At 45.6% G+C, this 144,179-nt stretch overlaps 1 protein-coding gene across 1 annotated transcript; it reads right to left on the minus strand.

The window, feature by feature from the left end:
• Positions 1-5,865: 5,865 nt before the first annotated feature.
• Positions 5,866-76,141, minus strand: LOC147096254 (proline-rich transmembrane protein 1-like). Its single transcript, XM_085975104.1, has 4 exons — positions 75,996-76,141; positions 23,891-24,186; positions 13,149-13,334; positions 5,866-9,918 (listed from the first exon to the last, which is right to left on the minus strand). Exons 1-4 carry the CDS (start codon positions 76,012-76,014, stop codon positions 9,742-9,744), a joined length of 678 nt encoding a protein of 225 aa, XP_085831230.1. The 5' UTR covers positions 76,015-76,141; the 3' UTR covers positions 5,866-9,741.
• Between the last annotated feature and the right edge of the window lie 68,038 nt (positions 76,142-144,179).

Consider the following 144,179-nt stretch of genomic DNA (forward strand, 5'->3'; position numbering starts at 1 on the left):
ATTATCAACGGACTAATTTGGCATATTTTCCGGTACACCTAGGCACCACAGAATCACAGAATCACAGAAACCCCACAGTGCAGATAGAGGCCATTTCGGCCCATCGAGCCTGCACCGACACATATCCCACCCGATCCCTGTAACCCCTACACCAACACATATCCCACCCTATCCCCGCAACCCCATGTATTTAATCCCCCTAACACTGAGGGTCAATTTATCATAGCCAATCAACCTAACCCGCACATCTTTGGACTGTGGGAGGAAACCGGAGCACCCGGAGGAAACCCACGCAAACACGGGGAGAATGTGCAAACTCCACACAGTCACCCGAGGCCGGATTCGAACCCGGGTCCCTGGCGCTGTGAGGCAACAGTGCTAACCACTATGCCACCGTGCTGCCCTTCCAGTGGGAGTCTTGCACACAGAAAGGGGGGCGGGGGGGATACCGCCCATGATTTTCCAATCTGCTACCTGCTTCATGCAAAGCCCCACCGATGGTGTAAGGTATTAGAAAATTCCATCCAGTGACTCAATAGAATAAGATGGGCCCTTAAAAGGGTCCTGGTTGGATGGGCTTTCCTTGTTAGAGAAGTCATAAATGAAAACACTTTAACAGGGATCACGCTTAACCAGGGGTCCTGAGGTCAAGACCTTCATTAACATTCTAATTGGTCAGACCTGCTGTGATTTCCAGCAAAAAAAAAGTTTTTTTGTGTTTTTTGTTTTTCATACAGACCCCAGCATCTGCAACATTTGACCCCTTGTGACTCCACCTCATTGTTCTTTGATGTAATGTTTTCCTGACTAACCTGTTTGGACACCATTCACACCTTTGATTGCTGTGATTATCTCTCTGCCGAGGTGTGATAAATGGCAGTTAGAAAGATTACCTGTAAACATCTGACATTATTCTCTGACTATATATGCTGTGTCTTTATGCATCTCTCCACTTCACCTGACGAAGGAGCAGCGCTCCGAAAGCTTGTGATTTCAAATAAAACTGTTGGACTATAAGCTGGTGTTGTGTGACTTCTTACATTTGTCCACCCCAGTCCAACACCGGCATCTCCACACCATTCTAATCCTCAAGTTTAAATTAAAAATTGCAAATTTTTAAAAAAAGAAACGCACCAGAAATATTTATCAATGTTTCAACTTTATTGCCACACAAGGAAAATATACATTGTTATTGCTGCTTTTCAAAATAGAGTAAATTCATTCCATCACAGGGGTTAACTCACAGGGAAAGCGTTATCTTATCGAGCGGGTCCTAAATGTGGTGTTGAGCCAGTTCGTCATCCAGGCCACAGGTGGCACTGTTGCCTGCCCTGGCAGTGCCAGTGCCTGTGTTTGAGCCCCCTTTGCACCAGAGCCCTGAATAAACCATAACATTGACTCTATTTCTCTCTCTACGGATGTTGCCTGGCCTGCTGAGTTTTTCCAGCATTTTCTGTTGTTAACTCTGAATAAACTGGTCCAGTTACTGAGAGCAATGCAAAGCGCAGCGACAAAATATGTTCCAGAACTGGCATTTAATCATTTATTAAAAAGGAAATTACAGATTTTTTCACCTACATTGACCTATGTCATTCAAAGAAAGACTTGCATTTAGATAGCGCCTTTCACGACCACTGGACATCCCAAAGCGCTTTGCAGGGGTACTTTTTGAAGCGTAGTCATTGCTGTAATGTAGGAAAAGCATCAGGTTACCCGGGGTTCCTATCAAAGTTCAGCGTCAAAGGGTCCATACCTCACCAGACCCACCCACTGAAGCAGAATGTGACACTTGATTTGGGAAATATGGAGAAATTACAGCACGGAAACAGGCCATTCAGCCCAACCAGTCCATGTTGGTCTTTATTCTACAGCATTCCTGATCCCATGTCCCCGCCCCATTCCCATATTTCTTTATAGCCCTTTTCCTTCAAACCCCTATCTAACCTATTCTTCAAAGGTGACACGGGCTCTGCTTCAGTTACTAAACTCCGGTAGTGCATCCAACATTCGCGCATCCCTCTTCCCTTAGCTCTTGCTCTGTCTCTTCCCTTTTAACCAGTTTTTGCTGCCCTTCCCCCTAATTCCGTACCTCTTAATCTTGTCCCACAGCCTCCTGTGCGATACCTCGTCAAAGACTTTCTGAAAGTCCATATACACCAAAGGCACTGCATTTCCATCAAGGGATATGGGGATCGGGTGGGAAAGTGGAGTTGAGGTCGAAGATCAGCCATGATCTTATTGAATGGCGGAGCAGGCTCGAGGGGCTGTATGGCCGACTCCTGCTCTGATGTTCTTATTTCCACCATATCTGTCAGTTCCTCAAGTTCTACCCCAGCTGCCTCAATCTCTCCCTCGCCTCCAGCCTTCAACCTCTCTCGTTCTATCTTGAATTCTCTTCTCTCTCTCTCTTTTCTCAATACTATTATTGTTATTCCCTCTTGAAACTGGCTGAACTCTAAAGACGTCATCCTACACACTGTCCCTCCGCAACCCTATTGTTTTGAAATCAAGATTCGTCTCTTACTTTAGCTTCTTCTTTGGTCATGCTGCGAATCTATAGAACCCTTCATTTCCTTCCTCTTATCGTCTGGAATCAATCTTGTGGGGTAACTTTAGCCTAAACTGGCCAGGCGGGAGTCTCACCGGATCGGGTGGAACCCTGGTTTTACACCCCGGCCCAAAATCACTCTCTGTTGACTTCAATTAAAGTAAATTAAAGAATAGCATCACATGTTGTCCCTACAGGTGGCAGAGATGGGGGCGCAATTACCGTCGGTGTCAATGGGCCTGCAGCGGTGATCGTCACTCTCCCATTACTCATCACGATCCAGTGACCCTGCTGGAAAGGGTACACAGGATGGGCCTTGGCTGTGATGCCCTCATAAAGAAAGAAAGAACTTGCATTTCTATCACACCTTTCACAACCTCAGGACGTCCCAAAGCGCTTTACAGCCAATCAAGTATAGTCACTGTTGTAATGTAGGAAATGCCAATTTGTGCACAGCAAGCTCCCACAAACGGCGATGTGATAATGACCAGACCATCTATTTTTTTTAAGTGATGTTGGTTGATATTGGCCCAGGACACCAGGGGAGAACTCCCCGTGCTCTTCTTCGAAATAGTGCCATGGGATCTTCTACACCCACCTGAGAGGGCAGGCAGGGGCTCGGTTTAACGTCTCATCCAAAAGACGGCACCTCCGACAGTGCAGCACTCCCTCAGTACTGTAATGGGAGCGTCAGCCTAGATTTTGTGCTCAAGTCTCTGGAGTGAGACTCAAGCCCACAACCTTGTGACTCAGAGGCGAGAGGGCTGCCCACTGAGCCACAGCGGACACTGCATGGCTGAAGAATGTGTCCACACTTGCTAACAAAGCTCACATATGAAAAGTGGCCATTGGGGCAAGGTTCCAGAGGGCTGCTGGCATTCATGTGGCAGTTACCCCAGCAAGAGTCAATGACTTCAGGAGAGCAAGGCAGGAAATTGAAAGCAAAAATCCCAAATGTACTATTTTTTTCTACCACTGTGGTAATGCCTTTCCATCACCACATGAAGATGTGTCTTGATGTACAAACAGGAGTTGGAAATGTGCGTGCGGTTTTATTAACACAGTTGAGATTTTTCTCATTGTTATGGTCATGAAGGTGTTGAACCAATTAACCAGTTAAACTCATTACTAATACTCCACCAGCAGTTCCGACTTCACTGACCTGATGAGCTAGGACCTGCCAGTATAAAAAAATTAAGGAGTAACTGGATTTATGATACATAGCCTCACTGTATAGAAAATATAGGAGCAATTAGATTTGTTATATGGCAGCTGATAGTATATAGCATGTAGGAGCAAACTGGATTTATTATATTGAACCTCATCATATATAGACTATAAATCTAGTGGGCGGATAGAAGATTGGGAAGCATTTAAAAGCCAGCAAAGAATAACTAAAAGATTAATTAAGGGAAGATAGATTATGAAAGTAAACTAGCAAAAAATATAAAAACAGATAGCAAGAGTTTCTACAGTTATATAAAAAGAAAAAGGGTGGCTAAAGTGAATGTTGGTCCCTTAGAGGACGAGACCGGGAAATTAGTAGTGGGGAACATGGAGATGGCAGAAACGCTGAACAAATATTTTGTATCAGTCTTTACAGTAGAGGACACTAAAAATATCCCAACACTGGACAAACAGGGGGCTATAGGGGGGAGGAGCTAAACACGATTAAAATCACTAAGGAGATGGTACTCGGTAAGATAATGGGACTTAAGGCGGATGAATCCCCTGGACCTGATGGCTTACATCCTAGGGTCTTGAGAGAAGTAGCGGTCGGGATTGCGGATGCATTGGTGGTAATTTTCCAAAACTCCCTGGATTCAGGAAAGGTCCCAGTAGATTGGAAAACTGCTAATGTAACGCCCTTATTTAAAAAGGGAGGTAGACAAAAGGCTGGAAACTATAGACCAGTTAGCCTAACATCTGTGGTTGGTAAAATGTTGGGAGTCCATTATTAAGGAAGCAGTAACAGGACATTTGGATAAGCATAATTTAATCGGACAGAGTCAGCATGGTTTTATGAAGGGGAAGTCATGTTTGACAAATTTGCTCGAATTCTTTGAGGACGTAACAAACAGGGTGGATAAAGGGGAACCAGTGGATGTAGTGTATTTGGACTTCCAAAAGGCATTTGACAAGGTTCCACACAAAAGATTACTGATCAAGATAAAAAATCATGGGATTGGGGGTAATATACTGGCATGGGTGGAAGATTGGCTATCTAACAGAAAACAGAGAGTTGGGATAAATGGTTCATTCTCGGGTTGGCAATCAGTAACTAGTGGTGTTCCGCAGGGGTTGGTGCTGGGACCCCAACTCTTTACAATCTATATTAACGATTTGGAGGAGGGGACCAAGTGCAACATATCCAACTTTGCCGATTATACAAAGATGGGAGGGAATGCAGTGAGTGAGGAGGACATAAAAAACCTGCAAAAAGACATAGACAGGCTAAGTGAGTGGGCAGAAATTTGGCAGATGGAATATAATGTTGGAAAGTGTGAGGTTATGCACTTTGGCAGAAAAAATCAAAGAGCAAGTTATTATCTAAATGGAGAGAAACTGCAAAGTGCTACAGTACAAAGGGATCTGGGGGTCCTGGTGCATGAAACACAGAAAGTTAGTATGCAGGTACAGTAGGTGATCAGGAAGGCCAACGGAATCTTGGCTTTTATTGCAAGGGGGTTGGAGTATAAAAGCAGGGAAGTCTTGCTTCAGTTATACAGGGTACTGGTGAGACCACACCTGGAATATTGCGTACAGTTTTGGTTTCCATATTTAAGAAAAGATATACTTGCTCTCGAGGCAGTTCAGAGAAGGTTCACTCGGTTGATTCCAGAGATGAGGGGGTTGACTTATGATGAAAGGTTGAGTAGGTTGGGCCTCTACTTATTGGAATTCAGAACAATGAGAGGCGATCTTATCGAAACATATAAGATTGTGAGGGGGCTTGATCGGGTGGATGTGGGGAGGATGTTTCCACTGATGGGTGAGACTAGAACTAGGGGGCATAATCTTAGAATAAGGGGCTGCCGTTTCAAAACTGAGATGAGGAGAAACTTCTTCACTCAGAGGGTAGTAAATCTATGGAATTTGCTATCTCAGAGAGCTGTGGAAGCTGTGACATTAAATAAATTTAAAACGGAGATAGACAGTTTCCTAGCTGATAAGGGAATTAGGGGTTACGGGGAGAGGGCAGGGAAGTGGACCTGAGTCTAGGTTCGGATCAGCCATGATCCTATTGAATGGCGGAGCAGGCCCGAGGGGCCGTATGGCCTACTCCTGCTCCTACTTCTTATGTTCTTATGTAAATAAACAGATTTATGACATAGGAGCTGATGGTAGATAGAATATAGGATTAAATTAATTTGTGACATAGAACCTCATAGTATATATAATATGCAATTGGATTTGTGATATAGGACCTGACAGTATATATAATATAGGAGGAATTGGATTTGTGAAAAAGAATGTGACAGTATATACAATATAGGAGGAATTGCATTTATGATGTAGAATGTGGCAGTATATACAATATAGGAGGAATTGGATTTCTGATATAGGATCTGACAGTATATACAATTAGGAGGAATTAGATTTGTGATATAGGATCTGACAGTATATATTATAGGAGGAATTGGATTTATGATATAGAATGTGACAGTATATATAATATAGGCGGAATTAGATTTGGGATATAGGATCTGACAGTATATACAATATAGGAGGAATTGGATTTATGATATAAAACATGACAGAATATGGCCCCAAGAATCCACACATGCCATTCCTGTGTAAATGCCAGGATCAGGCTTCCTGAATGTCCATGTAGGAGGTCAATCCAGCACTTAGCCATCGTTGGGTGGGTTGGGGGTTGGCAGCCCAACCTCCAGGCCCCATGAAGCATTCGCTCGCCACTCCCCTGCCATTTAAAAAAATCCTGGCCGTTCTTTGGGGGTGTCTGAGCCATTTCCCTGGCTGGATCGCTGTTGGGGTCCACTACCAACCACCTGGAGGTTGGTACAGCTCATCACACTTGGTGGATAAGCTTCTAGTCCAACGCAACTAAGGCCCCCAACTGAGGCGGGGGAAGTGGGAACTCCCGGCATACACAGTCTCTGGCTCCACCCCTGGGGTCACTTCCTTGCCATCATTTAGACCTATAGCCCTCCGAGATCTCTCCGCTCCTCCAATTCTGACTTCCTTCGCCCCGACCATTGGAGGCCGTGCCTTCAGCCGCCCAGGCCCTAATCTCTGGAATTCCTTCCCTGAACCTCACCCACCTCTTCAACCAAGCTTTTGGTCACTTGTCCTAATATCTCTTTATGTGGCTCGGTTTCAATTTTGCTTATCTGGTAACACTCCTGTGAAGCGCCTTGGGACGTTTCGCTATGTTAAAGGTGTTAGATACATGCAAGTTGTTGTTGTAAGAGGTGGGCGGGCTGCCTGTAAACTCCAAGACATGTCAAAGAACTGGCGCTAAGCCCCTGTAATTTTCCGGCGGAACCCCTGTGGCCTATAGGAAGAAGTAGCTTTACGACAAAGGACCTGGCAGTATCTGGAAAGTAGGAGCACATATGTGACATCGGCCTGACAGCATATAGAAGGATTATTTTCACAGTGAGTTAATGGAAAGTTCAACCCATTTATATGAGCACATAAGCTAAGCTAAATCATTTTTTTATAATAAATTTGATCTGAAAGTTGATTCTCTTTTGGCGTTCCACTCAATGGAATGAGAGCTGTTTCAAGGGGTCTCTCACTCTACACAAACTAGTACAATGCTTATCAGAAGTGCAGATCAGGATACCTGAACTGGATTCTTCCTAAAGGATTGAAATATATTGTAACACAAGGAATAGAAATAACATATATATATATATATATAAATAGAAGATACAAAAGGTTGATTCATTTAAGGTTTGGGTCCTTCACATGCACAGTGTATGCTTTATAACTGATTTGCACTAGTGTCTCTAAACATACGGATTCAAGATCGACACTTAAGGATTGGCTTGTAGGCACTAAAGACACTATTATAGGGACCCGGAAGCAAATCTCAAGCAGTCGCTGTGCCTTTTAACGGGAGCATTGGCCTCAGCGCCCATTTTCCACCACTATCCCACCCAATTTGATGGGGGGAGGGGAGGTAGCGGAGCTAGGGAGGATAGCAGATCCAGGCCTAGCTCTCCAATTATGCCACTGAATTGTGTGGCCGAATAATCCGAATGTTTAGTCTTTATAACCTTGTGTGGTAGATTATTTCCAAACATTTAGAGCTCTTTTGATTGAAAAGGGTTTAGAATTTCTGCAGGAATTTCCCTGATTTCTCGTTGTAACTTTGTGGGAAACAGTCCCGTTTCTCCAGGGTTTCCATTGGGAGATGGGTAGAATCATCCCCCCCCCCCAACTCCCTCCCATGGAAATTCCCAGGTGAAGGTGTTCTCTTTATTTCATATCCTATAATTCAATCATTTTTGGCCACCATGATGGTGACATCGCCCTCCTTGCTTGCAGTGCATGCTGGGTATTGTGCTCAACATGTGCTCTATAGCTGCGCTTGTGTGCCAGAATGAAGATGATTGGTTAATTCCTCTGTCAATCACACCTAGAGCCCGCACTGCTGTAAGTGAATGGGATTGATTTTACACACATCATTTCTATTACGTAACTATCCTCCACTCACTGCATTTTTCTGGAGAAATAATCCTGCTTTTATCAGGAGGGTTCGGTCATGAGCTCTGCAGTTCATAGAGATTCTTTTTAAATAGACTGTTGAGTAAATAAAATCCTGCAGGGTACTGTTTAAATAGACTCTGTTTGCTGTAAGGTGCTGTTTAAATAGACTCTGTTTGCTGTAAGGTGCTGTTTAAATAGACTCTGTTTGCTGTGTAAATAGACTCTGTTTGCTCTGTAAATAGATTCTGTTTGCTGTAAGGTGCTGTTTAAATGGACTGTCTGCTGTGTAAATAGACTCTGTTTGCTGTGTAAATAGATTCTGTTTGCTGTTTAAATAGGCTGCTGTAAGGTGCTGTTTAAATAGACTCTGCTGAGTAAATAGACTGCGGTAAGGTGCTGTTTAAATAGACTCTGTTTGCTGTAAGGTGCTGTTTAAATAGACTTCGTTTGCTTTAGGGTGCTGGTTAAATAGACTCTGCTGTAAGGCACTGGTTAAATAGACTCTGTATGCTGTAGGGTGCTGAATGAATAGACTCTGTTTGCAGTAAGGTGTTGCTTAAATAGACTCTGTTTGCTGTAGGGTGCTGAATAAATAGACTCTGTTTGCAGTAAGGTGTTGTTTAAATAGACTCTGTTTGCTGTGTAAATAGACTTTGTTTTCTTTAGGGTGCTATTTAAATAGACTTTGATTACTTTAAGGTGCTGATTAAATAGACTCTGTTTGCTGTAAGATGCTGGTTAAATACACTCTGTTTGCTGTGTAAATAGCCTCTGCTGTAGGGCACTGTTTAAATAGTCTCTGTTTTCTGTAGGGTGCTATTCAAATAGACTTTGTTTGCTTTAGGGTGCTGTTTAAATAGACTCTGCTGGTTAAATAGACTCTGTTTGTCACAAGTCCCACCGCCTCCAACTCATTGGCTGACATAGTGGTGTCGATACTCACATTGTATTATTTTAAACAGCTACAGAACACCAGCACTGATTTTCTGCTTGCAGGCAGGAGAAGCAGCACACTCCTCCCTCCCTGGAAGTGAAAATAACTGCAGAAATCTGCGGGAGTGGATTACCCCTCAAGACAGAGCGCGTGCTATAGGATTCCGGGCAGAGGGCAGCATCTGGTGACCAAACCAGTTGGAATTGTTAGCTGTGGGAGTGTTCGGTTGGAGTGCACGGAGACTCAGGACTGAGTGAATCAACCACAGTATGCCCGTCAGTCCCCACTTCCCTCTTCCCCGTCGCTTTAGGGTTGCCAACTCTGGTTGGATGTATTCCTGGAGGTATCACCACACCCAACTCCAACCGCCCCGCCTAATCTCCAATATTTTTAGAACTAAAATGAAAATGAGAAAGAATTGTGCTTTAAGCACCCCAATCATTTTTTTACCCCAGGTGTTGCTGGCAGCAGGGTCCGGGAGATTAATCTTGAATTCCTGGAGACTCCAGAACAATCCTGCAGGGTTGGCAACCCTACTGTCGCTGTGCTGCAATTGCCCGCCCTGCCTCTAATAGGCTTACGGGTTCCATTCATCATCACGGTGCTTGGCCTCAATCGCCACAACTATCACCAGGATGGCGCAGAGGACCATGGCCGCGATCCCCACGGCCAAGCTGATGAAGGAATAGTTGCGAGCCTGGCGGGAGGCAATCTCCGCCGATAGCTGGTCCCCCCGTGTCACTGCTGCCCGGGTCTGCGGGGAAGAGAAGGATAAGGTTAGAGACTCTCCGTAAACCTCAATCTATCCAAAACTCTGCTGCCCGTATCCCAACACCCCCTGTGATCGCCGACTGAATATTGGCCAGGGCACTGGGGAGGACTCGCCTGCTCTTCTATGAAATGAGATCTTTTACGTCCACCTGAGAGAGCAAACGGGGCCTTGGTTTTAATGTTTCATCTGAAAGATGGCCCTCTCTGACAGTGTGGCACTCCCTCAGTACTGCACTGGAGTGTCAGCCTAGATTTTGTGCTCAAGAATCTGGAGCGGGACTTGAACCCACAACCTTCTGACTCAGAGGCAAAAGTGCTACCCACTGAGTCACAGCTGACACAAAGGATCGCACCATATTGGAAGGGGGTAATCCTCGCACCCGCCTCTTCCCATTGACAGTTACTCACTGGACGGCCTATAGTCAGGCAGAGGGGGTTCACTTCTTCCCCAGAGTTGTCAACATTGGCCATGACATTCACTGTCAGCAGGAACACAGTTTGCAAACTTGGTTAAAGATATCGAGCTGTGATTATTTTTACCGCTGACAGACATCAAAATAGGCCATGTTGGTTTTGAAGTGAAATGTGTGGAGACATTTGGTTTCTATTCATAGTTGCTATCGGATGACCAGCAAATGTAGGGTGATTCACCCTGTCACCTACCCAGATTCATTAGAGCCGACTGGAATCACACACTGGGTTCAAAGCATCAAACAGAGACACACCAGGATCAGCAGAGAGAACCAGAGACAGAGATCTGAGCCTAGAAATTAATGCTTGCAATGAAAGCAAGCAAATTCTTAATGCATTATATCATATTCCATTGTTTGCTATTTTAACAGACATGTCAACCTGTTTAGCATAAAGTGCCTAACACAGACGTATTTACGGGTACAAGAACTGACACAGATAGAGACACAGACGGATTAAAATACTGAAAATAAATCTGTTATGAAGATTGCTGCCTAAAGATTCTGTAAAAGGATCAAAAATGAATTTTTTACAAAACCCACTTTATTTAGCACCGTGGGGATCCCTCTGTAGCCATTTGTGCTTTCCACTGAGATCCCAGGGTTTTTGAATTCTAATGGGATTAAGCTACGGACAAATGGATGATCATCCTGATCCTACAAACCCCAGCTTGCGAGGTTGGATTATAATATTGCGAGGTTGGATTATAATGTGAGGTTGGAGTTTAATGATGTGAATTTGGAGTTTAATGTTGGGAGGTTGGAGTTTAATGTTGCGAGGTTGGAGTTTAATGTTGCGAGGTTGGAGTTTAATGTTGCGAGGTTGGAGTTTAATGTTGTGAGGTTGGAGTTTAATGTTGGAGGTTGGAGTTTAATGTTGCGAGGTTGGAGTTTAATGTTGTAATGTTGAAGTTGGAGTTTAATGTTGCGAGGTTGGAGTTTAACATTGCGAGGTTGGAGTTTAACGTTGAAGGTTGGAGTTTAATGTTGTGAGGTTGGAGTTTAATGTTGCGAGGTTGGAGTTTAATGTTGTGAGGTTGGAGTTTAATGTTGCGAGGTTGGAGTTTAATGTTGTGAGGTTGGAGTTTAATGTTGTGAGGTTGGAGTTGAATGTTGCGAGGTTGGAGTTTAATGTTGTGAGGTTGGAGTTTAATGTTGCGAGATTGGAGTTTAATGTTGCGAGGTTGGGGTTGAATGTTGCGAGGTTGGAGTTTAATGTCGCGAGGTTGGAGTTTAATGTTGCGAGGATGGTGTTTAATGTGGTGAGGTTGGAGTTTAATGTGAGGTTGGAGTTTAATGTTGCGAGGTTGGAGTTTAATGTGAGGTTGGAGTTTAATGTTGCGAGGTTGGAGTTTAATGTTGCGAGGTTGGAGTTTAATGTTGCGAGGTTGGAGTTTAATGTTGCGAGGTTGGAGTTTAATGTTGCGAGGTTGGAGTTTAATGTTGCGAGGTTGGAGTTTAATGTTGCGAGGTTGGAGTTTAATGTTGCGAGGTTGGAGTTTAATGTTGCGAGGTTGGAGTTTAATGTTGCGAGGTTGGAGTTTAATGTTGCGAGGTTGGAGTTTAATGTTGTGAGGTTGGAGTTTAATGTTGTGAGGTTGGATTATAATGTTGCGAGGTTGGAGTTTAATGTTGCGAGGTTGAAGTTTAATGTTGTGAGGTTGGAGTTTAATGTTGTGAGGTTGGATTATAATGTTGTGAGGTTGGAGTTTAATGTTGCGAGGTTGAAGTTGGAGTTTAATGTTGTGAGGTTGGAGTTTAATGTTGCGAGGTTGGAGTTTAATGTTGTGAGGTTGGAGTTTAATGTTGCGAGGTTGAAGTTGGAGTTTAATGTTGTGAGGTTGGAGTTTAATGTTGCGAGGTTGGAGTTTAATGTTGCGAGGTTGAAGTTGGAGTTTAATGTTGTGAGGTTGGAGTTTAATGTTGTGAGGTTGGAGTTTAATGTTGTGAGGTTGGAGTTTAATGTTGCGAGGTTGAAGTTGGAGTTTAATGTTGTGAGGTTGGAGTTTAATGTTGCGAGGTTGAAGTTGGAGTTTAATGTTGTGAGGTTGGAGTTTAATGTTGTGAGGTTGGAGTTTAATGTTGTGAGGTTGGAGTTTAATGTTGTGAGGTTGGAGTTTAATGTTGCGAGGTTGGAGTTTAATGTTGCGAGGTTGAAGTTGGAGTTTAATGTTGTGAGGTTGGAGTTTAATGTTGCGAGGTTGGAGTTTAATGTTGCGAGGTTGGAGTTTAATGTTGCGAGGTTGGAGTATAATGTTGCGAGGTTGGAGTTTAATGTTGCGAGGTTGGAGTTTAATGTTGCGAGGTTGGAGTTTAATGTTGCGAGGTTGGAGTTTAATGTTGCGAGGTTGGAGTTTAATGTTGCGAGGTTGGAGTTTAATGTTGCGAGGTTGGAGTTTAATGTTGCGAGGTTGGAGTTTAATGTTGCGAGGTTGGAGTTTAATGTTGCGAGGTTGGAGTTTAATGTTGCGAGGTTGGAGTTTAATGTTGCGAGGTTGGAGTTTAATGTTGCGAGGTTGGAGTTTAATGTTGCGAGGTTGGAGTTTAATGTTGCGAGGTTGGAGTTTAATGTTGCGAGGTTGATTATAACAGCAAGCAAACAAAACATGTAAATTCCAATGAACTCAATTGATTAAATCTGTCACTTGAATAGATCTCAGCAAGCTGAAATGAGGTCAATTGTCAGGAATGTCCTTTCCACTAATGATTTACTTGTGAAATAACTGAGCTTGGAGTCTTTTACCTCCAGGGCTTTAATAATGGCAATGATTCCAGTTGGCCAGAAACAGCAAACTGTGGTCAGCACCGCAATGGGTAGGTAGTCATGAGGCGGCCTTTGTGGTTCTATGATTCTGAATCCTGAAGGGACCTGAGACTGCTGTGCACCTGGAGGAATTCCATTGTACCCTGGCAGGTAGGGCTGAGGATGCTGGAAGAGAATAGGAGAGTATTGTGTTAACTCCTTTGCACATTTAATGACATTGCAATTGGCATGCTACCAGGAGTCACAAACATCCAGTGATAAGAATATGGCGACCAAGATCACTCTCCTTTGATTTCAATGATGAGTTAAAATCAGGCAGGGTGTGAAAGCAGTGTTGCACCCGATCCTGCTAGTTTCCTGACTAGCTATTAGGAAAGATTGGATAGGCTGGGGTTGTTTTCTTTGGAACAGAGGAGGCTGAGGGGCGATGAGGTGTATAAAATTACGAGGGGCCGAGATAGAGTGGATAGGAAGGACCTATTTTCCTTAGCAGAGAGATCAATAACCAGGGGGCATAGATTGAAAGTAATTGGGAGGATTTGAGGAGAACTTTTTTCACCCAGAGGGTGGTGGGGGTCTGGAACGCTCTGCCTGAAAGGGTGGTAGAGGCAGAGACCCTCATCACATTTAAAAAGTACTTGGATCTGCACTTGAAGTGTCATAACTTACAAGGCTATGGACCAAGAGCTGGAAAGTGGGATTAGGCTGGATAGCTCTTTTTCGGCCGGCACAGACACGATGGACCGAATGGCCTCCTTCTGCACCATAAATTTCTATGATTGTATGAAATGGGCTCAGTGAATCAGCAGTGCATTTACACCGCTCACGGTTATCTTTTCTGTTGATTATTTTTGCTCTTATTGGCCCTGGGTTTTCTCTCTGGGTTTTAGTGTCTAGTCACGAAGCTTCAGCCATCATGGTGTGTGGGGCAGGCTTAATGGACCAACTGGTCTTTTCCTGCCTGTCCATTTTGTATGTTCAGTGGAAAAGCAAGTCGGGGTGCAGTGTAAAGCGAGCTGCCGATGCACCAGGAGCCTGTCTCGTGCTACCGACGAAGACCAATTTCACCCCCCGCCCCTCCCCCTCCGTTGTTTCAAGGATTAACCAGTCAAGCTGCCCGGGTAAGTTACTACCTTGAAAGAAAAGTCGCCTGCTTGGTATGGGGACTGGTGGCACTATGGTATGCCTGTTCAACTAGCCCCCTGTCAGGTGCAATGAATAAAACTCATTGGGGGAAAAATTCAGGGGCGAGGCGAATCCAGTGGCACATGGCAAATCCGGTCCCCCCCCCGTTGCGCCGCTGGTACAAGGTACCACCGGGGACTTCAACGCCAGGCAGATCGTGACATCAGTGAGTGTGCAACACTCACTGGCTGCCCGATCTGTGAAATTGATCTTTGCCACCTACCTTAGCACCTCAACCAGACAGCGGCAGCGTCAAGCAGGTGGAAGCCTGCTCCAGGGACATTATTTAAAGGCATCATGAGTAATGAGTCGCAGCTGTCAGGATAGTGCTGTTTCAATGCTTTGTCAGTTTGAGGTTGTGCAACAGTTGAATTCAGTAATTTAAAGGTTCTTCTGTATCTTCTGGTAACTAATAAGTAGTTACATTTATTCTTAAAAAATATCGAAGTGCTACAACTTGGCTTACATTAATGGGAGCTGTACTGGCAGTCGACCAGACCCTCCAGAATCTACGGCGGAGGGAGTGGATGCAGCGAGAAAGACTGGAACATGTGGCCAGAGGGAGGAGGAGGGCCATCAGGGCTCTCAACAGGAGGCCTTACCTTCTGAGGGTATTCCGAGAGCGCTTCTCCCAGCTCCAATTAAGCGGGGAGCAGTGTATTAGAAAGCTTCGCTTCACCAAGGAAGGTGGTCACAGAACTCTGCCACCTCCTGCAACCAGACCACCAGTCTCAGATCAGGGTGACCATGGCTCTCTCAGTGGCAGTCAAGGTCACCGTCGCCCTCAATTTCTTCGCCAGCGGATCCTTCCAGTCTGCAACAGGAGACATAGCTCACATCTCACAGTTCGCTGTCCATCGCTGCATCCGGGAGATCTCAGAGGCTCTCTACAGTAGGAGAAGGCACTACATTTCCTTCCCCATCACCAGAGAGAAGCTGGATGAGCTTGCATGTGGCTTTGCCAGGATAGCGGGCTTCCCCATGGTGCAGGGCGCCATTGACTGCACCCACGTGGCTTTGCAGGCACCGCATAACAATCCTGAGATCTTCCATAACCACAAAGGCTACCACTCACTTAATGTGCAGTTGGTGTGGGACCACACACAGTGAATCCTCATCGTCAATGCCCGCTATCCTGGCAGCAGCCACGATGCCTTCATCCTGTGCTGCGCCAGACTGGTGTGCCAGCACTCTTTCAGCCACCATGTCAAGCTCACAGCTGGCTGCTCAGAGCCAAGGGTTATCCACTCTCCACCTGGCTCATGACTCCCCTCCGCAACCCCAGCACAACTGCCCAGCACTCATATAATCAGAGCCATGCCGCCACTGGAAACATCATCGAGCAGACCATCAGGGTGCTCAAGCAATGGTTCCTTTGCCTTGACCGCTTGAGAGGAGCCCTCCAGTACTCGACTGAGCGGGTGTCCCATTTCATGGCGGTCTGCTACATGCGCCACAACCTGGCCATCATGAGGACCCAGCCCTTGCCACCAGGGATTGCAGGACCACCTCAGGAGGAGGAAGGGGGAGATAAGGAGGAGAAGGAGGAAGAAGAGGAAGAGGAGGGGGAGGATGAGCAGGAGCGAGGGAGGAGGCAGCCACTCAATCAGCCTACTGGAAGGGCGGTCCATGATTACCTCATCAGACTGCGGTTCCAATAAATTGAACCCCAGATCCCCATTGCTCACCACATCTCCATCATTCCATACCTGTCACACGCCATATCACAGTGCAACGCTGAAATGAGAGACACAACAAAAGAATCCAAACTGAATTAATACATTTATCAATAATCAGTGAACACATTTACAACAATAATATTAATTATTCACCCTTGTGCAATCCCTTGGTGCCTCTCGTTACTGTGCCTTTGCCTACTCTAGTGCTCCTACGAAGTTTTGGCCCACTGCAGCAGGGCTGGTGGAAGACTCCAGATGACCTTGCAGGATGCCCTTGACCAGCTCTGGGCCTGGAAGGCCCGGCTGTAGAATGCACCACCTCAGCATGGGTGGCAGCAATCTGGGCTGGCTGGCTGACAGGCAGCAACAAGGGCAATAGTGGAGTGGCAGTGGTGGGAGCAGGAATGCTGTTCTCCTGAGAGAGGACAGCAGGTTCCTGCTCCACTGACCCACTGCCACTCCCCCGGGGCAGCACCTCAGCATCCCTAGCAATCTGTTGGAGCACAGATTGCTGGCCTGCTGCGGCACCGTGAAAGCCCCGGTCGATGGTGGTAGACCAAGCCACGAAGGCAGCAGTCAGAGCTTGCATGGCATCAAGCTGAGACTGCACGAGAGCAGTCTGAGATTGGATGCCACCAAACACAGGCTCCATTACAGCACTAAGACGTTGCATCGCTTCTGCTTGGGCTGCAATGGAAGCTGCCAGATCGCCCATCACACGCGGCATCAGATCTGGGTCGCCACGGTCTCTCTGGGAGTCTACCATCCTTTGCAGACTGGAAATGATGGGCTCCATGGTGTGCGCAGAGCCTTGTGCAATGCTGGAGGCGGACTCCTCCATGCTCCTTATCATTGCCGAGAGGCTCTCGGGCACCCTTGCCATTGCATCTATCATCTGCGTGTGCATGCCCATCACCCTTCTTCTAAACGTCTCCCCATCGAGGTCCTCATCCGAGTCCTGTGCAGCAGAACGCATGCGTGAACCCGTCCTCTGGGGAGCTGGCCCCTGAGCTACCCTTTCCCCCTGGCCTTGCTGCAGTCCGCTCATTCCCGGTGCCTCATCCTGTGCAGATCCCACTGCTATACTAGCCTCTAAAGAATGCATAGTGCCAATATCGGAGCTGGTGCCTGCGGGTGAGACATGCAGTGACGCAGTATGTTCTTCCACCTCCTCCTCTTCTCCCATCTCAACAGTGCCCATCAGGGACAGGCTGCACATGTACTTGCTCATTATCTGAAAGCATGAAGGCACAAGAGTCTGGTTAAGGTGAGGGGAGGAGGGCAGGAAGGGAGAAATGTATGCATACAGCATGATTAGCTGGAAAGTGCAAAATGCTTGTGGGGTGAGGGGGAAGTGGGATGTGAGAAGAAGGAGTAGGGATGAACATACCGTTGTTGTCCCCAAGGGGGTCAACGTCGCCGGTGGCCACGGCGCCCATCACCTGGCGTCCAATGATTTGCAACACTCTTTCCTCCAGCTCAGACAGTGGTCTGGTGTCGGCTTGTTCCCAGCCGGTGCGCTCCTGCTCCCTCCTGTTGTGAGCCAGCTTGGCCTGCAAGGAAAGTGTGGGAGTGAGTGTGGAGCAATGTGTTTGGGTGATGTGCCTTCCATAGTTGAATAGCTGTCATTGTGTGCAAGGTGTGAGATGTGGGTGTGAGTGTTGGTAGGTAGAGATTGCTGGTGGGTGAATGCTGTGGGTGTGGTGCTTTGGGCAGTATGTGAAGACTGTGGTTCAGAGTGGTATGTAGCATTTGTTGAAGCATTGACTCACCCTGACCGCCTAAGTGAGGTTGTTAAATTTCTTCCTGCACGGTGTGTGGGTCCTGGGGACCACAGTGCTGCCCAGGATGTGCTGGGCTACCTCGCTCCACATGGTGCAGCAGACTTGTGGCGAGGGCCTCCTGCCACTTGCTGGGTACAGCACCACCCTCCGTCTCTTCACAGCGAACGCCAACTCCTACAATGCTTGATCGCAGAATCTGTGGGCTCCCTCCCTGGGGGCTGGATCTGCCATCAGTACAGCTGCTCGAGTTGTCCAGCTCTTTCTACTTGGCCTGCTGCTGCTCGCTGAGGCAGCTGCACAGCCAGCAATGCTGAGAATGAAGATCTGCAGCATCAACAAACCTCCCCTTTAGGAACTGAAAAAAGTCTGTGGCAATAATGACTTGCGATTAGACTGCACCTGATATTGCTCCACCCTTTGAGTGTAACGCCAATGAGCTTGGGCTTTAAGGCTTGAATTAGTGCCCCAATCATTTCTTTGTGCAGTGAGACTTAATTTTGCGAGCAGTCTAAAGCATTAACGCCTGGCGCTGATTCTCAAACTTTTCTAAAGAGACCACCCATTCCTGGGCTATAATGAATTTCTAGTCCATTCTGTCATAATTTCAAGCAATACCTAGGGCCATATTTAACAAACTATATTGTCTCAATGTTAATGCAATGTGCAAAAGCAAACAAACTAAAGTCTATGAAGCCTGGATGCATCAGGTACCACATCCCAAGAACCATCCTTAACAACAGCCTTGTGCACCACTGGGTGTTAAACCTTTGTAAACTGAATCTAAATAGAATCAACTAAATATTGGGAAGACCAAAGCCATTGCCTTCGGTCCCTGCCACAAACTCCATTCCCAAGCCACCGACTCCCTCCCTCTCTCTGGCCACTGTCAGAGGCTCAACCAGTCCGTTCGCAACCTTGGTGCCGTATTTGACCCTGAGCTTTCAACCACATACCCGCTCTATCACCAAGACCGCCTACTTCCACCTCCATAACATCACCCGACCCCGCCCCTACCTCAGTTTATCTGCTGCTGAAACCCTCATCCATGCCTTTGTGACCTCTAGACATGACTATTCCAACACAGTCCCGGCTGGCTTCCCATCTTCCACCCTACATAAACTTGAGGTCATCCCAAACTCTGCTGCCCATCTCCTAACTCTCACCAAGTCCTGTTCACCCATCACCCCTGTGCTCGCTGACCTACATTGGCTCCCGGTCCGGCAATGCCTCAATTTTAAAATTCTCACCTCTGTTTTCAAATCCCTCCATGACCTTGCCTCTCCCTATCTCTGTAAACTCCTCCAGCCCCACAACCCTTCGAGATTGCTGCTCTCCTCCAATTCTGGCATCTTGTGCATCCCCGATTGTAATCACTCCACCATTGGTGGCCATGTCTTCAGCTGCCAAGGCCCTAAGCTTTGGAATTCCCGCCCTAAACCTCTCCACCACTCTCCCTCTCTCTCCTCCATTAAGACTCTCCTTAAAACCTACCTCTTTGACCAAACTTTTGGTCATCTGTCGTAATATCTCCTTATGTGGCACGGTGTCAAATTTTGTTTGATAATTGCTCCTGTGAAGCGACTTGGGACGTTTAACTACCTTAAAGTGCTATATTAATGCAAGTTGTTATTGCTGAATCTAACCTTTATAGAAATATCAGAACATTAATTAGAACACACCCCTTCTACGAGGCAGTCCAAGTGATCTCTGGTTACATCTCTCGTCAAACCGTCTTACTACTGCCCCATATCTGGATTTCTCCTTAAAAAAAAAGTATAGGTGACAGAGAAATACTTGTCGGCCTTTGCAAAACTGAACGATTTCATTTCTCCGCGCGGTCCAGAGACAGTTCACCTTTGCAACCCGTCCGACAGATATAAGCGATAGTCTATTGTCAACTGGGATCAGAGAAATCACTTCATCAGATGATTTGTCACCTCGCGAAGACAATCACCCGTCAAAATGTCAAAGTGAGCCAGTCAAAGCTGTGAGCGTGCTCTATGCTCCTGTTGTATTTGTAGTGAAGGAGCACAGTGCTATCTTCTGCAGATCCCTGAACTCACCAGCAATTACTGGGAAATCAGTAACAGTGACTGACATCTGTTGCTCGGTGAAATCCAGACCTCATTTGCAGGCTGGTTGTTCAAAGAAAGAATGCAGCAAACTGAATTAGGAAGCAGTGCTGTTTTCCTCCCCCTCCCCCTTTCCTGTTACACCTGCAGCCCCTTACTGTGGGAAGGTGAGGGGTTTGCATACAAGGATTCCCATTTTTTTAAATTGCCCATCGGTAGTTGCCCCAAGGCGGTGGTGGTGGGGCTTATTCTTGAACAGCTGCAGCCCTTGTGTTGCGAAGCAGCTGTTTTACAACCAGTTAGCTTGCTAGACCGCGTCACAGTGCGTCAGCCATGGCTCAGTAGGTCGTACTCTCACCTCTAGAGTCAGAAGGTTGTAGGTTCAAGTCCCACTCCATGAAACTTGAGCACAAAAATCTAGGCTAACGCTCCCAGTTGTAAGAAGTAGCTGTTAGATTCAAAGATGGGTTTTAATCCTTAGAACAGAGACTGACAACATGCAGCCAGGAACAGAGAGCAGAAATGCCAGCAAGGTCGAATATCAAGCATCAAAAGACAAATAGAAGTGATAAGGGAATCATAAAATGCAAAACAATACAGGGTGGTGGAATAATAGACAAAAATGGAGCCAAAAAGTCATAAAATGTCCTTAGAGAAACATAACAAAACATTCCTCAGAAAGTTAAGAGGGAGGCCGCATCAGTCATGCAGGAAGGGACGGCTGGGATGCCTTTCCGCTTCACAATTGGACAGTAGGATGGGGGATCAAATGATTGACACCAGGTGATTACCATCCACCGAAATAACTATAAATATAGACGACCGAGAGAGGAAATCAGACAGTTAGGGGCGAAGGCTTCCCCGAGGTGGATACGGCCTAACACCTTGGTCAAGTTTAGCCTCTGGGGTGGCTGACGGCCTAACACCTCCAACAGCTCGAGAGATGACCCAATGGAAGTGACCACTGCAGCAGACTGCAAGAATCCACCCAATCCAAGACCACCATACTGCCTCCCCATCTGTCCGGTCGTGGCATTCTGATTCGGGAGTCGTAGATCGCTCTCTACTGTCATGGGTTGTATGTCTATTATACTCAGCTTAAACCACATGTAATATCTGATTATGCATTAAAACTGTAGCTCTTTAATAAAAGCCTTGCAACTGCTAAAACCCTTTGGGTAATCTGTGTGTGGCCTGTGATCCTAATCTTACACAGTGCAATACTGAGGGAGCGCTGCACTGTCAGAGGTGCCGTCTTTCAGATGAGACCTTAAACCGAGGCCCCGTCTCCTCTCTCAGGTGGATGCAAAATATCTCATGGCACTATTTCGAAGAAGAGCAGCGGAGTTATCCCCGGTGTCCTGGCCAATATTTATCCCTCAATCAACATCACTAAAACAGATGATCTGCTCATTATCACATTGCTGTTTGTGGGAGCTTGCTGTGTGCAAATTGGCTGCCCGTTTCCTACATTACAACAATGACTGCACTTCAATAAAGTAGTTCTGTAAAGCACTTTGGGCCGTCCTGATATTGTGAAAGGCACTGTATAAATGCAAGTTCTTTCTTTCAGAGGGCATTCAGAATCAACTAGATAGTATGGATGTAGGCCAGAGTAAGTGAGGTTGGCAGCTTCCCTTCTCTGAAGGACATTAGTGACACAGTTGGATTTGTACAACAATCTGGCTGTTTTTAATTATTTATTAAATTCAATTTCATAATTTGCCATCATGGGATTTGAACTCACAACATCTGGTTTGCTAGTCCAGTACCCCCAGACCGTACCATACTGTACCCCCAGGGAGTATCGTGTTGGGTGTGGCGAGGGAGCAAAAAACAGAGGCCAGCCACTTCAAAAATGATTGAACATATTGAAAGCTGAGGTTATTAAAATCCCCCGAGATTTGTTTCAAGTCCCCCTTTTGCTATTTTGCCACCACTCACGGACTGCTTATGTCGCTCAGTTGTCCCTTCCTATTTGCTGGCACTTCATGCTTGTCTGTATTAAACTTCATCTGCCATTGTACCACCCACTTACTTATTTTGACTCACTCATTGCGAAGATTCAACTTTCAGACAATCAAACAGAACCAAATATTGGAGCTGAGCCCAGCTCACCAGACACCACGGGATAAATCCCAAGGCGACACTCCCCAAACTGGGAATACCATTCTCCTGCCCCCAAGTGCATTCTACGCTCCCAATGCATTGCGGGCCAAGAGGTCTGGGCCAAAATTTTTGGCTCGAGTGCTCCAAGAGAATGATGGGAGCCTGTAACAGCAGAATCCACCCCCCAACCCCCTATTAAATTTACCAGACAGGTAATCACAGGCTGGGAGTGCAGAATTTCCCGATAACGCCTCAATATGAAAGTTCTCCTCATTTTCAAATTCCTCCATGGCCTCGCCCCTCCCTATCTCTGTAAACTCCTCCAACCCTACAAGCCTCCGAGATCTCTGCGTTCCTCCAATTCAGGCCTCTTGCGCATCCCTGATTTTAATCGCTCCACCATTGGTGGCCGGGCCCTGAGCTCAGGAATTCCCTCCCTACACCTCTCCGCCTCTCTACCTCTCTTCTCCCTTAAGACGCTCCTTTAAATCTACCTCTTTGACCAAGCTTTTGGTCCCCTGTCCCAATATCTCCTTTTGTGGCTCGGTGTCAGATTTTGTTTGATAATTGCTCCTGTGAAGCATCTTGGGATGTTTTGCTACATTAAAGACATTATATAAAAGTAGTTTGTTGTTGATATTCACTCCCAGTGTGCGGGAGGAGTGTCAAAGAGGAAAATTCCAGCTTGGAACTTTGCAAGGCTAAAGGGCAGAGACCCCTCACCCATCGAGCAGCAGAACTCCTGGGGCTCAGAGAGAGAGAGAGAGAGAGAACAGAATCACAGGAGAGTAGGAAGTGCTGCCTATAATCATACGCAAATAGCTGCCATGAATAATTCAGCATTTCCCACCCAGAGTTAACCTCCTGAACAGTGACATTTAGAAATAATGTAAAACCAGAACCAAATGAGCCTCTCGTTTCAATTATACATTTTTGGGGGGGAAATAGAGCAATCAGCAATCGGAATAAGGCGCCGAGTGGTATTCAGGTGCAGAAATGACCCGACGCACTCTTCACCTACTCAACACAGTTCGCTTAAATGTTGTTGTCCCATTCATCATTGTCCAGTGCAAAGTACCAAAGTGTGAATTTTGTGCTTAGCAAAAGGATGAAATGTTAGCGCCAGCAAGGAGCACACGTTTAGCACCAGCACAAACACGCTACTTTGGATGGTTATATGCCGAGTAACGTCCCCCCTGCTCTGCCCCAGGAAAGACCCCTCAATGCAGCAACAGCCACAACGTGCATTGATATAGCGCCTTTAATGCAGTAAAACGTCCCAGGGTGCTTCGCAGGAGCGATTATCAAACAAAATTTGACAGTGAGCCACATAAGGAGATATTATAGTTGCAAAGTGGCAGCCAACTTTCGCACAGCAAGAGCCCACAACCAGCAATGAGATAATGACCAGATAATCTGGGTAAGTGATGTTGATTGAGGGATCAATATTGGCCCCAGGACACCGGGGATAACTCCCCTGCTCTTCTTCGGTTCATGCTGTGGGATCATTTACGTCCACCTGAGAGTAGACAGGGCCTCGGCTTAATGCGTCATTTGGAAATCGGCACCTCTGACAGTGCAGTGCTCCCTCGGTACTGCACTGGGAGTGTCAGCCGAGATGATGTGCTCAAGTCTCTGGAGTGGGGCTTGAACACACAACCTTCTAACTCAGCAGGTGAGAGTGCTGCCCACTGAGCCACTGGCTGACAGAAGGTATGAGCTAAAAACGGGGCATGTCATGATCCAATTATCACCTGCTCTCAAACTCCATTTCACTTAAACTATATACTTGATTCCCCATAATAATGAATATTAATTTGACTGATTTCAAAAATAATAGCAAATACCCGCAGTAAAGATGCTTCATAATCGGAAGATTGCCGAGTACTCACATTCCCAATGGGATAGACCGGGATGAGCGTTGCGTAGGGCTGGAGCTGTACGGCGTAGCCTGGGGGTGGTGGTGAGATGTAGGGTCCCGGCCCCATGGGTCCATGTGGCAGCAGGGTAGTGTATCCTGGGGCTCTGCCGTGGAACTGCGTCTCCTGAATGTAGCCCCGCATGCCCATGGGAAGAGGGGGCAGGTGCGACGGCACAGAATACACCGGGGACAAGGCATTTTGGCGTGCCCCGATCACTTGGCTGTAGGGGGGAGGCGAGGGGGGCTGTGCAGGTCCATCGGACGAACCTAAAACATAAAGGGGGAACGATTCATGAGCTGTCCGGCCCACACCAACTACCAAACGCAATGTACTTCATATCCCAAATACAGAGGAACCCACATGCTGAATACCAGGACTACCAACTCTCCCACATTCTGGAATCACACACTTCGGGATCACAATCTCCTGCGTGTGTGTGTACTCAACCACTAAATCCTGGCAGAGAGGTGAAAGGTCACCAGGTAGGTTGGTGATCGATAGCCGAGATGAGACTGATAGATGAGATTGATGGCTAGACAGACAGACAGATACAGGAATATAAATATATAGGCACACACTGATGATAGATAAAGTGAGAGATAAAGAGATAAAGTGAGAGACAAAGTGAGAGACAGACAGAGGAATATAAATATATAGGCACACACTGATGATAGATAGATAAAGTGAGAGATAAAGAGATAAAGAGAGAGATAAAGAGAGAGACAAAGTGAGAGACAAAGTGAGAGACAGACAGAGGAATATAAATATATGGGCACACACTGATGATAGATAGCTAGATAGATAGATAAAGTGAGAGATAAAGTGAGAGATAAAGAGAGAGATAAAGTGAGAGACAAAGTGAGAGACAGACAGAGGAATATAAATATATAGGCACACACTGATGATAGATAGATAGATAGATAAAGTGAGAGATAAAGTGAGAGATAGATAGAGAGAGAGATAGATAGATAGATAAAGTGAGAGATAGATAGATAGATAGATAAAGTGAGAGATAGATAGATAAAGATCGATAGAGATAGAGCTAGTAGAAATAGATAGAGCGATAGAGAGCGCGATAGATAAAAAGAGATAGTTAGATAAAGAGAGGTAGAGCTAGACAGATAGAGAGTGAGAGCGAGAGAGAGATAGAGCTAGAGATAGATAGAAATAGTTTTGTTTTGAAATGATCAATAACAGTTATCATTTAAAATGGACCGTCCAGTACACTGGAGCCCAGAAGCCCACTGCTCTGTAGATTGTGTGTGTTTAGAAGCCCACTGCTCTGTAGATTGTGTGTGTTTAGAAGCCCACTGCTCTGCAGATTGTGTGTGTTTAGAAGCCAACACGGAAGTAATTGGAATGTGCTTCAGCCAGGCGCTTCCCACAGCGCCTCTCCGAGTAGAACATCCTCCAATCAATTATCACCTCGCCGCACCGCTGGCGATTCCCCACTACCAGCAGGCGCTGCCGTCACCTCCAGAGAGAGACAGGGAGGCCTCACTCTCCAGCCACACGGCAGCTGGCACATGTACGATCCTGTTACCTTGCAAAGAATGAACCCCGTCACAGCTCTCACTCACCCCATTACTTCCCCCGTCACTTTGTACAAAACATATTTTATATATAAAAATCTGCATTCATTGACGCTGCATTATAAACATTCCATGGAGACAATGTGTATATTAATTCTGTGATAAACTTATAATAATATCACAATCCTTAACCCTTCCTTGTGAACATTATCAATCATTGATGGTAATCAATCACTGTCGTCTATCTATCTCTATCTAACTCTATCTCTCTATCTTTATCGATCTTTATCTATCTATCTATCGATCTGATCATCAGCCAGGGATCAGAGGGAAAACAACATCAAATCATCAATTAGTGATATATCAATACATATATTTAAAAAAACACCTCACTCCCAGTTATATACAGAGACTCATCACCCGAACCCCACGATTAGATTGCCGCCTGTAACTCACTCCCGGGTATCTGTTATTCTATATATAAATCCCTGGATTAGATTCCAGCCTGTAACTCACTCCCGGGTATCTGTTATTCTATATATAAACCCCTGGATTAGATTCCAGCCTGTAACTCACTCCCGGGTATCTGTTATTCTATATATAAATCCCCAAACCCCTCGATTAGATTCCAGCCTGTAACTCACTCCCGGGTATCTGTTATTCTATATATAAATCCCCAAACCCCTCGATTAGATTCCAGCCTGTAACTCACTCCTGGGTATCTGTTATTCTATATATAAACCCCCCAAACCCCTCGATTAGATTCCAGCCTGTAACTCACTCCCGGGTATCTGTTATTCTATATATAAACCCCCCAGACCCCTCGATTAGATTCCAGCCTGTAACTCACTCCCGGGTATCTGTTATTATTCTATATATAAAACCCCCGAACCCCTCGATTAGATTCCAGCCTGTAACTCACTCCCGGGTATCTGTTATTCTATATATAAACCTCTGAACCCCTGGATTAGATTCCAGTCTGTAACTCGCTCCCAGATAGCTGTTATTCTATATATAAACCCCCGAACCCCCCGTTTAGATTCCAGCCTGTAACTCACTCCTGGGTATCTGTTATTCTATATATAAACCCCCCAACCCCTCGATTAGATTCCAGCCTGTAACTCGCTCCCAGATAGCTGTTATTCTATATATAAACCCCCGAACCCCTCGATTAGATTCCAGCCTGTAACTCACTCCTGGGTATCTGTTATTCTATATGTAAACCCCCCCAACCCCTCGATTAGATTCCAGCCTGTAACTCACTCCCGGGTATCTGTTATTCTATATATAAACCTCTGAACCCCTCGATTAGACTCCAGCCTGTAACTCACTCCCGGGTATCTGTTATTCTATATATAAACCCCTCGATTAGATTCCAGCCTGTAACTCACTCCCGGGTGTCTGTTACTCTATATATAAACCCCTCGATTAGATTCCAGCCTGTAACTCACTCCCGGGTATCTGTTATTCTATATATAAACCCCTCGATTAGATTCCAGCCTGTAACTCACTCCCGGGTGTCTGTTACTCTATATATAAACCCCCGAACCCCTTGATGCGATTCTATCTGTAATCTCTCTCAGGTATTCCATTAATCTATGGTCCATTTGAATGCTTCAGTTGACTTCAGTGCCTTGAGATAAGGGGGGAAATCGGCCAGGTTTCCTGCTCCTGCTCACTGCCCAGTGACCCCGGCTGGACTGTGGTTGTGGACCCACTCTATGTGGCAACTGAGCTTAGTCACCAAATGACTGAGAAATAGGACTTTGCTCAATGAAGGATTGAATACAAGAGGACTAAATGGGCCAGAGGGCTGGACACACGGGGGACTGAGGTAATGATCTGCAGTTAGCTGTAAACATCCTTAATAATAATGATGAATCGTCATGGTAACATATGGAGAGACTGGAGAAGCTGGGGTTGTTCTCCTTAGAGCAGAGAAGGTTAAGGGGATATTTAATAGAGGTGTTCAAAATTATGAGGAGTTTTGATCGAGTAAATTAAGAGAAATGTTTGGAGGAGTGTCGGTAACCAGAGGACACTGATTTAAAATAATTGGCAAAAGAACCAGAGGGGAGATGAGGAGAATTTTATTTTTAATGCGGCGAGTTGTTATGATCTGGAATACACTGACTGAAAGGGTGATGGAAGCAAATTCAATAGTAACTTTCAAAAAGGGATTGGATATATCGTTGAAAAGGGGAAAAACTGCAGGGCTATGGGGAAAGAGCAGGGGAATGGGACTGATTGGATAGCTCTTTCAAAGAGTTGGTACAAGCACGATGGGCCGAATGGCCTGCTTCTATGCTGCATGATTCTATGCTATCATACACAAACACAAGTAATATAAAACTGAATGATCTGTGTCAGAACTGCTGAGTTTAGGAGGCAGTGCCATAATTCCCTGCATATACTTTGCGCAGTTCAAATAGAGGCATGTTTAACCGTGCATATAACATTCACCCAGGCCTCAGACCCATTATTCAAGGTACTATGTTACAGACAAAAATCACACTGCATGCAAGCGAGCTCCTCAGGTAATTCCAAAGATGAATGCACCCCAAGTCTGGGCTGAGTTCGCTTAACTCAGCCAAGGAACTAGTACAGGCCCTAAAACTGACCACAGCACCCTCGGGTTAGGAGGGACATTTCCGTCAGAGTTCCTGTTCCTGATCACCATCCAGTGACTCTTGCAGTCCCTGTCGAGAGTGCGTGCGATCAGGAACAGGATCAGCTGTGAAGCCCTCACAGTCGCATAGCCTGGTACATGGTACACCAAAGGTAAGACCAGACCATTACTTCATAGAATCATAGAAATTTATGGCACAGAAGGAGGCCATTCAGCCCATCGGGTCCGTGCCAGTTGAAAAAGGAGCTATCCAGCCTAATCCCACTTTCCAGCTCTTGTAGGTTACGGCACTTCAAGTGCATATCCAAGTACTTTTTAAATGCGATGAGGGTTTTCTGCCTCTACCACCATTTCAGGCAGTGAGTTCCAGACCCCAGCACCCTCTGGGTGAAAAAAGTTCTCCTCAACACCCCTCTAATCCTTTTACCAATTACTTTAAATCTGTATAAATTCATGGTAAACTAAAACAGCACAAGGGGTGTAGGCTTACACCGGTGAAAAGCAAATTGTGGACTGATGTCAGGAAGAATTTCTTCACTCAGAGTGATCAACACTGGGAACAGACTGCCAGGGACAACAGTGGAGGTTAAAAACCTTAAACTCTGTTGTAAAAAACCACTATGAGAAACAATAAGAATAAAACCAGACGGACCACCCGGGATTGACCTCGGCACCGGCTACGGACACGACACACCCAGCCCAGTCGACCCTGCAAAGTCCCCCTCACCAACATCTGGGGACTTGTGCCAAAATTGGGAGAGCTGTTCCACAGACTAGTCAAGCAACAGCCTGACATACTCACAGAATCATACCTTTCAGCCAATGTCCAAAACTCCTCCATCACCATCCCTGGGTATGTCCTGTCCCACTGGCAGTGGTATACAGTCGGGAAGGAGTGGCCCTGGGAGTCCTCAGTATCGACCGTGGACCCCATGAAGTCTCATGGCTTTAGGTAAAGCATGGTCAAGGAAACCTCCTGCTGATTACCACCTACCGCCCTCCCTCAGCTGATGAATCAGTACTCCTCCATGTTGAACACCACTTGGAAGAAGCACGGAGAGTAGCAAGGGCACAGAATATACTCTGGGTGGGGGACTTCAATGTCCATCACCAAGAGTGGCTCGATAGCACCACTACTGACCGAGCTGCCTGAGGACATAGCTGCCAGTCTGGGCCTGCGACAGGTGGTGAAAGATCCAACACGAGGGAAAAACATACTTGACCTCATCCTCACCAATCTAACTGTCGCAGATGCATCTGTCCATGACAGCATTGGTAGCAGTGACCACTGCACAATCATTGTGGAGTCGAAGTCTGGTCTTCACACTGAGGACACCCTCCATCGTGTTGTGTGGCACTACCACCGTGCTAAATGGGATAGATTCAGAACAGATCTAGCAGCTCAAAACTGGGCATCCATGAGGCGATGAGGGCCATCAACAGCAGCAGAATTGTATTCCACCACAATCTGTAACCTCATGGCTCGGCATATCCCTCACTCTACCATTACCATCAAGCCAGGTTCCAACCCTGATTCAATAAGGAGTGTAGAAGAGCGTGCCAGGAGCAGCACCAGGCGTACCTGAAAATGAGGTGCCAACCTGGGGAAGCTGCAACACAGGACTACATGCATGCTAAAAGCGGAAGCAGCATGCTCTAGACAGGGCTAAGCGATCCCACAATCAACGGATCAGAGCAAAGCTCTGCAATGCTGCCACATCCAGTCGTGCATGGTGGTGGACCATTAAACAACTAACGGGAGGAGGAGGCTCCATGAATATCCCCATCCTCAATGATGGTGGAGCCCAGCACGTGAGTGCAAAAGACAAAGCTGAAGCGTTTGCAACCAACTTCAGCCAGAAGTGCCAAGTGGATGATCCATATCGGCCTCCTCCTGTGGTCCCCACCACCACAGAAGCCAGTCTTCGGCCAATTTGATTCACTCCACATGATATCAAGAAATGGCTGTGTGCACTGGGTACAGCAAAGGCTATGGGCCCCGAAAACATTCCAGCAATTGTGCTGAAGACTTGTGCTCCAGAACTAGCTGCACCTCTAGCCAAGCTGTTCCAGTACAGCTACAACACTGGCATCTATTCGACAGTGTGGAAAACTGCCCAGGTATATCCTGTCCACAAAATGCAGGACAAATCCAATCCGGCCAATTACCGCCCCATCAGTCTACTTTCAATCATCAACAAAGCGAGGGAAGGTGTCGTCGACAGTACTATCGAGTGGCACTTACTCACCAACAACCTGCTCACTGATGCCCAGTTTGGATTCCGCCAGGACCACTCGGCTCTACACCTCATTACAGCCTTGGTCCAAACATGGACAAAGGAGCTGAATTCCAGAGGTGAGTTGGGAGTGACTGCCCTTGGCATCAAGGTAGCATTTGACCGAGTTTAAAAAAAAAAATTGTTCATGGGATGTGGGCGTCGCTGGTAAGGCCAGCATTTATTGCCCATCCCTAGTTGCCCATGTGCGTGGCTCCACCATCATTGAGTGTGGCATCAAGGAGCCCTAGTAAAACTAAAGTCAATGGGAATCGGGGGGGAAACTCTCCATTGGCTGGAGTCATACCTAGCACAAAGGAAGATGCTTGTGGTGGTTGGAGATAAATCACCACAGCCCCAGGACATCGCTGCAGGAGTTCCTCAGGGCAGTGTCCTAGGCCCAACCATCTTCAGCTGCTTCATCAATGACCTTCCCTTCATCATAAGGTCAGAAGCGGGGATGGTCGCTGATGACTGCAGAGTGTTCAGCGCTATTCGCAACTCGTCAGATAATGTAGCAGTCCTTGCCCGCATGCAACAAGACCTGGACGATGTTCATGCTTAGGCTAATAAGCGGCAGGTAACATTCATGCCACACAAGTGCCAGGCAATAACTATCTCCAACAAGTGAGAGTCTAACCACCTCCCCTTGACATTCAATGGTGTTACCATCGCCGAATCCCCCACCATCAATATCCCGGGGGACACCATTGACCAGAAACTTAAACTGGACCAGCCACATAAATACTGTGGCAACAAGAGCAGGTCAGAGATGAGGTATTCTGCGGTAAGTGTCTCACCTCCTGACTCCCCAAAGCCTTTCCACCATCTACAAGACACAAGTAAGGAGTGTGATGGAATACTCTCCACTTGCCTGGATGAGTGCAGCTCCAACAACACTCAAGAAGCTCGACACCATCCAAGACAAAGCAGCCACTTGATTGGCACCCCATCCATCACCTTAAACATTCACTCTCTCCACCACCGGCGTAGCATGGCTGCAGTGTGTACCATCTACAAGATGCACTGCAGCAACTCGCCAAGGCTTCTTCGGCAGCACCTCCCAAACCCGTGACCTCTAACACCTAGAAGGGCAATGGCAGCAGGTGCATGAGAACACCACCACCTCCAAGTTCCCCTCCAAGTCACACACCATCCTGACTTAGAAGTATATCGGTGTTCCTTCATCATCGCTGGGTCAAAATCCTGGAACACCCTCCCTAACAGCACTGTGGGAGTTCCTTCACCACACGGACTGCAGCAGTTCAAGAAGGCGGCTCACCACCAGCTTCTCAAGTGCAACTAGATGTGGGCAATAAATGCTGGCCTTGCCAGCGACGACCACATCCCATGAACGAATAAAAAATAAGAGCCTGATGAATGATGTGAAGGTGGCACGGTGCGGGGGGCAGTGGGGGACTCTGTAGGCTTTACTTCTGTTCGTTTTAAATCTAGCCTGATGCTCCCAGTGCAGTACTGAGGGAGTGCTGCACTGTCAGAGGTGCCGTCTTACAGATGAGACGTTAAACCGGTGACCCCGTCTGCTCTCTCAGGTGGACGTAAAGGATCCCACGGCGACTATTTTGCCCAATCCGACGTGAATGGAGCTGAATATCAGGCGTGTGTTATAGTGAGTGGCTGATTTGATAGCGCCCGCTTTGCTCTGCCACCTGAGATGAATGTCGATCCCATAAAATGACGTCTCCAGGACTTACCTTGACATTATGCTCCACGTTCTCACAACCTTTTGTGCAAAGAAGTTTTCTTGGCTCTGTTAACTTGAATTCTAAGATAATGTTCCCCTTATTCTAATTTCCCAGACTAAGGGGAAAAGAGTTCGCTATCTGCCCTGTTAATTCCTTTTAATCATTTTAAACATCTCAATCAGATCTCCCCTTAACTTCCTCATCCCCAGGGAATATTACCCAAGGACACCCGTCTCTCATCACAACTCAGTCCCTCCATCCCAGCTGTCATCCTTCCTAAAAGTGCAGCTCACAAAACTGAAGACACGAGGGTTAAATCCGCACTCTCGCCTCCCCAGTGGGGAATTGCATTTGCGGGGAACGGAACGTTGCCCCACATTCAGGACCCGGGTCAGTATGGGGTTAAACGTGGCGTTAAGCTTTCCCCCCCCCACCCCTCTCCAACAAGTCTAAACCCAACCTCAAAAGAGCACCCCTTCAATGTACTGTTAGGACATTTGCATGCCTGACTAGTCATGCCTATGGCGCAAGTGTGGGGATGGGGCTGATAACTGATGCATTGTCCTCATGGAGGAGATCTTCATGGTTGAGATAAAGCAGGCTGCAGGAACAGCTTGCTGAAGCTGCCCAGCTTCCTGATGACAATGACTGATCTGATCTTGAGAGAATTAGCACAGAGCTGAAATTAGATCGGAACAATGGGCTCCTCACGAGGTTTGCCGAGCTATTACTGTAATTCCACCGCTTTTGTGCAAAATTCAAGATGCACAGTGGGAGAAACATTTAATTCCAATGATCTCTTCCTCTGCTTTCTATCATATGAAACCTACAGCACGGAGACAGGCCATTCGGCCCAACTGGTCCGGTGTTTGTGCTCCACACGAGTCCCCTCCCACCCCTCTTCATCTACCCCCATCAGCATACCCTTCCATTCCTTTCTCCCTCATGTGCTTATCCAGCTTCCCCTTAAAGGCATCTATGCTATTTGCCTCAACCACTCCCTGTGGTAGCGAGTTCCACATTCTCACCGCTCTCTGGGTAAAGAATTCTCCTGAATTCCCTACTGGACTTATTTTTGACTATCTTATATTTATGGTCCCTAGTTTTGGTCTCCCCCACAAGTGGAAACATCTTCTCTATATCTACCTTATCAAATCCCTTCATAATTTTAAAGATCTCCATCAGCCTTCTCTTTTCTAGAGAAAAAAGCTTCGGCCTGTCCAGCCTTTCCCGATAAGTATACCCTCTGAGTTCTGTCACCACCCTTGTGAATCTCTAGTGCCTCTATATCCTCTCTATAATATGGAGACCAGGACTGTACTCAGTACTCTGTGGTCTAACAGATTTATTATCTGCCTTCGACCTCACCATCCAACCTGATCTATTTATCAGTTTGTCTTTTTTTCGTTCTTCTGATCTATTCATCTATTCTTTAACTATTCCTCTGCATTCGTACAAAATGCTCCAGATAGGCCACTGCGTAAACTCTTTCTTATCCAGCACCTACGGGACCAGGATGCTGCCGGTTGATGAAACATTCTGGATAACAGAGAGGTAGGCTATTTTTAACACAAATAAAAATAAAAACCACTGATTAGCTTGGCCACCGCGGGAGACTCGGACTCGGCAAAACGAGTGCTGGATGGATTCGGCAAGATTACCGGTTATCTATTTTGCCGGTTATTAAAGAATTCCGGATGATTAAGTGCCATTTAAACAAGAGTTTATATATGTCAAAAAGATTAATGTCAGTGATTCACTGTACAACCGCTCACATCCAATTCCTCACAGCAATCTTAACTGAAGCGTTAATGCACTTCAAGTAAACAGGGTTAGCATCTCCATTAAAATAATGGAACGAGGAACTTGGTGCTAGCTCGATACACATTCAACAACAACAACTTGCATTTATATGGCGCCTTTAACATGGTAAAATGTCCCAAACCTTTCAAAAGGGAATTGAATAAATACCTGAAGGGGAAAAATTTGCAGGGCTATGGGGAAAGAGCAGGGGAGTGGGACTAATCGGAGAGCTCTTTCAAAGAGGCAGCACAGGCACGATGGGCTGAATGGCCTCCTTCTGTGCTGTATGATTCTATGAGAGGGATAGCAACAGTGAGGATATCACCTCTCCTGCAATATTTCACCTTACTGATCAATTGCTGTTGCTACGGTAACACCAGTATGGTAGCGGCACTTCTGCCTGGTTGCTGGGTGACACGGCACCATTGCGGTCTCCAGCATATCAACCTGAGTAAAACATTGAATGTGTGGCCAGGACATGTTGACTTCAATCCTGGGTATCCCTGCCTGTGTATATATCAACGCCACTGTAAATCAATGGAGCTGTTTATCTAGATCTAAGAAAGAAAGAACTTGCATTTATATAGCACCTTTCAGAACCTTGGAAAGTCCCAAAGTGCTTTACAGCCAATGAAGTACTTTTGAAGTGTACCACTAAGAGGGCAGAAGAGGCTTCGGTTTAACGTCTCATCCGAAAGACGGCACCTCCGACAGTGCAGCACTCCCTCAGTACTGCACTGGAGTGTCAACCTGGATTGTAGGCTCAGGTGTCTGGAGTGGGCCTGGAACCCATGACCTTCTGACTCAGAGGCGAGAGTGCTGCCCACTGAGCCACGGCTGACACGTCAGTGGATGCACCTCCTGACTCCCATTGAGAATTATCATATCTTCACCCCAATGATTCCTCAAGCTGTTGCTTCAGAATTAATTTTCAACACATGGGGCTGGAATAACAGCGAACAAACAGCGCTCACTGTTAGTACAACTTTGAAACTGACTACAACTTCAGGATTTAGCATCCGAACATGGAAATCCTGAAGTTGCAGTCAATCATTCATTGCTCCGACGCTGGCTGCACTGTGCTGCCGCACCCTCCCCCCATCCCCACCAACAGCCTCTATCTATCTATTAAGAACCAGAGGGGAGATGAGGAGAATATTTCTTTTTACGCAGCGAGTTGTTGTGATCTGGAATGCACTGCCTGGAAGGGTGGTGGGAGCAGATTCAATAGTAAACTTTCAAAAGGGAATTGGATAAATACTTGAAAAGGAAAAATTTGCAGGGCTATGGGGAAAGAGCAAGGGGAGTGGGACTATTTGGATAGCTCTATCAAAGAGCTGGCACAGGCATGATGGGCCGAATGGAACACTTCTGTGCTGTATGATTCACTGATTCTATCTATATCTGCTTCTCTGCAGTATGTAGGGATCTGTATAGCTTTGGAGTCTCTCTATCTGTCTCTGGGTCTCTGAATATATATCTATCTATGTCCAAATGAAGTCCCTTTCTCTATCTCTCCAACAAACATCTATCAGTATCCACTGGACTAAAGTCTCTCTCTGTGCGGTATATCCCTATCTGTATCTATCTAAAGTCTCTCTCTTTGCAATTTATCCCTATCTGTGTCTATTTAAAGTCTCTCTCTCTGTGCAGTAGATCGGTATCTGTATCTATCTAAAATCTCTCTCTCTCTCTCTCTGTGCGGTATATCCCTATCTGTATCTATCTAAAGTCTCTCTCTCTGTGTGTGGTATATCCCTATCTGTATCTATCTAAAGTCTCTCTCTCTCTGTGCAGTACATCCCTATCTGTATCTACCGAAAGTCTCTCTGTGCAGTACATCCCTATCTGTATCTATCTAAAGTCATAGATTTATACAGCTCAGAAAGCGGCCCTTTGGCCCATCATGTCTGTGACAGCCATCAAGCCCTGTGTATTCTAATCCCATTTTCCAGCACTTGGTCCATAGCCTTGTATGCTATGGCATTTCAAGTGCTCATCTAAATGCTTCTTGAATGTTGTGAGGGTTCCTGCCTCCACCACCCTTTCAGGCAGTGAGTTCCAGATTCCAACCACCCTCTGGGTGAAAAAGTTTTTCCTTAAATCCCCTCTAAACCACCTGCCCCTTACCTTGAAACTATGGCCCCTGGTTATTGACCCCTCTACTAAGCGGAAAAGTCCCCCCTCAGCCTTCTCTGCTCTAAGGAAAACAACCCCAGCCTGTCCAGTCTCTCTTCATAGCTGAAGCACTCCAGCCCAGGTAACATCCTGGTGAATCTCCTCTGCACCCTCTCCAATGCAATCACATCCTTCCTATAGTGTGGCAACAGAATTCCAGCTGTGGCCTAACTAGTGTTTTGTACAGCTCCATCATAACCTCCCTGCTCTTATATTCTATGCCTCGGCTAATGAAGGCAAGTATCCCATATGCCTTTTTAACCACCTTATCTACCTGTCCTGCTGCCTTCAGGGATCTATGTACATGCACACCAAGGTCCCTCTGATCCTCTGTCCTTCCTAGGATCCTACCATTCATTGTGTATTCCCTTGCCTTGTTAGTCCTCCCAAAATGCATCACCTCACACTTTTCAGGGTTAAATTCCATTTCCCACTGTTCTGCCCATCTAACCAGCCAAGGCTTCCCTCTTTGCTATTTACCATTCCACCAATTTTTGTGTCATCTGCGAACTTACTGATCACACCTCCTACATTCGTATCTAAATCATTAATGTACACTACAAACAGCAAAGGACCCAGCACCGATCCCTGCTGTACACCACTGGACACAGGCTTCCAGTCACAAAAACAACCTTCGACCATCACATTCTGCCTCCTGTCACTAAGCTAATTTTGGATTCAATGTGCCAAATTGCCCTGGATCCCATGGGCTCTTACCTTCTTCAACAGTCTCCCATGTGGGACTTTGTCAAAAGCCTTACTGAAGTCCATGTAGACTACATCAACTGCACTACCTCATCCACACACCTAGTTACCCCCTCAAAAAATTCAATCAAATTGGTTAGACATGATCTCCCCCTGACAAAGCCGTGCTGACTATCCTTGGTTAATCTTAGCCTCTCCAAGTGGCGACTAATTCTGTCCCTCAGAATTTTTTCCAATAATTTCCCTACCACTGATGTTAGGCTCACTGGCCTGTAATTCCCTGGTTTATCCCTACTACCCTTCTTGAATAATTGTACTACGTTAGCTCTTCTCCAGTCCTCTGGCATCTCCCCTGTGGCCAGAGAAGTTCTGAAAATTTGTGTCAGAGCCCCTGCAATCTCCTCCCTTGCCTCACACAGCAGCCTAGGATACATCTCATCTGGGTCTGGGGATTTATCCACTTTTAAGCCCGCTAAAACCGCTATTACTTCCTCCCTCTCAATACTAATTTGTTCAAGTATATCACAATCCCCCTGCCTGATTTCTATGCCTACATCGTCCTTCTCCATAGTGAACACAGATGCAAAATATTCATTTAAAACCTCACCTACGTCTTTCGGCTCTACACACAGATTGCCACTTTGGTCTCTAATGGGCTCTACTCTTTCCCTGGTTATCCTCTTGCCCTTAATATACTTATAATAAAACACCTGGGGATTTTCCTTTATTTTGCCCGCCAGTGTTTTTTCATGCCCCCTCTTCGCTCTCCTAATTTCTTTTTTAAGTACCCCCCTGCACTTTCTATACTCCTCTAGGGCTTCCACTGTTTTTAGTCCTTTGTATCTGCCAAAAGCCTCCCTTTTTTTCCTAATCCATTCTTGTATATACACTGACATCCAGGGTTCCCTGGGCTTGTTGGTCCCACCCTTGACCTTTACGGGAACATGTTGGCGTTGTACTCTCTCTATTTCCTTTCTGAAAGACTCCCACTGCTCTGATGTAGATTTTCCTACAAGTAGCTGATCCCAGTCCACTTTGGCCAGATCCTGCCTTATCATATTAAAAATCGGCCTTCCCCCAAATTAGAACCTTTATTTCCGGTCCATCTTTGTCCTTTTCCATGACTACCTTAAATCTCACCAAATGATGGTCACTGTCACCAAAATGCTCTCCTACTGACACTTCTACCACTTGCCCGGCTACATTCCCTAGAATTAGGTCCAGTGCCACCCCCTCTCTTGTAGGACCTTCTACATGCTGGCTCAAAAAGCTCTCCTGGATGCACTTTAAGAATTCCGCACCCTCTAAGGCTTTCACACATTGATTATCCCAGTTAATATTGGAGAAGTTGGAATCCCCTACTATTATTATCCTATTATTTCTACACTTCTCTGAGATTTGCCTACATATCTGTTCCTCTATCTCCTCATGACTGTTTGGGGGCATATAGTACACTCCCAGCAAAGTGCTTGCCCCCTTTTTGTTTTTAAGTTCTACCCATATGGCCTCCTTAGAGGAACCTGTTAAGATATCATTCCTCCTTACAGCAGTAATTGACTCCTTGCGACAACCCCTCCTCTTTTACACCCACCTCTGTCTCGTCTGAAGATTCTATACCCCGGAATATTGATCTGCCAGTCCAGCCCCTCCATCAAACATGTCTCTGTGACAGCAACAATATCATACTCCCATGTGTTCATCAACACCTTCATCTGCCTTACTCGCAAGACAACTTGCATTAAAATAAATGCCATCCAGCCTTGCCATACTCCCTTGAGCCGTTACATATTTGGTCTGCCTCCCAGGCTGACTTGTTTTTTCCTCTATATTTGACTGTGCATCACCCCCTACTATAGCTCCACTCTGTATCCCATGCCCCTGCCAAGTTAGTTTAAACCATCCCCCCCCCCAAAACCCCAACAGTACTAGCAAACCTCCCTGCAAGGATGGTAGTCCCGTTCCGGTTCAGGATATACTGCACAGTCTCTCACTCTATGTGCGGTATATCCCTATCAATATCTATCTGAGGTCTCCCTCTCTGTACGGTATATCCCTATATGCATCTATCTAAAGTCTGTCTCTCTCTGTGCGGTATATCCCTATCTGTACCTATCTAAAGCCTCTCTCTGTGCAGTATATCCCTATCTGTATCTATCTACAGTCTCACTCTGTGCAGTATATCCCTATCTATATCTATCTACAGTCTTACTCTGTGCAGTATATCCCTATCTGTATCTATCTACAGTCTTACTCTGTGCAGTATATCCCTATCTGTATCTATCTACAGTCTCACTCTGTGCGGTTTATCCCTATCTGTATCTATCTAAAGTCGCTCTCTCTGTGCGGTATATCCCTATCTGTATCTATCTAAAGTCTCTCTCTCTGTGTGCAGTATATCCCTATCTGTAGCTATCTACAGTCTCACTCTGTGCAGTATATCCCTATCTGTATCTATCTAAAGTTCCACTCAATTCAATTCAATTCAAATTGCTTTATTGGCATGACAATGTACATCTTATGTTGCCAAAGCACAGAAAAACAGGTATGATTGAACAAGTAAACACAGATCTAGACATACAGGCCTAGAAATTGAGTTGCCTTAGCGCCGCTTTTGCGGCGCTAGAGGGCCTAGCGCTGCAATTGGCGCCGGCGCCGAAATTGCCTGGGGCCCTTCCGCCGCGCTAGACCGGTAGCGCTGCGCCGGCACCGATGACGTCATCGGTGTGCGCAGCGTCCCGGTTGCCATGGCGACGGGCCCCAGCGCCGAAATTCAGTTGCGGCCGCCTCGCCCGTGGCAGCCGCAACTAAGACTCTGGCAACAGAGTCTTACCTGACTTTGCGCCGGCGCATTAAAGGCCCCGCGGAGGCCGGCCGCTTTCCCGCCGGCCGCCTGGCCGCAGCTCCCTCCCCGGACTTCCCCCCCCCCCCCCCCGGAACAGAAGCAAGCCCGGCACTTGTCCGAGGTGCCGGGCTCATTTTTAGAATGATTTTCGCGGGCCGCGGCCGGGTGCAGGCAGCTCCTCCTTAAGGGAAGGAGGAGGCCTGCACTTCCCGAACCTGCCGCACCGCAGCGGGCGCCGCAGCGCCGGAATAGCGCCGATATTCAGCACGTAGCGCCAGTTTTCAGGCGCAAACACCTCTCAGCAGCGCCGGCAGCCGTTTGGGCGCAGAACTATTGAATTTTGGGCCCGACCAGCGCGACTTAGCTCCGGCACTAACTTCCGGCGCTAAAGCCCTGGCTGCGCCAAAACTCAATTTCTAGGCCACAGTCTCTGTGCAGTATATCCCTATCTATATCTATCTAAAGTCTCTCTCTCTCTGTGCAATATATCCCTATCTGCATCTATCTAATGTCTGTCTCTCTCTGTGCAGTATATCCCTATCTGTATCTATCTAATGTCTGTCTCTCTCTGTGCAGTATATCCCTATCTGTATCTATCTAAAGTCTCTCTCTCTCTGTGTGGTATATCCCTATCTGTATCTATCTAAAGTCTCTGGCCTAGAAATTCAGTATAGCCACGTTTGGGGCGCTACAGCCGGTCGTTCGCTAAATTTAGCGCCCGGCGCAACTTAGCGCCACCTTCGCCGATATTCAGTTACATCGCCCCAAGAGGTTGCTGCTGCACTAAAGCAGGCGATGCACGACTATCATAAGGCGCTAAGCCGGCGAGCCGGGGTGCAACCACCGAGGGCGGGCGCAGCGCGGGTGCGGCGAGTTGCTGATTGAAGGCAGACACGCTGGTGCCGGTCAGCTCTTAAAGGGGGAGGGTGGATTTGTTTGGCTGCCACGCCCTGCACACTGCAGCCCTGAATCAAGGCCTGAACATAGCTGCTTCAACAGTTCAACGCCCATGACTATGGAGAAGGCTAGGGAGCGCTTCAGCGAGGGTGCCCTGAAGGTACTGGTTGGCGCAGTGGAGCGCAGGCGACCTGTCCTCTTCCCTGATAGTGGCAGGAGGCTGCTGCCCAGCGAGTATCGAAAAGCCTGGAGGGAGGTGGCAAACAGGGTGACCTCCAACAGCATGGTTGGCAGGACTCCTGTGCAATGCAGAAAAAAGTTCAACGACCTCACTCGGGTTGTCGGGGTGAGTACCCTTTCCAGTATCCTCCTCATCCCTGCATGTGCACCTCACTTTATGACCAAAGGGACCTGAAAGCCCCAATGCCCAGCCCTCATCCAGCAGCTATGGGACTCTCATGAAAATCACTTGCACATTCAGCACTTTAGACACTGTCAGGGCTATTCCACATGGGAGGCAGTGCAGGCAAGATGAGGGCTTCACACTGTCAGGGCTATTCCACCATGGGAGGCAGTGCAGGCAAGATCAGGGCTTGACACTGTCAGGGCTATTCCACCATGGGAGGCAGTGCAGGCAAGATGAGGGCTTGACACTGTACTTAGAGGCCGTCCTTTCTCTTGCAGGGCAAGCTGGCCCACAGCCGCAGGCAGCAGCGACAGACCGGGGGAGGCCGTCCTGACCTCAAACAGCTCAGCGACCTGGAGCAGCGTGTGGAGCACATTATGGCAGGCCGGCTGATTGGCCCCGTCACCAGTGGAGATGCCGACCCTGTTCTGGGCACCAATGGTAAGGTCATCACCTTTTTGACCTCTCTCTTTCCACTTGCGCCTCACACCAGCATCCTTTGCCACTATCGAACCAATGCAGTGCATAGCAGCACTCATGCCTCCCTCGCTGCTGCCCTGTCCTCACTCTAAAGCAACTCTTGTGCCTCCCTGCTTTCAGATGTGAATCGCCAGGTGAGGAGGCGGGCCCTCAAGCTGGCAATGTGTCTGAATCTGAAATCGAGGAGGAGGAAGAGGAAGCCGGCCCATCAGTGACACCCTCAGCCGAGGCAGCCCATGGTCATGATGGGGACACGTCTTCCCTGGAGGGGAGCAGGGGGGAAGGGTCTGAGGAGAGTGAAGCTCCGGGGCCCAGCGGGCTGCAGCAACGCGGGAGGGGTGGGGAAGCTCGGCGGCCTTCTCCCCGGAGGGAGAGTCTGGCCTCGAGTCCTGCTACAGTGAGCGCAAAGGAGGTGCGGCTCCTTGCTGAAATGGGCGCCCAGGCTGAACGCAGGCACACTGAGCTCATGGCTGCAGTGGCAAGGATGCCTGACTGCATGGAGTCACTGGCAAGGAGTGTACAGGAATTCAGGGCAGCACAGGCCAAGAGTCTGCAAGAATTCAGTGCAGCACAGGCAAGGAGTCTGCAGGACTTCGCGGCAGCACAGGCTAGGAGTCAGCAGGACTTCGCTGCATCACAGGCGGCTTCCAGCCAAGTGCTCAGTCATGCCGTGCATTCACTGGCTGGTGTGATGCAGACACAGACCAGGGCCACACGGGCACTAACTGCTGCCACCCTCGCTGGATCGGCCAGGCATCGCCAGGGCACTCGCCGCGCCGCAGCAGCCCAGCAGTCTGTGCTTCAGCAGATTGCTGCGCATGCTGCAGTGCTGGCCCGTGCGAGTGCCAGTGTATCAGCTGACCAGGGAGTGCCTGTGGTCTGTCAGGTTGGCAGCATTCCTGCATCCAACACTGTCACTCCTCCACTGCAGCTGCCACCACCCGTAGGACAGACTGCTGCCGCCCAAGCAGAGTTGGAGCAGTCAGCAGCCGGCCCCTCCAGGCCCAGAGCTGGTCCAGGCTGACCCCCAAGGGCATCTGCCGTCTCACCATCTGACCCTCAGCAGCCTTCCCCCAGCCTTGCTGCAGCCACTGGGGTCCCATTGAGGAGGAGCTGCAGGGCAGAAAGGGGCCACTCGCGGAAGCGAGGCGGATCACCCTCACAGGGGAAAAGTAGAAGGTGTGGCCAAATGTTTTTTTTATATATGAGGCCGAGAAGGTTTTTTGATATATGAAGGCTGCGACTGTTGTGTTTGTTTTTTATAAAGGCCAAGGATCATGGTCATTTTTGTTGAACTGCTTTTTTCATTTTCTGAAGGTTGGGAGAGCCAGTTATGTCTCTGACTGTTTTTTGGGGGGTTTCTCTGAATTCATTTGTCATGCGGGAAGGGCACAGAGTTTGCACAGTAAAAAGTTTCTTTAATCGCATTGTCCATGTTTGCTTTTGGAAGTATTTGTTGCCTTGACTGGCTGAGGGCTTGCAGAGCAGCTCCATTCATCTTCTTTCAATGGCATAAGCCATTCCCTGAGAGGGGGCCTGGAACCGACTTGGAATAATCCGCCGACGGACGGCCCTTGCACTTTGTGCCTCCCTCCCGTGTTGGTGCTCCTCCTCTTCCTCCTCCTCCCCTGGTGGTCCTCCAATGCCTGCTGGCAGTGGCTGAGTCCTGCAGATAGCCAGGTTGTGCAGCATGCAGCACACTACCACGAAATGGGAGACTCGCTCAGGCGAGTACTGTAGGGCTCCCCCGGAACGATCCAGACAGCGGAACCTTTGCTTGAGCACGCCGATTGTGTGCTCAATGATGTTCCTGGTTGCTTTATGGCTGTCATTGTATCGCTCTTCAGCAGGGGTGCTGGGCACACGGAGCGGGGTCATCAGCCAGGTGCACAAAGGATAGCCTTTGTCCCCGAGAAGCCATCCTCGTGGGTGAGCCTGGGCTTCGAAAATGTCTGCCACAGAAGTCTGGCGCAGGATGACGGCATCATGGCTGCTGCCTGGAAAGCGGGCATTGACAGCTAGTATGAGCTGCCTGTGGTCACACACCAACTGCACGTTGAGCGAATGGTAGCCCTTCCGGTTGCGGTAATCCTCGGCATTCTGTAGAGGTGCCCGCAAAGCCACATGCGTGCAGTCAATGGTGCCCTGGACCATGGGGAAGCCCGCTAATACTGCAGATCCCATTGCACGCTCTTGCTGCTTGTCCAGGGTCATGGGGAAGGAGATGAACTGACGTCTCCTTCTGAAAAGGGCATTGATCACCTGGCGGATGCAGCAATGTACCATGAACTGGGAGATGTTGGCAATGTCCCCAGTAGCTGTAATGTATATACCTCTAAGGGGGGGAACTACTTTTTACAGCTCATGTATACTGTAGTACCGGCAGTGACCACACCTGTATATAGCACTGAGTAGTAATCTGTACAGTCAGTTGCAGAGTGAGCCACGTTGAGAAAACACCTGTTGTACCATTCTCCTGCAGTCCTGTGTCTTACTACTGACGTACACAACATTGGCGACGAGACAAATTCGATCCTACTTGCAACTCTGCATCACCTCCCAGGGATTCGTTCCTGGAGACCAGTAGAATGGAGGTCAAGGCCAGAGACACGGGTGTCGACCAAGGGCAACTGCCCAGTTATCCAGCAGAGACTCGAGAATTGCGGGGGAGGCTGTTGAGAGCCAGGCTTGGCTTTCCAGTCGCGGTGGTCCAGCGAAATGGGCTGGCAACAGATAGTGCGCAGACCCTTCCCAGACAGCGGCGGGCTAGAGCCCAAGTGAGCAGCACAGCAAAGGGCCGAGCAGCGTTGACGGGGGAGAGAGAGAGAGGGCAGAGCGCACAGGGCGCAGCCGGTATTCAGGGGCCGAGCAGTGTCGAGGAGAGGGAGAGAGACGCGCAGAAACCCGCGAGGCACCGCCATTGCCACAAGGACCGCCGAGAGTGGCGTTAGCAGCAGCGCAGGAGAAGCGCGCGAAACCTACAGGGCGCTGCTATTGCCACGAGGACCGCCGAGAGCGGCGTTGGCAGCAGTGCAGGAGAAGCGCGCGAAACCTACAGGGCGCCGCCATTGCCACGAGGACCGCCGAGAGCGGCGTTGGCAGCAGCGGGGGAGGAAGGAAAGCGCGGGAGACGCCATTTTAAGCCATTTTAAACCACACCCAAAATGCCGAAGAGTGGCAGTATCACCACATTTGACAATGAAGTCGAAGATTGTCTACATATGTCGAACGAATAGAGGTATACTGCAAGGCAAATGAGGTGTCAGATGACAAGAAAGCGCTGGTATTGTTAAATTTAATGGGTGCAAAGATGTATGGCTTATTACGAAATCTAGTAACCCCAGCGAAGCCAGTGGAAAAGAGTTTTGGAGACATAGTGATGATACTACAGGAACATTTAAACCCCACACCGCTGCTGATAGCAGAAAGATTCAAGTTTCACAAACGGAACCAGCATAAGGATGAAAGCAATGCTGAATATTTAACAGAACTGCGCAAACTATCGAAACACTGCCAGTTTGGAACGGGACTGGCAGATACCTTAAGGGACAAGCTTGTGTGTGGGCTTCAAAGTGAAGGAACCCAGAAACGGCTTTTATCTGAAAAGGACCTTACGCTGGACAAGGCTTTCAGCATTGTGGTATCATATGAAGCAGCAGCACGGGGCGCTGCAGAGATACAACAGAGACCGCAAGAATATGGCACAAACGAAATGTCATACAGAACAGAGAAGTGCTATCGCTGCGGCAGAACAACACACGACCACAATGATTGCTGGTTCAAAGACAAAGTGTGCAGGCAGTGTGGAAAAGTAGGACACATAGCACAAGTCTGCAGGTCGGGAAAGAAAACCAGCAATAAGAAATCTCCAAAAGAAAAGTACAAGAAGGTACATAAGGTGACGGAGAATAGTGCAGACGAACAAAAGAGTGATACCGACTCCGAAAGCAGGGAGCTGAGTTGTCTGAAACTACATAATGTGATCAAAACGGAGGATCACCGAACCATTTGGGTCACTCTCAAGATAGCAAGAGTCCAGGTAAAAATGGAATTGGACACAGGATCAGCCCTAACAGTCATAAACCGACGGGACTATGAGTGGCTATTCTCATACATACCCTTGAGAGACACAAAAATTATTTTGAAGACGTACACGGGCCAAAAAGTCTACCCCAAAGGAAAAATAAGGGTGACCGTTATATATAACGGTAAGGAAATACCAAAACTAGACCTGTATGTATTGCAAGATGGAGGACCACCATTACTGGGATGTGAATGGATCCGGAAAATACAGCTGGATTGGCATTCCATACAAGCACTGACTCTGGCTGCCAAAAAGGATGACGACGTCACACCTGGGCTGTTGTGTCCATGTATATTAAGACACAGACTGCAGGAGAATGGTACAACAGGTGTTTACTCAACTTGGCTCACACTGGAACTGATCTGTACAGATTACAACTCAGTGCTATATACAGGTGTGGTCACTGCCGGTACTGCAGTATACATGAGCTGTAAAGATAGTTCCCCCCTTAAAGGTATTACAATTCCTCCCCTTTTAGATTAATTAACAGTACCATAACACTCATTTAACAATTAAATATCAAACTAATTACAATTAACATTTTAACATGCAACATTAGCTGAAAGTAGTCCATTTATATATTCAGTCTTTGGGGAGGCTTCCTGATCCTTTCTGGATAGCGCCTTTCCCGAGTGTCTTGCTCTTGGTGCGGAGGCGATTCTGGCCCCCTGTCGTCGGTTAGTTCATCAGCTTCCGATGCTACTGTTTCTGGGGTAGATGCGACCTGTACGTCGGGTTCCTCACCAGGTACGTATGGGCGAGGCATGGGGTTGACTTGTTCCTGTGACTCTAGGATCTGGTCAGCATGGCATCTCACGATGCTCTCCCCAACGTCCACTGTGTACATTAGTGGGCCCTGCCGTGTGCATATCGTTCCTGGCTGCCATTTTTCTGTTCGGTAGTCGCGGGCCAAGACTGGATGCCCTACATTGAAGCTCCTTGTTGGCTTCTCATGGATGTGCTGGAATTGCTTACTCTCAACATCTCTTCGTACGTTTGGTCTGAGGAAATCCAGGCGAGATCTTAACCTTCGGTTAAAGAACATCATGGCTGGGGCCTGGTTGGTGACTGCATGTGTCGCATTCCGGTAGGCGAACAGGAAATTGTCCACCTTGTGCTGCAGCGGAATGTTGTCATTGTACATAGCCTTTATTGCCTTCTTAAAGGTTTGTACGAACCTCTCAGCCAATCCATTTGTGGCTGGATGATGCGGGGCGGATGCGTAATGCCTTACCCCATTCTTTTTCAAGAACCTCCGGAACTCTTCGGACACAAACTGTGGTCCGTTGTCGGAGCAAATCTGTTCTGGCAAGCCATTCCTGGCAAAAATGGTCCGTAGGACTGCAATAGATTTCTCTGTGGTGGTGGAGGACATTTCGATGACCTCAGGCCATTTCGAGTGCGCATCCACGGCTATTAAAAACATTGAGTCCATGAATGGACCAGCAAAATCAATATGCACCCGTTGCCATGGAGATGAGGGCCACTCCCATGGATGTAGAGGGGCCTGTGGTGGTGCATTTTGGACTTTCTGGCATCCTGAGCAGCTCTTGGTCAGGTCCTCGATTTGTTGATCGATTCCCGGCCACCACACATAAGCCCTGGCTAGGCTTTTCATTTTTACCCCTCCCAGATGACCCTCATGAAGCTCATTGAGCACTCTATCCCTTAACTTGGGTGGAATTACCACTCGGGATCCACACATCAAGATCCCCCGGCACACTGACAGCTGTTCTCTCCTTGTCGAGAATGCTGGCAACAGTGAGTCGCCATGTGCTGGCCATCACTTCACCGTCAAATCATATACCCGAGACAGTGTCGGGTCATTTCGGGTCTCCTTTTCGATACAAGCGTCAGTTACCAGTAGGTATTCAACTATAGTCGAATGGAATATTTTGACAGGATCCACTGCTGGTGCTTCCTCCGCAGCAGGCAGTGGCAGGCGTGAAAGCCCATCAGCATTTCCATGCTGTTTCGTGCCCTTATATTCAATCTCATAGTGAAGCGCCCCTAGAAAAAGTGACGATCATTGTAGTCGTTGCGTAGTCATCACCGGAACGCCCTTCTTCGGATTAAAAATGGAGACAAGAGGCTGGTGGTCAGTCAGCAAGGTGAATTTCTGCCCGTGCAGATAGTGATTGAACTTTTTCACTCCCCACACTAGGCTGAGGGCCTCCCTGTCAATCTGGGCGCAGTTACGCTCGGCTGAGGTTACTGATCGTGACGCAAAGGCTATTGGCCTCTCTGAGCCGTCTGAGAATTTGTGCGACAGCACCGCTCCAATGCCATAGGGTGACGCATCACATGCCAACCGAATTGGTAATGCTGGGTTGCAATGGGCCAATACCTCTTTCGATGTGATTAGTGTTTTGCTCTTCTGGAAAGCTCATCTACATTTGTCACTCCACTTCCATGGCACCCCAGTTTGCAGTAGGGTGTTCAGTGGGTGTAGTATTGTAGACAAATTTGGCAAGAACTTATGGTAGTAGTTTACCAGCCCGAGGAACGACCTCAGTTGTGACACGTTTTCCGGTGCTGGAGCCTTGACGACTGCCTCAATCTTCTCTGGGGACTTATGTAACCGCTCTTTATCGATAACGTGGCAACAATACGAGATCTGTTTTCTAAAAAACTCACATTTGGGGCGGTTAGCTCGGAGCCCATATTCCTGCAATCTAGTGAGCACCTGCTCCAGGTTGGCAAGGTGATCACTGTCATTTTCGCCCGTGACCAGGATGTCGTCCAAATAACACTGGGTCCCTGGGATCCCTTGCAGGACTTGTTCCATTGCCCTCTGCCAAATAGCCGGAGCTGATGCTACCCCGAATACCAGCTGGTTATGTTACATAAGAACATAAGAACATAAGAAATAGGAGCAGGAGTAGGCCAATCGGCCCCTCGAGCCTGCTCCACCATTCAATAAGATCATGGCTGATCTGATCCTAACCTCAAATCTTCTATCACTCTGCATCCACCTGAACCCATGTGATCTCCCGGGAGAGGCGAAAAACCAGATAAAGACCCAATGGCCAATTTGGGAGAAAAAAATCTGGGAAATTCCTCTCCGACCCATCTAGGCGATCGAAATTCTTCCAGGAGATCACTCTGTCCCTATATTTTCTACAGTACTTACCTTCTGTAAGGGCGATCTCCACCCCAGCCAGGAACAGGAATAAAACCATCTCCTGAAATCTAACAGAATTAGAACACAGTAGGAGCAGAACAAGGCTACACGGCCCCTGGGCCCACTCCACTACCCACAGGGCCATGACCATTCCGAACCTAGACTCATGTCCAATTTCCTGCCCGCTCCCCGTAACCCTTAATTCCCTTTACTTCTAGGAAACTATCTATTTCTGTTTTAAATTTATTTAATGATGTAGCTTCCACAGCTTTCTGGGGCAGCAAATTCCACAAACCTACCACCCTCTGAGTGAAGAAGTTTCTCCTCATCTCAGTTTTGAATGAGCAGCCCCTTATTTTAAGATTATGCCCCCTAGTTCTAGTTTCACCCATCATTGGGAACATCCTCACCGCATCCACCCGATCAAGCCCCTTCACAATCTTATATGTTTCAATAAGATCGCCTCTCATTCTTCTGAACTCCGATGAGTAGAGTCCCAATCTGCTCAACCTCTCCTCATATGACCACCCCCTCATCCCCGGGATTAACCGAGTGAACCTTCTTTGTACTGACTCGAGAGCAAGTATGTCTTTTCTTAAGTATGGACACCAAAACTGTATGCAGTATTCCAGGTGCGGCCTCACCAATACCTTGTACAACTGCAGCAATACCTCCCTGTTTTTATATTCCAACCCCCTAGCAATAAAAGCCAACATTCCATTGGCCTTCTTAATCACTTGCTGCACCTGCATACTAACTTTTTGAGTTTCGTGCACCAGGACCCCCAGATCCCTTTGTACTACAGTACTTTCCAGTTTCTTGCCATTAAGATAATAACTTGCTCTATGATTTTTCCTGCCAAAGTGCATAACCTCACACTTTCCAGTATTGTATTCCATCTGCCAAATCTCTGCCCACTTACTTAGCCTGTCTATGTCCCTTTGCAGGTTTTTTATGTCCTCCTCACTCACTACTTTCCGTCCCATCTTTGTATCATCTGCAAACTTTGATATGTTACACTCGGTCCCCTCCTCCAAATCGTTAATATAGATTGTAAAGAGTTGGGGACCCAGCACTGACCCCTGTGGAACACCACTAGTTACTGGTTGCCAATCTGAGAACGAACCATTTATCCCAACTCTCTGCTTTCTGTTAGAGAGCCAATCCTCCACCCACGCCAGAATATTACCCCCAATCCCGTGATTTTTTTATCTTGAGCAATAATCTTTTGTGTGGCACCTTGTCAAATGCCTTTTGAAAGTCTAAATACACTACGTCCACTGGTTCCCCTTTATCCACCCTGTATGTTACTTCCTCAAAAAACTCAAGCAAATTTGTTAAACATGACTTCCCCTTCATGAAACCATGCTGAGTTTGCCCTATTAAATTATGTTTATCCAAATGTCCCGTTACTGTCTCCTTAATAATGGACTCTAACATTTTACCAACCACAGATGTTAGGCTAACAGGTCTATAGTTTCCAGCCTTCTGCCTACTACCCTTTTTAAATAAGGGTGTTACATTAGCAGTTTTCCAATCTGCCGGGACCTTTGCTGAGTCCAGTGAGTTTTGGAAAATTATTACCAATGCATCCACAATCCCTACCGCTACTTCCCTCAAGACCCTAGGATGCAAGCCATCAGGTCCAGGGGATTTATCCGCCTTGAGTCCCATTATTTTACCAAGTACCACTTCCTTAGTGATTTTAATTGTATTTAGTTCCTCCCCCCCTAGAGCCCCCTGTTTGTCCAGTGTTGAGATATTCTTAGTGTCCTCTACTGTAAAGACTGATACAAAATAATTGTTCAGTGTTTTTGCCATCTCCATGTTTCCCACCATTAATTTCCCGGTCTCATCCTCTAAGGGACCAACATTTACTTTAGCCACCCTTTTTCTTTTTATATAACTGTAGAAACTTTTACTGTCTGTTTTTATATTTTTTGCTAATTTACTTTCATAATCTATCTTCCCTTTCTTAATCAATCTTTTTGTTATTTTTTGCTGTCTTTTAAAGACTTCCCAATCTCCCATCCTCCCACTAGATTTGGCTACCTTATATGCCCTTGTTTTTAGTCGGATACTATCCTTAATTACTTTACTTAGCCACGGATGGCTATCTTTTCTTTTACACCCTTTTTTCCTCAGTGGAATATATTTTTTTTGGAAGTTGTAAAATAACTCCTTAAATGTACACCACTGGTCATGTACCGTCTTACCCTTTAATCTATTTTCCTAGTCCCCTCTAATTAATTCCGCTCTCATACCTTCATAGTCTCCTTTATTCAAGCTCAGCACGCTTGTTTGAGATCCAACCTTCTCACCCTCTAATTGAATATGGAACTCAACCATGTTATGGTCACTCATTCCAAGGGGATCCTTTACTAGGACATTTTTAATTAATCCTGTCTCATTACACAGGACCAAATCTAAGGTTGCTTGCCCCCTGGTCGGTTCAGTTACATACTGCTCAAGAAACCCATCCCTAATACACTCAATGAACTCTTCCTCAAGGCTGCTCTGCCCAATTTGATTTGTCCAGTTAATATGATAATTAAAATCCCCCATAATTATAGCTGTTCCCTTATTACAAGCCTCAACTATTTCCTGATTAATACTCCGTCCAACAGAGTTGCAACTGTTCGGAGGCCTATAGACTATGCCCACTAGTGTTTTTTTCCTCTTATTATTCCTTACCTCCACCCAAACTGTTTCACTATCCTGCTCCTTTGACCCAATATCATTTCTCTGTATTATAGTGATTCCTTCCTTTATTAACATAGCCACCCCACCTCCTCTCCCTTCCTGCCTGTCCTTCCTGATTGTTAAATAACCTGGTATGTTTAATTCCCAGTCATGGTCACCCTGCAGCCATGTTTCTGTAATGGCCACAAGATCATACCCATATGTCATTATTTGTGCCGTTAACTCATTCATTTTGTTACGAATGCTACATGCATTCAGATAAAGAACTTTCAAATATGTTTTGTAACACTTAGTTCCTGTTTTTTCCCTTTTTAGTACTTTACTTTTTACTCCATACCTTCTGTCCCTTCCTGACACATTCTGTTTTTTAATTCCCCCACTGCTACCTAAGTCTATGACCTTCTCTGTTGTCATTTCTATTATTTGCTCTCTAGAAACCTCCCCCCCACTAATTAGTTTAAAGCCCTCTCTACAGCCCTAGTTATATGATTCGCCAGGACTCTAGTCCCAGCACTGGCCAAGTGGAGTCCATCCCAACAGAACAGCTCCCTCCTGTCCCAGCACTGGTGCCAGTGTCCCAAGAAGCAAAACCCATTTCTCCCACACCAGTCTTTGAGCCACGCATTTAACTCTTTAATTTTATTTATCCTAGCCAAATTCGCTCGTGGCTCAGGTAATAACCCAGAGATTATTACCCTTGAGGTTCTGTTTTTTAATTTGACCCCTAGCTGCTCATACTCCTTTAACAGAACCGTCTTCCTTGTCCTATCTATGTCGTTTGTACCAACATGGACCACGACAACTGGATCCTCCCCCTCCCACTGCAAGTTTCTTTCCAGCCCAGAAGAGATGTCCTTAACCCTGGCACCAGGCAGGCAACACAGCCTTCGGGACTCCCGCTCTTGACTGCAGAGAACCCTATCTATCCCCCTAATGATACTATCCCCTACCACTACAACATTTCTTTTTACTCCCTCCACTTGAATGGCCCCCTGTACCACGGTGCTGTGGCCAGGTTGCTCATCCTCCCTGCAGTCCCCGCTCCTGTCCTCACAGGGAGTAAGAACCTCGATCCTGCTGGACAAGAACAAGGGCTGCGTCTCCTTCAACACTACATCCTGGATCCCTGTACCTTCCTCACTCGTAGTCACACCGTCCTGTCCCTGACCACGGACTACATCTGCAGTAATTAACTTCATAGGTGTGACCATCTCCTGAAACATAGAGTCCAGGAACTTCTCCCCCTCCCTGATGTGTCGCAGTGTCCGAAGCTCAGTCTCAAGCTCCATAACATGGAACTTGAGTTCCTCTAGCAGCAAACACTTGTCGCAGATGTAATCACCGTTAGCCTCAATGGGGTTCACCGGCTCCCACATCTCGCAACAGTAACACATCACCTGCTCCATTCTATATAATTAATTTAATTTCTTATTATTAGTTATGAAGACCCTGCCCGGATATATATGATAATATCACACCACTATTCAATAGGACTTACCAACTTAAAGGTATGAAAGAGAAGAGAAGGAAGAAAACCAACCAACCAGCTGATCACCAACCTCCTCCTTGAATACTGTCTGTGGAGCCTGTTTGGTTGACTCGTCTCGCTGCTCCGCCTCCGCAGTGCTGTCTAAGCCTGGGAGTGGGGAATAAAACAGAGCAAAAAACACACCCTCACCTCCCACTTATCCGAACTCTCCCACTTAGCAAAACTCCAACAGCACTCAATGCACAAAGCACTCCGTGCACTGCACTAGCCCCTCCCCTTTTATACCCGGATTCTACTTCCTGTTTAAACTGCCTAAGAGTTTAAAAAACCCTTAAAAAATTAAACTTACTTCAAATAATTGACTTCTTAACACACTAAAATTCACAAAATACACTTAAATGATTTTTCTCCCACTTAGCAAAACTCCAACAGCACTCAATGCACAAAGCATGTTGGTAGAGACCTTTATGGGTGTTGATTGTGAGGTATTTTTTTGATGCTTCTTCTACCTCCATTTGCAGATACGCCTGGGCCAGATCAATCTTAGTGAAGCGTTTCCCTCCAGATAGCGAGGTGAAAATATTTTCAATCCGCGGAAGTGGATATTGTACGGTGTGAAGGACCGGGTTCACTGTTACCTTAAAGTCCCCACAGATGCGAACCTTCCTTGGTTCCCCAGGCGTGCTGCTCATTGACTTTTTCATCACAGGGATGATGGGTGTAGCCCACTCGCTCCAGTCTACCTTGGACAGTACACCTGAACGTTCCAGACTCTCCAGCTCTGCTTCGACGGCTGGGCGGATCGCATAAGGTGCCGGTCTGGTCTTAAAAAATTTTGGGCTTGCGTTTTCTTCAATTTTAATCGTCGCTGTTATGCCTTTTAGTGTTCTGAGTCCTTGCTGGAACACTTCTTTCGCGTCAGTTAGGATCTTTGACAGTCGCCCAGGCGTGACGTCGTCATCCTTTTTGTCAGCCACAGTCAGTGCCTGTATGGAATGCCAATCCAGTTGTATTTTCCGGATCCATTCACGTCCCAGTAATGGTGGTCCTCCATCTTGCAATATATACAGGTCTAGTTTTACTGTTTCCTTACCAATATATATAACGGTCACCCTTATTTTTCCTTTGGGGTAGACTTTTTGCCCCGTGTACGTCTTCAAAATAATTTTTGTGTCTCTCAAGGGTATGTATGAGAATAGCCGCTCGTAGTCCCGTCGGTTTATGACTGTTAGGGCTGATCCTGTGTCCAATTCCATCTTTACCTCGACTCCCGCTATCTTGAGAGTGACCCAAATGGTTCGGTGATCCTCCATTGTGATCACATTATGTAGTTTCAGACAACTCAGTTCCCTGCTTTCGGAGTCGTAACCACTCTTTTGTTCGTCTGAACTATTCTCCATCATCTTATGTACCTTCGTGTACTTTTCTTTGGTAGGTTTCTTATTGCTGGTTTTCTTTCCCGACCTGCAGACTTGTGCTATGTGTCCTACTTTTCCACACTGTCTGCACACTTTGTCTTTGAACCAGCAATCATTCTGTGTTGTTCTGCCGCAGCGATAGCACTTCTCTGTTCCATATGACATTTCGTTTGTGCCATATTCTTGCGGTCTCGGTTGTAACTCTGCAGCGCCCCGTGCTGCTGCTTCATATGATACCGCAATGCTGAAAGCCTTTTCCAGCGTAAGGTCCTTTTCAGATAAAAACCATTTCTGGCTTCCTTCACTTTGAAGCCCAGACACAAACTTGACCCTTAAGGTATCTGCCAGTCCCGCTCCAAACTGGCAGTGTTTCGATAGTTTGCGCAGTTCTGTTAAATATTCAACATTGCTTTCATCCTTATGCTGGTTCCGTTTGTGAAACTTGAATCTTTCTGCTATCAGCAGCGGTGTGGGGTTTAAATGTTCCTGTAGTATCATTACTATGTCTTCAAAATTCTTTTCCATTGGCTTCGTTGGGGTTACTAGATTTCGTAATAACCCATATGTCTTTGCACCCATTAAATTTAACAATACCGGCGCTTTCTTGTCATCTGACACCTCATTTGCCTTGCAGTATACCTCTATTCGTTCGACATATGTAGACAATCTTCGACTTCATTGTCAAATGCGGTGATACTGCCCCTCTTCGGCATTTTGGGTGTGGTTTAAAATGGCGTCTCCCGCGCTTTCCTTCCTCCCCCGCTGCTGCCAACGCTGCTCCCGGCGATTCTCGTGGCAATGGCGGCACCCTGTAGGTTTCGCACGCTTCTCCTGCGCTGCTGCCAACGCCGCTCTCGGCGGTCCTCGTGGCAATGGCAGTGCCTCGCGGGTTTCTCTGCATCTCTCTCTTCCTCTCTTCGACGCTGCTCGGCCCCTGAACACCGGCTGCGCCCTGTGCGCTCTGCCCTATCTCTCTCCCCCGTCGACGCTGCTCGGCCCTTTGCTGTGCCGCTCGGTCGGGCTCTAGCCCGCCGCTGTCCGGGAAGGGTCTGCGCACTACCTGTTGCCAGCCCGTTTCGCTGGACCACCTCGACTGGAAAGCCAAGCCTGGCTCTCGACAGCCTCCCCCGCAATTCTCGAGTCTCTGCTGGATGACTGGGCGGTTGCCCGTGGTTGATGCCCGAGTCTCTGGCATTGACCTCCAACCCACTGACCTCCAGGAACGATTCCCCGGGAGGTGATGCAGAGTTGCAGGTAGGTTCGAACTTGCCTTGTCGCCAATGTTGTGTCCATGTATAATAAGACACAGACTGCAGGAGAACGGTACAACAGGTGTTTACTCAACTTGGCTCACACTGGAACTGATCTGTACAGATTACTACTCAGTGCTATATACAGGTGTGGTCACTGCCAGTACTGCAGTATACATGAGCTGTAAAGAGAGTTCCCCCCTTAAAGGTATATACATTACATGGGCGACTGTCAAAGATCCTAACCGACACGCAAGAAGTGTTCCAGGAAGGACTCGGAACACTAAAAGGCATGACAGCAACAATTAAAATCAAAGGAAACGCAAGCCCAAAATTTTTTAAGGCCAGACCGGTACCTTATGCGATCCGCCCAGCCATCAAAGCAGAGCTGGAGAGTTTGGAACGTTCAGGAGTACTGTCCAAGTTAGACTGGAGCGAGTGGGCTACACCCATCATCCCTGTGATGAAAAAGTCGTTGAGCAGCACGCAAGGGGAACCAAGGAAGGTTCGCATCTGTGGGGACTTTAAGGTAACAGTGAACCCAGTCCTTCACACCGTACAATATCCACTTCCGCGGATTGAAGATATTTTCGCCTCGCTATCTGGAGGGAAACGCTTCACTAAGATTGATCTGGCCCAGGCGTATCTGCAAATGGAGGTAGAAGAAGCATCAAAAAAATACCTCACAATCAACACCCATAAAGGTCTCTACCAATACAACCGGCTGGTATTCGGGGTAGCATCAGCTCCGGCTATTTGGCAGAGGGCAATGGAACAAGTCCTGCAAGGGATCCCAGGGACCCAGTGTTATTTGGACGACATCCTGGTCACGGGCGAAAATGACAGTGATCACCTTGCCAACCTGGAGCAGGTGCTCACTAGATTGCAGGAATATGGGCTCCGAGCTAACCGCCCCAAATGCGAGTTTTAAAAAAAACAGATCTCGTATTGTGCCCACGTTATCGATAAAGAGGGGTTACATAAGTCCCCAGAGAAGATTGAGGCAGTCGTCAAGGCTCCAGCACCGGAAAACGTGTCACAACTGAGGTCGTTCCTTGGGCTGGTAAACTACTACCATAAGTTCTTGCCAAATTTGTCTACAATACTACACCCACTGAACACCCTACTGCAAACTGGGGTGCCATGGAAGTGGAGTGACAAATGTAGATGAGCTTTCCAGAAGAGCAAAACACTAATCACATCGAAAGAGGTATTGGCCCATTGCAACCCAGCATTACCAATTCGGTTGGCATGTGATGCGTCACCCTATGGCATTGGAGCGGTGCTGTCGCACAAATTCTCGGACGGCTCAGAGAGGCCAATAGCCTTTGCGTCACGATCAGTAACCTCAGCCGAGCATAACTGCGCCCAGATTGACAGGGAGGCCCTCAGCCTAGTGTGGGGAGTGAAAAAGTTCAATCACTATCTGCACGGGCAGAAATTCACCTTGCTGACTGACCACCAGCCTCTTGTCTCCATTTTTAATCCGAAGAAGGGCATTCCGGTGATGACTGCGCAACGACTACAATGATCGTCACTTTTTCTAGGGGCGCTTCACTATGAGATTGAATATAAGGGCACGAAACAGCATGGAAATGCTGATGGGCTTTCACGCCTGCCACTGCCTACTGCGGAGGAAGCACCAGCAGTGGATCCTGTCGAAATATTCCATTCGACTATAGTTGAATACCTACTGGTAACTGACGCTTGTATCGAAAAGGAGACCCGAAATGACCCGACACTGTCTCGGGTATATGATTTGACGGTGAAGGGATGGCCAGCACATGGCTCATCACAGTATGATGTCATCATTCGTGGTGCTTTTTAAGTCTATAGCAAGCATTGTTTCCTCTGCAGGCTTCCCAACGAGCCGTTCAGGATGGCAGAGGAGCCTGCAGCAGCTGTGGCCAGTGCCAGACCCCGAGCTGGCCGCAAATTCGACGAGGCTTCACTGCAGGCATTATTGGATGGGGTCAGGGCCCACAGGGAGGTCCTCTTCCCTAGGTCAGGGAGGAAGAGGCCTCCCACTGAGACCAAGGCTGCATGGATGCAGGTGGCAGCAGATGTGAACTCTCTGGGAGTCACCAGAAGAACCTGGATACAGTGCAGGAAGCGATTCCATGACCTTCACCGTACAGGAAAAGTAAGTATGAAGTTTCCATCACCCTCAACCTGATCCCCATTGCCTTTCCCCACCAGCACTCAGCTTCAGCACTCTCTTCCTCCACATTCCACTTCACAGTCACATCCATGCACCCTTACCCATTCCCTCTCTCTCTATGCTCACATTCACATAACTATTGCACCATGCAGCCCTCACACTGCCTCTCACTCTGATGCTTTGAACGCAACTGACAACACGCAGGGAGGACCCTTGGTCTTGCAGCCTCACACCATCTTTGTCTCCCTCTAAGTATCTATGCTATGCAATCTCTACACTCACTCCTTCATTCTCACTCAAACGCCACTTGTCTCCCTCATTGCAGGAAAAAAGAGCTCACAACAACAGAGAGCGAGCCAGGACTGGTGGAGGCCCACCCTCAGAAGCCCACCTGACCCCCTGGGAGGAAGGAGTGCTGGAAATTGTCGGGGCTGATGTGCCAGCGGAAGTTGGGGAAGGAGAGACAGGGGCAGTCCCGCAAGCTGGTGACAGAGTAGTTTTCCATCTCTCTCATTTGTAGTGTATGTACTTTGCAGAAGGAACGATATTCTGCAGCCCCTGTATACTGCAGTACCAGTAGTGACCACCCCTGTATATAAGCCTGTGTAGTAACTTTGCATAGTTAGTTCCAGTTTTGTCTCCACTCAGTAAAGACCTGTTGTAACCAACTCCTGCAGTCCGTGTCTCAATTACACATGGACATAATACTGGCAATGAGCAGATCCGAACTTACCTACAGTCTGCACCACCTCATGGGGATCCATCCCTGAAGCGAAGTTGTCAGAGGTCGAGGCCACAGGGCGCGGCCGGTGCTATGAAGCCGGGCAGCGTACAGACCCGAGAAGAGATAGGAAAGTGTCCCATAGGGTTGCTCTGACGATGGGAAAATAAAAGAAATTAGAAGCGCAGAAAGCCGCGAGGAGCTGCAGTTTGCCATGGGAACCGCGGAGAGCGGCGTTAGCAGCAGCGCGGGGGGGGGAAGTGCGCGAAGACCATAGGGCGTCGCCATCAAGGCATAAAATGCCAGCAACAGCGCTAGCAGCAGCGGAGAAGACGGAAAGCACGGGAGGCGCCATTTTGTTAAATCGGGGAAGAAGGCAAAGCGCGGGAAGCGCCATCTTAGATTTCCAAGATGCCGAAGACTGGCAATATCACTGCCTTTGATAATGCAATAGAAGACTGGACCACGTATGTGGAAAGAGTCGAAGTATATTGCAAGGCAAACAAAGTAGCCGATGAGAAAAAGGCATCGGTACTACTAAACTTAATTGGCGCAAGAACGTACGGCCTATTGCGGAACCTGATCACTCCAGCCAAACCGATGGCGAAGAGTTTTAACGAAATTGTTGATATCCTACAGGAACACCTAAATCCTACACCGCTGCTGATAGCAGAAAGATTTAAATTCCACAGGAGAAATCAGCATAAAGATGAGAGCAATGCTGATTACCTTACAGAACTATGCAAGCTATCAAAGCACTGCCAGTTCGGAGCAGGACTGACAGATTCTCTACGGGACAAATTTGTCTGTGGACTCCTGAGTGAAGGAACCCAGAAGAGGTTATTCTCAGAGAAACAGCTGACGCTAGATAAGGCTTTCAGCGTGGCAGTATCGTACGAAGCAGCAGCAAGGGGAGCTGCGGAAATGCAGCAAAAGCCACAGGAATACGGCACCCACGAAATGACACGGGGATTTGAAAAATGTTATCGCTGCGGCAGTACAACCCATGACCACAAGCACTGCTGGTCCAAGGACAAAATATGCAGGCAATGCGGAAAGATGGGACACATTGCACGAGTTTGCAGGTCTGGGAAGAAGACTAACAACAACAAAAAGGCTACTAAGGAACAGTACAGGAAAGTACAAAAGATGATGGACAGTAGTTCCGAAGACCAGAAGAACGATAGTGAATCCGGGAACATGAGACTAAGCTGTCTCAAACTTCACAACGTAATCGCAAAAGAGGATCACCGAACCAATTGGGTCACCCTCACGATAGCAGGGTCCCAAGTCAAAATGGAATTGGATACAGGATCGGCCCTGACCGTCATGAATCGACGAGACTACGAGTGGCTATTCTCACACATACCCTTGAAAGAGACATCCATTGTCTTGAAGACGTATACGGGGCAAAAAGTATACCCCAGAGGGAAAATAAGGGTGCCTGTCGAATACAACGGCAAGGAAATACAGAAATTGTATCTGTACGTACTGCAAGATGGTGGACCACCGTTATTGGGATGTGAATGGATCAGAAAGATAAGTTTAGACTGGCACTCCATTCAGGCACTGACGGTGGCTGGTAAAAAGGATGACGACGTCACACCTGGACGATTGTCAAAAATCTTAGCTAATGCCAAAGAGGTATTTCAACAAGAACTGGGAACTCTTAAAGGCATAACCGCCTCGATAAAAATAGAAGAGAATGCAATTCCCAAGTTTTTCAAAACAAGACCGGTGCCGTATGCAATTCGCCCAGCCGTCGAGGCAGAGCTGGAGAATCTGGAGAATGCAGGCGTGTTATCTAAGGTAGACTGGAGCGAGCGGGCGACACCCATCGTTCCTGTCATGAAGAAAATGTTAAACAATAAGTCTGAGGAGCCAAGGAAGGTTCGCATCTCTGGGGACTTCAAGGTGACGGTGAACCCAGTCCTTCACACAGTACAATATCCTCTCCCGAGGATAGAAGATATTTTCGCCTCACTATCTGGAGGGAAGCGTTTTACAAAAATTGACCTAGCACAAGCATATTTGCAGATGGAGGTTGAAGAATCCTCTAGGAAGTATCTCACGATAAACACTCACAAAGGTCTTTACCAGTATAATCGACTGATATTTGGAGTAGCATCAGCTCCGGCAATATGGCAAAGAGCGATGGAACAAGTCCTGCAAGGGATTCCGGGGACTCAGTGTTACTTGGACGACATCCTAGTGACAGGTGAAGATGACAGTGAACACCTTGCCAACCTAGAGCAGGTGCTCACTAGACTAAGAGAACATGGGCTACGAGCCAATCGCCCCAAGTGCGAGTTTTTAAAGAAACAGATATCGTATTGTGGCCACGTGATTGATGAAGAGGGGTTACATAAGTCCCCAGACAAAATTGAAGCGGTAGTTAAGGCTCCAGTGCCTGAAAATGTGTCGCAACTGAGGTCATTCCTCGGATTGGTTAATTACTACCATAAGTTTTTGCCGAATTTGTCCACAATTCTGCACCCACTGAACGCCCTACTACAAACTGGAGTAGCATGGAAATGGAGCGATGAATGTAAGCGGGCCTTTCAGAAGAGTAAAGACCTAATCACTTCAAGAGAAGTATTGGCTCACTACAACCCATCACTACCGATAAGACTGGCGTGTGATGCGTCTCCCTACGGCATTGGAGCGGTACTGTCACATAAATTCCTTGATGGTTCAGAGAGGCCGATAGCTTTTGCGTCACGCTCGTTAACTTCAGCCGAGCGTAACTACGCCCAGATTGACAGAGAGGCCCTCAGCCTGGTGTGGGGGGTGAAGAAGTTCAATCACTACCTGCACGGTCAGAAATTTACTCTACTAACTGATCATCAACCTCTTGTCTCCATTTTCAACCCTCAGAAGGGCGTCCCGATAATGACAGCAAAGCGGCTACAGAGGTGGTCCCTTTTCCTAGGGGCACACCAATATGACATCGAGTACAAAGGAACTAAACAGCATGGGAATGCTGATTGATTGTCGCGCCTACCGTTGCCGATGGTGGAAGAAGCAACTGCAGTGGATCCAGTGGAGATATTCCACTCGACCATAGTCGAATATCTACCTGTGACGAATGCAAACATAGAAAAGGAAACACGAAATGACCCGACACTCTCCTGGGTCTATGATTTAACGGTGAAGGGATGGCCAGCACATGGCGAACCACTGTTGCCAGCATTCTCGCTGAGAAGAGAACAGCTGTCAGTGTGCAGAGGAACCTTGATGTGTGGATCCAGAGTAGTAATTCCACCCAAATTGAAGGATAGAGTGCTCAATGAGCTTCATGAGGGTCATCTGGGAGGGGTAAAAAGGAAGAACTTAGCCAGAGCGTTTGTGTGGTGGCCGGGAATCGATAGAGAAATCGAAGAGATGACCAAGAGCTGTACAGGATGCCAGAAGGTCCAAAACGCCCCACCACAAGCCCCTCTACATCCATGGGCGTGGCCCTCATCTCCATGGCAAAGGGTGCACATTGATTTTGCTGGTCCATTTATGGACTCGATGTTTTTAATTGCGGTGGATGCACACTCAAAGTGGCCAGAGGTAATAAAAATGTCCTCAACCACCACAGAAAAAACTATCACAGTCTTACGAACCATATTCGCCAGAAATGGGCTGCCTGAACAGATTTGCTCCGACAATGGACCACAGTTTGTGTCTGAAGAGTTCCGGAGGTTCTTAAAGAACAATGGTGTTAAGCATTACACATCCGCCCCATATCATCCAGCCACCAATGGATTGGCTGAGATGTTCGTTCAAACATTCAAGAAGGCTATCAAGGCAATGTGTAATGAAGACATACCCCTACAACACAAGGTGGATAACTTCTTGTTTGCCTACCGGAATGCAACACATGCGGTTACCAACCAAACTCCAGCCATGATGTTCTTCAATCGAAGACTACGATGCCACTTGGATTTGGTTAAGCCAAACATCAGAAGAGATGTGGAGAACAGGCAGTTTCAGAATATGAATGAAAGGCCGACCAGGTGTTTTAAGATAGGTCAACCAGTTTTGGCCCGGGACTACCGCACAGAGAAATGGCAGCCAGGAATGATCTGCACACGGCAAGGACCTCTAATGTATACTGTGGATGTTGGAGAAAGCATTGTAAGACGCCATGCTGACCAGATTCCAGAGTCACTGGAAAACGTCAATTCCACACCACGATCCGATACACCTGGTGATGAAACCGAAGTACCAATTGCATCTACCTCAGAATCGGGAATATTGGAAGCAGACGAACCCAACAGCGACGTTGATTCCGAATCAACTTTGCCAGAAGAACCTGATACCCCAAAGAGGCGTTATCCAGACAGAATCAGGAAGCCTCCTCAAAGACTGAACTAATAATTGCTTAACTTCAACTAATGTATATGACAACTGTAATTGTAAATATGTTATTTAATTATTAATCGAATATTATGTACTGTTTAGCTAAAAGGGGAGGAATTGTAGTGTATGTACTTTGCAGAAGGAACTATATTCTGCAGCCCCTGTATACTGCAGTACCAGTAGTGACCACCCCTGTATATAAGCCTGTGTAGTAACTTTGCATAGTTAGTACCAGTTTTGTCTCCACTCAGTAATGACCTGTTGTAACCAACTCCTGCAGTCCATGTCTCAATTACACACGGACATAATATCATTGACATAGCATGAGTCGCTGTTATGATTCTGAAGCTACATCATTTGGACTTATGAACATCTGCAAAATCCAATTTGCATGTCACCTTGGCATCACATCTCTAACTCTTTCCTTTACTCCCCCACAGGACCATCCAGAGCCCCTGCCCCCACTGTGGAGGAGGAAGAGGCTGTGCATCCAGACTCCTCAGAGGAAGCTCCAACCTCTGAGGGCGCAGCATCAGCAGAAGTAAGCGCACCCAGCACCAGCGCAGACACTCACACCTCGGGGGACCTTCGGGACATAGAGTAGTGTTGTCACCTGGTGTATCACAGCTCACAAGTGAGCATCAGCAGATTGTGGAGACAGGTACAGAAGTGGAGAGTCCTCGTCGGAGGGCGCAGACCTCTGCCAGCTCAGCTCAGCTCAGCTGCATGTCGACCCTATGCCTCTGGGTCCATCCGCAAGAGAAGAGGTGATGGATCTCCATGCACAGATGCAGGAGTCTCTGGCAGGTTTTGTCTCCAGGGTCGCTGCGAGTGTGGAGCGAATGGAGGAGTCCATAGCGAACATGAGCAGAGCCTTAGTGGAATCATTGGCACATGAACGCATCACCACGGAAAGGATGGCGACCTCCGTGGTAAGGCTGGCTGCCGCCGCGGAAAGGAGGGCTATGGCCGAGGAGAGGAGGGCTACGGCCATGGAGGAGCTTACTCACCAGGGTATGGAAAACATGGTGAGTGCTCAGATTAGAATGACATCTCTTGAGGAGCGATGGGCATCTATTGAGCACAGAAACCAGACCTTCATGGAAATCCTTCTGAGCAGGACTTCCAGTGCAGATACGGGTCCCCATGGTCCCCCTGATGTGCAGCAAGGTGCTCTCCAGCCACTTGCAGGCGCTGAGGGGGACCTGACCCATGAGAGGGAGGTTGTTGGCACACCTCAAGGAAGTGGGGGCTCCTCTCCACGCGCTCACACTTCCATGCCACTGCAGAGCCCTCGGTCAGAGCCCCGCCGGAGTCCACACCCAAGTGAGATAGACGTCTCAACCCCTGCACAGCCGCAGGAGCAGCAGACTGCTGGGGAGCCCTCAAAGGCTCGCCACCCCAGAGGACGCCCGCCAAAGGTGTTGAGACAGGAGCAGCAGGAAAGTGAAGGGGCCTCCACATCTGCTGAAGCCACAGGGGTACCACTACGTAGGAGCATGCGTAAGAGAAAAATAAAGCACCACTAATCACGAGGGTAGTCACTTGGGTGAAAAGTTTTGTATATAGTTTTAATGCCATCAGTATCTTGTGCATTAAAAATCTGATGGCAACTGCTGCAGTTGTGGCATCTGTCATTTAGCGAATGGGGATTTCACATTGAGGCCTTAGGATTACTTGCAGTTGTCAGCACGCTGGTCAAATAGGTTGAAATGCACAGGGATTGGCCATTGTCCATGCTCAGGTAAGAAGCAGCGAGGCTACAGTGTTTGATGTACAGGCTAAGCAAATCTGGACAGGATGAGTGCGTTCCTTGCATTCCGGCCAGCAATGTTCTCGCATAATGCTGCCGCTGGTTGATGGGCCTCTGCAGGATGCTCGTTTTCGGCCTCCTCCTCCTCAGCATCATCCTCATCCGAGGCGGGTCTGTGAGGAGCCTCTTGGTCCTGTGGAATCTGCAAGCCACGACGCTGTGCCATACTGTGAAGTGCACAGCAAACCACGACGATTCTGGAGACCCTGGCTGCGGAGTACTGTTTGGGGGGTATCTCCTGCACCGACGGCCTTCCATGCGCTGGCCCCTTCTGGCCTGTGCTGCCTCAGGTGGGTGAGCCGCAGTCTGTCGCTCCTGCTGCTGCTGCTGTTGCTGGTGCTGCTGTTTCTGGTGCTATTGTTGCTGGATCTGCTGCTGCCTCCTCTGCTGCTGGAGATCCTCTAATGCCAAGAAGGGAAGGAAAAAAAGGCCTCCCATGCTTCTGGTAGATGCCTCTGTTGAGGAAGTGCTGAGTTAGGGTGGCGAGAGGGGCTTCCCAGGAGCTCACACTGGAGAAGTGTGTGAGGCTCCAACCTTCCACAACTGTGCCTAAGCCTTGAACAAGTTTCCCCAAGCCTGAAACAACAAGGTCCTGCAACCTACAAATGCTGTCTGATTAAATCTCTTCTTTCCTGATTGACCTGCAGCTGAAAGTAAGCAAGCCGACATTGTTCACGCTAGGTTTCATCAGCGGGGTTCCCACCAGGCGTGTTTAACGTGGGGAAAGGCTGAAAATAGCAAGGGCCCCTTAAAATAGCATTATAGATGCCAATTATTGGTGATTAGGCTCCCGATGACCAGTCCCGCCTGCTGCGGCCGGGACTGATTCGGGTCGGATTGAAATGCCGGGGTGAAAGTCGGATGGGGCGGGGAATCAGGCTAGGGGGGGTCGTGACCCCCTATTTTTGCGATTTCCCCTCCCCCACATGCCTGAAACCCAGCCTGACGGCTCCAAGAAAATCAACCCCAAAATCTCTCTCTGTCTCTATCTAAAGCCTCTATCTCTCTGTGGAGTATATCCCTATCTGCATCTATCTAAAGTCCCTCTCTCTGTGCAGTGTATCCCTATCTGTATCTATCTAACATCTCTCTCTCTGTGCAGTATATCCCTATCTGTATCTATCTAAAGTCCCTCTCTGTATCTATCTAAATTCTCTCTCTCTCTCTCTCGCTCTCTGTGGTGTAACCCTCTGTACCTATCTTAAGTCTCTCTGTGTGCAGTATATCCCTAACTGTATCTATCTACAGTCTGTGTCTCTCTGTGCACTATATCCCTATCTGTTTCTATCTAACATCTCTCTCTCTTTCGGTGCAGTATATCCCTATCTGTATCTGTTAGATCCGGGTATCTTAATGTTGTGTCCTTCAATAATCAGACAAAGACTGCAGGGAACGATCAACAGGTGTTTACTGAATGAGGGTTCAAACTGCAACTGACTGTACAGAGCACTACTCAGGGTTTTTATACAGGTGTGGTCACTGCCGGTACTACAGGATACAGGAGCTGTAAAAAGTAGTTCTCCCCCTTAAAAAGGTACATACATTACAATTCCTCCCCTTTTAGATTAACAGTACCATAACACTCATTTAACAATTAAATATCAAACTAATTACAATTAACACTTTTAACATGCAACATTAACTGGAAATAGTCTATTTATATATTCAGTCTCTGGGGAGGCTTCCTGATCCTTTCTGGATAACGCCTTTCCCGAGTGTCTCGCTCTTGGTGCGGAGGCGATTCTAACACCCTGTCGTCAGTTGATTCATCAGCTTCCAATGCTATTGTTTCTGAGGTAGATGCGACCTGTACGTCGGGTTCCTCACCAGGTACGTATGGCCGAGACATGGGGTTGACTCGTTCCTGTGACTCTAGGATCTAGTCAGCATGGCGTCTCACAATGTTCTCCCCAACATCCACTGTGTACATTAGTGGCCCCTGCCGTGTGCATATCGTTCCTGGTTGCCATTTCTCTGTTTGGTAGTTGCAGGCCAAGACTGGTGGCCCTACATTGAAGCTTCTTGTCGGCTTCTCATTGATGTGCTGGAATTGCTTATTTGCAACATCTCTTCGTACATTTGGTCTGAGCAAATCCAGACGAGATCTCAACCTTCGGTTAAAGAACATCATGGTCGGGGCCTGGTTGGTGACTGCATGTGTCGCATTTCTGTAGGCTAACAGGAAATTGTCCACTTTATGCTGCAGTGGAATGTTGTCATCGCACATGGCCTTTACTGCTTTTTTAAAGGTTTGTACGAACCTCTCAGCCAATCCATTTGTGGCTGGATGATACGGGGCGGATGTGTAATGCCTTACCCCATTCCATTTCATAAATCTTCGAAACTCTTCGGACACAAACTGTGGTCTGTTATCAGAGCAAATCTGCTCTGGTAAGCCGTTCCTGGCAAAAATGGTCCGTAGGACTGCAATAGTTTTCTCCGTGGTGGTGGAGGACATTTTGATCACATCAGGCCATTTCGAGTGCGCATCCACGGCTATTAAAAACATTGAGTCCATGAATGGACCAGCAAAATCAATATGCACCCGTTGCCATGGAGATGAGGGCCACTCCCATGGGTGTAGAGGGGCATGTGGTGGTGCATTTTGGACCTTTTGGCATCCTGAGCAGCTCTTTGTCAGGTCCTCGATTTGCTGATCGATCCCTGGCCACCACACATAAGCCCTAGCAAGGCTTTTCATTTTCACCCCTCCCAGATGACCTTCGTGAAGCTCATTGAGCACTCTCTCCCTTAACTTGGGTGGAATTACCACTCGGGATCCACACATCAAGGTCCCCTGGCATACTGACAGCTGTTCTCTTCTGGATGAGAATGCTGGCAACAGTGAGTCGCCATGTGCTGGCCATCCCTTCCCCGTCAAATCATATACCCGAGACAGTGTCGGGTCATTTCAGGTCTCCTTCTCTGTACCAGCGTTAGTTACTGGCAAGCATTCAATTATAGTCGAATGAAATATTTCGACAGGATCCACTGCTGGTGCTTCCTCCTCAGTAGGCAGTGGCAGGCATGATAGCCCATCAGCGTTTCCATGCTGTTTCGTGCCCTTATACTCGATATCATATTGGTGCACCTCTAGAAAAAGGGACCATCTTTGTAGCCGTTGCGCAGTCATCACCGGAACGCCCTTCTTTGGATTAAAGATGGAGATAAGTGGTTGGTGGTCAGTCAGCAAGGTGAACAACTGCCCGTGCAGATAGTGATTGAACTTTTTCACTCCCCACACTAGGCGGAGGGCCTCCCTGTCAATCTGGGCGTAGTTACGCTCGGCTGAGGTTAGTGACCGAAACGCAAAGGCTACTGGCCTCTCCGAGCCGTCCAGGACTTTGTGCGACAGCACCGCTCCAATGCCATAGGGTGATGCATCACACGCCAACCGAATTGGTAGTGCTGGGTTGAAATGAGCCAACACCTCTTTTGATGTGACCAATGCTTTGCTCTTCTGGAAAGCTCATTTACATTCGTCACTCCACTTCCATGGTACCCCCATTTGCAGTAGGGTGTTCAGTGGGTGTAGTACGGTAGACAAATTCAGCAAGAACTTATGGTAGTAGTTCACCAGCCCGAGGAACGACCTCAGTTGTGACACATTTTCCGGTGCTGGAGCCTTGACTACTGCCTCAATCTTTTCAGGGGACTTATGTAACCCCTCTTTATCAATAACGTGGCCACAATACGAGATATGCTCCTGGAAAAACTCACATTTGTGGTGATTAGCTCGGAGCCCATATTCCTTCAATCTAGTGAGCACCTGCTCCAGGTTGGCGAGGTGATCACTGTCATTTTCGCCCATGACCAGGATGTCGTCCAAATAACACTGGGTCCCTGGAATCCCTTGCAGGACTTGTTCCATTGCCCTTTGCCAAATAGCCGGAGCTGATGCTACCCCGAACACCAGCCGGTTGTATTGGTAGAGACCTTTATGAGTGTTGATCGTGAGGTACTGTTTCGAGGCTTCTTCTACCTCCATTTGCAGGTACGCCTGGGCCAGATCAATCTTAGTGAAGCGTTTCCCTCCAGATAGCGAGGCAAAAATATTTTTAATCCGCGGAAGCGGATATTGTACAGTGTGAAGGACTAGGTTCACTGTCACCTTAAAGTCCCCACAGATGCGAACCTTCTTTGGTTCCCCAGGCGTATTACTCAACGACCTCTTCATTACAGGAACGATGGGTGTAGCCCACTCGCTCCAATCCACTTTGGACAGTACTCCTGAACGTTCCAAACCTTCCAGCTCTGCTTCGACGGCTGGGCGGATCGCATAAGGCACCGGTCTGGCCTTAAAAAACTTTGGGCTTGCATGTTCCTCTATTTTGATCGTCGCTGTTATGCCTTTTAGTGTTCCGAGTCCCTGCTGGAACACTTCTTGTGTGTCAGTTAGCATTTTTGACAGTCGTCCAGGTGTAACGTCGTCATCCTTTTTGGCATCTACAGCCAGTGCTTGTATGGAATGCCAATCTAGCTGTATCTTCCGGATCCATTCACGTCCTAGTAGTGGTGGTCCTCCATCTGGCAACACATATAGATCCATTTTTGGTGTTTCCTTGCCATTATATATAACGTTCACCCTTATTTTTCCTTTGGGGTAGACTTTTTGCCCCGTGTACGTCTTCAAGACAATCTTTGTATCTCTCAAGGGTATATGTGAGAATAGCCGCTTGTAGTCCCTTCGGTTTATGACTGTTAGGGCTGATCCTGTGTGCAATTCCATTTTCACTTGGACTCCTGCTATCTTGAGCGTGACCCAGATAGTTTGGTGATCCTCCGTTTTTATCACATTATGTAGTTCCAGACAACCCAGCTCTTTGCTTCTGGGGTCTGTATCACTCTTCTGTTCGTCTGAACTACTCTCCGTCACCTTATGTACCTTCTTGTACTTCTCCTGTGGAGATTTCTTGCTGCTGGTTTTCTTTCCCGACCTGCAGACTCTTGCTATGTGTCCTACTTTTCCACACTGTCTGTACACTTTGTCCTTGAACCAGCAATCATTATGGTCGTGTGTTGTTCTGCCGCAGCGATAGCACTTCACTGTTCCGTATGACATTTCATTTGTGCCATATTCTTGCGGTCTCCGTTGTATCTCTGCAGCGCCCCGTGCGGCTGCTTCGTGTGATACTGCAATGCTGAAAGCCTTGTCCAGCGTAAGATCCTTTTCTGATAGAAGCCGTTTCTGGGTTCCTTCACTTTGAAGCCCACACACAAACTTGTCCCTTAAAGTATCTGCTAGTCCCATTCCAAACTGGCAGTGTTTCAATAGCTTGCGCAGTTCCGTTAAATACTCAGCATTACTTTCATCTTTATGCTGGTTCCTTTTGTGAAACTTAAATCTTTCTGCTATCAGCAGCGGTGTGGGGTTTAAGTGGTCCTGTAGGATTGACACTATGTTTTCAAAATCCTTTTCTACTGGCTTCTCTGGGGTTACTAGGTTTCATAGTAAGCCATACGTTTTTGCACCCATTGAATTCAACAATACCAGCGCTTTCTTGTCATCTGGCACTTAATTCGCCTTGCAGTATACTTCTATGCGTTCGACATATGTCGTCCAATCTTCGACTTCATTGTCGAACGCTGTGATACTGCCGCTCTTCGGCATTTTTGGGTGTGGTTAGACTGGCTTAAAGTGGCGTCTCCCGCGCTTTCCTTTCTTCCCCGCTGCGGCTTAAAATGGCGTCTCCCGTGCTTTCCTCTCTTCCCCACAGTGGCTTAAAATGGCGTCTCCCACGCTGCTGCCAACGCCGCTCTCAGCGGTCCTCCTGGCAAATGGCGACACCCTGTGGGTTTCGTGCGCTGCTCCTGCGCTGCTGCCAATGCCGCTCTCTGCGGTCCTCGTGGCAATGGCAGCGCCTCGCGTTTTCCTGCGCGCCTCTCTCCCCCGTTGACGCTGTTCGGCCCTTGAACACCGGCTGCGCTCTGCTCTCTCTCGCCTCTCTCCCCCGTTGACGCCGCTCAGTCCTGAACACCGGCTGCGCTCTGCTCTCTCTCGTTGATGCTGCTCGGCCCTTGAACACCGGCTGCGCCCCGTGCGCTCTGCCCTCTCTCTCCCCCCCGTCGATGCTGCTCGGCCTTTTTCTGTGCCGCTCGGTCGGCTCTAGCCGCCGCTGTCCGGGAAGGGTCTGCGCAGTACCTGTTGCCAGCCCGTTTTGCTGGACCACCGTGGCTGGAAAGCCAAGCCTGGCTCTCGACAGCCTCCCCTGCGATGCCCGTGCTTCTGGACTCTACCTCCTTCCACTGTTCTCCAGGAGCGAATCCCTGGGAGGTGATGCAGAGTTGCAGGTAGGTTCGAATCTTTCTCGTCGCCAATGTTAGGTCCGGGTATCTTAATGTGGTGTCCTTCAATAATCAGACAAAGACTGCAGGGAACGATCAACAGGTGTTTACTGAATGAGGGTTCAAACTGCAACTGACTGTACAGAGCACTACTCAGGGTTTTTATACAGGTGTGGTCACTGCCGGTACTACAGGATACAGGAGCTGCAAAAAGTAGTTCTCCCCCTTAAAGGTACATACATTACAGTATCTATCTAAAGTCTCTCTCTCTCTGTGCTCTATATCCCTCTCTGTATCTATCTAAAGTCTCTCTCTCTCACTGTGTGCAGTACATCCCTATCTGTATCTATCTAAAGTCTCTCTGTGCAGTATATCCCTACCTGTATCTATCTAAAGTCTCTCTCTCTCTCTGTGCAGTATATCCCTATCTGTATCTATCTAAAGTCTCTCTCTCTGTGCCTTATATCTCTGTCTGTATCTATCTAAAGTCTCTCTCTCTCTCTCTCTCTCTCTGTGCAGTATATCCCTATCTGTATCTATCTAAAGTCTCTGTGTGCAGTATATCCCTATCTATATCTATCTAAAAGTCTCTCTCTCTCTGCAGTATATCCCTATCTGTATCTATCTAACATCTCTCTCTCTCTGTGCAGTATATCCCTATCTGTATCTATCTAACATCTCTCTCTCTCTCTGCAGTATATCCCTATCTGTATCTATCTAACATCTCTCTCTCTCTGTGCAGTATATCCCTATCTGTATCTATCTAAAATCTCTCTCTCTCTCTCTCTCTCTGCGGTATATCCCTATCTGTATCTATCTGAAGTATCTCTTTCTGTGCAGTATATCCTGATCTGTATCTATCTAAAGTCTCTCTCTCTCTCACTGGTATATCCCTATCTGTACCTATCTTAAATCTCTCTCTGAGCAGTATATCCCTATCTATATCTGTCTAACATCTGTGTCTCTCTGTGCAGTATATCCCTATCTGCATCTATCCGAAGTCTCTCTCTGTGCAGTATATCCCTATCTGTATCTATTGTAAGATTCGCAAAATTCTGCAGATTCCCCAAACCAAAAAGATTACCCCAAAGAAGAGATTTTTGGAATGTTTAAAAGAATGCTGGGCCAAAAAGGGGCTCAAAGCCAAAACCCCAGGGTTTTTGGCTGTTTTAAAAGGGCATGTCCAGGCCTGTGGAAGGCTGTGACAAAGGGGTTGGGATGGGTCTCTGTGAAAGAAGCAGTTTGGGTATTGGCATAGGCCAAACTGTCTGGGAATGTTCTGGGCTGTCTCAGTCATTTTACATAATGACAATAGGCCCACGGAAGAGCAGTTCCCGCCAAAATTACAGAGCCATCAAGAATATGCATAATGCAGAACATGCCACCGATCAACAAAAGGGACCCTGACCCCAGCAGGAGAAGACAAAGATTAATAATCGGACCAAAGATTTAAACAGTCATCTAAAGCCAATTTAGGTTTTGATGGACCATCCCGAAACTAGTTCGCACCAACTTCAATCATTTAAGATAGATGGGACCAGCTCGAAACCCTTTAAAGAATTCAAAAACTATTAATGTTAACGAGCCCGCCAAAAATGACAATGGGCCAGAGAAGATTTGGCGGGCAGATAAGCAAGGCCTCAAACGGTATAATTGGGGCCTGCTTTTTCAGTTGAAACATTCAAACAATCAACGAACACGATCGATCAATCGACGGAAGGACAACAGAAGAAGAATGAAAGGAAAGGAGAGAGGAATCGCGACAACCAAGGGCCCCAAGAAACAAACAACCAAAAATATTACCAGCAACTAGGTAATATTGGGTCACCGCGACCAACAAGAAACCAACCTGGAAGAAACCGAAGATTTGCAAGTTTGTTTCCACTCTACAAACTATTCTGACTTACCCCTGGGTAAGATTTGATGAAAAGACTCTAAATCCTATTTCTGACCAAAAGAAATTGCGTACTTACCCGATAGATCCCATACGCACCCGACCGCATCAGCGGACACGCGGAGACTGAAAAAGCAACGCAGGTGAAGTCTTCTACCACGTCCGGGGTATGGCAGGCCCCAACCACCACACCTAGAGAACCCTGAAATCGTGAACCTCTACAACTGTCAAGGAAACAGTTTGGTGAGCATTAACCCTGGTCCTCTGGAGTCCAACTTAGTCAGTGTAGTGGGATTGGGAGGGGTGAAGTATTCTGTCTATTGTTATTCTCCCTCGTATATTCCGAAGTGTTCCCCCTTTTAGAGTGATAAGATTGTTGTGTTGTGTATATTTTCTTGTCTCAAATAAAATCCAAGTTTTTTTTCACCAACTCAGTTGTCTGTTGCAATTTCATTACAACCCCCAAATAGGTCTAAGGTCTAGAACCAAGGGAGTGGGAGAGATTCAAACCACTCAGGAGTCAGAGGCAAAGCTGACCACACATACCACCCCTTACACTATCTAAAGTCTCTCTCTCTGTGCAGTATATCCCTATCTGTATCTATCTAAAGTCTCTCTCTCTCTCTGTGCGGTATATCCCTATCTGTATCTATCTAAAGTCTCTCTCTCTCTCTCTCTGTGCAGCACATTCCTCTCTGTATCTATCTAAAGTCTCTCTCCCTGTGCAATTATATCCCTATCTGTATCTATCTAAAATCTGTCTCTCTCTGTGCGGTGTATCCCTATCTATCTAAAGTCTCTCTCTGTGCAGTAGATTCCTATCTGTATCTATCTGAATTCTCTCTCTCTCTGTGTGGTATATCCCTATCTGTATCTATCTAAAGTCTCTCTCTCTGTGCCTTATATCTCTGTCTGTATCTATCTAAAGTCTCTCTCTCTGTGCGGTATATCCCTATCTGTATCTATCTAAAGTCTCTCTCTCTGTGCCTTATATCTCTGTCTGTATCTATCTAAAGTCTCTCTCTCTGTGCAGTATATCCCTATCTGTATCTATCTAAAGTCTCTCTCTCTGTGCCTTATATCTCTGTCTGTATCTATCTAAAATCTCTATCTCTCTGTGTGCGGTATATCCCTATCTGTATCTATCTAATGTCTCTCTCTCTGTACAGTATATCCCTATCTGTATCTATCTAAAGTCTCTCTCTGTGTGCAGTATATCCCTATCTGTATCTATCTAAAGTCTCTCTCTCTGTGCAGTATATCCCTATCTGTATCTATCTAAAGTCTCTCTCTCTGTGCAGTATATCCCTATCTGTATCTATCTAAAGTCTCTCTCTCTGTGCAGTATATCTCTGTCTGTATCTATCTAAAATCTCTCTCTCTCTCTCTGTGCAGTATATCCCTATCTGTATCTATCTAATGTCTCTCTCTCTGTGCGGTATATCCCTATCTGTATCTATCTAAAGTCTCTCTCTCTGTGCGGTATATCCCTATCTGTATCTATCTAAAGTCTCTCTCTCTGTGCGGTATATCCCTATCTGTATCTATCTAAAGTCTCTCTCTCTGTGCGGTATATCCCTATCTGTATCTATCTAAAGTCTCTCTCTCTGTGCGGTATATCCCTATCTGTATCTATCTAAAGTCTCTCTCTCTGTGCGGTATATCCCTATCTGTATCTATCTAAAGTCTCTCTCTCTCTCTGCCTTATATCTCTGTCTGTATCTATCTAAAGTCTCTCTCTCTCTCTCTGTGCGGTATATCCCTATCTGAAGTCTGACTCTCTCTCTATACGATATATCCCTATCTGTATCTATCTAAACTCTTTCTCTCTGTGTGCCTTATATCTGTGCATCTATCTAAACTTTGCCTCCAGCTCTGAACATCTCTGTTTTACACGGCCCTCCTCTTTGTTAAACCCATCCAATCGGAGGAGGCTTTTACTCACATGTGCACTGTGGTTCTACACGTCTGACAGAATGTAGCTTCTGGCGTGTCTCTACATGGCTGCATCCCTGCATTAAAATTCAGATGCCTGGCGTGTACCAGTACATTTCCATTACTAAAAACGTTGCCGACCGGATTTAACAGCAGCACAAACACTGAATTGCAGTGCACAAAAAGGATTGCGAAAACGAGAAAGCTAGATGTACCGAAAAATTGGATTTCATTTCCCCAAATACCGATGCTTTGCAATTAAACTCTGCAAATTGCTTTAGTAATGATTGGTGCCTCAGTATGAAATTCCTTTGGTTTTTTTATATAGCGGAGGCGTTCATCCATTTACTGTAATGTTCAATGGGCCGAATTTTAATGAATTTGGGAATAAAGGTTCACTTGAAACAGCAAGCCCACAGAAATGGCCATTGTTACAAATTCATTTGTAAACCAGCAAAATGAAATAATCTTCTTCAATTAAGAGAGAAAGAGGGATTGCCCTGCCCTTGAACCAGAACTGCCATATTCATTACTGCTGGGAGGGAGAGGGGTGAAGATGAAGACCCCTTGCATCGGAGTGTTTGACAGAACAAGTCCCATCGTTTCCCACAGCCCGAATCCCACCCGCACAGGGGCCACAGTCTGCCTTCCATCCGATTGGAGTCGGGCTCCTCCACACATCTTACCTCCTCCAATGCGCTGCTCACTCATGTCCCTGGGGTGGACTTGTCGGTTGCTGGGGGGAAGGCCATCGGAAAAGGCAGCACAGTGTTGGGCCAGCACCACACGGGACAGGGGAGGGGAGGGAGGTTGGGGCAAATACCGGTCGGGCTTCGAGGATGCACCCGCGTCCTGCCCAGCCAAATCTCAAAGCCGCACCGCCGGGCACGGTCGTGGAGGAAGTGTTGGCCGCGCCGTGCACCGAAAGTGGGAGCGGAGACGGAGAGGACAGGAACTCGGCATTGTTACAAAGCAGCATCTAACTTCCCTGCGGAGATAAACAGCCAGGTTGTAGTCAACGTCAATCTACAGCCAATGAGAAAGGAACGATACAGGGAAAGAAACCCCAGCATATTAGAGCCTGCACAGCGAGAGGCAGATGTCACACTTAACGCCAATTCACTCCCTCTGCGTCCTGGAGATCCCAGAACATCACTGGACTAATTTTCTATCAAAACGTTTATGGTCGTTGCAATGATAATACGATTAACACCATGTTGCTATGGTGGATGATTCGCATTTTTAAATTGTCACATAATTAGGAGTGTGCCTTTAATAATCCAACACAAAGCTCCCCACCTCCGCTGACCTCATTAGCACATCACAAACTAAAAAGACTGATTTGGGTTTATCGCACAGCCGGCGTCACTACTCATAAGGGAAAACAATTTTACCTGTTTTTTCAGCAGACATGGTTTGGGTGTTAAAACAGAAACAACACTGGAAACCTCACATTTGTTGGAACAGGGGAAGAAGAAAAAACAAACCAATCAATTTAAATGGCTACGTTGAATTGCAGGAGTTCCTTTCTCTGCTCCCATCCCCTATCAGTTGGATTTGTGCAGAGTTGCTCTCTCAACCAAGCCTGGCACAGCATCTCTTGTCTCGTCCGCCTCCTTCTTGTTGTTGCTGCTGATTGGTGCTAAAAGCACAAGGACTTACCCCCACTGTGGTAAATCGCCCTTTCTGATTGCTCAGGCCCCACATCAATCACAGACATTCACTTTTACAGCCAGGGTTGCTTAGCTCCAGTTGGTTACGTTATGCCGACTGCCTCCTTTCACCCTTTGGCTGGCCGGCAGTGATGCTAAAGAAATGCTGACCTTTCTATAGCGCCTTTTACGACCTCAGGACGTCCCAAGGCGCTTTACAGCCGATGAAGCACTTGTGAAGTGTGGTCACTGTTGCAATGTAGGAAACGCGGCAGCCAATTTGCGCACAGCAAGATCCCACAAACAGCTTCTTCTTCTTAGGCAGTCCCTCGGAACCGAGGATGACTTGCTTCCACATTAAAAATGAGTTCGCAGGTGACTGATGAGTCCAATGCGGGACCTACAGTCTCTGCCACAGGTGGGGCAGACGGTGGTTGAAGGGGTGGGTGGGTGGGGTGCTTGGGTTGACGAGCGCTCCTTGCGCTGCCTGCGCTTGGCTTCCGCTTGCTCCCGGCGAAGAGACGCGAGGTGTTCGGTGCCTTCCTGGATGCTTCTCCTCCACTTTGAGCGGTCTTGGGCCAGGGATTCCCAGGTGTCGGTGGGGATGTTGCACTTTTTCAAGGAGGCTTTGAGGGTGTCGCAAACAGCAATGTGATAATGACCAGATCATCTGTTTTTGTGATGTTGCTTGAGGGATAAATATTGGCCCCAGGATACCAGGGATAACTCCCCTCGCTCTTTGAAATAGTGCCATGGGATCTTTTACGTCCACTTGAGAGGGCAGGAGGTGCCTCGGTTTAGCGTCTCATCCAAAAGACGGCACCTCCGACAGTGCGGCGCTCCCTCAGTACAGCACTAGAGCCGAGATTTCTGTGCTCAAGTCTCTGGAGTGGGACTTGAACCCACAACCGTCTGACTCAGGGGCGAGAGAGCTACCCACTGAGACATGGCTGTCACGAAAAGAGGTCCCAGCATGGCACAAGTTTGTGGCAGTTGTGTGGCATTTCCTTCAATTGATGTTCAGAGCAAAACACCAAGCTGGATCAGCTAGCCCTGTCAGCAGTCACTCATTAGAACTGACAATTACTCACCTTGTTTTGAAGACTATTTCAGTGCGTATCACTTAACAATAACGATAGTTTCATAGACTAGAAATGAGTGGGGACTGATATCAGTGGAATGCTTAATGCACTTGCACGATATTCCTCTGAGTATTACTGTAGCAACAACAAGAATTTATATAGAGTCGTTAATGTATTAAAAATCCCAGGAGTGATTATCAAATAAAGATTTGACACCGAGCCACATAAGGAGATATTAGGGCAGGTGACCAAAAGCTTGGCCAAAGAGGTAGGTTTTAAGCAGCGTCTTAAAGGAGGAGAGAGAGAGGTAGCGAGGCGGAGAGGTTTAGGGAGGGAATCCCAGAGCTTCGGCCTTGGACACCTGGAGGCACGGCTACCAATGGTGGAGCGATTACAATAGGGGATGTGCAAGAGGCCAGAATTGGAGGAGCGCAGAGATCTCGGAGGTTTGCAGGGCTGGAGGAGGTTACAGAGATAGGGAGGATTTGACCGATTTAAAATAAGCTGGTTAATGACTATGTTAAAATGCCAGACTGAAGAATGTCATGCGAATGGGTTAAATGTTTGCTCTTAATAGTCACAGGAGTTTCTAGGCTCAAAGCTAAAAAAAGAGTTTTTAATTTGTGCCACTTTAATCATAAATGTCTCTTCTAATGTGTCCCTGAGGTTGACAACCCATTCATGCATTTATTTCTATTTGCAATCAGTCATTGGCCTGTTGTTCGTGGACAGTATTAACCCTTTCAGACATCTATTCTTGTTAACAGTCCGCCAGTGTTTGAATGACACTCCAACCTACAAATGCAGCAGGATTGACCTTATAACCCATGGCTTCTCTTTGCTGGTTGGTCACTCTCCACACTGTTCATCACACAGAGCAGTAAGCCCTTGGTAGATCCATTCCTGCTGACAGCAAGCTTCTCAGATAGATTGTCATCCATACCAATGGAATGAAAATCAGTTGGGTTCCATAAAGGACGCGTGATCTGACGGGATTGACAGGTTCACCTCCTTCTTCCAGTTTACTGATTCACCAGGCCTGATTGCCTCACCTGTATTTTCCCATTGAGGTCCAGGCGCCTCAATAACAGAGGTGCCTATTGCACAGACAAGTTTTGCTCTGCCCCTGAAAGGAATCCCAGTAATCCCAGGGCAGCTTACAAGGGGCGGAGGTCTTGCACATGATGCATTAAAAGAACGTAAGAAATAAGAGCAGGAGTCGGTCACACAGCCCCTCGAGCCTGCTCCACCACTCAATAAGATCATGGCTGATCATAGACCTCAACTCCACTTTCCCACGGGATCCTCATATCCCTTGATTGCCATAGAGTCCAAAAATCTATCTATCTCAGCCTTGAATATACTCAAAGACTCTGCATTCAGAGCCCTCTAGGGCAGAGAATTCCAAAGATTCACAACACTCTGAGTTAAGAAATTCCTCCTCATCTCAATCATCAATGGCCGACCCATTACCGTACAAGAGGTCACCTGTTGCTGGTGTATTCTTCTTCTTCTTCTTCTGGCAGTCCCTCAGAACCGAAGATGACTTGCTTCAACATTAAAAATGAGTTCTCAGGTAACTGATGAGTCCAATGCGGGACGACCTACAGTCTCTGTTACAGGTGGGGCAGACGGTGATTGAAGGGGCGGGTGGGTGGGGTGCTTGGGTTGACGTGCGCTACTTCCGCTGTTTGCGCTTGGCTTCCACTTGCTCCCGGTAAAGATAATCGAGGTATTCGGCGCCTTCCTGGATGCTTCTCCTCCACTTTGTATGGTCTTGGGCCAGGGATTCCCAGGTGTCGGTGGGGATGTTGAACTTTTTCAAGGAGGCTCTGAGGGTGTCCTTGAAGCATTTCCTCTGCCCACCTGGGGCTCTCTTGCCGTGTTGGAGCTCCGAGTAGAGCGCTTGTTTTGGGAGTCTCGTATCGGGCATGCGGATGATGTGACCCGTCCATCGGAGCTGATCGAACATGGTCAAAACTTCGATGCTGGGGATGTTGGCCTCAGCAAGAACACTGACATTGGTGCACCTATCCTGCCAATGGATTTGCAGGTTCTTGCGGAGGCAGCATTGGTGGTACCTCTCCAGTGCCTTGAGGTGCCTGCTGTACATGGTCCATGTCTCTGAGGCATACAGGAGGGCGGGTATTTCTGCTGCTCTGTAGACCATGAGCTTGGTGCCGGGTGTGAGGTCCTGGTCTTCAAACAATCTCTTCCTCAGGCGACCGAAGGCTGCACTGGCACACTGAACACGGTGTTGGAATTCATCATCGATGTCTGCCCTTGTTGACAGTAGGCTCCCGATGTATGGAAGGTGGTCCACGTTGTCCAATGCCTTGTAAAGGAGATGTCACCTGTTGCTCGTTAATAGTGTGAGAGATCACCTGTTGATGGTGTAATAACGTGAGAGGTCACCTGTTGATGGTGTAATAGTGTGAGAGATCACCTGTTGATGGTGGAATAGTGTGAGAGGTCACCTGTTGATGGTGTAATAGTGTGAGAGGTCACCTGTTGATGGTGTAATAGTGTGTATTCTGCCCTTGCAGCGCGTTCCTCTGCAGAGCTAGACAGGTAGCTAACAACTTGATATCTTCCCATAAAAATCACAAGGCTTGACTTTTCTTGTAAACTTTTCTGAAAGATTCTTATTGTGAAACTGAAATACAATACAGAAATGGAAGCACACATTAGTATACAAGCACATAACTGATATGCATACACAAATTTAGGTACGCCTGAGCAACACAGTACATTTGGCATGTAACTTACCAAACACGTGGAAACACAGCTTACTGTGAATATACATTTAGCAAACTGGAAGGCATTCTCTTTAAATTAGCCCTGTACATAGTGCATCAAAATAGAGCTACAAGTTAACCAGCTAGACAGAGAGTGAGCACTTCACGGCTAGCTGTGTAAGTTTGCTTACAAAGAAAAGTTACAAACTAAACATTTTCTGCAAAATATAGTGTACACGAATCATCTATAACATTCTCAAGTACTTACAGACAAATAGTGTCCAAGGCTGAAGCGTGGCAACAATCTAACTTCCCAGACCATGTGTGGCTGTAGGTCTGTGATATACAGTAGTTTACTTTACTGCACTTACTGTGCTTTACTGCACTTTACTGTGCTTTTACTGCAGTTGCTAGGTACCAAATATCCACTAGGTGGCAGCACACAATGGGAATCGACCCAAATTACTCAAACCCCTGAATTAACTGGAAAACTAACATAAATTCCTAAAGAAAGACAGCACACTCCCCGCTTGGTACAATTCCACTGTACCACTACAGATACAAAATAAACCTAAAGAAAATGTCCTTTGACTGCAAACATACTCAGAATCCTTTCTCTAGGTTTCTTCAGAAAGGAGGACTACCATCTCTGAGGCTGGCCTTAGAAACACTTTGACAGTACCCTCCTTGACAATCTTCACCTCCACCTTGCGGACCCTCGTGTCCCTGCTCGGCAGAGTTTTGACAATCAGTCTCACTGACCATTCATTTCTGTGTGCTTGGCTGTCTTTCAGCAAGACAACATCTCCCACTTTGACATTTGGCTTGTCTTCTGTCCATTTCCTACGGTTCTGTAGGGTGGACAAATACTCTCCTTTCCATCTCTTCCAAAAAGTGTCTGCAAGACACTGGACTTGCTTCCACTGCTTCCCGTGCAGCTCAGCCATGTCGAAGTTTCCAGAGGGGGCTGAAATAGCACTCATCTTTTGAGTCAGGAGCATCGCTGGGGTGAGGACTGCAGGCATGTCTGGGTCGGTGGACACCGGCACCAGGGTTCTCCTGAGTGAGCAGAGGCGCTTCTAGCTTGTTCCCTGTTACTCGGAAGATGGCGTCTAGGAGAGTGAAATGGTAAGGGTGCCACCCAGCTGTGTCCATCGTCCTGGTAAACCTCCTCATCCATGATGGTTAGGAAAGCTTTGTCGTCCATGGATAGTGCTGGCTTGTCATCATCCTTGGACCTTTCAAACACTGAGCATCCTAGGCTGTCTGTGCTCACAGTGGGGCCTGCCTCTTCCTCACAGGCAGAGGAGGTTGACCTATGATGCTGCGTCATGTCATCGTGTCATCGTAGTCTTCCTTTACCTGGATCCTGTTTGGGCATGGGCTGAGACAGGATGTGCGACCATTGTGCAACACGTTTGCTTTATAGACGTTGACATCTGCTGGTTTGTGGACTGTTCCCAGGCAAACTCCACCCACGAGGACCCATCCCAGGTCAAGCCGCTGTGCATAAGGAGCATTGTGGGGCCCGTTGATTTGCTCACGCACCTTGTGCACCCTTAAGATGTCTCTTCCCAAGAGCAGGAGGATTGGAGCGTCCGGGTCCACAGCTGGAATCTTGTTGGCAACTGACTGTAGGTGGGGCTGATGGCGTGCGACCTCTAGGGAGGGAATTTCCGTCCTATCATCTGGCATCATGTCACACTCAATTAAGGTGGGGAGGGGAAGCTGTAGTTTCCCATCCATGGACTCGATCATGAAGTTGCCAACTCTCCTACCCGTAGTCTCTGTTGTCCCTGAACAGGTTTTTAGCGTGTACGGAGCTGCGCTGGCCTTGACTTCAAAGAGATTGAAGAATTCTGTCTTCGCTAGAGACTTGTTACTTTGCTCATCAAGCACTGCGTACATCTTGATTGCCTTCTCCTTTCTCCCTGCAGGATATGCTTTAACCAAGCAGATTTTGGAGCATGAGCGTGGGCTGCTTGCATTTCCACAAACCTCTGTACACTTGGAGGTGACTGAAGAAGATGTGCTTTCACTTTGCTCCCCACTATCCTCTTTGTCAACTGCAGCACTCTCAGTGGTCGAAGGAGGAGGTCCTGGATGCAGGGCTGCGATGTGGTTTTCACTGTTGCACTTGAAGCACTTGATTGTCACCTTGCAGTCTTTTGCTATGTGCATGGTCGACCCACAACACCTGAAGCAGATGCGATTCTCTTTCAGGTATGATTTGCGCTCATCAATAGGTTTGCCACTAAAGCTTCGACACCTTTTGAGTGGGTGGGGCTTCTTGTGTATTGGACACTGACGATCTGGGTCATCCACTTTATTCCCAGCAGAACTGGATTGGTTGACTGGGGGTTCGGCTGGAACATCTGTTTTGTGCGCGCTCACAGAGGCTTTGTTGCTGTACTTTGTGGGTTTCTCTGTTCTCGAAGGAGCGTGACTGCTGGAGGTGGAGAAAGTGAAACTTGGATCATTCCTCACCTTTGCCTGTTGTTGGACGAACCTGGAGAAGAGAGAGAAGGGAGGAAATACTACTCCGTTGTCCTCCTTGTACTTGGATCCCTTAGCTATCCATTTCTCTTGAAGGTTGTAGGGGAGCTTTTCCACTATTGGGTTTACCCCACGAGCTGTATCCAAATACGAGAGGCCTGTCAGGTAGCCTTCTCCCTTAGCACACTCCAGTTCGAGGAGAATGTCGCCCAGTTCTCGAAGCTCGACATTATCTTTGTTGGTTAGCTTCGGAAAGTCCTCAATCTTCTTAAGCAGTGCGTGTTCAATTACTTCTGGTGTCCCATAACAGTCTTCGAGATGTTGACGAACCAAGTTGAGGCCTGCTGTGGGATTGCGGACGTGCGCTGAGTGAATTCTCCTCGCCTGTTCTGACGACTCAGCTCTGAGCCACTTTGTCATCAAATCTAGTTCTTCACTGGCTGACAGATTCAAGTCCTTGGTGGTACTCAGGAAGGACGCTTTCCATGACCAATAATTTTCAGGATGGTCATCAAATTGTGGAAGACCTGAACTTAACAATTCTCGGTGGATGAGGTCTTGTGCACCTTGTGGCTCGGGTGAGGACTGCTTGGCTGGATTGGCCGAGTGCTGTGGAGGTCTCTGCAGGTAAGTCTTACTTGTTTCTTCTCTTTTAAGCTCAGTGCCTCCGAAAACAGGCTGTTTGTTATTGTGGTGAGTAGCTGGTTCTGCGTCGCGATACCTGGATGTTTCCTTGAAGAACAATTTGGAGTGTTGTTGGACATACTCACTTGTACGTTGCACTGGACTGAGGGGCTGTTCTGGAGCATATGGTTCATGGCTGTGCTCCCCGCCTTCGTTCTCCTCACCTTCTTCATAAGCTTCAGCTTCAGCGGCAGCGGCAGCTCTCTGGCTTTGGAGAATGTGGAGACTGGCGTCGAGGTCAGCTCTCTGCTTCATCACACTAGCTTCTTTTTCAGTGAAGGACAATTGAGCCTGGGCAGCTTTTGCCTTGGCATGTGCTTTGGCGGCTGCAGAAGCTGTCGATGACGACGGTCTGCTGGACCGCCGAGATGATCTAGAGGATGCTTTAGAGGACTGTGACTTGGCATCATTTACTCGAAGAGGCTCATGCTTCTCGGTTGGCTGGTCGACATCCTGTATGGCATATTGTCTTCCTGAGCGTAGACTCATGGTAGCTGAGTGTTATCTTCTTGTGCTTGAGCCCGCTGTGCTGTTGTCTTTTCACTATTCTGCCCTTGCAGCGCGTTCCTATGCAGAGCTAGACAGGTAGCTAACAACTTGATATCTTCCCATAAAAATCACAAGGCTTGACTTTTCTTGTAAACTTTTCTGAAAGATTCTTATTGTGAAACTGAAATACAATACAGAAATGGAAGCACACATTAGTATACAAGCACATAACTGATATGCATACACAAATTTAGGTACGCCTGAGCAACACAGTACATTTGGCATGTAACTTACCAAACACGTGGAAACACAGCTTACTGTGAATATACATTTAGCAAACTGGAAGGCATTCTCTTTAAATTAGCCCTGTACATAGTGCATCAAAATAGAGCTACAAGTTAACCAGCTAGACAGAGAGTGAGCACTTCACGGCTAGCTGTGTAAGTTTGCTTACAAAGAAAAGTTACAAACTAAACATTTTCTGCAAAATATAGTGTACACGAATCATCTATAACATTCTCAAGTACTTACAGACAAATAGTGTCCAAGGCTGAAGCGTGGCATCAATCTAACTTCCCAGACCATGTGTGGCTGTAGGTCTGTGATATACAGTAGTTTACTTTACTGCACTTACTGTGCTTTACTGCACTTTACTGTGCTTTTACTGCAGTTGCTAGGTACCAAATATCCACTAGGTGGCAGCACACAATGGGAATCGACCCAAATTACTCAAACCCCTGAATTAACTGGAAAACTAACATAAATTCCTAAAGAAAGACAGCACACTCCCCGCTTGGTACAATTCCACTGTACCACTACAGATACAAAATAAACCTAAAGAAAATGTCCTTTGACTGCAAACATACTCAGAATCCTTTCTCTAGGTTTCTTCAGAAAGGAGGACTACCATCTCTGAGGCTGGCCTTAGAAACACTTTGACAGTACCCTCCTTGACAATCTTCACCTCCACCTTGCGGACCCTCGTGTCCCTGCTCGGCAGAGTTTTGACAATCAGTCTCACTGACCATTCATTTCTGTGTGCTTGGCTGTCTTTCAGCAAGACAACATCTCCCACTTTGACATTTGGCTTGTCTTCTGTCCATTTCCTACGGTTCTGTAGGGTGGACAAATACTCTCCTTTCCATCTCTTCCAAAAAGTGTCTGCAAGACACTGGACTTGCTTCCACTGCTTCCCGTGCAGCTCAGCCATGTCGAAGTTTCCAGAGGGGGCTGAAATAGCACTCATCTTTTGAGTCAGGAGCATCGCTGGGGTGAGGACTGCAGGCATGTCTGGGTCGGTGGACACCGGCACCAGGGTTCTCCTGAGTGAGCAGAGGCGCTTCTAGCTTGTTCCCTGTTACTAGGAAGATGGCGTCTAGGAGAGTGAAATGGTAAGGGTGCCACCCAGCTGTGTCCATCGTCCTGGTAAACCTCCTCATCCATGATGGTTAGGAAAGCTTTGTCGTCCATGGATAGTGCTGGCTTGTCATCATCCTTGGACCTTTCAAACACTGAGCATCCTAGGCTGTCTGTGCTCACAGTGGGGCCTGCCTCTTCCTCACAGGCAGAGGAGGTTGACCTATGATGCTGCGTCATGTCATCGTAGTCTTCCTTTACCTGGATCCTGTTTGGGCATGGGCTGAGACAGGATGTGCGACCATTGTGCAACACGTTTGCTTTATAGACGTTGACATCTGCTGGTTTGTGGACTGTTCCCAGGCAAACTCCACCCACGAGGACCCATCCCAGGTCAAGCCGCTGTGCATAAGGAGCATTGTGGGGCCCGTTGATTTGCTCACGCACCTTGTGCACCCTTAAGATGTCTCTTCCCAAGAGCAGGAGGATTGGAGCGTCCGGGTCCACAGCTGGAATCTTGTTGGCAACTGACTGTAGGTGGGGCTGATGGCGTGCGACCTCTAGGGAGGGAATTTCCGTCCTATCATCTGGCATCATGTCACACTCAATTAAGGTGGGGAGGGGAAGCTGTAGTTTCCCATCCATGGACTCGATCATGAAGTTGCCAACTCTCCTACCCGTAGTCTCTGTTGTCCCTGAACAGGTTTTTAGCGTGTACGGAGCTGCGCTGGCCTTGACTTCAAAGAGATTGAAGAATTCTGTCTTCGCTAGAGACTTGTTACTTTGCTCATCAAGCACTGCGTACATCTTGATTGCCTTCTCCTTTCTCCCTGCAGGATATGCTTTAACCAAGCAGATTTTGGAGCATGAGCGTGGGCTGCTTGCATTTCCACAAACCTCTGTACACTTGGAGGTGACTGAAGAAGATGTGCTTTCACTTTGCTCCCCACTATCCTCTTTGTCAACCGCAGCACTCTCAGTGGTCGAAGGAGGAGGTCCTGGATGCAGGGCTGCGATGTGGTTTTCACTGTTGCACTTGAAGCACTTGATTGTCACCTTGCAGTCTTTTGCTATGTGCATGGTCGACCCACAACACCTGAAGCAGATGCGATTCTCTTTCAGGTATGATTTGCGCTCATCAATAGGTTTGCCACTAAAGCTTCGACACCTTTTGAGTGGGTGGGGCTTCTTGTGTATTGGACACTGACGATCTGGGTCATCCACTTTATTCCCAGCAGAACTGGATTGGTTGACTGGGGGTTCGGCTGGAACATCTGTTTTGTGCGCGCTCACAGAGGCTTTGTTGCTGTACTTTGTGGGTTTCTCTGTTCTCGAAGGAGCGTGACTGCTGGAGGTGGAGAAAGTGAAACTTGGATCATTCCTCACCTTTGCCTGTTGTTGGACGAACCTGGAGAAGAGAGAGAAGGGAGGAAATACTACTCCGTTGTCCTCCTTGTACTTGGATCCCTTAGCTATCCATTTCTCTTGAAGGTTGTAGGGGAGCTTTTCCACTATTGGGTTTACCCCACGAGCTGTATCCAAATACGAGAGGCCTGTCAGGTAGCCTTCTCCCTTAGCACACTCCAGTTCGAGGAGAATGTCGCCCAGTTCTCGAAGCTCGACATTATCTTTGTTGGTTAGCTTCGGAAAGTCCTCAATCTTCTTAAGCAGTGCGTGTTCAATTACTTCTGGTGTCCCATAACAGTCTTCGAGATGTTGACGAACCAAGTTGAGGCCTGCTGTGGGATTGCGGACGTGCGCTGAGTGAATTCTCCTCGCCTGTTCTGACGACTCAGCTCCGAGCCACTTTGTCATCAAATCTAGTTCTTCACTGGCTGACAGATTCAAGTCCTTGGTGGTACTCAGGAAGGACGCTTTCCATGACCAATAATTTTCAGGATGGTCATCAAATTGTGGAAGACCTGAACTTAACAATTCTCGGTGGATGAGGTCTTGTGCACCTTGTGGCTCGGGTGAGGACTGCTTGGCTGGATTGGCCGAGTGCTGTGGAGGTCTCTGCAGGTAAGTCTTACTTGTTTCTTCTCTTTTAAGCTCAGTGCCTCCGAAAACAGGCTGTTTGTTACTGTGGTGAGTAGCTGGTTCTGCGTCGAGATACCTGGATGTTTCCTTGAAGAACAATTTGGAGTGTTGTTGGACATACTCACTTGTACGTTGCACTGGACTGAGGGGCTGTTCTGGAGCATATGGTTCATGGCTGTGCTCCCTGCCTTCGTTCTCCTCACCTTCTTCATAAGCTTCAGCTTCAGCGGCAGCGGCAGCTCTCTGGCTTTGGAGAATGTGGAGACTGGCGTCGAGGTCAGCTCTCTGCTTCATCACACTAGCTTCTTTTTCAGTGAAGGACAATTGAGCCTGGGCAGCTTTTGCCTTGGCATGTGCTTTGGCGGCTGCAGAAGCTGTCGATGACGACGGTCTGCTGGACCGCCGAGATGATCTAGAGGATGCTTTAGAGGACTGTGACTTGGCATCATTTACTCGAAGAGGCTCATGCTTCTCGGTTGGCTGGTCGACATCCTGTATGGCATATTGTCTTCCTGAGCGTAGACTCATGGTAGCTGAGTGTTATCTTCTTGTGCTTGAGCCCGCTGTGCTGTTGTCTTTTCACTATTCTGCCCTTGCAGCGCGTTCCTATGCAGAGCTAGACAGGTAGCTAACAACTTGATATCTTCCCATAAAAATCACAAGGCTTGACTTTTCTTGTAAACTTTACTGAAAGATTCTTATTGTGAAACTGAAATACAATACAGAAATGGAAGCACACATTAGTATACAAGCACATAACTGATATGCATACACAAATTTAGGTACGCCTGAGCAACACAGTACATTTGGCATGTAACTTACCAAACACGTGGAAACACAGCTTACTGTGAATATACATTTAGCAAACTGGAAGGCATTCTCTTTAAATTAGCCCTGTACATAGTGCATCAAAATACAGCTACTAGTTAACCAGCTAGGCAGAGAGCGAGCACTTCACGGCTAGCTGTGTAAGTTTGCTTACAAAGAAAAGTTACAAACTAAACATTTTCTGCAAAATATAGTGTACACGAATCATCTATAACGTTCTCAAGTACTTACAGACAAATAGTGTCCAAGGCTGAAGCGTGGCAACAATATAACTTCCCAGACCATGTGTGGCTGTAGGTCTGTGATATACAGTAGTTTACTTTACTGCACTTACTGTGCTTTACTGCACTTTACTGCGCTTTTACTGCAGTTGCTAGGTACCAAATATCCACTAGGTGGCGGCACACAATGGGAATTGACCCAAATTACTCAAACCCCTGAATTAACTGGAAAACTAACATAAATTCCAAAAGAAAGACAGCACAGTGTGAGAGATCAACTGTAGATAGTGTAATAGTGTGAGAGGTCAGCTGTTGATGGTGTAATAGTGTGAGAGATCACCTGTTAATGGTGTAATAGTGTGAGAGATCACCTGTTGATGGTGTAATAGTGTGAGAGAGCACCTGTTGATGGTGTAATAGGGTGAGCGATCACCTGTTGATGGTGTAATAGTGTGAGAGATCACCTGTAGATGGTGTAATAGTGTGAGAGGTTAGCTGTTGATGGTGTAATAGTGTGAGAGGTCAACTGTTGATGGTGTAATAGTGTGAGCGATCACTTGTTGATGGTGTAATAGTGTGAGAGCTCACCTGTTGATGGCGTAATAGTGTGAGAGATCACCTGTCGATGGTGTAATAGTGTGAGAGGTCACCTGTTGATGGTGTAATTGTGTGAGAGGTCAGCTGTTGATGGTGTAATAGTGTGAGAGATCACCTGTTGATGGTGTAATAGTCTGAGAGGTCACCTGCTGATGGTGTAATAGTGTGAGAGATCACTTGTTGATGGAGTAATAGTGTGAGATATCACCTGTTGATGGTGTAATAGTGTGAGAGGTCACCTGTTGATGGTATAATAGTCTGAGAGATCACCTGTTGATGGTATAATAGTGTGAGAGTTCACCTGTTGATGAAGTAATAGTGTGAGAGGTCACCTGTTCATGGTGTAATAGTGTGAGAGATCACCTGTTGATGGTGTAATAGTGTGAGAGGTCATCCGTTGATGGTGCAATAGTCTGAGAGGTCACTTGTTGATGGAGTAATAGTGTGAGAGATCAACTGTTGATGGTGTGATAGTGTGAGAGATCATCTGTTGAAGGTGTAATAGTGTGAGAGATCACCTGTTGATGGTGTAATAGTGTGAGAGCTCACCTGTTGATGGTGTAATATTGTGAGAGCTCATCTGTTGATGAGGTAATAGTGTGAGAGTTCATCTGTTGATGGTGCAATAGTGTGAGAGCTCACCTGTTGATGATGTAATAGTGTGAGTGGTCACCTGTTGATGGTGTAATAGTGTGAGAGATCACCTGTTGATGGTGTAATAGTGTGAGAGATCACCTGTTGATGGTGTAATAGTGTGAGAGGTCATCTGTTGATGGTGTAATAGTGTGAGAGGTCATCTGTTGATGGTGTAATAGTGTGAGAGATCACGTGTTGATGGTGTAATAGTGTGAGAGGTCACCTGTTGTTGGTGTAATAGTGTGAGAGATCACCTGTTAATGGTGTAATAGTGTGTGAGGGCAGCTGTTGATGGTGCAGTCGTGTGAGAGATCACATGGTGATGGTGTAATGATGTGAGAGGTCACCTGTTGATGCTGTAAAAGTGTGAGAGGTCAGCTGTTGATGGTGTAATAGTGTGAGAGGTCACCTGTTAATAGAGTAATAGCGTGAGAGTTCACCTGTTGATGGTGTAATAGTGTGAGAGGTCACCTGTTGATGGTGTAATAGAGTGAGTGCTCACCTGTTAATGGTGTAATAGTGTGAGAGATCACCTGTTGATGGTGTAATAGTGTGAGAGAGCACCTGTTGATGGTGTAATAGGGTGAGCGATCACCTGTTGATGGTGTAATAGTGTGAGAGATCACCTGTAGATGGTGTAATAGTGTGAGAGGTTAGCTGTTGATGGTGTAATAGTGTGAGAGGTCAACTGTTGATGGTGTAATAGTGTGAGAGATCACCTGTTGATGGTGTAATAGTCTGAGAGGTCACCTGCTGATGGTGTAATAGTGTGAGAGATCACTTGTTGATGGAGTAATAGTGTGAGATATCACCTGTTGATGGTGTAATAGTGTGAGAGGTCACCTGTTGATGGTATAATAGTCTGAGAGATCACCTGTTGATGGTATAATAGTGTGAGAGTTCACCTGTTGATGAAGTAATAGTGTGAGAGGTCACCTGTTCATGGTGTAATAGTGTGAGAGATCACCTGTTGATGGTGTAATAGTGTGAGAGGTCACCCGTTGATGGTGCAATAGTCTGAGAGGTCACTTGTTGATGGAGTAATAGTGTGAGAGATCAACTGTTGATGGTGTGATAGTGTGAGAGATCATCTGTTGAAGGTGTAATAGTGTGAGAGATCACCTGTTGATGGTGTAATAGTGTGAGAGCTCACCTGTTGATGGTGTAATATTGTGAGAGCTCATCTGTTGATGAGGTAATAGTGTGAGAGTTCATCTGTTGATGGTGCAATAGTGTGAGAGCTCAGCTGTTGATGATGTAATAGAGTGAGTGGTCACCTGTTGATGGTGTAATAGTGTGAGAGATCACCTGTTGATGGTGTAATAGTGTGAGAGATCACCTGTTGATGGTGTAATAGTGTGAGAGGTCATCTGTTGATGGTGTAATAGTGTGAGAGGTCATCTGTTGATGGTGTAATAGTGTGAGAGATCACGTGTTGATGGTGTAATAGTGTGAGAGGTCACCTGTTGTTGGTGTAATAGTGTGAGAGATCACCTGTTAATGGTGTAATAGTGTGTGAGGGCAGCTGTTGATGGTGTAGTCGTGTGAGAGATCACATGGTGATGGTGTAATGATGTGAGAGGTCACCTGTTGATGCTGTAAAAGTGTGAGAGGTCAGCTGTTGATGGTGTAATAGTGTGAGAGGTCACCTGTTAATAGAGTAATAGCGTGAGAGTTCACCTGTTGATGGTGTAATAGTGTGAGAGGTCACCTGTTGATGGTGTAATAGAGTGAGTGCTCACCTGTTGATGGTGTTATAGTGTGAGAGGTCACCTGTTCATGGTGTAATAGTGTGAGACATCACCTGTAGATGGTGTAATAGTGTGAGAGGTCACCTGTTGATGGTGCAATAATGTGAGAGATCACATGTAGATGGTGTAATAGTGTGAGAGGTCACCTGTTGATGGTGTAATAGCGTGAGAGATCACATGTTGATGATGTAATAATGTGAGAGGTCACCTGTTGATGGTGTAACAGTGTGAGAGGTCACCTGTTGATGGTGTAATAGTGTGTGAGATCACCTGTTGATGGTGTAATAATGTGAGAGCTCACCTGTTGATGGTGTAATAGTGTGAGAGATCACCTGTAGATGGTGTAATAGTGTGAGAGGTCACCTGTTGATGGTGTAATAGTGTGAGAGCTCACCTGTTGATGGTGTAATAGTGTGAGAGATCACCTGTAGATGGTGTAATAGTGTGGGAGGTCACCTGTTGATGGTGTAATAGTGTGAGAGGTCAGCTGTTGATGGTGTAATAGTGTGAGAGATCACCTGTTGATGGTGTAATAGTGTGAGATCACCTGATGATGGTGTAATAGTGTGAGAGAACACATGTTGATGGTCAAATAGTGTGAGATGTCACCTGTTGATGGTGTAATAGTGTGAGAGGTCACCTGTTGACGTTGTAATAATGTGAGAGATCACCTGTTGATGGTGTAAATGTGAGGGAGGTCACCAGTTGATGGTGTAATAGTGTGAGAGATCAGCTGTTGATGGTGTTATAGAGTGAGAGATCACTTGTTGATGGAGTAATAGTGTGAGAGATCACCTGTTGATGGTGTAACAGTGTGAGAGATCACTTGTTGATGGTGTAATAGTGTGAGAGGTCAACTTGTTGATGGTGTAATAGTGTGAGAGGTCAACTGTTGATGGTGTAATAGTCTGAGAGGTCACTTGTTGATGGAGTAATAGTGTGAGTGACCACCTGTTAAAGGTGTAATAGTGTGAGAGGTCACCTGTTGATGATGTAATAGTGTGAGAGCTCACCTGTTGATGGTGTAATAGTCTCAGAGGTCACTTGTTGATGGAGTAATAGTGTGAGAGATCACCTGTTGATGGTGTAATAGTGTGAGAGGTCACCTTTTGATGGTGTAATAGTGTGAGAGATCACCTGTTGATGGTGTAATAGTGTGAGAGCTCGCCTGTTGATGGTGTAATAGTGTGAGAGATCACCTGTTGATGGTGTAATAGTGTGAGAGCTCACCTGTTGATGGTGTAATAGTGTGAGAGCTCACCTGTTGATGGTGCAATTGTGTGACAGGTCACCTGTTGATGGTGTAATAGTGTGAGAGGTCACCTGTTGATGGTGTAATAGTGTGAGAGCTCACCTGTTGATGGTGCAATAGTGTGAGAGGTCACCTGTTGATGGTGTAATAGTGTGAGAGATCACCTGTTGATGGTGTAATAATGTGAGAGGTCACCTGTTGATGGTGTAATTGTGTGAGAGGTCACCTGTTGATGGTGTAATAGTGTGAGAGGTCAGCTGTTCCTGGTGTAATAGCGTGAGAGATCACCTGTTGATTGTGTAATAATGTGAGAGCTCACCTGTTGATGGTGTAATAGTGTGAGAGATCATCTGTAGATGGTGTAATGGTGTGAGAGGTCACCTGTTGATGGTGTAATAGTGTGAGAGCTCACCTGTTGATGGTGTAATAGTGTGAGAGATCACCTGTAGATGGTGTAATAGTGTGGGAGGTCACCTGTTGATGGTGTAATAGTGTGAGAGGTCAGCTGTTGATGGTGTAATAGTGTGAGAGATCAGCTGCTGATGGTGTAATAGTGTGAGAGATCACCTGATGATGGTGTAATAGTGTGAGAGATCACCTGTTGATGGTGAAATAGTGTGAGATGTCACCTGTTGATGTTGTAATAGTGTGAGAGATCACCTGTTGATGGTGTAAAAGTGTGAGAGGTCACCTGTTGATGGTGTAATAGTGTGAGAGATCAGCTCTTGATGGTGTTATAGTGTGAGAGATCACTTGTTGATGGAGTAATAGTGTGAGAGATCAGCTGTTGATGGAGTAATAGTGTGAGAGATCACCTGCTGATGGTGTAACAGTGTGATTGATCACTTGTTGATGGTGTAATGGTGTGAGTGACCACCTGTTGAAGGTGTAATAGTGTGAGAGGTCACCTGTTGATGAGGTAATAGTGTGAGAGGTCACCTGTTGATGGTTTCATAGTGTGAGAGATCTCCTGTGGATGGTGTAATAGTGTGAGAGGTCACCTGTTGATGGTGTAATAATCTGAGAGGTCACTTGTTGATGGAGTAATAGTGTGAGAGATCACCTGTTGATGGTGTAATAGTGTGAGGGGTCACCTTTTGATGGTGTAATAGTGTGAGAGATCACCTGTTGATGGTGTAATAGTGTGAGAGCTCACCTGTTGATGGTGTAATAGTGTGAGAGATCACCTGTTGATGGTGTAATAGTGCGAGAGCTCACCTGTTGATGGTGTAATAGTGTGAGAGATCACCTGTTGATGGTGTAATAGTGTGAGAGATCACCGGTTGATGATGTAATAGTGTGAGAGGTCACATGTTGATGGTGTAATAGTGTGAGAGTTCATGTGTTGATGGGTAATAGTGTGAGAGATCACCTGTTGATGGTGTAATAGTGTGAGAGATCACCTGTTGATGGTGAAATAGTGTGAGAGGTACCTGTTGATGGTGTAATTGTGTGAGAGGTCACCTGTTGATGGTGTAATAATGTGAGAGCTCACCTGTTGATGGTGTAATAGTGTGAGAGATCACCTGTTGATGGTGTTATAGTGCAACAGATCACCTGTTGATGGTGTAATAGTGTGAGAGGTCACCTGTTGATGGTGTAATAGTGTGAGAGGACACCTGTTGATGGTGTAATAACGTGAGAGATCACCTGTTGATGATGTAATAGTGTGAGAGGTCAACTGTTGATGGTGTAATAGTGTGAGAGATCACCTGTTGATGGTGTAATAGTGTGATAGATCATGTGATGATGGTGTAATGGTGCGAGAGGTCAACTGTTGATGGTGTAATAGTGTGTGAGGTCACCTGTTGATGGTGTTATAGTGTGAGAGATCACCTGTTGATGGTGTAATAATGTGAGAGATCACATGTTGATGGTGTAATAGTGTGAGAGATCACCTGTTGATGGTGCAATAGTGTGAGAGATCAACTGCTGATGGTGTAATCGTGTAAGAGATCACCTGTTGATGGTGTAATAGTGTGAGAGGTCACCTGTTGATGGTGTAATACTGTGAGAGATCACCTGTTGATTGAGTAATAGTGTGAGAGGTCACCTGTTGATGGTGTAATAGTGTGAGAGATCACCTGTTGATGGTGTAATTGTGTGAGAGATCACCTGTTGATGGTGCAATAGTGTGGGAGATCACCTGCTGATGGTGTAATAATGTGAGAGATCACCTGTTGATGGTGTAATAGTGTGAGAGGTCACCTGTTGATGGTGTCATAGTGTGAGAGATCACTTGTTGATGGTGTAATAGTGTGAGAGATCACATGTTGATGGTGTAATAATGTGAGAGATCACCTGTTGATGGTGCAATAGTGTGTGAGATCACCTGCTGATGGTGTAATAGTGTAAGACATCATCTGTTGATGGTGTAATAGTGTGAGAGGTCACCTGTTGATGGTGTAACACTGTGAGAGATCACCTGTTGATTGTGTAATAGTGTGAGAGATCATCTGTTGATGGTGTAACAGTGTGAGAGGTCAACTGTTGATGGTGTAATAGAGTGAGTGCTCACCTGTTGATGGTGTAATAGTGTGAGAGCTCACCTGTGCATCGTGTAATAGTGTAAGAGATCACCTGTTGATGGTGTTATAGTATGAGAGATAATATGTTGATGGTGTGATAGTGTGAGAGATCACCTTTTGATGGTGTAATAGTGTGAGAGGTCACATGTTGATGGAGTAATAATGTGAGAGATCACCTGTTGATGGTGTAATAGTGTGAGAGGTCACCTGTTGATGGTGTAATAGTGTGAGAGGTCATCTGTTGATGGTGCAATAGTGTGAGAGATCACCTGTTGATGGTGTAATAGTGTGAGAGATCACCTGTTGATGGTGTAATAGCATGAGAGATCATCTGTTGATGGTGTAGTAGTGTGAGAGATCACCTGTTGATGGTGTAATAGTGTGAGAGATCATCTGCTAATGGTGTGATTCTGTGAGAGTTCACCTGTTGATGGTGTAATAGTGTGAGCGATCACCTGTTGATGGTGCAATAGTGTGAGAGGTCAACTGTTGATGGTGTAATATTGTGAGAGATCACCTGTTGATAATGTAATAGTGTGAGAGGTCACCTGTTGATGGTGTAACAGAGTGAGAGGTCACCTGTTGATGGAGTAATAGTGTGAGAGTCCACATGTTGATGGTGTAATAGTGTGAGAGCTCACCTGTTGATGGTGTAATATTGTAAGATGTCACCTGTTGATGGTGTAATAGTGTGAGAGGTCACTTGTTGATGGGGTAATAGTGTGAGAGATCACATGTTGATGGTGTAAAAGTGTGAGAGATCACCTGTTGATGGTGTAATAGTGTGAGAGAGCAACTGTTGATGGTGTAATGGTGTGAGAGGTCAACTGTTGATGGTGTAATAGTGTGAGAGATCACGTGTTGATGTTGTAATAGTGTGTGAGGTCACCTGTTGTTGGTGTAATAGCATGAGAGATCACCTGTTAATGGTGTAATAGTGTGAGAGGTCAGCTGTTGATGGTGTAATCGTGTGAGACATCACATGTTGATGGTGCAATGATGTGAGAGCTCACCTGTTGATGCTGTAATAGTGTGAGAGGTCAGCTGTTGATGGTGTAATAGCGTGAGAGATCACCTGTTGATGGTGTAATAGTGTGAGAGGTCACCTGTTAATAGTGTAATAGCGTGAGAGTTCACCTGTTGATGGTGCAATAGTGTGAGAGGTCACCTGTTGAAGGTCTAATAGAGAGAGTGCTCACCTGTTGACGGTGTAATAGTGTGAGAGGTCAGCTGTTGATGGTGTAATAGTGTGAGAGTTCACCTGTAGATGGTGCAATAGTGTGAGAGGTCACCTGTTGATGGTGTAATAGTGTGATAGGTCACATGTTGATGGTGTAATAATGTGAGAGGTCACCTGTTGATGGTGTAATAGTGTGAGAGGTCAGCTGTTGATGGTGTAATAGTGTGTGAGATCACCTGTTGATGGTGTAATAATGTGAGAGCTCACCTGTTGATGGTGTAATAATGTGAGAGATCACCTGTAGATGGTGTAATAGTGTGAGAGATCACCTGTTGATGGTGTAATAGTGTGAGAGCTCAGCTGTTGATGGTGTAATAGAGTTAGAGATCAGCTGAAGATGCTGTAGTAGTGTGAGAGGTCAACTGTTGAAGGTGTAATAGTGTGAGAGGTCAGCTGTTGATGGTGCAATAGTGTGAGAGATCACCTGTTGATGGTGTAATAGTGTGAGAGATCACCTGTTGATGGTGTAATAGCGTGAGAGATCATCTGTTGATGGTGTAGTAGTGTGAGAGATCACCTGTTGATGGTGTAATAGTGTGAGAGATCATCTGCTAATGGTGTGATTCTGTGAGAGGTCACCTGTTGATGGTGTAATAGTGTGAGAGATCACCTGTAGATGGTGTAATAGAGTGAGAGGTCAACTGTTGATGGTGTAATAGTCTGAGAGGTCAGCTGTTGATGGTGTAATAGTGTGAGAGGTCAGCTGTTGATGGTGTAATAGCGTGAGAGATCACCTGTTGATGGTGTAATAGTGTGAGAGGTCACCTGTTAATAGTGTAATAGCGTGAGAGTTCACCTGTTGATGGTGCAATAGTGTGAGAGGTCACCTGTTGAAGGTCTAATAGAGAGAGTGCTCACCTGTTGACGGTGTAATAGTGTGAGAGGTCAGCTGTTGATGGTGTAATAGTGTGAGAGTTCACCTGTAGATGGTGCAATAGTGTGAGAGGTCACCTGTTGATGGTGTAATAGTGTGATAGGTCACATGTTGATGGTGTAATAATGTGAGAGGTCACCTGTTGATGGTGTAATAGTGTGAGAGGTCAGCTGTTGATGGTGTAATAGTGTGTGAGATCACCTGTTGATGGTGTAATAATGTGAGAGCTCACCTGTTGATGGTGTAATAATGTGAGAGATCACCTGTAGATGGTGTAATAGTGTGAGAGATCACCTGTTGATGGTGTAATAGTGTGAGAGCTCAGCTGTTGATGGTGTAATAGAGTTAGAGATCAGCTGAAGATGCTGTAGTAGTGTGAGAGGTCAACTGTTGAAGGTGTAATAGTGTGAGAGGTCAGCTGTTGATGGTGTAATAGTGTGAGATGTCACCTGTTGATGATGTAATAGTGTGAGAGGTCACCTGTTGATGGTGTAATAGTGTGAGAGGTCTCCTGTTGATGGTGTAATAGAGTGAGAGATCACCTGTAGATGGTGTAATAGAGTGAGAGGTCAACTGTTGATGGTGTAATAGTCTGAGAGGTCAGCTGTTGATGGTGTAATAGTGTGAGAGATCACCTGTTGATGATGTAATAGTGTGAGAGGTCAACTGTTGATGGTGTTATCGTGTGAGAGTTCACCTGTTGATGGTGTAATAACGTGATAGATCACCTGTTGATGATGTAATGGTGTGAGAGATCACCTGATGATGGTATAATAGTGTGAGAGGTCACCTGTTGATGGTGTATTAGTGTGAGAGATCAGCTGTTGATGGACTAATAGTGTGAGGGATCACATGTTGATGGTGTAATAGTGTGAGAGATCACCTGTTGATGGTGCAATAGTGTGACAGATCACCTGCTGATGGTGTAATAGTGCAAGAGATCGCCTGTTGATGGTGTAATAGTGTGAGAGGTCACCTGTTGATGGTGTAATAGTGTGAGAGTTCACCTGTTGATTGTGTAATAGTGTGAAAGATCACCTGTTGATGGTGTAATAGTGTGAGAGGTCACCTGTTGATGGTGTAGTAGAGTGAGTGCACACCTGTTGATGGTGTAATAGTGTGAGAGGTCACCTGCTGATGGAGTAATAGTGTGAGAGACCATCTGTTGATGGTGCAATAATGTGAGAGATCTCCTGTTGATGGTGTAATAATGTGAGAGATCACCTGTTGATGGTGTGATAGCGTGAGAGATCATCTGTTGATGGTGAAATAGTGTGAGAGCTCACCTGTTGATGGTGTAATAGTGTGGGAGGTCACCTGTTGATGGTGTAATAACGTGAGAGATCACCTGTTGATGGTGTAATAGTGTGAGAGTTCACCTGTTGATGGTGTAATAGAGTGAGAGATCACCTGTTGATGGTGTAATAGTGTGATGGATCATTTGTTGATGGTGTAATGGTGTGAGAGATCACATTTTGATGGTGTAATAACGTGAGAGATCAACTGTTGATGATGTAATAGTGTGAGAGGTCACCTGTTGATGGTGTAATAGTGTGATACATCACCTGTTGATGGTGTAATAGTGTCAGAGAACACCTGCTGATGGTGTAATAGTGTAAGAGATCACCCTTTGATGGTGTAATAGTGTGAGAGGTCACCTGCTGATGATGGAATAGTGTGACAGATCACCTGTTGATTGTGTAATAGTGTGAGAGATCACCTGTTGATGGTGTAATAGTGTGAGAGGTCACCTGTTGATGGTGTAATAGAGTGAGTGCTCACCTGTTGATGGTGTAATAGTGTGAGAGCTCATCTGTGGATCGTATAATAGTGTGAGAGATCACCTGTTGGTGTAATAGTGTGAGAGATAATATGTTGATGGTGTAATCGTGTGAGAGATCAACTTTTGATGGAGTAATAGTGTGAGAGGTCAAATGTTGATGGAGTAATAATGTGAGAGATCACCTGTTGATGGTGTAATAGTGTGAGAGGTCACCTGTTGATGGTGTAATAGTGTGAGAGGTCATCTGTTGATGGTGTAATAGTGTGAGAGATCACCTGTTGATGGTGTATTAGTGTGAGAGATCACCTGTTGATGGTGTAATGGCGTGAGAGATCATCTGTTGATGGTGTAATCGTGTGAGAGATCACCTATTGATGGTGTAATATAGTGAGAGATCAACTGTTGATGGTGTAGTAGTGTGAGAGATCACCTGTTGATGGTGTAATAGCATGAGAGATCACCTGTTGATGGTGTAATAGTGTGAGAGATCACCTGTTGATGGTGTAGTAGTGTGAGAGATCACCTGTTGATGGTGTAATAGTGTGAGCAATCACCTGTTGATGGTGCAATAGTGTGAGAGGTCACCTGTTGATGGTGTAATATTGTGAGAGATCAACTGTTGATGATGCAATAGTGTGAGAGGTCATCTGTTGATGGTGTAATAGTGTGAGAGGTCACCTGTTGATGGAGTAATTGTGTGAGAGATCACGTGTTGATGGTGTAATAGTGTGAGAGGTCACCTGTTGATGGTGTAATAGAGTGAGAGATCACCTGTTGATGGTGTAATAGTGTGATGGATCATTTGTTGATGGTGTAATGGTGTGAGAGATCACATTTTGATGGTGTAATAACGTGAGAGATCAACTGTTGATGATGTAATAGTGTGAGAGGTCACCTGTTGATGGTGTAATAGTGTGATACATCACCTGTTGATGGTGTAATAGTGTCAGAGAACACCTGCTGATGGTGTAATAGTGTAAGAGATCACCCTTTGATGGTGTAATAGTGTGAGAGGTCACCTGCTGATGATGGAATAGTGTGACAGATCACCTGTTGATTGTGTAATAGTGTGAGAGATCACCTGTTGATGGTGTAATAGTGTGAGAGGTCACCTGTTGATGGTGTAATAGAGTGAGTGCTCACCTGTTGATGGTGTAATAGTGTGAGAGCTCATCTGTGGATCGTATAATAGTGTGAGAGATCACCTGTTGGTGTAATAGTGTGAGAGATAATATGTTGATGGTGTAATCGTGTGAGAGATCAACTTTTGATGGAGTAATAGTGTGAGAGGTCAAATGTTGATGGAGTAATAATGTGAGAGATCACCTGTTGATGGTGTAATAGTGTGAGAGGTCACCTGTTGATGGTGTAATAGTGTGAGAGGTCATCTGTTGATGGTGTAATAGTGTGAGAGATCACCTGTTGATGGTGTATTAGTGTGAGAGATCACCTGTTGATGGTGTAATGGCGTGAGAGATCATCTGTTGATGGTGTAATCGTGTGAGAGATCACCTATTGATGGTGTAATATAGTGAGAGATCAACTGTTGATGGTGTAGTAGTGTGAGAGATCACCTGTTGATGGTGTAATAGCATGAGAGATCACCTGTTGATGGTGTAATAGTGTGAGAGATCACCTGTTGATGGTGTAGTAGTGTGAGAGATCACCTGTTGATGGTGTAATAGTGTGAGCAATCACCTGTTGATGGTGCAATAGTGTGAGAGGTCACCTGTTGATGGTGTAATATTGTGAGAGATCAACTGTTGATGATGCAATAGTGTGAGAGGTCATCTGTTGATGGTGTAATAGTGTGAGAGGTCACCTGTTGATGGAGTAATTGTGTGAGAGATCACGTGTTGATGGTGTAATAGTGTGAGAGCTCACCTGTTGATGGTGTAATATTGTGAGATGTCACCTGTTGATGGTGTAATAGTGTGAGAGGTCACCTGTTGATGGTGTAATAGTGTGAGAGATCACCTGCTGATGGTGTAATAGTGTGAGAGATCACCTGTTGATGGTGTAATATTGTGAGACGTCATCTGTTGATGGTGTAATACTGTTAGAGGTCACCTGTTGATGGTGTAATAGTATGACAGATCACGTGTTGATGTTGTAATAGTGTGAGAGGTCACCTGTTGTTGGTGTAATAGTGTGAGAGATCACCTGTTAATGGTGTAATAGTGTGAGAGGTCAGCTGTTGATGGTGTAATCGTGTGAGAGATCACATGTTGATGGTGTAATGATGTGAGAGGTCACCTGTTGATGCTGTAATAGTGTGAGAGGTCAGCTGTTGATGGTGTAATAGGCTGAGAGATCACCTGTTGATGGTGTAATAGTGTGAGAGGTCACCTGTAAATAGTGTAATAGCGTCAGAGTTCACCTGTTGATGGTGTAATAGTGTGAGAGGTCACCTGTTGATGGTTTATTAGAGAGAGTGCTCACCTGTTGATGGTGTAATATTGTGAGAGGTCACCTGATGATGGTGTAAGAGTTTGAGAGATCACCTGTAGATGGTGTAATAGCGTGAGAGGTCACCTGTTGATGGTGTAATAGTGTGAGAGGTCACCTGTTGATGGTGTAATAGTATGTGAGATCACCTGTTGATGGTGTAATAATGTGAGAGCTCACCTGTTGATGGTGTAATAGTGTGAGAGATCACCTGTAGATCATGTAATAGTGTGAGAGGTCACCTGTTGATGGTGTAATAGTGTGAGAGCTCACCTGTTGATGGTGTAATAGTGTGAGAGATCACCTGTAGATGGTGTAATAGTGTGAGAGATCACCTGTTGATGGTGTAATAGTGTGAGAGGTCAGCTGTTGATGGTGTAATAGTGTGAGAGATCACCTGTTGATGGTGTAATAGTGTGAGAGATCACCTGATGATGGTGTCATAGTGTGAGAGATCACATGTTGATGGTGTAATAGTGTGAGAGATCACTTGTTGATGGAGTAATAGTGTGAGAGATCACCTATTGATGGTGTAACTGTGTGAGAAATCACTTGTTGATGGTGTAATGTTGTGAGAGGTCACCTGTTATTGGTGTAATAGTGTGAGAGGTCAACTGTTGATGGTGTAATAGTCTGAGAGGTCAAATGTTGATGGAGTAATAGTGTGAGTGACCACCTGTTGAAAGTGTAATAGTGTGAGAGATCACCTGTTGATGATGTAATAGTGTGAGAGGTCACCTGTTGATGGTGTAATAGTATGAGAGATAATATGTTGATGGTGTGATAGTGTGAGAGATCATCTTTTGATGGTGTAATAGTGTGAGAGGTCACATGTTGATGGAGTAATAATGTGAGAGATCACCTGTTGATGGTGAAATAGTGTGAGAGGTCACCTGTTGATGGTGTAATAGTGCGAGAGGTCATTTGTTGATGGTGCAATAGTGTGAGATCAACTGTTGATGGTGTAATAGCGTGAGAGATCACCTGTTGATGGTGTAATAGTGTGAGAGATCACCTGTTGATGGTGTAGTAGTGTGAGAGAGCACCTGTTGATGGCGTAATAGTGTGAGAGATCACCTGTTGAAGGTGTTATCGTGTGAGAGATCATCTGCTAATGGTGTGATAGTGTGAGAGGTCACCTGTTGATGGTGTAATAGTGTGAGAGATCACCTGTTGATGATGTAATAGTGTGAGAGGTCATCTGTTGATGGTGTAATAGTGCAACAGATCACCTGTTGATGGTGTAATGGTGTGAGAGGTCACCTGTTGATAGTGTAATAGTGTGAGAGGTCACCTGTTGATGGTGTAATAACGTGAGAGATCACCTGTTGATGATGTAATAGTGTGAGAGGTCACCTGTTGATGGTGTAATTGTGTGAGAGATCACCTATTGATGGTGCAATCGTGTGAGAGATCACCTGTTGATGGTGTAATGGCGTGAGAGATCATCTGTTGATGGTGTAATCGTGTGAGAGTTCACCTATTGATGGTGTAATATAGTGAGAGATCACCTGTTGACGGTGTAGTAGTGTGAGAGATCACCTGTTGATGGTGTAATAGTGTGAGAGATAATATGTTGATGGTGTAATCGTGTGAGAGATCAACTTTTGATGGAGTAATAGTGTGAGAGGTCAAATGTTGATGGAGTAATAATGTGAGAGATCACCTGTTGATGGTGTAATAGTGTGAGAGGTCACCTGTTGATGGTGTAATAGTGTGAGAGGTCATCTGTTGATGGTGTAATAGTGTGAGAGATCACCTGTTGATGGTGTATTAGTGTGAGAGATCACCTGTTGATGGTGTAATGGCGTGAGAGATCATCTGTTGATGGTGTAATCGTGTGAGAGATCACCTATTGATGGTGTAATATAGTGAGAGATCAACTGTTGATGGTGTAGTAGTGTGAGAGATCACCTGTTGATGGTGTAATAGCATGAGAGATCACCTGTTGATGGTGTAATAGTGTGAGAGATCACCTGTTGATGGTGTAGTAGTGTGAGAGATCACCTGTTGATGGTGTAATAGTGTGAGCAATCACCTGTTGATGGTGCAATAGTGTGAGAGGTCACCTGTTGATGGTGTAATATTGTGAGAGATCAACTGTTGATGATGCAATAGTGTGAGAGGTCATCTGTTGATGGTGTAATAGTGTGAGAGGTCACCTGTTGATGGAGTAATTGTGTGAGAGATCACGTGTTGATGGTGTAATAGTGTGAGAGCTCACCTGTTGATGGTGTAATATTGTGAGATGTCACCTGTTGATGGTGTAATAGTGTGAGAGGTCACCTGTTGATGGTGTAATAGTGTGAGAGATCACCTGCTGATGGTGTAATAGTGTGAGAGATCACCTGTTGATGGTGTAATATTGTGAGACGTCATCTGTTGATGGTGTAATACTGTTAGAGGTCACCTGTTGATGGTGTAATAGTATGACAGATCACGTGTTGATGTTGTAATAGTGTGAGAGGTCACCTGTTGTTGGTGTAATAGTGTGAGAGATCACCTGTTAATGGTGTAATAGTGTGAGAGGTCAGCTGTTGATGGTGTAATCGTGTGAGAGATCACATGTTGATGGTGTAATGATGTGAGAGGTCACCTGTTGATGCTGTAATAGTGTGAGAGGTCAGCTGTTGATGGTGTAATAGGCTGAGAGATCACCTGTTGATGGTGTAATAGTGTGAGAGGTCACCTGTAAATAGTGTAATAGCGTCAGAGTTCACCTGTTGATGGTGTAATAGTGTGAGAGGTCACCTGTTGATGGTTTAGTAGAGAGAGTGCTCACCTGTTGATGGTGTAATATTGTGAGAGGTCACCTGATGATGGTGTAAGAGTTTGAGAGATCACCTGTAGATGGTGTAATAGCGTGAGAGGTCACCTGTTGATGGTGTAATAGTGTGAGAGGTCACCTGTTGATGGTGTAATAGTATGTGAGATCACCTGTTGATGGTGTAATAATGTGAGAGCTCACCTGTTGATGGTGTAATAGTGTGAGAGATCACCTGTAGATCATGTAATAGTGTGAGAGGTCACCTGTTGATGGTGTAATAGTGTGAGAGCTCACCTGTTGATGGTGTAATAGTGTGAGAGATCACCTGTAGATGGTGTAATAGTGTGAGAGATCACCTGTTGATGGTGTAATAGTGTGAGAGGTCAGCTGTTGATGGTGTAATAGTGTGAGAGATCACCTGTTGATGGTGTAATAGTGTGAGAGATCACCTGATGATGGTGTCATAGTGTGAGAGATCACATGTTGATGGTGTAATAGTGTGAGAGATCACTTGTTGATGGAGTAATAGTGTGAGAGATCACCTATTGATGGTGTAACTGTGTGAGAAATCACTTGTTGATGGTGTAATGTTGTGAGAGGTCACCTGTTATTGGTGTAATAGTGTGAGAGGTCAACTGTTGATGGTGTAATAGTCTGAGAGGTCAAATGTTGATGGAGTAATAGTGTGAGTGACCACCTGTTGAAAGTGTAATAGTGTGAGAGATCACCTGTTGATGATGTAATAGTGTGAGAGGTCACCTGTTGATGGTGTAATAGTATGAGAGATAATATGTTGATGGTGTGATAGTGTGAGAGATCATCTTTTGATGGTGTAATAGTGTGAGAGGTCACATGTTGATGGAGTAATAATGTGAGAGATCACCTGTTGATGGTGAAATAGTGTGAGAGGTCACCTGTTGATGGTGTAATAGTGCGAGAGGTCATTTGTTGATGGTGCAATAGTGTGAGATCAACTGTTGATGGTGTAATAGCGTGAGAGATCACCTGTTGATGGTGTAATAGTGTGAGAGATCACCTGTTGATGGTGTAGTAGTGTGAGAGAGCACCTGTTGATGGCGTAATAGTGTGAGAGATCACCTGTTGAAGGTGTTATCGTGTGAGAGATCATCTGCTAATGGTGTGATAGTGTGAGAGGTCACCTGTTGATGGTGTAATAGTGTGAGAGATCACCTGTTGATGATGTAATAGTGTGAGAGGTCATCTGTTGATGGTGTAATAGTGCAACAGATCAACTGTTGATGGTGTAATGGTGTGAGAGGTCACCTGTTGATAGTGTAATAGTGTGAGAGGTCACCTGTTGATGGTGTAATAACGTGAGAGATCACCTGTTGATGATGTAATAGTGTGAGAGGTCACCTGTTGATGGTGTAATTGTGTGAGAGATCACCTATTGATGGTGCAATCGTGTGAGAGATCACCTGTTGATGGTGTAATGGCGTGAGAGATCATCTGTTGATGGTGTAATCGTGTGAGAGTTCACCTATTGATGGTGTAATATAGTGAGAGATCACCTGTTGATGGTGTAGTAGTGTGAGAGATCACCTGTTGATGGTGTAATAGTGTGAGAGATCACCTGTTGATGGTGTAATAGTGTGAGAGATCACCTGTTGATGGTGTAGTAGTGTGAGAGATCACCTGTTGATGGTGTAATAGTGTGAGAGATCACCTGTTGATGGTGTAATCGTGTGAGAGGTCATCTGCTAATGGTGTGATAGTGTGAGAGGTCACCTGTTGATGGTGTAATAGTGTGAGCAATCACCTGTTGATGGTGCAATAGTGTGAGAGGTCACCTGTTGATGGTGTAATATTGTGAGAGATCAACTGTTGATGATGCAATAGTGTGAGAGATCATCTGTTGATGGTGTAATCGTGTGAGAGGTCACCTGTTGATGGAGTAATTGTGTGAGAGATCACGTGTTGATGGTGTAATAGTGTGAGAGCTCACCTGTTGATGGTGTAATATTGTGTGATGTCAGCTGTTGATGGTGTAATAGTGTGAGAGGTCACCTGTTGATGGTGTAATAGTGTGAGAGATCACCTGCTGATGGTGTAATAGTGTGAGAGATCACCTGTTGATGGTGTAATATTGTGAGACGTCATCTGTTGATGGTGTAATACTGTTAGAGGTCACCTGTTGATGGTGTAATAGTGTGACAGATCACGTGTTGATGCTGTAATAGTGTGAGAGGTCAGCTGTTGATGGTGTAATAGGGTGAGTGATCACCTGTTGAAGGTGTAATAGTGTGAGAGGTCACCTGTTAATAGTGTATTAGCGTGAGAGTTCACCTGTTGATGGTCTAATAGTGTGAGAGGTCAGCTGTTGATGGTTTAGTCGAGAGAGTGCTCACCTGTTGATGGTGTAATATTGTGAGAGATCACCTGTTGATGATGTAATAGTGTGAGAGGTCATCTGTTGATGGTGTAATAGTGCAACAGATCACCTGTTGATGGTGTAATGGTGTGAGAGGTCACCTGTTGATGGTGTAATAGTGTGAGAGGTCACCTGTTGATGGTGTAATAACGTGAGAGATCACCTGTTGATGATGTAATAGTGTGAGAGGTCACCTGTTGATGGTGTAATTGTGTGAGAGATCACATATTGATGGTGTAATAGTGTGAGAGATCACCTGTTGATGGTGTAATGGCGTGAGAGATCATCTGTTGATGGTGTAATCGTGTGAGAGATCACCTATTGATGGTGTAATATAGTGAGAGATCACCTGTTGATGGTGTAGTAGTGTGAGAGATCACCTGGTGATGGTGTAATAACGTGAGAGATCACCTGTTGATGGTGTAATAGTGTGGGAGATCACCTGTTGATGGTGTAGTAGTGTGAGAGATCACCTGTTGATGGTGTAATAGTGTGAGAGATCACCTGTTGATGGTGTAATCGTGTGAGAGATCATCTGCTAATGGTGTGATAGTGTGAGAGGTCACCTGTTGATGGTGTAATAGTGTGAGCAATCACCTGTTGATGGTGCAATAGTGTGAGAGGTCACCTGTTGATGGTGTAATATTGTGAGAGATCAACTGTTGATGATGCAATAGTGTGAGAGATCATCTGTTGATGGTGTAATAGTGTGAGAGGTCACCTGTTGATGGAGTAATTGTGTGAGAGATCACGTGTTGATGGTGTAATAGTGTGAGAGCTCACCTGTTGATGGTGTAATATTGTGTGATGTCACCTGTTGATGGTGTAATAGTGTGAGAGGTCACCTGTTGATGGTGTAATAGTGTGAGAGATCACCTGCTGATGGTGTAATAGTGTGAGAGATCACCTGTTGATGGTGTAATATTGTGAGACGTCATCTGTTGATTGTGTAATACTGTTAGAGGTCACCTGTTGATGGTGTAATAGTGTGACAGATCACGTGTTGATGCTGTAATAGTGTGAGAGGTCAGCTGTTGATGGTGTAATAGGGTGAGAGATCACCTGTTGATGGTGTAATAGTGTGAGAGGTCACCTGTTGATAGTGTATTAGCGTGAGAGTTCACTTGTTGATGGTGTAATAGTGTGAGAGGTCACCTGTTGATGGTTTAGTCGAGAGAGTGCTCACCTGTTGATGGTGTAATATTGTGAGAGGTCACCTGATGATGGTGTAAAAGTGTGAGAGATCACCTGTAGATGGTGTAATAGTGTGAGAGGTCACCTGTTGATGGTGTAATAGTGTGAGAGGTGACATGTTGATGGTGTAATAAAGTGAGAGGTCACCTGTCGATGGTGTAATAGTGTGAGAGCTCACCTGTTGATGGTGTAATAGTATGTGAGATCACCTGTTGATGGTGTAATAGTGTGAGAGGTGACATGTTGATGGTGTAATAAAGTGAGAGGTCACCTGTCGATGGTGTAATATAGTGAGAGATCACCTGTTGATGGTGTAGTAGTGTGAGAGATCACCTGTTGATGGTGTAATAGTGTGAGAGATCACCTGTTGATGGTGTAATAGTGTGAGAGATCACCTGTTGATGGTGTAGTAGTGTGAGAGATCACCTGTTGATGGTGTAATAGTGTGAGAGATCACCTGTTGATGGTGTAATCGTGTGAGAGGTCATCTGCTAATGGTGTGATAGTGTGAGAGGTCACCTGTTGATGGTGTAATAGTGTGAGCAATCACCTGTTGATGGTGCAATAGTGTGAGAGGTCACCTGTTGATGGTGTAATATTGTGAGAGATCAACTGTTGATGATGCAATAGTGTGAGAGATCATCTGTTGATGGTGTAATCGTGTGAGAGGTCACCTGTTGATGGAGTAATTGTGTGAGAGATCACGTGTTGATGGTGTAATAGTGTGAGAGCTCACCTGTTGATGGTGTAATATTGTGTGATGTCACCTGTTGATGGTGTAATAGTGTGAGAGGTCACCTGTTGATGGTGTAATAGTGTGAGAGATCACCTGCTGATGGTGTAATAGTGTGAGAGATCACCTGTTGATGGTGTAATATTGTGAGACGTCATCTGTTGATGGTGTAATACTGTTAGAGGTCACCTGTTGATGGTGTAATAGTGTGACAGATCACGTGTTGATGCTGTAATAGTGTGAGAGGTCAGCTGTTGATGGTGTAATAGGGTGAGTGATCACCTGTTGAAGGTGTAATAGTGTGAGAGGTCACCTGTTAATAGTGTATTAGCGTGAGAGTTCACCTGTTGATGGTCTAATAGTGTGAGAGGTCAGCTGTTGATGGTTTAGTCGAGAGAGTGCTCACCTGTTGATGGTGTAATATTGTGAGAGATCACCTGTTGATGATGTAATAGTGTGAGAGGTCATCTGTTGATGGTGTAATAGTGCAACAGATCACCTGTTGATGGTGTAATGGTGTGAGAGGTCACCTGTTGATGGTGTAATAGTGTGAGAGGTCACCTGTTGATGGTGTAATAACGTGAGAGATCACCTGTTGATGATGTAATAGTGTGAGAGGTCACCTGTTGATGGTGTAATTGTGTGAGAGATCACATATTGATGGTGTAATAGTGTGAGAGATCACCTGTTGATGGTGTAATGGCGTGAGAGATCATCTGTTGATGGTGTAATCGTGTGAGAGATCACCTATTGATGGTGTAATATAGTGAGAGATCACCTGTTGATGGTGTAGTAGTGTGAGAGATCACCTGGTGATGGTGTAATAGCGTGAGAGATCACCTGTTGATGGTGTAATAGTGTGGGAGATCACCTGTTGATGGTGTAGTAGTGTGAGAGATCACCTGTTGATGGTGTAATAGTGTGAGAGATCACCTGTTGATGGTGTAATCGTGTGAGAGATCATCTGCTAATGGTGTGATAGTTTGAGAGGTCACCTGTTGATGGTGTAATAGTGTGAGCAATCACCTGTTGATGGTGCAATAGTGTGAGAGGTCACCTGTTGATGGTGTAATATTGTGAGAGATCAACTGTTGATGATGCAATAGTGTGAGAGATCATCTGTTGATGGTGTAATAGTGTGAGAGGTCACCTGTTGATGGAGTAATTGTGTGAGAGATCACGTGTTGATGGTGTAATAGTGTGAGAGCTCACCTGTTGATGGTGTAATATTGTGTGATGTCACCTGTTGATGGTGTAATAGTGTGAGAGGTCACCTGTTGATGGTGTAATAGTGTGAGAGATCACCTGCTGATGGTGTAATAGTGTGAGAGATCACCTGTTGATGGTGTAATATTGTGAGACGTCATCTGTTGATTGTGTAATACTGTTAGAGGTCACCTGTTGATGGTGTAATAGTGTGACAGATCACGTGTTGATGCTGTAATAGTGTGAGAGGTCAGCTGTTGATGGTGTAATAGGGTGAGAGATCACCTGTTGATGGTGTAATAGTGTGAGAGGTCACCTGTTGATAGTGTATTAGCGTGAGAGTTCACTTGTTGATGGTGTAATAGTGTGAGAGGTCACCTGTTGATGGTTTAGTCGAGAGAGTGCTCACCTGTTGATGGTGTAATATTGTGAGAGGTCACCTGATGATGGTGTAAAAGTGTGAGAGATCACCTGTAGATGGTGTAATAGTGTGAGAGGTCACCTGTTGATGGTGTAATAGTGTGAGAGGTGACATGTTGATGGTGTAATAAAGTGAGAGGTCACCTGTCGATGGTGTAATAGTGTGAGAGGTCACCTGTTGATGGTGTAATAGTATGTGAGATCACCTGTTGATGGTGTAATAATGTGAGAGCTCACCTGTTGATGGTGTAATAGTGGGAGAGATCACCTGTAGATCGTGCAATAGTGTGAGAGGTCGCCTGTTGATGGTGTAATAGTGTGAGAGCTCACCTGCTGATGGTGTAATAGTGTGAGAGATCACCTGTAGATGGTGTAATAGTGTGAGAGGTCACCTGTTGATGGTGCAATAGTGTGAGAGGTCACCTGTTGATGGTGTAATATTGTGAGAGATCAACTGTTGATGATGCAATAGTGTGAGAGGTCATCTGTTGATGGTGTAATAGTGTGAGAGGTCACCTGTTGATGGAGTAATTGTGTGAGAGATCACCTGTTGATGGTGTAATAGTGTGAGAGCTCACCTGTTGATGGTGTAATATTGTGAGATGTCACCTGTTGATGGTGTAATAGTGTGAGAGGTCACCTGTTGATGGTGTAATAGTGTGAGAGATCACCTGCTGATGGTGTAATAGTGTGAGAGATCACCTGTTGATGGTGTAATATTGTGAGACGTCATCTGTTGATGGTGTAATACTGTTAGAGGTCACCTGTTGATGGTGTAATAGTGTGACAGATCACGTGTTGATGTTGTAATCGTGTGAGAGGTCACCTGTTGTTGGTGTAATAGTGTGAGAGATCACCTGTTAATGGTGTAATAGTGTGAGAGATCACATGTTGATGGTGTAATGATGTGAGAGGTCACCTGTTGATACTGTAATCGTGTGAGAGGTGAGCTGTTGATGGTGTAATAGGGTGAGAGATCACCTGTTGATGGTGTAAAAGTGTGAGAGGTCACCTGTTGATGGTTTAGTAGAGAGAGTGCTCACCTGTTGATGGTGTAATATTGTGAGAGGTCACCTGATGATGGTGTAAAAGTGTGAGAGATCACCTGTAGATGGTGTAATAGTGTGAGAGGTCACCTGTTGATGGTGTAATAGTGTGAGAAGTCACATGTTGATGGTGTAATAATGTGAGAGGTCACCTGTCGATGGTGTAATAGTGTGAGAGGTCACCTGTTGATGGTGTAATAGTATGTGAGATCACCTGTTGATGGTGTAATAATGTGAGAGCTCACCTGTTGATGGTGTAATAGTGTGAGAGATCACCTGTAGATCGTGTAATATTGTGAGAGGTCACCTGTTGATGGTGTAATAGTGTGAGAGCTCACCTGTTGATGGTGTAATATTGTGAGAGATCACCTGTAGATGGTGTAATAGTGTGAGAGATCACCTGTTGATGGTGTAATAGAGTGAGAGATCACCTGATGATGGTGTAATAGTGTGAGAGATCACATGTTGATGGTGTAATAGTGTGAGAGGTCAGCTGTTGATGGTGTAATAGTGTGAGAGATCACCTGTTGATGGTGTGATAGAGTGAGAGATCACCTGATGATGGTGTAATAGTGTGAGAGATCACATGTTGATGGTGTAATAGTGTGAGAGATCACTTGTTGATGGAGTAATAGTGTGAGAGATCAACTATTGATGGTGTAACAGTGTGAGAAATCACTTGTTGATGGTGTAATGGTATGTGAGATCACCTGTTGATGGTGTAATAATGTGAGAGCTCACCTGTTGATGGTGTAATAGTGGGAGAGATCACCTGTAGGTCGTGTAATAGTGTGAGAGGTCACCTGTTGATGGTGTAATAGTGTGAGAGCTCACCTGCTGATGGTGTAATAGTGTGAGAGATCACCTGTAGATGGTGTAATAGTGTGAGAGGTCACCTGTTGATGGTGCAATAGTGTGAGAGGTCACCTGTTGATGGTGTAATATTGTGAGAGATCAACTGTTGATGATGCAATAGTGTGAGAGGTCATCTGTTGATGGTGTAATAGTGTGAGAGGTCACCTGTTGATGGAGTAATTGTGTGAGAGATCACCTGTTGATGGTGTAATAGTGTGAGAGCTCACCTGTTGATGGTGTAATATTGTGAGATGTCACCTGTTGATGATGTAATAGTGTGAGAGGTCACCTGTTGATGGTGTAATAGTGTGAGAGATCACCTGCTGATGGTGTAATAGTGTGAGAGATCAGCTGTTGATGGTGTAATATTGTGAGACGTCATCTGTTGATGGTGTAATACTGTTAGAGGTCACCTGTTGATGGTGTAATAGTGTGACAGATCACGTGTTGATGTTGTAATAGTGTGAGAGGTCACCTGTTGTTGGTGTAATAGTGTGAGAGATCACCTGTTAATGGTGTAATAGTGTGAGAGGTCAGCTGTTGATGGTGTAATCGTGGGAGAGATCACATGTTGATGGTATAATGATGTGAGAGGTCACCTGTTGATGCTGTAATAGTGTGAGAGGTCAGCTGTTGATGGTGTAATAGGGTGAGAGATCACCTGTTGATGGTGTAAAAGTGTGAGAGGTCACCTGTTGATAGTGTAATAGCGTGAGAGTTCACCTGTTGATGGTGTAATAGTGTGAGAGGTCACCTGTTGATGGTTTAGGAGAGAGAGTGCTCACCTGTTGATGGTGTAATATTGTGAGAGGTCACCTGATGATGGTGTAAAAGTGTGAGAGATCACCTGTAGATGGTGTAATAGTGTGAGAGGTCACCTGTTGATGGTGTAATAGTGTGAGAAGTCACATGTTGATGGTGTAATAATGTGAGAGGTCACCTGTCGATGGTGTAATAGTGTGAGAGGTCACCTGTTGATGGTGTAATAGTATGTGAGATCACCTGTTGATGGTGTAATAATGTGAGAGCTCACCTGTTGATGGTGTAATAGTGTGAGAGATCACCTGTAGATCGTGTAATAGTGTGAGAGGTCACCTGTTGATGGTGTAATAGTGTGAGAGCTCACCTGTTGATGGTGTAATAGTGTGAGAGATCACCTGTAGATGGTGTAATAGTGTGAGAGATCACCTGTTGATGGTGTAATAGTGTGAGAGGTCAGCTGTTGATGGTGTAATAGTGTGAGAGATCACCTGTTGATGGTGTAATAGAGTGAGAGATCACCTGATGATGGTGTAATAGTGTGAGAGATCACATGTTGATGGTGTAATAGTGTGAGAGATCACTTGTTGATGGAGTAATAGTGTGAGAGATCACCTATTGATGGTGTAACAGTGTTAGAAATCACTTGTTGATGGTGTAATGGTGTGAGAGGTCACCTGTTATTGGTGTGATAGTGTGAGAGGTCAACTGTTGATGGTGTAATAGTCTGAGAGGTCAAATGTTGATGGAGAAATAGTGTGAGTGACCACCTGTTGAAGGTGTAATAGTGTGAGAGGTCACCTGTTGATGATGTCATTGTATGAGAGATAATATGTTGATGGTGTGATAATGTGAGAGATCATCTGTTGATGGTGTAATAGTGTGAGAGGTCACATGTTGATGGAGTAATAATGTGAGAGATCACCTGTTGATGGTGTAATAGTGTGAGAGGTCACCTGTTGATGGTGTAATAGTGTGAGAGGTCATCTGTTGATGGTGCAATAGTGTGAGAGATCAACTGTTGATGGTGTAATAGCGTGAGAGATCACCTGTTGATGGTGTAATAGTGTGAGAGATCACCTGTTGATGGTGTAGTAGTGTGAGAGAGCACCTGTTGATGGTGTAATAGTGTGAGAGATCACCTGTTGATGGTGTAATCGTGTGAGAGATCATCTGCTAATGGTGTGATAGTGTGAGAGGTCACCTGTTGATGGTGTAATAGTGTGAGCGATCACCTGTTGATGGTGCAATAGTGTGAGAGGTCACCTGTTGATGGTGTAATATTGTGAGAGATCACCTGTTGATGGTGTAATAGTGTGAGAGCTCACCTGTTGATGGTGTAATATTGTGTGATGTCACCTGTTGATGGTGTAATAGTGTGAGAGGTCACCTGTTGATGGTGTAATAGTGTGAGAGATCACCTGCTGATGGTGTACTAGTGTGAGAGATCGCTTGTTGATGGTGTAATATTGTGAGACGTCATCTGTTGATGGTGTAATACTGTTAGAGGTCACCTGTTGATGGTGTAATAGTGTGACAGATCACGTGTTGATGCTGTAATAGTGTGAGAGGTCAGCTGTTAAAGGTGTAATAGGGTGAGAGATCACCTGTTGATGGTGTAATAGTGTGAGAGGTCACCTGTTAAAAGTGTATTACCGTGAGAGTTCACCTGTTGATGGTGTAATAGTGTGAGAGGTCACCTGTTGCTGGTTTAGTCGAGAGAGTGCTCAGCTGTTGATGGTGTAATATTGTGAGAGGTCACCTGATGATGGTGTAAAAGTGTGAGAGATCACCTGTAGATGGTGTAATAGTGTGAGAGGTCACCTGTTGATGGTGTAATAGTGTGAGAGGTCACCTGTTGACAAGACAAGAGTATATATAAACAAGGCGAAAATATATTTATAAACTCAGGGATATACCTGTTTATACACTGTATGAATGGAACCGCGTTTATGTGTTCAACCATAAATGTATTTTGATGCTTTGGCAACATAAGATGTACCTTATCATGCCAATAAAGCGATTTGTATTGTATTGTATTGTATTGTGAGAGGTCACATGTTGATGGTGTAATAATGTGAGAGGTCACCTGTCGATGGTGTAACAGTCTGAGAGGTCACCTGTTGATGGTGTAATAGTATGTGAGATCACCTGTTGATGGTGTAATAATGTGAGAGCTCACCTGTTGATGCTGTAATAGTGGGAGAGATCACCTGTAGATCGTGTAATAGTGTGAGAGGTCACCTGTTGTTGGTGTAATAGTGTGAGAGCTCACCTGTTGATGGTGTAATAGTGTGAGAGATCACCTGTAGATGGTGTAATAGTGTGAGAGGTCACCTGTTGATGGTGCAATAGTGTGAGAGGTCACCTGTTGTTGGTGTAATATTGTGAGAGATCAACTGTTGATGATGCAATAGTGTGAGAGGTCATCTGTTGATGGTGTAATAGTGTGAGAGGTCACCTGTTGATGGAGTAATTGTGTGAGAGATCACGTGTTGATGGTGTAATAGTGTGAGAGCTCACCTGTTGATGGTGTAATATTGTGAGATGTCACCTGTTGATGGTGTAATAGTGTGAGAGGTCACCTGTTGATGGTGTAATAGTGTGAGAGATCACCTGCTGATGGTGTAATAGAGTGAGAGATCACCTGTTGATGGTGTAATATTGTGAGACGTCATCTGTTGATGGTGTAATACTGTTAGAGGTCACCTGTTGATGGTGTAACAGTATGACAGATCACGTGTTGATGTTGTAATAGTGTGAGAGGTCACCTGTTGTTGGTGTAATAGTGTGAGAGATCACCTGTTAATGGTGTAATAGTGTGAGAAGTCAGCTGTTGATGGTGTAATCGTGTGAGAGATCACATGTTGATGGTGTAATGATGTGAGAGGTCACCTGTTGATGCTGTAATAGTGTGAGAGGTCAGCTGTTGATGGTGTAATAGGGTGAGAGATCACCTGTTGATGGTGTAATAGTGTGAGAGGTCACCTGTTAAAAGTGTAATAGCGTGAGAGTTCACCTGTTGATGGTGTAATAGTGTGAGAGGTCACCTGTTGATGGTTTAGTAGAGATAGTGCTCACCTGTTGATGGTGTAATATTGTGAGAGGTCACCTGATGATGGTGTAAAAGTGTGAGAGATCACCTGTAGATGGTGTAAAAGTGTGTGAGGTCACCTGTTGATGGTGTAACAGTGTGAGAGGTCACATGTTGATGGTGTAATAATGTGAGAGGTCACCTGTCGATGGTGTAATAGTGTGAGAGGTCACCTGTTGATGGTGTAATAATATGTGAGATCACCTGTTGATGGTGTAATAATGTGAGAGCTCACCTGTTGATGGTGTAATAGTGTGAGAGATCACCTGTAGATTGTGTAATAGTGTGAGAGGTCACCTGTTGATGGTGTAATAGTGTGAGAGATCACCTGTAGATTGTGTAATAGTGTGAGAGGTCAGCTGTTGATGGTGTAATAGTGTGAGAGATCACCTGTTGATGGTGTAATAGTGTGAGAGATCACCTGATGATGGTGTAATAGTGTGAGAGATCACATGTTGATGGTGTAATAGTGTGAGAGATCACTTGTTAATGGAGTAATAATGTGAGAGATTACCTATTGATGGTGTAACAGTGTGAGAAATCACTTGTTGATGGTGTAATGGTGTGAGAGGTCACCTGTTATTGGTGTAATAGTGTGAGAGGTCAACTGTTGATGGTGTAACAGTCTGAGAGGTCAAATGTTGATGTAATAATAATGTGAGTGACCACCTGTTGAAGGTGTAATAGTGTGAGAGGTCACCTGTTGATGATGTAATAGTATGAGAGACAATATGTTGATGGTGTGATAGTGTGAGAGATCATCTGTTGATGGTGTAATAGTGTGAGAGGTCACATGTTGATGGAGTAATAATGTGAGAGATCACCTGTTGATGGTGTAATAGTGTGAGAGGTCACCTGTTGATGGTGTAATAGTGTGAGAGGTCATCTGTTGATGGTGCAATAGTGTGAGAGATCAACTGTTGATGATGTAATAGCGTGAGAGATCACCTGTTGATGGTGTAATAGTGTGAGAGATCACCTGTTGATGGTGTAGTCGTGTGAGACAGCACCTGTTGATGGTGTAATAGTGTGAGAGATCACCTGTTGATGGTGTAATCATGTGAGAGATCATCTGCTAAAGGTGTGATAGTGTGAGAGGTCACCTGTTGATGGTGTAATAGTGTGAGCGATCACCTGTTGATGGTGCAATAGTGTGAGAGGTCACCTGTTGATGGTGTAATATTGTGAGAGATCACCTGTTGATGATGTAATAGTGTGAGAGGTCATCTGTTGATGGTGTAATAGTGCAGCAGATCACCTGTTGATGGTGTAATGGTGTGAGAGGTCACCTGTTGATGGTGTAATAGTGTGAGAGGTCACCTGTTGATGGTGTAATAACGTGAGAGATCACCTGTTGATGGTGTAATAGTGTGAGAGATCACCTGTAGATTGTGTAATAGTGTGAGAGGTCACCTGTTGATGGTGTAATAGTGTGAGAGATCACCTGTAGATTGTGTAATAGTGTGAGAGGTCAGCTGTTGATGGTGTAATAGTGTGAGAGATCACCTGTTGATGGTGTAATAGTGTGAGAGATCACCTGATGATGGTGTAATAGTGTGAGAGATCACATGTTGATGGTGTAATAGTGTGAGAGATCACTTGTTAATGGAGTAATAATGTGAGAGATTACCTATTGATGGTGTAACAGTGTGAGAAATCACTTGTTGATGGTGTAATGGTGTGAGAGGTCACCTGTTATTGGTGTAATAGTGTGAGAGGTCAACTGTTGATGGTGTAACAGTCTGAGAGGTCAAATGTTGATGTAATAATAATGTGAGTGACCACCTGTTGAAGGTGTAATAGTGTGAGAGGTCACCTGTTGATGATGTAATAGTATGAGAGACAATATGTTGATGGTGTGATAGTGTGAGAGATCATCTGTTGATGGTGTAATAGTGTGAGAGGTCACATGTTGATGGAGTAATAATGTGAGAGATCACCTGTTGATGGTGTAATAGTGTGAGAGGTCACCTGTTGATGGTGTAATAGTGTGAGAGGTCATCTGTTGATGGTGCAATAGTGTGAGAGATCAACTGTTGATGGAGTAATAGCGTGAGAGATCACCTGTTGATGGTGTAATAGTGTGAGAGATCACCTGTTGATGGTGTAGTCGTGTGAGACAGCACCTGTTGATGGTGTAATAGTGTGAGAGATCACCTGTTGATGGTGTAATCATGTGAGAGATCATCTGCTAAAGGTGTGATAGTGTGAGAGGTCACCTGTTGATGGTGTAATAGTGTGAGCGATCACCTGTTGATGGTGCAATAGTGTGAGAGGTCACCTGTTGATGGTGTAATATTGTGAGAGATCACCTGTTGATGATGTAATAGTGTGAGAGGTCATCTGTTGATGGTGTAATAGTGCAGCAGATCACCTGTTGATGGTGTAATGGTGTGAGAGGTCACCTGTTGATGGTGTAATAGTGTGAGAGGTCACCTGTTGATGGTGTAATAACGTGAGAGATCACCTGTTGATGATGTAATAGTGTGAGAGGTCACCTGTTGATGGTGTAATTGTGTGAGAGATCACCTATTGATGGTGTAATAGTGTGAGAGATCACCTGTTGATGGTGTAATGGCGTGAGAGATCATCTGTTGATGGTGTAATCGTGTGAGAGATCACCTATTGATGGTGTAATATAGGGAGAGATCACCTGTTGATGGTGTAGCAGTGTGAGAGATCAACTGTTGATGGTGTAATAGCGTGAGAGATCACCTGTTGATGGTGTAATAGTGTGAGAGATCACCTTTTGATGGTGTAGTAGTGTGAGAGATCACCTGTTGATGGTGTAATAGTGTGAGAGATCACCTGTTGATGGTGTAATCGTGTGAGAGATCATCTGCTAATGGTGTGATAGTGTGAGAGGTCACCTGTTGATGGTGTAATAGTGTGAGCAATCACCTGCTGATGATGCAATAGTGTGAGAGGTCATCTGTTGATGGTGTAATAGTGTGAGAGGTCACCTGTTGATGGAGTAATTGTGTGAGTGATCACGTGTTAATGGTGTAATAGTGTGAGAGCTCACCTGTTGATGGTGTAATATTGTGTGATGTCACCTGTTGATATTGTAATAGTGTGAGAGGTCACCTGTTGATGGTGTAATAGTGTGAGAGATCACCTGCTGATGGTGTAATAGTGTGAGAGATCACCTGTTGATGGTGTAATATTGTGAGACGTCATCTGTTGATGGTGTAATACTGTTAGAGGTCACCTGTTGATGGTGTAATAGTGTGACAGATCACGTGTTGATGCTGTAATAGTGTGAGAGGACAGCTGTTGATGGTGTAATAGGGTGAGAGATCACCTGTTGATGGTGTAATAGTGTGGGAGGTCACCTGTTAATAGTGTATTAGCGTGAGAGTTCACCTCTTGATGGTGTAATAGTGTGAGAGGTCAGCTGTTGATGGTTTAGTAGAGAGAGTGCTCAACTGTTGATGGTGTAATATTGTGAGAGGTCACCTGATGATGGTGTAAAAGTGTGAGAGATCACCTGTAGATGGTGTAAAAGTGTGAGAGGTCACCTGTTGATGGTGTAATAGCGTGAGAGGTCACATGTTGATGGTGTAATAATGTGAGAGGTCACCTGTCGATGGTGTAATAGTGTGAGAGGTCACCTGTTGATGGTGTAATAGTATGTGAGATCACCTGTTGATGGTGTAATAATGTGAGAGCTCACCTGTTGATGGTGTAATAGTGTGAGAGATCACCTGTAGATCGTGTAATAGTGTGAGAGGTCACCTGTTGATGGTGTAATAGTGTGAGAGCTCACCTGTTGATGGTGTAATTGTGTGAGAGATCACCTGTAGATGGTGTAATAGTGTGATAGGTCACCTGTTGATGGTGCAATAGTGTGAGAGGTCACCTGTTGATGGTGTAATATTGTGAGAGATCAACTGTTGATGATGCAATAGTGTGAGAGGTCATCTGTTGATGGTGTAATAGTGTGAGAGGTCACCAGTTGATGGAGTAATTGTGTGACAGATCACGTGTTGATGGTGTAATAGTGTGAGAGCTCACCTGTTGATGGTGTAATATTGTGAGATGTCACCTGTTGATGGTGTAATAGTGTGAGAGGTCACCTGTTGATGGTGTAATAGTGTGAGAGATCACCTGCTGATGGTGTAATACTGTTAGAGGTCACCTGTTGATGGTGTAATAGTGTGACAGATCACGTGTTGATGTTGTAATAGTGTGAGAGGTCACCTGTTGTTGGTGTAATTGTGTGAGAGATCACCTGTTAATGGTGTAATAGTGTGCGAGGTCAGCTGTTGATGGTGTAATTGTGTGAGAGATCACATGTTGATGGTGTAATGATGTGAGAGGTTACCTTTTGATGCTGTAATAGTGTGAGAGGTCAGCTGTTGATGGTGTAATAGGGTGAGAGAACACCTGTTGATGGTGTAATAGTGTGAGAGGTCACCTGTTAATAGTGTAATAGCGTGAGAGTTCACCTGTTGATGGTGTAATAGTGTGAGAGGTCACCTGTTGATGGTTTAGTAGAGAGAGTGCTCACCTGTTGATGGTGTAATATTGTGAGAGGTCACCTGATGATGGTGTAAAAGTGTGAGAGATCAGCTGTAGATGGTGTAATAGTGTGAGAGGTCACCTGTTGATGGTGTAATAGTGTGAGAGGTCACATGTTGATGGTGTAATAATGTGAGAGGTCACCTGTCGATGGTGTAATAGTGTGAGAGGTCACCTGTTGATGGTGTAATAGTGTGAGAGGTCATCTGTTGATGGTGCAATAGTGTGAGAGATCAACTGTTGATGGTGTAATAGCGTGAGAGATCACCTGTTGATGGTGTAATAGTGTGAGAGATCACCTGTTGATGGTGTAGTCGTGTGAGACAGCACCTGTTGATGGTGTAATAGTGTGAGAGATCACCTGTTGATGGTGTAATCATGTGAGAGATCATCTGCTAAAGGTGTGATATTGTGAGAGGTCACCTGTTGATGGTGTAATAGTGTGAGCGATCACCTGTTGATGGTGCAATAGTGTGAGAGGTCACCTGTTGATGGTGTAATATTGTGAGAGATCACCTGTTGATGATGTAATAGTGTGAGAGGTCATCTGTTGATGGTGTAATCGTGCAGCAGATCACCTGTTGATGGTGTAATGGTGTGAGAGGTCACCTGTTGATGGTGTAATAGTGTGAGAGGTCACCTGTTAATGGTGTAATAACGTGAGAGATCACCTGTTGATGATGTAATAGTGTGAGAGGTCACCTGTTGATGGTGTAATTGTGTGAGAGATCACCTATTGATGGTGTAATAGTGTGAGAGATCACCTGTTGATGGTGTAATGGCGTGAGAGATCATCTGTTGATGGTGTAATCGTGTGAGAGATCACCTATTGATGGTGTAATATAGGGAGAGATCACCTGTTGATGGTGTAGCAGTGTGAGAGATCAACTGTTGATGGTGTAATAGCGTGAGAGATCACCTGTTGATGGTGTAATAGTGTGAGAGATCACCTTTTGATGGTGTAGTAGTGTGAGAGATCACCTGTTGATGGTGTAATAGTGTGAGAGATCACCTGTTGATGGTGTAATCGTGTGAGAGATCATCTGCTAATGGTGTGATAGTGTGAGAGGTCACCTGTTGATGGTGTAATAGTGTGAGCAATCACCTGCTGATGATGCAATAGTGTGAGAGGTCATCTGTTGATGGTGTAATAGTGTGAGAGGTCACCTGTTGATGGAGTAATTGTGTGAGAGATCACGTGTTAATGGTGTAATAGTGTGAGAGCTCACCTGTTGATGGTGTAATATTGTGTGATGTCACCTGTTGATATTGTAATAGTGTGAGAGGTCACCTGTTGATGGTGTAATAGTGTGAGAGATCACCTGCTGATGGTGTAATAGTGTGAGAGATCACCTGTTGATGGTGTAATATTGTGAGACGTCATCTGTTGATGGTGTAATACTGTTAGAGGTCACCTGTTGATGGTGTAATAGTGTGACAGATCACGTGTTGATGCTGTAATAGTGTGAGAGGACAGCTGTTGATGGTGTAATAGGGTGAGAGATCACCTGTTGATGGTGTAATAGTGTGGGAGGTCACCTGTTAATAGTGTATTAGCGTGAGAGTTCACCTCTTGATGGTGTAATAGTGTGAGAGGTCAGCTGTTGATGGTTTAGTAGAGAGAGTGCTCAACTGTTGATGGTGTAATATTGTGAGAGGTCACCTGATGATGGTGTAAAAGTGTGAGAGATCACCTGTAGATGGTGTAAAAGTGTGAGAGGTCACCTGTTGATGGTGTAATAGCGTGAGAGGTCACATGTTGATGGTGTAATAATGTGAGAGGTCACCTGTCGATGGTGTAATAGTGTGAGAGGTCACCTGTTGATGGTGTAATAGTATGTGAGATCACCTGTTGATGGTGTAATAATGTGAGAGCTCACCTGTTGATGGTGTAATAGTGTGAGAGATCACCTGTAGATCGTGTAATAGTGTGAGAGGTCACCTGTTGATGGTGTAATAGTGTGAGAGCTCACCTGTTGATGGTGTAATTGTGTGAGAGATCACCTGTAGATGGTGTAATAGTGTGATAGGTCACCTGTTGATGGTGCAATAGTGTGAGAGGTCACCTGTTGATGGTGTAATATTGTGAGAGATCAACTGTTGATGATGCAATAGTGTGAGAGGTCATCTGTTGATGGTGTAATAGTGTGAGAGGTCACCAGTTGATGGAGTAATTGTGTGACAGATCACGTGTTGATGGTGTAATAGTGTGAGAGCTCACCTGTTGATGGTGTAATATTGTGAGATGTCACCTGTTGATGGTGTAATAGTGTGAGAGGTCACCTGTTGATGGTGTAATAGTGTGAGAGATCACCTGCTGATGGTGTAATACTGTTAGAGGTCACCTGTTGATGGTGTAATAGTGTGACAGATCACGTGTTGATGTTGTAATAGTGTGAGAGGTCACCTGTTGTTGGTGTAATTGTGTGAGAGATCACCTGTTAATGGTGTAATAGTGTGCGAGGTCAGCTGTTGATGGTGTAATTGTGTGAGAGATCACATGTTGATGGTGTAATGATGTGAGAGGTTACCTTTTGATGCTGTAATAGTGTGAGAGGTCAGCTGTTGATGGTGTAATAGGGTGAGAGAACACCTGTTGATGGTGTAATAGTGTGAGAGGTCACCTGTTAATAGTGTAATAGCGTGAGAGTTCACCTGTTGATGGTGTAATAGTGTGAGAGGTCACCTGTTGATGGTTTAGTAGAGAGAGTGCTCACCTGTTGATGGTGTAATATTGTGAGAGGTCACCTGATGATGGTGTAAAAGTGTGAGAGATCAGCTGTAGATGGTGTAATAGTGTGAGAGGTCACCTGTTGATGGTGTAATAGTGTGAGAGGTCACATGTTGATGGTGTAATAATGTGAGAGGTCACCTGTCGATGGTGTAATAGTGTGAGAGGTCACCTGTTGATGGTGTAATAGTATGTGAGATCACCTGTTGATGGTGTAATAATGTGAGAGCTCACCTGTTGATGGTGTAATAGTGTGAGAGATCACCTGTAGATCGTGTAATAGTGTGAGAGGTCACCTGTTGATGGTGTAATAGTGTGAGAGCTCACCTGCTGATGGTGTAATAGTGTGAGAGATCACCTGTAGATGGTGTCATCGTGTGAGAGATCACCTGTTGATGGTGTAATAGTGTGAGAGGTCAGCTGTTGATGGTGTAATAGTGTGAGAGATCACATGTTGATGGTGTAATAGTGTGAGAGATCACTTGTTGATGGAGTAATAGTGTGAGAGATCACCTATTGATGGTGTAACAGTGTGAGAAATCACTTGTTGATGGTGTAATGGTGTGAGAGGTCACCTGTTATTGGTGTAATAGTGTGAGAGGTCAACTGTTGATGGTGTAATAGTCTGAGAGGTCAAATGTTGATGGAGTAATAGAGTGAGTGACCACCTGTTGAAGGTGTAATAGTGTGACAGGTCACCTGTTGATGATGTAATAGTATGAGAGATAATATGTTGATGGTGTGATAGTGTGAGAGATCATCTGTTGATGGTGTAATAGTGTGAGAGGTCACATGTTGATGGAGTAATAATGTGAGAGATCACCTGTTGATGGTGTAATAGTGTGAGAGGTCACCTGTTGATGGTGTAATAGTGTGAGAGGTCATCTGTTGATGGTGCAATAGTGTGAGAGATCAACTGTTGATGGTGTAATAGCGTGAGAGATCACCTGTTGATGGTGTAATAGTGTGAGAGATCACCTGTTGATGGTGTAGTAGTGTGAGACAGCACCTGTTGATGGTGCAATAGTGTGAGAGATCACCTGTTGATGGTGTAATCATATGAGAGATCATCTGCTAATGGTGTGACAGTGTGAGAGGTCACCTGTAGATGGTGTAATAGTGTGAGCCATCACCTGTTGATGGTGCAATAGTGTGAGAGGTCACCTGTTGATGGTGTAATATTGTGAGAGATCACCTGTTGATGATGTAATAGTGTGAGAGGTGATCTGTTGATGGTGTAATAGTGCAACAGATCACCTGTTGATGGTGTAATGGTGTGATAGGTCACCTGTTGATGGTGTAATAGTGTGAGAGGTCACCTGGTGATGGTGTAATAACGTGAGAGATCACCTGTTGATGATGTAATAGTGTGAGAGGTCACCTGTTGATGTTGTAATTGTGTGAGAGATCACCTATTGATGGTGTAATAGCGTGAGACATCACCTGTTGATGGTGTAATGGCGTGAGAGATCATCTGTTGATGGTGTAATCGTGTGAGAGATCACCTATTGATGGTGTGATATAGGGAGAGATCACCTGTTGATGGTGTAGTAGTGTGAGAGATCAACTGTTGATGGTGTAATAGCGTGAGAGATCACCTGTAGATGGTGTAATAGTGTGAGAGATCACCTGTTGATGGTGTAATAGTGTGAGAGGTCAGCTGTTGATGGTGTAATAGTGTGAGAGATCACCTGTTGATGGTGTAATAGTGTGAGAGATCACCTGATGATGGTGTAATAGTGTGAGAGATCACATGTTGATGGTGTAATAGTGTGAGAGATCACTTGTTGATGGAGTAATAGTGTGAGAGATCACCTATTGATGGTGTAACAGTGTGAGAAATCACTTGTTGATGGTGTAATGGTGTGAGAGGTCAAATGTTGATGGAGTAATAGTGTGAGTGACCACCTGTTGAAGGTGTAATAGTGTGAGAGGTCACCTGTTGATGATGTAATAGTATGAGAGATAATATGTTGATGGTGTGATAGTGTGAGAGATCATCTGTTGATGGTGTAATAGTGTGAGAGGTCACATGTTGATGGAGTAATAATGTGAGAGATCACCTGTTCATGGTGTAATAGTGTGAGAGGTCACCTGTTGATGGTGTAATAGTGTGAGAGGTCATCTGTTGATGGTGCAATAGTGTGAGTGATCAACTGTTGATGGTGTAATAGCATGAGCGATCACCTGTTGATTGTGTATTAGTGTGAGAGATCACCTGTTGATGGTGTAGTAGTGTGAGAGAGCACCTGTTGATGGTGTAATAGTGTGAGAGATAACCTGTTGATGATGTAATCGTGTGAGAGATCATCTGCTAATGGTGTGATAGTGTGAGAGGTCACCTGTTGATGGTGTAATAGTGTGAGCGATCACCTGTTGATGGTGCAATAGTGTGAGAGGTCACCTGTTGATGGTGTAATATTGTGAGAGATCACCTGTTGATGATGTAATAGTGTGAGAGGTCATCTGTTGATGGTGTAATAGTGCAACAGATCACCTGTTGATGGTGTAATGGTGTGAGAGGTCACCTGTTGATGGTGTAATAGTGTGAGAGATCACCTGTTGATGGTGCAATAGTGTGAGAGATCACCTGTTGATGGCGTAATAGTGTGAGAGATCACCTGTTGATGGTGCAATAGTGTGAGAGATCACCTGTTGATGGTGTAATAGTGTGAGAGATCATCTGTTGATGGTGCGATAGTGTGAGAGGTCACCTTTTGATGGTGTAATAGTGTGAGAGATTACATGCTGATGGTGTAATAGAGGGAGAGATCATATGTTGATGGTGTAATAGTGTGAGAGATCACCTTTTGAAGGAGTAATAGTGTGAGAGGTCACATGTTGATGGTGTAATAATATGAGAGGTCACTTGTTGATGGTGCAATAGTGTGAGAGGTTACCTGTTGATGGTGTAATGGTGTGAGAGGTCACCTGTTGTTGGTGTAATAGTGTGAGAGCTCACCTGTTGATGGTGTAACAGTGTGAGAGATCACCTGTAGATGGTGTGATAGTGTGAGATGTCACCTGTTGATGGTGTAATATTGTGAGAGGTCACCTGTTGATGGTGTAAAAGTGTGAGAGATCACCTGTTGATGGTGTAGTAATGTGAGAGGTCACCTGTTGATGGTGAAATAATGTGAGAGATCACATGTTGATGGAGTAGTAGTGTGAGAGATCACCTGTTGATGGTGTAAAAGTGTGAGAGATCTCCTGTTGATGATGTGATAGTGTGAGAGCTCATCTGTTGATGGTGTAATCGTGTGAGAGGTCACCTGTTGATGGTGTAATAGTGTGAGAGCCCACCTGTTGAAGGTGTCATAGTGTGCGAGGTCAGCTGTTGATGGTGTAATAGTGTGAGAGGTCAGCTTTTGATGGTGTAATCGTGTGAGAGATCACCTTTTGATGGTGTAATAGTGTGAGAGATCACCTGATGAAGGTGTAATAGCGTGATAGATCACCTGTTGATGGTGAAATAGTGTGAGATGTCACCTGTTGATGGTGCAATAGTGTGAGAGGTCACCTGTTGATGGTGTAACAGTGTGAGAGATCACCTGTTGATGGTGTAATGGTTTGAGAGATCACTTGTTGATGGTGTAATAGTGTGAGAGGTCACCTGTTGATGGTGTAATAGTGTGAGAGGTCAACTGTTGATGCAGTAATCGTGTGAGAGATCACCTGTTGATGGTGCAACAGTGTGAGAGATCACCTGTTGATGGTGTAATAGTGTGAGAGATCACCTATTGATGGTGTAATAGTGTGAGAGAACACCTGTTGATGATGTAATAGTGTGAGAGATCACCTGTTGATGGTGTAATAGAGTGGGAGATCACCTGTTGATGGTGTAATAGTGTGAGAGATCACCTGTCGATGGTGTAATAGTGTGAGAGATCACCTGTTGATGGTGTAATATGATGAGAGATCATCTGTTGATGGTGCGATAGTGTGAGAGGTCACCTGTTGATGGTGTAACAGTGTGAGAGATCACATGTTGATGGTGTAATAGAGGGAGAGATCATATGTTGATGGTGTAATAGTGTGAGAGATCACCTTTTGATGGTGTAATAGTATGAGAGGTCACATGTTGATGGTGTAATAATATGAGAGGTCACTTATTGATGGTGTAATAGTGTGAGAGGTCAGCTGTTGATGGTGTAATGTTGTGAGAGGTCACCTGTTGATGGTGTAATAGTGTGAGAGCTCACCTGTTGATTGTCTAACAGTGTGAGAGATCATCTGTAGATGGTGTAATAGTGTGAGATGTCACCTGTGGATGGTGTAATAGTGTGAGAGGTCACCTGTTGATGGTGTAATAGTGTGAGAGATCACCTGTTGATGGTGTAATAGTGTGAGAGGTCACCTGTTGATGGTGTAATAGTGTGAGAGATCACCTGTTGAAGGTGTAACAGTGTGAGAGATCACCTGTTGATGGTGTAATGGTTTGAGAGATCACTTGTTGATGGTGTAATAGTGTGAGAGGTCACCTGTTGATGGTGTAATAGTGTGAGAGGTCAACTGTTGATGCAGTAATCGTGTGAGAGATCACCTGTTGATGGTGCAACAGTGTGAGAGATCACCTGTTGATGGTGTAATAGTGTGAGAGATCACCTATTGATGGTGTAATAGTGTGAGAGAACACCTGTTGATGATGTAATAGTGTGAGAGATCACCTGTTGATGGTGTAATAGTGTGAGAGATCACCTTTTGATGGTGTAATAGTGTGAGAGATCACCTATTGATGGTGTAATAGTGTGAGAGAACAACTGTTGATGATGTAATAGTGTGAGAGATCACCTGTTGATGGTGTAATAGAGTGGGAGATCACCTGTTGATGGTGTAATAGTGTGAGAGATCACCTGTTGATGGTGTAACAGTGTGAGAGATCACCTGTTGATGGTGTAATATGATGAGAGATCATCTGTTGATGGTGCGATAGTGTGAGAGGTCACCTGTTGATGGTGTAACAGTGTGAGAGATCACATGTTGATGGTGTAATAGAGGGAGAGATCATATGTTGATGGTGTAATAGTGTGAGAGATCACCTTTTGATGGTGTAATAGTATGAGAGGTCACATGTTGATGGTGTAATAATATGAGAGGTCACTTATTGATGGTGTAATAGTGTGAGAGGTCAGCTGTTGATGGTGTAATGGTGTGAGAGGTCACCTGTTGATGGTGTAATAGTGTGAGAGCTCACCTGTTGATTGTCTAACAGTGTGAGAGATCATCTGTAGATGGTGTAATAGTGTGAGATGTCACCTGTTGATGGTGTAATAGTGTGAGAGGTCACCTGTTGATGGTGTAATAGTGTGAGAGATCACCTGTTGATGGTGTAATAGTGTGAGAGGTCACCTGTTGATGGTGTAATAGTGTGGGAGATCACTGGTTGATGGTGTAATAGTGTGAGAGATCATCTGTTGATGGTGCGATAGTGTGAGAGGTCACCTTTTGATGGTGTAATAGTGTGAGAGATCACATGCTGATGGTGTAATAGAGGGAGAGATCATATGTAGATGGTGTAATAGTGTCAGAGATCACCTTTTGATGGTGTAACAGTGTGAGAGGTCACATGTTGATGGTGTAATAATATGAGAGGTCACTTATTGATGGTGTAATAGTGTGAGTGGTCACCTGTTGATGGTGTAATGGTGTGAGAGGTCACCTGTTGGTGGTGTAATAGTGTGAGAGCTCACCTGTTGATGGTGTAACAGTGTGAGAGATCTCCTGTAGATGGTGTGATAGTGTGAGATGTCACCTGTTGATGGTGTAATAGTGTGAGAGGTCACCTGTTGATGGTGTAAAAGTGTGAGAGATCACCTGTTGATGGTGTAGTAATGTGAGAGGTCACCTGTTGATGGTGAAATAATGTGAGAGATCACCTGGTGATGGAGTAGTAGTGTGAGAGATCACCTGTTGATGGTGTAAAAGTGTGAGAGATCTCCTGTTGATGAAGTAATAGTGTGAGAGCTCACCTGTTGATGGTGTAATAGTGTCAGAGTTCACCTGTTGTTGGTGTAATAGTGTGAGAGCCCACCTGTTGATGGTGTAATAGTGTGCGAGGTCACCTGTTGATGGTGTAATAGTGTGAGAGGTCAGCTGTTGATGGTGTAATAGTGTGAGAGATCATCTTTTGATGGTGTAATAGTGTGGGAGATCACCTGATGATGGTGTAATAGTGTGATAGATCACCTGTTGATGGTGAAATAGTGTGAGATGTCACGTGTTGATGGTGTAATAGTGTGAGAGGTCACCTGTTGATGGTGTAATAGTGTGAGAGATCACCTGGTTATGGTGTAATGGTTTGAGAGATCACTTGTTGATGGTGTAATAGTGTGAGAGGTCACCTGTTGATGGTGTAATAGTGTGAGCGGTCAACTGTTGATGCTGTAATCGTGTGAGAGATCACCTGTTGATGGTGTAACAGTGTGAGAGATCACCTATTGAAGGTGTAATATTTTGAGAGAACACCTGTTGATGATGTAGTAGTGTGAGAGATCACCTGTTGATGGTGTAATAGCGTGAGAGATCACCTGTTGATGGTGTAATAGTGTGAGAGATCACCTGTTGATGGTGTAATAGTGTGAGAGATCACCTGTTGATGGTGTAATAGTGTGAGAGATCACCTTTTGATGGTGTAATATTATGAGAGATCATCTGTTGATGGTGCGATAGTGTGAGAGGTCACCTGTTGATGGTGTAACAGTGTGAGAGATCACATGTTGATGGTGTAATAGAGGGAGAGATCATATGTTGATGGTGTAATAGTGTGAGAGATCACATTTTGATGGTGTAATAGTGTGAGAGGTCAAATGTTGATGGTGTAATAATATGAGAGGTCACTTGTTGATGGTGTAATAGTGTGAGAGGTCACCTGTTGATGGTGTAATGGTGTGAGAGGTCACCTGTTGATGGTTTAATAGTGTGAGAGCTCACCTGTTGATTGTGTAACAGTGTGAGAGATCATCTGTAGATGGTGTAATAGTGTGAGATGTCACCTGTTGATGGTGTAATAGTGTGAGAGGTCACCTGTTGATGGTGTAATTGTGTGAGAGATCACCTGTTGATGGTGTAATAATGTGAGAGGTCACCTGTTGATGGTGAAATAGTGTGAGATCACCTGTTGAAGGTGTAGGAGTGTGAGAGATCACCTGTTGATGGTGTAAAAGTGTGAGAGATCTCCTGTTGATGGTGTAATAGTCTGAGAGGTCACCTGTTGATGGTGTAATAGTGTGAGAGGTCACCTGTTGATGGTGTAATAGTGTGAGAGGTCACCTGTTGATGGTGTAATAGTATGAGTGATCAACTGTTGATGGCGTAATAGCAAGAGAGCTCACCTGTTCATGGTGTAATAGTGTGAGAGATCACCTGTTGATGGTGTAATATTGCGACAGGTCACCTGTTGATGGTGTAGAAGTGTGAGAGGTCACCTGTTGATGGTGTAATAGTGTGAGAATTCACCTGTTGATGGTGTAATAGTGTGAGAGATCACCTGTTGATGAAGTATTAGTGTGAGAGGTCACCTGTTGATGGTATAATATCGTGAGAGATCACCTGTTGATGGTGTAATAGTGTGATATATCACCTGTTGATGGTGTAATGGTGTGAGAGATCAGCTGTTGGTGGTGTAATAATGTGTGAGGTCACCTGTTGATGGTGTAATAGTGTGACAGATCATCTCTTGATGGTGTAATAGTGTGAGAGGTCAGCTGTTGATGCTGCAATAGTGTGAGAGTTCACCTGTTGATAGGTTTAATAGTGTGAGAGATCACCTGTTGATGGTGTAATAGTGTTAGAGGTCACCTGTTGATGGTGTAATAGTGTGAGAGATCACCTGTTGATGGTGTAATAGTATGAGAGATAATATGTTGATGGTGTAATAGTGTGAGAGATCACCTGTTGATGGTGTAATGGTGTGAGAGGTCACCCGTTGATGGTGTAATAGTGTGAGAGGTCACCTGTTGATGGTGTAATGGAGTGAGAGGTCACCTGTTGATGGTGTAATAGTGTGAGAGCTCACCTGTTGATGGTGTAATAGTGTGAGAGATCACCTGTAGATGGTGTAATAGTTTGAGAGTTCACCTGTTGATGGTGTAATAGTGTGAGAGGTCACCTGTTGATGGTGTAATAGTGTGAGAGATCAACTGTTGACGGTGTAATAATGTGAGAGGTCACCTGTTGATGGTGTAATATTGTGAGAGGTCAGCTGTTGATGGTGTAATAGTGTGAGAGATCACTTGTTGATGGAGTAATAGCATGCGAGATCATCTGTTGATGGTGTAATAGTGTGAGAGATCACCTGTTGATGGTGTAATCATGTGAGAGGTCACCTGTTGATGGTGTAATAGTGTGTGAGGTCATCTGTTGATGGTGGAATAGTGTGAGAGATCACTTGTTGATGGAGTAATAGCGTGAGTGATCATCTGCTGATGGTGTAATAGTGCGAGAGATCTCCTGTTGATGGTGTAATCATGTGAGAGGTCAACTGTTGATGGAGTAATAGTGTGAGAGGTCACCTGTTGATGGAGTAATAGTCTGAGAGGTCACTTGTTGATGGAGTAATCGTGTGAGTGATCACCTGTTGATGGTGTAATAGTGTGAGAGCTCACCTGTTGATGGTGTAATAGTGTGAGAGGTCACCTGTTGATGGTTTAATATTGTGAGAGGTCACCTGTTGATGATGTAATAGTGTGAGAGGTCACCTGTTGATGGTGTAATAGTGTGAGAGATCACCTGTTGATGGTGTAATAGTGTGATAGATCACCTGTTGATGGTGTAATAGTGTGAAAGGTCACCTGTTGATGATGGTGTTGTGTGAGAGGTCACCTGTTGATGGTGTAATGGTGTGAGAGGTCACCTGTTGATGGTGTAATAGTGTGAGAGCAATCCTGTTGATGGTGTAATAGTGTGCGAGGTCACCTGTTGATGGTGTAATAGTGTGAGAGGTCAGCTGTTGATGGTGTAATAGTGTGAGAGACTACCTTTTGATGGTGAAATAGTGAGAGAGATCATATGTTGATAGTGTAATAGTGTGAGAGATCACCTGTTGATGGTGTAATAGTGTGAGAGATCACCTGTTGATGGTGTATTAGTGTGAGTGATCACCTGTTGATGGTGCAATAGTGTGAAAGGTCACCTGTTGATGATGGTGTTGTGTGAGAGGTCACCTGTTGATGGTGTAATAGTGTGAGAGATCACCTGTTGAAGGTGTAACAGTGTGAGAGATCACCTGTTGATGGTGTAATGGTTTGAGAGATCACTTGTTGATGGTGTAATAGTGTGAGAGGTCACCTGTTGATGGTGTAATAGTGTGAGAGGTCAACTGTTGATGCAGTAATCGTGTGAGAGATCACCTGTTGATGGTGCAACAGTGTGAGAGATCACCTGTTGATGGTGTAATAGTGTGAGAGATCACCTATTGATGGTGTAATAGTGTGAGAGAACACCTGTTGATGATGTAATAGTGTGAGAGATCACCTGTTGATGGTGTAATAGTGTGAGAGATCACCTTTTGATGGTGTAATAGTGTGAGAGATCACCTATTGATGGTGTAATAGTGTGAGAGAACAACTGTTGATGATGTAATAGTGTGAGAGATCACCTGTTGATGGTGTAATAGAGTTGGAGATCACCTGTTGATGGTGTAATAGTGTGAGAGATCACCTGTTGATGGTGTAACAGTGTGAGAGATCACCTGTTGATGGTGTAATATGATGAGAGATCATCTGTTGATGGTGCGATAGTGTGAGAGGTCACCTGTTGATGGTGTAACAGTGTGAGAGATCACATGTTGATGGTGTAATAGAGGGAGAGATCATATGTTGATGGTGTAATAGTGTGAGAGATCACCTTTTGATGGTGTAATAGTATGAGAGGTCACATGTTGATGGTGTAATAATATGAGAGGTCACTTATTGATGGTGTAATAGTGTGAGAGGTCAGCTGTTGATGGTGTAATGGTGTGAGAGGTCACCTGTTGATGGTGTAATAGTGTGAGAGCTCACCTGTTGATTGTCTAACAGTGTGAGAGATCATCTGTAGATGGTGTAATAGTGTGAGATGTCACCTGTTGATGGTGTAATAGTGTGAGAGGTCACCTGTTGATGGTGTAATAGTGTGAGAGATCACCTGTTGATGGTGTAATAGTGTGAGAGGTCACCTGTTGATGGTGTAATAGTGTGGGAGATCACTGGTTGATGGTGTAATAGTGTGAGAGATCATCTGTTGATGGTGCGATAGTGTGAGAGGTCACCTTTTGATGGTGTAATAGTGTGAGAGATCACATGCTGATGGTGTAATAGAGGGAGAGATCATATGTAGATGGTGTAATAGTGTCAGAGATCACCTTTTGATGGTGTAACAGTGTGAGAGGTCACATGTTGATGGTGTAATAATATGAGAGGTCACTTATTGATGGTGTAATAGTGTGAGTGGTCACCTGTTGATGGTGTAATGGTGTGAGAGGTCACCTGTTGGTGGTGTAATAGTGTGAGAGCTCACCTGTTGATGGTGTAACAGTGTGAGAGATCTCCTGTAGATGGTGTGATAGTGTGAGATGTCACCTGTTGATGGTGTAATAGTGTGAGAGGTCACCTGTTGATGGTGTAAAAGTGTGAGAGATCACCTGTTGATGGTGTAGTAATGTGAGAGGTCACCTGTTGATGGTGAAATAATGTGAGAGATCACCTGGTGATGGAGTAGTAGTGTGAGAGATCACCTGTTGATGGTGTAAAAGTGTGAGAGATCTCCTGTTGATGAAGTAATAGTGTGAGAGCTCACCTGTTGATGGTGTAATAGTGTCAGAGTTCACCTGTTGTTGGTGTAATAGTGTGAGAGCCCACCTGTTGATGGTGTAATAGTGTGCGAGGTCACCTGTTGATGGTGTAATAGTGTGAGAGGTCAGCTGTTGATGGTGTAATAGTGTGAGAGATCATCTTTTGATGGTGTAATAGTGTGGGAGATCACCTGATGATGGTGTAATAGTGTGATAGATCACCTGTTGATGGTGAAATAGTGTGAGATGTCACGTGTTGATGGTGTAATAGTGTGAGAGGTCACCTGTTGATGGTGTAATAGTGTGAGAGATCACCTGGTTATGGTGTAATGGTTTGAGAGATCACTTGTTGATGGTGTAATAGTGTGAGAGGTCACCTGTTGATGGTGTAATAGTGTGAGCGGTCAACTGTTGATGCTGTAATCGTGTGAGAGATCACCTGTTGATGGTGTAACAGTGTGAGAGATCACCTATTGATGGTGTAATATTTTGAGAGAACACCTGTTGATGATGTAGTAGTGTGAGAGATCACCTGTTGATGGTGTAATAGCGTGAGAGATCACCTGTTGATGGTGTAATAGTGTGAGAGATCACCTGTTGATGGTGTAATAGTGTGAGAGATCACCTGTTGATGGTGTAATAGTGTGAGAGATCACCTTTTGATGGTGTAATATTATGAGAGATCATCTGTTGATGGTGCGATAGTGTGAGAGGTCACCTGTTGATGGTGTAACAGTGTGAGAGATCACATGTTGATGGTGTAATAGAGGGAGAGATCATATGTTGATGGTGTAATAGTGTGAGAGATCACATTTTGATGGTGTAATAGTGTGAGAGGTCAAATGTTGATGGTGTAATAATATGAGAGGTCACTTGTTGATGGTGTAATAGTGTGAGAGGTCACCTGTTGATGGTGTAATGGTGTGAGAGGTCACCTGTTGATGGTTTAATAGTGTGAGAGCTCACCTGTTGATTGTGTAACAGTGTGAGAGATCATCTGTAGATGGTGTAATAGTGTGAGATGTCACCTGTTGATGGTGTAATAGTGTGAGAGGTCACCTGTTGATGGTGTAATTGTGTGAGAGATCACCTGTTGATGGTGTAATAATGTGAGAGGTCACCTGTTGATGGTGAAATAGTGTGAGATCACCTGTTGAAGGTGTAGGAGTGTGAGAGATCACCTGTTGATGGTGTAAAAGTGTGAGAGATCTCCTGTTGATGGTGTAATAGTCTGAGAGGTCACCTGTTGATGGTGTAATAGTGTGAGAGCTCACCTGTTGATGGTGTAATAGTGTGAGAGGTCACCTGTTGATGGTGTAATAGTATGAGTGATCAACTGTTGATGGCGTAATAGCAAGAGAGCTCACCTGTTCATGGTGTAATAGTGTGAGAGATCACCTGTTGATGGTGTAATATTGCGACAGATCACCTGTTGATGGTGTAGAAGTGTGAGAGGTCACCTGTTGATGGTGTAATAGTGTGAGAATTCACCTGTTGATGGTGTAATAGTGTGAGAGATCACCTGTTGATGAAGTATTAGTGTGAGAGGTCACCTGTTGATGGTATAATATCGTGAGAGATCACCTGTTGATGGTGTAATAGTGTGATATATCACCTGTTGATGGTGTAATGGTGTGAGAGATCAGCTGTTGGTGGTGTAATAATGTGTGAGGTCACCTGTTGATGGTGTAATAGTGTGACAGATCATCTCTTGATGGTGTAATAGTGTGAGAGGTCAGCTGTTGATGCTGCAATAGTGTGAGAGTTCACCTGTTGATAGGTTTAATAGTGTGAGAGATCACCTGTTGATGGTGTAATAGTGTTAGAGGTCACCTGTTGATGGTGTAATAGTGTGAGAGATCACCTGTTGATGGTGTAATAGTATGAGAGATAATATGTTGATGGTGTAATAGTGTGAGAGATCACCTGTTGATGGTGTAATGGTGTGAGAGGTCACCCGTTGATGGTGTAATAGTGTGAGAGGTCACCTGTTGATGGTGTAATGGAGTGAGAGGTCACCTGTTGATGGTGTAATAGTGTGAGAGCTCACCTGTTGATGGTGTAATAGTGTGAGAGATCACCTGTAGATGGTGTAATAGTTTGAGAGTTCACCTGTTGATGGTGTAATAGTGTGAGAGGTCACCTGTTGATGGTGTAATAGTGTGAGAGATCAACTGTTGACGGTGTAATAATGTGAGAGGTCACCTGTTGATGGTGTAATATTGTGAGAGGTCAGCTGTTGATGGTGTAATAGTGTGAGAGATCACTTGTTGATGGAGTAATAGCATGCGAGATCATCTGTTGATGGTGTAATAGTGTGAGAGATCACCTGTTGATGGTGTAATCATGTGAGAGGTCACCTGTTGATGGTGTAATAGTGTGTGAGGTCATCTGTTGATGGTGGAATAGTGTGAGAGATCACTTGTTGATGGAGTAATAGCGTGAGTGATCATCTGCTGATGGTGTAATAGTGCGAGAGATCTCCTGTTGATGGTGTAATCATGTGAGAGGTCAACTGTTGATGGAGTAATAGTGTGAGAGGTCACCTGTTGATGGAGTAATAGTCTGAGAGGTCACTTGTTGATGGAGTAATCGTGTGAGTGATCACCTGTTGATGGTGTAATAGTGTGAGAGCTCAGCTGTTGATGGTGTAATAGTGTGAGAGGTCACCTGTTGATGGTTTAATATTGTGAGAGATCACCTGTTGATGATGTAATAGTGTGAGAGGTCACCTGTTGATGGTGTAATAGTGTGAGAGATCACCTGTTGATGGTGTAATAGTGTGATAGATCACCTGTTGATGGTGTAATAGTGTGAAAGGTCACCTGTTGATGATGGTGTTGTGTGAGAGGTCACCTGTTGATGGTGTAATGGTGTGAGAGGTCACCTGTTGATGGTGTAATAGTGTGAGAGCAATCCTGTTGATGGTGTAATAGTGTGCGAGGTCACCTGTTGATGGTGTAATAGTGTGAGAGGTCAGCTGTTGATGGTGTAATAGTGTGAGAGACTACCTTTTGATGGTGAAATAGTGAGAGAGATCATATGTTGATAGTGTAATAGTGTGAGAGATCACCTGTTGATGGTGTAATAGTGTGAGAGATCACCTGTTGATGGTGTATTAGTGTGAGTGATCACCTGTTGATGGTGCAATAGTGTGAAAGGTCACCTGTTGATGATGGTGTTGTGTGAGAGGTCACCTGTTGATGGTGCAATGGTGTGAGAGGTCTCCTGTTGATGGTATAATAGTATGAGAGACAATATGTTGATGGTGTAATAGTGTGAGTGATCACCTGTTGATGGTGTAATGGTGTGAGAGGTCACCTGTTGATGGTGTAATAGTGTGAGAGCCCACCTGTTGATGGTGTAATATTGTGCGAGGTCACCTGTTGATGGTGTAATAGTGTGAGAGGTCAGCTGTTGATGGTGTAATAGTGTGAGAGATCACCTTTGATGGTACAATAGTGTGAGAGATCACCTGATGATGGTGTAATAGTGTGATAGATCACCTGTTGATAGTGAAATAGTGTGACATGTCATCTGTTGATGGTGTAATAGTGTGAGAGGTCACCTGTTGATGGTGTAATAGTGTGAGAGATCACCTGTTGATGGTGTAATGGCTTGAGAGATCACTTGTTGATGGCGTAATAGTGTAAGAGGTCACCTGTTGATGGTGTAATAGTGTGAGAGATCACTTGTTGATGGTGTAACAGTGTGAGAGATCACCTGTTGATGGTGTAACAGTGTGAGAGATCACCTGTTGATGGTGTAATAGTGTGAGAGATCACCTGTTGATGGTGTAATAGTGTGAGAGATCACCTATTGATGTTGTAATAATGTGAGAGAACACCTGTTGATGATGTAATAGTGTGAGAGATCACCTGTTGATGGTGTAATAGTGTGAGAGATCACCTGTTGATTGTGTAATAGTGTGAGAGATCTCCTGTTGATGGTGTAATAGTGTGAGAGATCACCTGTTGATGGTGTAATAGTGTGAGAGATCACCTGTTGATGGTGTAATAGTGTGAGAGATCATCTGTTGATGGTGCGATAGTGTGAGAGGTCACCTGTTGATGGTGTAACAGTGTGAGAGATCACATGTTGATGGTGTAATAGAGGGAGAGATCATATGTTGATGGTGTAACAGTGTGAGAGATCACCTTTTGATGGTGAAATAGTGTGAGAGATCACCTGTTGATGGTGTAATAATGTGAGAGGTCACCTGTTGATGGTGAAATATTGTGAGAGGTCACCTGTTGATGGTGTAGTCGTGTGAGAGATCACCTGTTGATGGTGTAAAAGTGTGAGGGATCATCTGTTGATGATGTAACAGTGTGAGAGGTCATCTGTTGATGGTGTAATAGTGTGAGAGGTCACCTGTTGATGGTGTAATAGTGTGAAAGCTCACCTGTTGATGGAGTAATAATGTGAGAGGTCACCTGTTGATGGTGTAATAGTGTGAGAGGTCAGCTGTTGATGGTGTAATAGTGTGAGAGATCACTTGTTGATGGTGTAATAGTGTGAGAGATCACCTGATGATGGTGTAATAGTTTGATAGATCACCTGTTGATGGTGAAATAGTGTGAGATGTCACCTGTTGATGGTGTAATAGTGTGAGAGATCACCTGTTGATGGTGTAATAGTGTGAGAGATCATCTGTTGATGGTGCGATAGTTTGAGAGGTCACCTGTTGATGGTGTAACAGTGTGAGAGATCACATGTTGATGGTGTAATAGAGCGAGAGATCATAAATTGATGGTGTAATAATGGGAGAGATCACCTTTTGATGGTGAAATAGTGTGAGAGTTCACCTGCTGATGGTGTAATAATGTGAGAGGTCACCTGTTGATGGTGATATAGTGTGAGAGATCACCTGTTGATGGTGTAGTAGTGTGAGAGATCACCTGTTGATGGTGTAAAAGTGTGAGCGATCATCTGTTGATGATGTAACAGTGTGAGAGGTCATCTGTTGATGGTGTAATAGTGTGAGAGGTCACCTGTTGATGGTGTAATAGTGTGAGAGCTCACCTGTTGATGGTGTAATAGTGTGAGAGGTCACCTGTTGATGGTGTAATAGTGTGAGAGGTCAGCTGTTGATGGTGTAATAGTGTGAGAGGTAACCTGTTGATGGTGTAATAGTGTGTGAGATCACCTGTTGATGGTGTAATAGTGTGAGAGGTCACCTGTTGGTGGTGTAATAGTCTGAGAGGTCACCTATTGATGGTGTAATAGTGTCAGAGCTCACCTGTTGATGGTGTAATAGTGTGAGAGGTCACATGTTGATGGTGTAATAGTGTGAGAGGTCACCTGTTGATGGTGTAATAGTGCAACAGATCACCTGTTGATGGTGTAAAAGTGTGACAGGTCACCTGTTGATGGTGTAATAGTGTGAGAGATCATCTGTTGATGGTGCGATAGTGTGAGAGGTCACCTGTTGATGGTGTAACAGTGTGAGAGATCACATGTTGATGGTGTAATAGAGGGAGAGATCATATGTTGATGGTGTAACAGTGTGAGAGATCACCTTTTGATGGTGAAATAGTGTGAGAGATCACCTGTTGATGGTGTAATAATGTGAGAGGTCACCTGTTGATGGTGAAAGAGTGTGAGAGGTCACCTGTTGATGGTGTAGTCGTGTGAGAGATCACCTGTTGATGGTGTAAAAGTGTGAGGGATCATCTGTTGATGATGTAACAGTGTGAGAGGTCATCTGTTGATGGTGTAATAGTGTGAGAGGTCACCTGTTGATGGTGTAATAGTGTGAAAGCTCACCTGTTGATGGTGTAATAATGTGAGAGGTCACCTGTTGATGGTGTAATAGTGTGAGAGGTCAGCTGTTGATGGTGTAATAGTGTGAGAGATCACTTGTTGATGGTGTAATAGTGTGAGAGATCACCTGATGATGGTGTAATAGTTTGATAGATCACCTGTTGATGGTGAAATAGTGTGAGAGATCATCTGTTGATGGTGCGATAGTGTGAGAGGTCACCTGTTGATGGTGTAACAGTGTGAGAGATCACATGTTGATGGTGTAATAGAGCGAGAGATCATAAATTGATGGTGTAATAATGGGAGAGATCACCTTTTGATGGTGAAATAGTGTGAGAGTTCACCTGCTGATGGTGTAATAATGTGAGAGGTCACCAGTTGATGGTGATATAGTGTGAGAGATCACCTGTTGATGGTGTAGTAGTGTGAGAGATCACCTGTTGATGGTGTAAAAGTGTGAGGGATCATCTGTTGATGATGTAACAGTGTGAGAGGTCATCTGTTGATGGTGTAACAGTGTGAGAGGTCATCTGTTGATGGTACAATAGTGTGAGAGATCACCTGATGATGGTGTAATAGTGTGATAGATCACCTGTTGATGGTGAAATAGTGTGACATGTCATCTGTTGATGGTGTAATAGTGTGAGAGGTCACCTGTTGATGGTGTAATAGTGTGAGAGATCACCTGTTGATGGTGTAATGGCTTGAGAGATCACTTGTTGATGGTGTAATAGTGTAAGAGGTCACCTGTTGATGGTGTAATAGTGTGAGAGATCACTTGTTGATGGTGTAACAGTGTGAGAGATCACCTGTTGATGGTGTAACAGTGTGAGAGATCACCTGTTGATGGTGTAATAGTGTGAGAGATCACCTGTTGATGGTGTAATAGTGTGAGAGATCACCTATTGATGTTGTAATAATGTGAGAGAACACCTGTTGATGATGTAATAGTGTGAGAGATCACCTGTTGATGGTGTAATAGTGTGAGAGATCACCTGTTGATTGTGTAATAGTGTGAGAGATCTCCTGTTGATGGTGTAATAGTGTGAGAGATCACCTGTTGATGGTGTAATAGTGTGAGAGATCACCTGTTGATGGTGTAATAGTGTGAGAGATCATCTGTTGATGGTGCGATAGTGCGAGAGGTCACCTGTTGATGGTGTAACAGTGTGAGAGATCACATGTTGATGGTGTAATAGAGGGAAAGATCATATGTTGATGGTGTAACAGTGTGAGAGATCACCTTTTGATGGTGAAATAGTGTGAGAGATCACCTGTTGATGGTGTAATAATGTGAGAGGTCACCTATTGATGGTGAAATATTGTGATAGGTCACCTGTTGATGGTGTAGTCGTGTGAGAGATCACCTGTTGATGGTGTAAAAGTGTGAGGGATCATCTGTTGATGATGTAACAGTGTGAGAGGTCATCTGTTGATGGTGTAATAGTGTGAGAGGTCACCTGTTGATGGTGTAATAGTGTGAAAGCTCACCTGTTGATGGAGTAATAATGTGAGAGGTCACCTGTTGATGGTGTAATAGTGTGAGAGGTCAGCTGTTGATGGTGTAATAGTGTGAGAGATCACTTGTTGATGGTGTAATAGTGTGAGAGATCACCTGATGATGGTGTAATAGTTTGATAGATCACCTGTTGATGGTGAAATAGTGTGAGATGTCTCCTGTTGATGGTGTAATAGTGTGAGAGATCACCTGTTGATGGTGTAATAGTGTGAGAGATCATCTGTTGATGGTGCGATAGTGTGAGAGGTCACCTGTTGATGGTGTAACAGTGTGAGAGATCACATGTTGATGGTGTAATAGAGCGAGAGATCATAAATTGATGGTGTAATAATGGGAGAGATCACCTTTTGATGGTGAAATAGTGTGAGAGTTCACCTGCTGATGGTGTAATAATGTGAGAGGTCACCTGTTGATGGTGATATAGTGTGAGAGATCACCTGTTGATGGTGTAGTAGTGTGAGAGATCACCTGTTGATGGTGTAACAGTGTGAGGGATCATCTGTTGATGATGTAACTGTGTGAGAGGTCATCTGTTGATGGTGTAATAGTGTGAGAGGTCACCTGTTGATGGTGTAATAGTGTGAGAGCTCACCTGTTGATGGTGTAATAGTGTGAGAGGTCACCTGTTGATGGTGTAATAGTGTGAGAGGTCAGCTGTTGATGGTGTAATAGTGTGAGAGATCACTTGTTGATGGTGTAATAATGTGAGAGATCACCTGTTGATGGTGTAATAGTGTGAGAGGTCACCTGGTGATGGTGTAATAGTGTGAGAGGTCAGCTGTTGATGGTGTAATAGTGTGAGAGATCACTTGTTGATGGAGTAATAGTGTGAGAGATCACCTGTTGATGGTGTAATGGTGTGAGAGATCATTTGTTGATGGTGTAATAGTGTGAGAGGTCACCTGTTGAGGTGTAATAATGTGAGAGGTCAACTGTTGATGGAGTAATAGTCTGAAAGATCACTTGTTAATGGAGAAATAGTGTGAGTGACCACCTGTTGAAGGTGTAATAGTGTGAGAGGTCACCTGTTGATGATGTAATAGTGTGAGAGGTAACCTGTTGATGGTGTAATAGTGTGTGAGATCACCCGTTGATGGTGTAATAGTGTGAGAGGTCACCTGTTGGTGGTGTAATAGTCTGAGAGGTCACCTATTGATGGTGTAATAGTGTCAGAGCTCACCTGTTGATGGTGTAATAGTGTGAGAGGTCACATGTTGATGGTGTAATAGTGTGAGAGGTCACCTGTTGATGGTGTAATAGTGCAACAGATCACCTGTTGATGGTGTAAAAGTGTGACAGGTCACCTGTTGATGGTGTAATAGTGTGAGAGATCATCTGTTGATGGTGCGATAGTGTGAGAGGTCACCTGTTGATGGTGTAACAGTGTGAGAGATCACCTTTTGATGGTGAAATAGTGTGAGAGATCACCTGTTGATGGTGTAATAATGTGAGAGGTCACCTGTTGATGGTGAAATAGTGTGAGAGGTCACCTGTTGATGGTGTAGTCGTGTGAGAGATCACCTGTTGATGGTGTAAAAGTGTGAGGGATCATCTGTTGATGATGTAACAGTGTGAGAGGTCATCTGTTGATGGTGTAATAGTGTGAGAGGTCACCTGTTGATGGTGTAATAGTGTGAAAGCTCACCTGTTGATGGTGTAATAATGTGAGAGGTCACCTGTTGATGGTGTAATAGTGTGAGAGGTCAGCTGTTGATGGTGTAATAGTGTGAGAGATCACTTGTTGATGGTGTAATAGTGTGAGAGATCACCTGATGATGGTGTAATAGTTTGATAGATCACCTGTTGATGGTGAAATAGTGTGAGATGTCACCTGTTGATGGTGTAATAGTGTGAGAGATCACCTGTTGATGGTGTAATAGTGTGAGAGATCATCTGTTGATGGTGCGATAGTGTGAGAGGTCACCTGTTGATGGTGTAATAGTGTGAGAGATCACTTGTTGATGGTGTAATAATGTGAGAGATCACCTGTTGATGGTGTAATAGTGTGAGAGGTCACCTGGTGATGGTGTAATAGTGTGAGAGGTCAGCTGTTGATGGTGTAATAGTGTGAGAGATCACTTGTTGATGGAGTAATAGTGTGAGAGATCACCTGTTGATGGTGTAATGGTGTGAGAGATCATTTATTGATGGTGTAATAGTGTGAGAGGTCACCTGTTGAGGTGTAATAGTGTGAGAGGTCAACTGTTGATGGAGTAATAGTGTGAGAGGTCACCTGTTGATGGCGTAATAGTGCAACAGATCACCTGTTGATGGTGTAAAAGTGTGACAGGTCACCTGTTGATGGTGTAATAGTGTGAGAATTCACCTGTTGATGGTGTAATAGTGTGAGAGATCACCTGTTGATGAAGTAATAGTGTGAGTGGTCACCTGTTGATGGTGTAATAGTGTGAGAATTCACCTGTTGATGGTGTAATAGTGTGAGAGATCACCTGTTGATGAAGTAATAGTGTGAGAGGTCACCTGTTGATGGTGTAATAGTGTGAGAGATCACCTGTTGATGGTGTAATAGTGTGATAGATCACCGGTTGATGGTGTAATGGTATGAGAGAACACCTGTTGGTGGTGTAATAGTGTGTGAGGTCACCTGTAGATGGTGTAATAGTGTGAGAGATCACCTCTTGATGGTGTAATAGTGTGAGAGGTCACCCATTGATGGTGTAATCGTGTGAGAGGTCAGCTGTTGATGCTGTAATAGTGTGAGAGGTCACCTGTTGCTAGGTGTAATAGTGTGAGAGATCACCTGTTGATGGTGTAATAGTGTGAGAGGTCACCTGTTGATGGTGTAATAGTGTGAGAGCTCATCTGTTGATTGTGTAACAGTGTGAGAGATCACCTGTTGATGGTGTAATATTGTGAGAGCTCACCTGTGGATCATGTAATAGTGTGAGAGGTCACCTGTTGATGGTGTAATAGTGTGAGAGGTCACCTGTTGATGGTGTAATGGTGTGAGAGGTCACCTGTTGATGACGTAATAGTGTGAGAGCTCACCTGTTGATGGTGTAATATTGTGAGAGATAACCTGTAGATGGTGTAACAGTGTGAGAGTTCACCTGTTGATGGTGTAATAGTGAGAGAGGTCACCTGTTGA

Source organism: Somniosus microcephalus, unplaced genomic scaffold (genome assembly GCF_052327205.1).
Source record: "Somniosus microcephalus isolate GS21.2 unplaced genomic scaffold, FLI_Smic_1.0 unresolved_chr1, whole genome shotgun sequence".
Taxonomy (NCBI): Eukaryota; Metazoa; Chordata; class Chondrichthyes; order Squaliformes; family Somniosidae; genus Somniosus; species Somniosus microcephalus.

What these genes read in the sequence shown, in the direction of transcription:
- LOC147096254 (XM_085975104.1), bottom strand. An exon ending in CGGTCTATCCCATTGGGAAT is followed by an intron (nt 13,335 to 23,890) that starts GTGAGTACTCGG and finishes ATTCTCTTCCAG; the next exon opens with CATCCTCAGCCCTACCTGCC. An exon ending in CCATTATTAAAGCCCTGGAG is followed by an intron (nt 9,919 to 13,148) that starts GTAAAAGACTCC and finishes TCTTCCCCGCAG; the next exon opens with ACCCGGGCAGCAGTGACACG.